The sequence below is a fragment of the Dipteris shenzhenensis genome, chromosome 12 (assembly GCF_047967505.1).
Source record: "Dipteris shenzhenensis isolate YYH24624 ecotype China chromosome 12, Dip_SZ_1.0, whole genome shotgun sequence".
Lineage (NCBI taxonomy): Eukaryota > Viridiplantae > Streptophyta > Polypodiopsida > Gleicheniales > Dipteridaceae > Dipteris > Dipteris shenzhenensis.
The window spans coordinates 43,109,960-43,254,138 of record NC_141607.1 but is presented as its reverse complement, the minus strand read 5'-3'; the positions used below and the strand labels follow the sequence as shown (position 1 = coordinate 43,254,138).

At 43.0% G+C, this 144,179-nt stretch overlaps 1 protein-coding gene and 1 pseudogene across 1 annotated transcript; one reads left to right on the top strand and one right to left on the bottom strand.

Annotated features, from left to right (window-relative positions):
- Positions 1-86: 86 nt before the first annotated feature.
- LOC147896254 (uncharacterized) lies at positions 87-1,891 on the top strand (annotated as a pseudogene).
- Positions 1,892-47,124: 45,233 nt separating this feature from the next.
- LOC147896253 (uncharacterized) lies at positions 47,125-138,001 on the bottom strand. The gene is made up of 23 exons (XM_087383101.1): positions 136,102-138,001; positions 131,199-131,453; positions 110,065-110,189; positions 99,952-99,996; positions 99,442-99,523; positions 99,157-99,225; positions 98,846-99,016; positions 98,079-98,144; positions 97,543-97,611; positions 97,170-97,340; positions 96,919-96,995; positions 96,734-96,775; positions 96,313-96,585; positions 76,712-76,866; positions 76,512-76,615; positions 76,389-76,430; positions 76,223-76,282; positions 61,760-61,879; positions 61,553-61,604; positions 50,625-50,695; positions 48,433-48,494; positions 48,085-48,136; positions 47,125-47,999 (listed from the first exon to the last, which is right to left on the bottom strand). The coding sequence occupies exons 1-23, from the start codon at positions 136,300-136,302 to the stop codon at positions 47,916-47,918; spliced, it is 2,448 nt and encodes an 815-aa protein (XP_087239227.1). The 5' UTR covers positions 136,303-138,001; the 3' UTR covers positions 47,125-47,915.
- Positions 138,002-144,179: the final 6,178 nt, after the last annotated feature.

The following is a 144,179-nucleotide window of genomic DNA, read 5'->3' as shown; positions in this document are numbered from 1 at the left end:
AGACCATGTGGAATGCAAACCTGAAAGATAAAGTTGGACCCATAATTGGACATGCTTCAGATGGAGATAGTAGAAGACGAAAGTTGATGCTTGAAGACTATTTGGAGAAAAGCGAACAACCTTTTGCTATCAATTGGTGTGGATGGAATTTAAGAGCAAAAATTATAGGAGGAAATGTGTATGGCCTTCATGATCAAGACTTTGTACACTGTGGAAAGAAACTTACAAGCCCACTTGATAGTCCTACTCGACAACTAGCAATTGGATGTGTTTGGATCACACTAAATCATGTATCTATTGTTTACAATTCTTTTTCAATTGAGGAGCACAAGCTACGAGATGGAGATATTCAAAGGAATGATCGACAAAATTGGGGAGCAACTCAAAGGATTGCAAGTAGACAAGTACAGAAATGTTTGAGAAAACTTCAAAAAAAAGAAAGAAGTATGAAGGGGACTGAGGCCTATTTGATGATTGTTGCTGATTATATTGATATTTTCTTGTCACCATATTTGATCTTGAAGGAGCGTGTGGTGCTTGCAGCCAAGGTAGTCTTCTTTTTCAAAATTTGGCGACTATGGATTCATCACCATCCAACCTACACCTTGAAGAAAAATTTCATCAGTAAGGAGGCTTATATGGACTGCATGCTTTCTTGTCATTTTGTTGTATTGCTCATAAAGATGTTTCGAGATTTTTGTCCTAATCTGAAGTGTCCACTACAACTTACCGGTTCTGATGCTGCTGAAATCTATTTTAGTAAAGTTGGAGGCATGATTGGGCAAGAAAGAGCATTTGATCTTGGAGATCTTCTACATAGCATTGGTAGCTTGAATAAAATTGCCATGCATGAGTGTGCTCAAAATGGTCTAACTTTCTCTAGGGCTCATAAAAAGCAAGAGCATATATGGAAACATTTGAACAAACAAGAAGGGATGATTGAAGAAAATCTAGGTGACTATGAGAGTGTTTCTTCTGATGAAAAGATGATTGATGCATTAAAGGAGGGCTTACAACAAGCTCACATACTATGCGAGTCTTTGGATTTGAAACCTAGCAAGGCTGAAGACTTGAAATGGTGGTTTCAACCTTGGTTGGATGCAGGGTCTACATGGTGTAAGCTAGATGCTGAAATGGGAGAAGCTGATGAGAATGATGACTTTGTGGAGCCATGTGGTGAAGAAGAAACTATGGACGAGAATAGCAATGAAAGCGAAGAGGTTATTACACTTAGTGAGATTAGACATGAAATTGATGACATTTTGAAGGAAACAAGAAACATGCCCCCTAAGAAAAACATTAGCCCCATTGTAGAGGTGGACGGAAAGTTTATTTTCAAGTCAACATTGGTGAGCCAACTCAATGGATGTCCAACCTTGTCAAAAGATAGACTCACAAGGGTAAAGCAAGGTGTTTACTTCAACCATGAAGCAAAAGCACAATCATCAAATGGAAATTTATTTGGCATAGGTTGTGACTGTGCTGTATACTTTCATGATGACACAAAAGGACAAGGAAATCAACACATGAAAAGAAATGGCAAAGCTACAATCACGAGGAAGATGGATGCAACTCATGGTACATGGTACTTAGGAAGAGTTCAAAAGATGAGGAAGAAAGTCTAAGGGAGGTACGTGGATTATAAGTGTGGCTTTGATTTAGCAGATAGGCCCCAAGGTTTGGAAGTTCAGCTTGGATGGTATCAAAGGGCAAAAGGAGCACAAATGTTTACTTATGATTTGACAGACTTAAACATGGTGGACATTGAAACAATTATTGCATTAGCAAATTTGACATATATTATTTGACATATATTGTAAGAATAGACAAGTACCAGCTAGATGAGAATGACTACAAAGTTTTTAATGACTTCTTGAAAAGTGCTAGGTAAGTTTACTTTGCATTTTTCATGCAAGATGAAACTTTCCAAAATGTCTTATAATGAGCTACATCATCTAAGGATCATCCTTGGCTAATTTTGGTTTCAGATAATGATACGTCACATGTATCGCATAAGGAGTTGGGCTAGTTCTTGAGGCAAAATTCTACATTTTTTGTAAGTCAAATACCTTAAGATAAACTTGAATACAAACTTTTCTTGAGATATAATTCTATATTTTTTGTAAGTCAAGTAATTTAGATAAACTTGAGTGCAAACGTTTTCTAGCTTTATCTAACATTAATCATGCAAAATTCTTGATTCTTATTGGTGAATAAATAGGGCAATACTGGATGGAGGGTCAAATTTGGAAGCCAAGTGGCCTGTTTTAGGGCCCTCCCTTGGCTATAATCTTTACACTATAAACAAGACAATTCCACATCCTCCATGTTATCCAGCTGAGGTCATTCAAGGATCCATCAATGAGGAGGAGAAGTCTGTGTAACAACCTTTAGTCTAGCTATCTCTAGCTGATTTTTTGCCACGTCTAAGTCTAAGGTTTTGATTAAACTCTTGATGACAAGTCTTGGTTGTAACTTGTATCTATTTTTAGATATCAATGTGCTTGTACTTTGGATTCAACTCTACCTTTTCATTTGGTACTTTTGATGAAATTTGGCTATAGCTTGTGAGCCTCGGTTCTGTGCTAGAGTCTAAATATCAAATTGAGCATCTAAATAGAATTTATCTACCAAATTGTGCAATCAATGCAAGTTTGATATGGATCTCATCGAAGCTTGAAACATCCCAAACCTCTAATTAAACCTTCATGTGAAATTCCATATTGAGCAGCAAAATATGGATTATAAAACTCTAAAGGACTACTAAAGGAAGAATAGACTATATCCAAAAAACTATGCATCCAATGTACAGGTGGTCTATGGCTTCCCTTCAATATCCACGCATTCCAATTCTATATGCCAAAATAGCTCATTATTTTATTTACATATGGTCTCAAAATTGTGAGGGGAAGCATGGGTCCTTCAAAAGTTTGAATTGAAATATAGTAGAAATGGAATAAAGGGTGCTTTCCAAACTGAAAAATTGTCGGATGCATTAATAATTAAGATCTAAATTCAAAAGAAGCTATAATATTTCATCATTCTACAAATTTTTCTTTTATATCATATGCATCTAGCATATGGTTTGGAAGTTAGGATATTCAAAAATTTAGAAAAAAGTGATGTAAATACATAAATATGAAAGCATGTAACTTAAAGAAAAGTAAAGCGACATAAATTGAGAAAAAGATACGAATTGAGTGATAATAAGCTTAATAACTTTGTGCACTTAACATGATTAAGTTGCATGCCTTTATGATGAGATGTTAAACACTATCTTTTCCTAATATAGAGAGTGGCATATAGGCAACATGATGCTAGTGCATGCATCATATTGAATATAAACACTTGCACTACATCAACATAATGCTACTACATGCATCATATTTAATATAAAAACTCCCATTAGATTAACACAAGGTTAAAGTTTAAGCCATCTTCTTATAAGTTTGTGCCATTTTATTCATAGTTCAATTCAAGTTACTTCATGCAAATCTCTAGTAGGTAGTGACAGTTTCGGAGCATGCAAGGGAAACAAAATTGGATAAGGTGGAGTAAATACATGAGAATTTGAGAATTGAAAAGATCAAAAGTTGAAAATATGTTCTATTAGGTACTAGTATGGATGTAAAGCATGCATCTAGGCGACATACAATTTAAATGGTTTTATTCAATTATACAATAGATTAACACAAGGTTAAAGTTTAATCCATCTTCTTATAAGTTTGTGCCATTTTATTCATAGTTCAATTCAAGTTACTTCATGCAAATCTCTAGTAGGTAGTGACAGTTTGGGAGCATGCAAGGGAAACAAAATTGGATAAGGTGGAGTAAATACATGAGAATTTGAGAATTGAAAAGATCAAAAGTTGAAAATACGTTCTATTAGGTACTAGTATGGATGTAAAGCATGCATCTCGGCGACATAAAATTTAAATGGTTTTATTCAATTATACAATACAATTTCTCAAAAGTAGCGTCTGTTTCAACTTACACTGAAATGTACAAGAGGAGGGCAAAAAATATAGGCTTCTTAAATTTTGAATTTATTGAAGGGATATAATTATTGATCCAAAAATTCATAGTAGGGGTATATAAATAGATAAAATGTGGTTACAGAGGGGTTTTTTAAATACCTTTCGAATGCACGTTGTATAGCTGGCTTATGTAAGGTGGACCCCCCGAGTTCCTCCTCCACTATCTCCCCACCCACAGTCGCCCCATTGATGACCGCCTCCACAATCTAAATAATCAAATTGTCTTCAATCTCGACATCAGTCCTATGTAATTTTAGGATCTTTGCCTCTACCTCCGCATCCTCAATCTCGACGGACACTACATCTACACGTACGAGGATATGCACACCACCCATTTTTGGAAGTATCGCTTCCTTGACTCACTCCATGATAGCTAGACCACTATGCAGTCCTAGTGACAGTCTTCACCACACACCTCCAGCATGGCTGCCAATCAGCAACAAGAAGGGGGGCATGTTAACATCCATAGAGTACCGTCGTCGAATGTAGGGTAATCAGTGATTAGAGGTGATTAGGCTTCATGATTTACTTCAACGGTTACATCCATGGAAGGACTACAGTACAAGCTCAGGGAGTTTGATCCCCAAATACCCCAAGGCCAAAGATTGCAGGCAACATGCACACGTTGCATGTTCCAGCTTACATATTGCATGTTCCAACTCACAGTTTGTAGGTTCAAGCTGCAAGCTATGGTTAAGTGTCTCGCGGGAGTTAAGCCTCACCACTCCAGGTTTGAGCCTCCTACATGGGCTTGACGTTGACGTTGATCCTTGGCTAGCGATTGGTGCATCTTGATGGGATGATTCATCACCAAATAACCCTTTGTAAGTGGCTTGCATCCAAGAAACTTACCAAGATGGTGGATTCCATTAAGGTACCTACTGTTGAGATATTGAGCTCCACTCATGATATGCCAGGGTGACTATTGTGCATTTATGTCACTGACTTGTTAGTTGTAGATGCGGTTGGTACACCACCCATGAATAATAGCTAGATGACAGCTATCTTTACGTACTCTAGTTAGTGGCTCAGTTAGTATGCCACCTTAGTTAGTTGAGTTTGGTTTGAGACCCACATATAAGGGCTCACCTATTCTTTTGTACTAAGAGAGTTCTTTTGGCTTTCATAACAAAAAAGAGGAAAACTGTTTGCCTCCACCTTTGTGTATATTCCCCCATTGTGTATGTGAGAAAGCTACAAGTGAGACTCCTTACTTCTCTCCCACTCTCTTCACATGGTATCAAATCCCGGTTCATGGTAAGGAGCTCAAGAAAGCAAACCAAGTTCACGGTGTCCTAGAAAGAGGATCAGTGTTGCTTTTTCGAGTTTTGGAGCAAATCTCTGCAGGTAGCACAGCCGAAAAGTGCAAGAGTGCACTATCTCAGATTGGGACACCCTTTGCGGTGTGGAAAGAAGGCAGTGTATGCTATTTTTTGATTCGAGACCATTTCGAGGCCCGTTTTGGTGACGGAAGTTTTCCACAAGCACTCACGAAAGTGCCCTGTTTTTGCTGTGTGACCAATGTTCTGCAGGTCGGTGAAAAGTTATCGCAAAAATTACATCGTATGCCTGTGCACAGAGATATTGGGAGTGAAAAAATCATTCTTATTGCCTGTTGATGCATAATCGTCACTAGGAAGTGACTATGTGGTCAAATACCACTTTCGTCAGTTTTGCAGATTTGCCCTTGTGAGGCAGAAGTTGTGTTTTTTTGCAGTGACAAAATATTTGCATTGTCTTGTAATGGCGTCTGATGCTCTTTCACAGATTGTCACTGAAAAGCTTGACAAGAACAACTTCCAAGCATGGAAGTTTAGAATGACGAATTTCCTTAAGGGAAAAAGCTATTGGGAGTTCATTACTGGAGCTGAACAAGAACTAGTTATTCTGAATGTTCCCAATAAATAGGAGTTACATGCATTTAAAGGCTGGCATGAGAGAGCCAGAAAAGTTGTGTACTGGCTGTCTATCAGTATTTTAGATTCCATGATTGTGCATATTCAGGATGCAAGCACGCTGAAGGAGGCATGGGAAACTTTGACAAAAATGTATAGCACAAATACGCAAGCCAGGAAGATGCAGCTTGAGGAGGAGTTGCATAATGTGCAGAGAGAAAATATGAGCATCAATGACTACCACATGAAGGTGAAGAAGATTGCAGATGCACTTGCTTCTATTCCATGGCCAGTGGAAGATGATGATTTAGTTTCTGTGACCTTGAATGGTCTAGAAAAGGATTATGCCCAATTCCGTGTGAAGAGAGTGGGGGAGAAGTAAGGAGTCTCACTTGCAGCTTTCTCACATACACAATGGGGGAATACACACAAAGGTGGAGGCTAAAAATAGTTTTCCTCTTCTTTGTGAAAGCCAAAAGAACTCTCTCTCAGTACAAAAGGAATAGGTGAACCCTATATGTGGGTCTCAAACCAAACTCAGCTAACCTAGGTGGCATAATAACTGAGCCACTAACTAGAGTACATAAAGATAGCTGTCATCCAGCTATTATTCATGGGCGGTGTACCAACCACATCTGCAGCTAACAAGTCGGTGACATAAATGCACAATGGTCACCCTGGCATATCACGAGTGGATCTCGATATCTCAACACTCCCCCTCGAGCTCAATCCCAATTCCTGCACACCAAGCAAGTCTCTGAACTTTCACAGCTTCTCTGCACCCAATGCCTTCGTGAATAGGTCAGCTACCTAATCCTCTGCGTTGACATAAACTAGATCAATAAAACCTACTAGAACCTTCTCCCGCACATAGTGATAATGCACCTCAATGTGCTTTGTTCTAGCATGATAGACTAGGTTATTTGCCAAGTGTATACTGCTCATGTTGCCACAATAAATGACAACTGGCCCATCTGTAGACTGATGCATATCATAAAGTAGCTTACACAACCAAGCTACCTCACATGCAGCCATTGCTGCACCCCTATACTCAGCCTCTATGCTCGACAAGGCAGCTATAGGTTGTTTCTTGCTGCTCCAAGTGACTGTAGCACTCCCTAAAGAGAACACATATCCACTAGTAGATCATCTATCATAAATACTACCACCCCAATCAGCATCAGTGTATCCATGCCACTGTATCTGAACCCCAGTCTCATAAAATAGTCCATACTGCAACGTGGACTTCACATACCTCAGTATGCGTCTAGCTGCATCCAAATGCGGTTTCCTTGGAGCCCGCATAAACTGAGTTACCAACCCAACAACATAGCTCAAATCTGGCCTGGTAATAGTCATATAAATAAAACTTCATACTATGCGTCTGTACATAGTAGGGTCTTCCAGAAGCTCACCTGCATCTGCGCTCAACTTCACATTCTGCTCCAAAGGAACTGAAATAGGCTTGCAGCCTATCATCCCATATTTGGACAGCATGTCCAATCCATACTGCCTCTGCAAGAGCCATATCCCACTTGTGGATCTAATTACCTCAATGCCCAAGAAGTAATGTAGCTCTCCCAAATCCTTCATCTCAAACTTCTGCTTCAATAGCATTTTCACATGAAGGATATCTTCATCACTATCACCTGTGATGATCAAATCATAAACATAAATGACAAGCAGCATAATGCCTTTCTCTATTTTTCTCACATAAAGTGAGAAATCTGCCTTGGAAATCTGAAAGCCAATAGTGACAAGATACTGTCCTATCTTGTCAGACCATGCTCTGGGTGCTTGCTTCAAGCCATACAAGGCTTTCTTCAACCTGCAAACAAACTCAGGATGAACAACATGAACATAACTTGGTGGTTGCTCCATATAGACCTCTTCTTGCAAATCACCATGCAAGAAAGCATTTTTTACATCGATTTGATGTAAAGACCATCCCTTTGATGCAGCCATAGCAATGATTGCTCTTACGGTTGCCATCCTTGCAACCGGACTGAATGTTTCTTCATAATCAATGCCATATATCTGTGCATACCCCTTGACAACTAATCTTGCCTTGTATCTGTTCATAGAACCATCTGCATTGTGCTTCACCTTATAAACCCACTTGCAACCAATTGCATTCTTGTCTTTAGGCAAAGGCACCAATTCCCATGTAGCATTTGCTTCCAAGGCATCCATTTCTTCATACATGGCTTTCTCTCCCATTTTTCTTTTCCCATGGCTTGCTCAAAAGAAGTGGGTTCTGGTTCATGTATCACTTTGACCATATAGGCATAGTGAATGGCTATAAATCCATCATATTTCAGTGTATCCATTGCAAAAATATTCTGACACTGCAAAAAACAAAACCTGTGCCTCACAAGGGCAAATCTGCAAAACTGACGAAAGTGGTATTTGACCACACAGTGACTTCCTAGTGACGATTTTGCATGAACAGGCAATAAGAATGATTCTGTCACTCCCAATATCTCTCCCCATAGGCATACAATGCCATTTCTATGGCAACTTTTCACCGATGTGCGAATAGTGGTCGCACAGGAAAAACAGGGCACTTTTTTGAGTGCCTATGGAAAACTTCCGCCACCAAAACGGGCCCCGAAATAGCCTTGAATCAAAAGAATAATGTCACCAAGGGCATTGCCCTCTCCCATAGCATATACTGCCCTCTCGCCGCACTGTGAAGGGCATCCCAATCTCAGACAGTTGGTCATATGCTGCATGATAAAGAGATGCTCATTTCTGTCATTACCCTGTCTCTACTAGAGGATGCATAATTACCTTGCTGCAATTTTCCAGTCATGATGTCATTCTACTTTTTATAGCAGTCTTTAACCATATGACCCATTTTACCACAGTAGTATCATTCAACATTGTTGTTTGCATTTTGGCCTCTTTGCCATCCACGATGACCTCTTTGGCTCCCCCTGTCTCTAAAGTTACCACGTCCTCCTCCATAGAACTGGTTTTCTTGAATTTGCTGCATATTTTGATTTCTACCACGGCCTCCAAATCGGCCTGCTCTACCTCTGCCTCTACCTCTTCCAGCATTTGAGTAGAAGACATCTTCTTTTGAAGTTCCTCTTGAAGAAGATGCACCACCATTTCTCTGCTCTTCAGAAATTAGAAGAGCAATCAACTCCTCAAAATCAGGAAAATTCTCACGGACGGCAATGGATGTCTAGAATGTTGAGATATCGAGCCCCACTCGTGATATGCCAGGGTGACCATTGTGCATTTATGTCACCAACCTTTTAGCTGTAGATGCGGTTGGTACACCGCCCATGAATAATAGCTGGATGACAGCTATCTTTATGTACTCTAGTTAGTGGCTCAGTTAGTATGCCACCTAGGTTAGTTGAGTTTGGTTTGAGACCCACATATAGGGTTCACCTATTCCAACGGTCACCCTGGCATATCATGAGTGGAGCTCGATATCTCAACATGTTATCTCTTAGTGGAAATAGATAAGGGTTGCTAGGAGGAACTTTTGGTTCTTCTATCTTCCATTGTTGGCTCAACTTTTTAAATAGATCTATGGGCAACTCTTCCATGTTGAGCACCTTGGGTGTCATGCTTGCATCCCTAGCTACTTCTAAGGTTGAAGACTTTATTGTGACATATCAGAGGAACCTAAGGATTTATCCTTTTGGGACTTCTCCATCATGTTATCCCCTAAGCGTATCGCCATCTTGTTGCATAGCTCAAATGATGTGGGATTCATAGCCAATAGATAATCATGCAACTTAGCATCTCGTAGCCTTATGAGGAAGCATAGTAGAACTCATCCTCTCATGGGGTTCACATTGCGAGTTTAGATTTTAATCCTAAAGATGTAGTGTGTAGGTCTCAATGGTGACCCACGTGTCATGGGGATGTTGAAGAGATGTCGATGGCCTCCACTCCAAGCTATTCGTTGTGAGAGTAAGGCATGACCCATCCACAAGTGTCACTCAAGCACCCTCCGAATTGTTGCAATGTGTTTCCATGAGAGAAAGAGGGAAGGGGGAGAGGGGAGAAGAGAGGGGAGAAGGGAGGGAGAAGGAGAAGGGACAAGGAGAGTGAAGGGGGATGGAGTGGCAAACATAAGGGCACTAGAATGGAAACAAGGGAACACCCAAAACACTCTTGGAAGAGATGAGGGATCTTGTAGAGTCCAACTTGTGCAAACAACAATGAAGACCAAAGTCAACCCTTTGGCCTTTTATACATGTCACCTTTTGAAGGGAGGGCCAACCCTTTTTCTTTTAGCACTCTCCCTCTCTTTACATGAAAGGCTCTTGGCCCATAGGGTGCCAAGGCATATTGCTATTCTTTCCATCTGTTCCTATACTAGTGGAAATAGCGCTTGTGTTAACCATATAAGAGCGCTTGCGACAAGCTTGGCACTAGGAGGTAACCAGCTCCTAAATAGAACTTGTGTTAGCCTCATGCCTCCAAGCCTTAAGCTATTTGGGGCTCAAAGTCCCTGAGCACCTCCAAGCCTTAAGCCATTTGTGGTTCAAACCTCACCTTCACAAGGAAGCCACCAAGAAAGAAGGAAAAGACAAAAGGCAACCAAGAAAATATGGGTCCGGAAGGATCTACTAAAGGCTCAAGGATACTTTGAGGGTGAATCATATTTTGGGATTCCAAAGAAACCTCTACATATAAAGCCACCCCCTCCTTCTAAAAATTGAGCCTCATGATCGTCAACCACCCCCTCATGTAAACAACAAACCTCAACATCAAAGAAGAACAAGACGCCATCCAACAAGGAAGGTGCATTACCAATGGGTTCCCACAAGACTACTCGAGGCCTAAGGATATTCCCTTGGAAACTCTTATATATGGGTACCCAAGCCTTGATAGAACAATCAACATCTCATCCATGCTTGCCCTAAGCATAAATGTACACCATCGCAAAAGCAAGAGTGGAGCCCCAACTCTATCAATACAAAAGCATCAACGAGTGTAGATGCACTAGTAGTAGTCACACAAGAACCTACTCTGCAAAGATGCCAAGAACAACAAGAACTTGCTTGCAAGGATAACTTGGGAAAAGCACCAATGTAGGAGGATCATCTGCAAAGGAATTCATCTACCTCCTCTGTTGAGATATCGAGCTCCACTCGTGATATGCCAGGGTGACCGTTGTGCATTTATGTCACCGACTTGTTAACTGCAGATGCGGTTGGTACACCGCCCATGAATAGTAGCTGGATGACAGCTATCTTTATGTACTCTAGTTAGTGGCTCAATTAGTATGCCACCTAGGTTAGCTGAGTTTGGTTTGAGACCCACATATAGGGTTCACCTATTCCTTTTGTACTAAGAGATTTTCTTTTGGCTTTTACAACTAAGAAGAGGAAAACTGTTTTCAACCTCCACCTTTGTGTGTATTCCCCCATTGTGTATGTGAGAAAGCTGCAAGTGAGACTCCTTACTTCTCTCCCACTCTCTTCACATGGTATCAGAGCTCGGTTCATGGTAAGGAGCTCAAGGAAGCAAACCAAGTTCGCGGTGTCTTGGTAAGAGGATCAGTGTTGCTTTCCTTTTTCAAGTTTGGGAGCAAATCTCTATAGGTAGCACAGCTGGAAAGTGCAAGAGTGTACTGTCTCAGATTGAGTAAGTCAAAACATCGAGCGACTGCATTCGAGCGAGCTCAGAGTTCAAGCGATGCTTGTGGTGAACTTTAGTAAGAGTTTTTTACTAATGGTTGAATCTACATGACCATATTAGAGATTGTTCTTACTTATTTTTCGTATGATTCTTGGCAACATACAAAGATAAAACCTACTATTGGGGATAACTGATAAGTCCATACAAGGTAGCAATAATTCAATGAATACCAAATGAAAACTTATTGGCAACATACAAAGAGAAAACCTATTATTTGATAAATAATAAATCCATGCAAGTTAGAAATCATTCAATAGATACAAAAGGGGAAATGTTGCAATGTCTACACCTCGAGGTAGTCACTCAAAATTGTGTAAGGTAGCACGTGAGTTGAACGGGTTTCTTTATTTTGTGGACTTACATACAAACAAAAATGGTCCCATCCATGATATAGAAGCTCCTCCTATAAAAATCCTTCACAAAAAACTATTTGTACTATGTAGCTCATCGATTTTTATGCTACCCATATGATATGATCCATTTTGTACACAAAATGATAACATGAATAAAATGTTTAAACTATGGAGCTAATAAATTATTGATCACCTTATGACCATGATGCTAACAAAATATGGATCACCTTGATATGTTCATGACCATGTATATACCTGTGGGAGCGAGGGAGAGAACCAAGGACCCGAACTCTATATGAGAAAAATTTAAGAAAATATAAGAGTTTGATAAGGTTTAGCTCTAATGAAAAAAAGATAAGTACAAAGGTTTTAAAGTTGTAGAATTTGGACATCCTAACATGATAAATGGATTCATTCATATCATTTCGATCGTTTTGACTACAAACATGACCATATTTGGAGTTTGATTGACCAAGTTATGGCCCAAATAAAATTGGCAGAAGGAGCCTCCCAAGAGGCCGCGATATCACGGCCTCTTGGGAGCTCCTCCTCCCATTATATTTTGCCTTGAAAATGGAAATTTCACAAGAAAAACACATATTGTAACCCCTTTCTTTGACCCACTCCTTCTTCCTTGACCCTTGCAAAAACATTGCAAAACATTTTTCAAAAATTGTTGTTTGTATGTAAGGCAATTGATTCCTCATAATATCATGGGTAGTAGTACAACTGTAAAAGTAAGCAATGCATGCTACTTTTTGAACATAAATCATCACACGAATGTCAATTTTATGAAAGTCCTCGCTCGAACTGTCACCTCGCTCGAACGCAGTCGCTCGAATTCTGGTAATCCTCTCTCAGATTGGGACGCCCTTCGCCGTGTGGCGAGAGTGTAGTCTATGCTGCGGGTGAAGGCGAAGCCCTCAATGACATTATTTTTTTGACTTGAGGCCATTTTGAGGCCCGTTTTGGTGGCAGAAGTTTTTCGCAAGCACTCAGAAATGTGCCCTATTTTTGCTGTGCGACCACTATTCTGCAGGTCGGTGAAAAGTTGCCACAGAAATTGCATCGTATGCCTATGCATAGAGAGATTGGGAGTGACAAAATCATTCTTATTGCCTGTTCATGCCAAATCGTCACTAGGAAGTGGCTGTGTGGTCAAATACCACTTTCGTCAGTTTTGCAGATTTGCCCTTGTGAGGCAGAAGTTGTGTTTTTTCCAGTGACAGAATATTTTTGCAGTGTTTTGTAATGGTGCCTGATGCTCTTCCACAGATAGTTACTGAAAAGCTTGACAAGAACAACTTCCCAGCATGGAAGTTTAGAATGACAAATTTCCTTAAGGGAAAAGGCTATTGGGAGTTCATTACTGGAGCTGAACAAGCACCAGTTATTCCTAATGCTCCCAATCAACAGGAGTTGCAGGCATTTAAAGGCTCACATGAGACAGCCAGAAAAGTTATGTACTGGCTAAATATCAGTATTTCAGATTCTATGATTGTGCATATTTAGGATGCAAGCACACCGAAGGAGGCGTGGGATACTTTGACAAAAATGTATAGCACAAATGCGCAAGCCAGGAAAATGCAGCTCAAGTAGGAGTTACATAATGTGCAGAGAGAAAATATGAGCATCAATGACTACCACATGAAGGTGAAGAAGATTCCAGATGCACATGCTTCCATTGGGTCACCAGTGGAAGATGATGATTTAGTTTTTGTGACCTTGAATGGTCTAGGAAAGGATTATGCACAATTTCGGACATCCATTGCTGTCCGTGAAACATTTCCTGATTTTGAGGAGTTGATTGCTCCTCTAATTTTTGAAGAGCAGAGAAATGGTGGTGCATCTTCTTCATGAGGAACTTCAAAAGAAACTGTCTTCTACTTAAATGCTAGAAGAAGTAGAGGCAGAGGTACAGCAGGCCGATCTAGAGGCCGTGGCAGAAATCAAAATATGCAGCAAATTCAAGAAAACCAATCCTATGGAGGAGGACGTGGTAACCTTAGAGGCAGCGGGAGCCAAAGAGCTCGTGGTGGATGGCAGAGAGGCCAAAATGCAAACAACAATGTTGAATGCTACTACTCTAGTAAAATGGGTCATATGGCTAAAGACTGCTTTAAAAAGTAGAATGACATTATGAATGGAAAATTGCAGCAAGGCAATTATGCATCCTCTAGTAGACAAGGTGATGACAAAAATGAGCATTTGTTTATGGTGCAGCACATGACCAATTCTGTGACAAGTGCAGAGAAGAAAGCAATGATGTGTGATATGTTGACTCAGGTGCGTCAAACCACATGACAGGTCATGCAAAATGGATGCATGATGCAAGGAAAATGGAAAGACCAGGATTTGTGGAGACCTGCCATATTATTATTGGGCTAAAGCAGTCTACATAATGAACATGACTCCCACTATAGCATTACATGGCATGATGCTAGAGGAGAGGTATACTAATAGGAAACCAGATATTTCTCATTTCAAAGTTTTTGATTGCATTGCCTATGTTCATGTGCCAGATGAGTTGAGATCCAAGTTGGATCCAAAAGCTGAGAAATGCATCTTTATTGGTTATTCTCTACAGCAAAAAGGGTATAGATGCTATAACCCTTCTACTCGTAAGTTTACAGCGAGTAGAGATGTTGTTTTTTATGAGATGAGCAGCTAGTATAAACCAGTAAATGTGATTGATGATGTAGATGCACAAAATGGTAATGCTGCACAGAATTCACAGCAGCAATCACCTCGCAATCACAAAATATTAGTGGACCTGTAGTGTCCTCTAGCAGTTGTTCACATACTTCACCATGGATAGGCAGATTGAGATCAGGAGAATCTCCTCAAAGCAATGCGGATAGTGGTATGCAAGTATCACAAAAAGGAAAAGAGAAAGTAGATCAGCCCATGGTTGATTTGAATGCAGGTCATGCTTATGTGGATGAATAATCTAGTGGCTCAGAACAGAGCCTTGATGATGAGTTGGGTATTCCGTCTATTGTTACACCTAGAGTAAGGAAGACAAGAGATGTTTTGAGAGCACCTAGTAGCGAGCCTATTTTGCGCAGGTCTACCAAAGTTAAGTATCCTATGGATAGGCTGAAATATGATGGATTTACAGCCATTCACTATGCCTATATGGTCAAAGTGATACAAGAATCAGATTCCACTTCTTTTAAGCAAGCCATGGGAAAAGAAAAATGGGAGAAAGCCATGGATGAAGAAATGGATGCCTTGGAAGCATATGCTACATGGGAATTGGTGCCTTTGCCTAAAGACAGGAATGCAATTGGATACAAGTGGGTTTATAAGGTGAAGCAAAATGCACATGGTTCTGTGAGCAGATACAAGGCAAGATTAGTTGTCAAGGGGTATGCATAGACATATGGCATTGATTATGAAGAAACATTCAGTCCGGTTGCAAGGATGGCAACCGTAAGAGCAGTCATTGCTATGGCTACATCAAAGGGATGGTCTTTACATCAGATGGATGTAAAGAATGCCTTCTTGCATGGTGATTTGCAAGAAGAGGTCTATATGGAGCAGCCACCAGGTTATGTACATGCTGTTCATTATGAGTTTATTTGCAGCTTGAAGAAAGCCTTGTATGGCTTGAAGCAAGCAACCCAGAGCATGGTCTGACAAGATAGGATAGCATCTTGTCACTATTGGCTTTCAGATTTCCACGGCAAATTTCTCACTTTATGTGAGAAAAATATAGAAAGGTATTATGCTGCTTGTCATTTATGTGGATGATTTGATCATCACAGGTAATAGTGATGAAGATATCCTTCATGTGAAAATGCTATTGAAGCAAAAGTTTGAGATGAAGGATTTGGGAGAGCTGCGTTACTTCTTGGGTATTGAGGTAATTAGATCCACAAGTGGGATATGGCTCTTGCAAAGGTAGTATGTGATGGGATATCTCAAGGTGTATGCCTCAGGCACACCTTGGTTTCTATGTGTGAGTGCTAGAGGCACAATTAGGTGCCCACAAGCACAGTTAGGTGGTGGAGAGCCACATAGGATGATTGAGAGAATCTAGGAGCAGATTGAGGAGATGATTGTGGAGCTCTGAAGTCATCAGTGATGTCAGTGAGCATGTATGAGGTGCCTACTTGAGGACCTCACTCTTCTTCATTCCAAAAATGCAAGTAATGCAAGTATTCTGAGTTTGTGTCCACTCTTTGCTTTCCTTTCAGCTTACCAACATGGTATCAAAGCCCTTTGATCCCCCTTGAGCCCATTTCTGCCATATCATCATCTTCTTCTTCATCTTCTTCTTCTCCATTTTCCTCCTTCTTCCCAAAATCTTTGAGAGCTTGTTTCTCCACCTACAAACGACCATTGCCCAAACCCTCTGAGCTAGAAACTCCTCTAGTATGGGTGAACTTCCACCTACAAGAAATTGAAGAAAAAACGTCTCTGTTGGCTGCCATTCCCCAAACAGTGCATTTTTTGCCATTTCTTCTATTGCTCAATACTCCCTGCCTGCTCCGCCATTGCCTGCGCCCTCTTAAGACGAGATGGGCGACCTCAAGACAAATATTTTGAGCCATTTTTCAGCTCATTTGGTTCAGTAACGAGGGAGAAATTGTCAAAACTTAGGTTCAGCCTGTAGCAACTCCCCCGGGCAAAAGTGCGCACCATTTCATCCAACCTCTATGCTGGACCCTCTCTGGTATATGAGCTTTCTTTTGCTTCAGAAAGCCCTCTTTTCCTTGCTTTGAAGAGTGAGCTACAAGCCCTCCAAGTTCAGCCTTTTGGTTTTGACAGTTTTGGACAAGTTTTTGAAGATGATGTTACATAAAATGCTACTCTAGCATTTCTGGTTTTTTGAAACTTTCAATAACTTCAGTACAAGTGTGGATTCAGTTTTGTTTTGAATTGCTAGACCTGGTTTTGATTGGAAAGTATTCATTTTAGCCACTTCTATGAAGCATGTAAGAAGAAGCATCATTGATTGAATATTGGTCACTAGTCTTTGCTACATCAAGTGCTCATATTTTGGAAGTCTTTCAGTTATTTTTTGCCTTGTAAGAGAGATAGACACTGCCCAATATCTGGGTTTAGACCCTCTCATGGCTACCCTATTGAATCTAGAGAAGTTCAATGGAAAGGGCTTCCACACATGGCAGATGAAGGTGAAATTTGCATTGATGAGGAAGAACTTATGGGGACATGTCAAACCTACTCCTACCACTTCTTCTACGGCCTCCAATGCTGGAGAATCCTCAACTCCGACATGACCGGCAAGGGATCCAGCTAGAGAAGAAAAAGCATACGGTATCATTGCTCTTGCTTTAGGAGATGATTATATTCACCACATCTCTGACTTAGAGTCTCCTTCAGAAGCTTGGCAGAAGCTTGACATGATTTTTGGTGCTAGCTCTCACATCTCTAAATTATCACTTAAAATCTCTTTCTTTGAATTGAAGATGGTTAGTGGCACTACTTTGGCAGCTCATGTCAACTACATGCGGAGTCTTATGACTCAATTAGCTTCTATCAATTCTCCTATTACTCCAGATGATGCTCTGGCAGTGTTACTTAAGAGTATGCCTGAAGAATATGATCACATAGTTACCACTTTGAAAAATCTTCCTAATCCTAATCTTGAAGGTATTATCTCTGCTCTCCAAGAAGAAGAAAGGCATATGGAGCTCAGGAAAGGCAATGACACTGTTTATGCTGTAAAAGTCCAGAAGGGCAAGTATACCCCTTGCAATCACTGTGGAAAGACAAATCACCTTTCAAAGGACTGCTTCAAAATTAATCCATGCAAGCAATGTGGCAAGAACAACCATAATGAGAAGTTTTGCAGAGCCAAAGCAAAGATAGAAAATGCAAATCTACTTTCAGTTGATGAGCCTCCACAAGATGAGGCATCCCATGAAGATTATGCATTTTAAAACATCTCTATGTATGCTCCAGATCTCTCTTTTTATGTCAAGGTACTCAGCCTGGATAGTCCTCCAAAATGAATGAAATAAATTATTGTGTTTTGTGTGTTTTGTAAACATCTCTGGTCACCTTATGATGTAGGCCATGTGTATATTTTGCTCCATGGTACCTCCTGCAGACATTGTGTGCATGTACATGCAGGAGAGATAACCATTAGAAGGTCTTTATGTATCCCTTTTGTTTACCTTACACCCAAGGGAACCCTTGCTAGCATGAGAACCTATCCATAGATTTATCCTTGACCACCATGAGATGGCATGAGAAACTATGAGACTAGATGTATCCTTGACATAGCCTGAGGCATTTCCTTGAGGGGGGGTTTGATGGGATATCTCAAGGTGTATGCCTCAGGCACACCTTGGTTTCTATGTGTGAGTGCTAGAGGCACAATTAGGTGCCCACAAGCACAGTTAGGTGGTGGAGAGCCACATAGGATGATTGAGAGAATCTAGGAGCAGATTGAGGAGATGATTGTGGAGCTCTGAAGTCATCAGTGATGTCAGTGAGCATGTATGAGGTGCCTACTTAAGGACCTCACTCTTCTTCATTCCAAAAATGCAAGTAATGCAAGTATTCTGAGTTTCTATCCACTCTTTGCTTTCCTTTCAGCTTACCAACAGTATGGATTGGATATGCTATCCAAATATGGGATGACACGCTATAAGCCTATTTTAGTTCCTTTGGAGCAGAATGTGAAGCTGAGTGCACATGCAGATGAGCTTCTAGAAGAGCCTACTATGTACAGACGTATAGTAGGAAGTTTGATTTATATGACTATTACCAGGCTAGATTTGAGCTATGCTATTAGGTTGGTAAGTCAGTTTATGCAGGCTCCAAGGAAACCGCATTTGGATGCAGCTAGATGCACACTGAGGTATGTGAAGTCCACATTGCAGTATGGACTATTTTATGAGACTGGGGTTCAGATACAATTGCATGGATACACTGATGCTGATTGGCCTGGTAGTATTTTTGATAGACGATCTACCAGTGGATATGTGTTTTCTTTTGGGAGTGCTACAGTCACTTGGAGCAGCAAGAAACAGCCTACAGTTGCCTTGTCGAGCATAGAGGCTGAGTACAGGGGTGCAGCAATGGCTGCATGTGAGGCAGCTTGGGTGCATAAGCTACTTTATGATATGCATCAGTCTACAGATGGGCCACTTGTCATTTATTGTGACAACATGAGTAGTATACACTTGGCAAATAACCAAGTCTATCATGCTAGAACAAAGCACATTGAGGTGCATTATCACTATGTGTGGGAGAAGGTTCTAGTAGGTCTTATTGATCTGGTTTATGTTGGCATAGAGGATCAGGTAGCTGACATATTCATGAAGGCATTGGGTGCAGAGAAGCTGCACAAATTCAGAGACCTGCTTGGTGTGCAGGAATTGGGATTGAGCTCAAGGGAGTGTTGAGATATCAAGCTCCACTCGTGATATGCCAGGGTGACCGTTGTGCATTTATGTCACCAACTTGTTAGCTGCAGATGCGGTTGGTACACTGCCCATGAATAATAGCTGGATGACAGCTATCTTTATGTACTCTATTTAGTGGCTCAGTTAGTATGCGACCTAGGTTAGCTGAGTTTGGTTTGAGACCCACATATAGGGTTCACCTATTCCTTTTGTACTGAGAGAGATTCTTTTGGCTTTTACAACTAAGAAGAGGAAAACTGTTTTCAGCCTCCACCTTTGTGTGTATTCCCCCATTGTGTATGTGAGAAAGCTGCAAGTGAGACTTGTTACTTCTCTCCCACTCTCTTCACATACTCTTGAGTAGTTACACAAGAACATGTGTCAAAGATGGAGAAAGTAACATAAGAACCTGCTCGATCGAAAATCTATCAAAAGGCATGTCAATTGATTGCATCATCTTCAAGGCCATTGGAAGCAACACAAGGACCTGTCTTGAAAAATGAGACACTGACACAAGAACCTGCTGCCAAGACAAAAGCTAAATGTGTTGGGAGCCACAAAAGAACCTTCCTTATTACTGAGAAATTTGTCATCTATCATCAGGGTAGCTACGCAAGAATTGGGCACACAAGTAATGCCCATCACAATGGAAGTCCCACAAGAACCTTCCAGTGTGAACAAAAAATTATCTTCATCCCTAACAACTTTCTCAGCTGAAACTTGGGCTCAACAAAAGCAAAAGATCTATGAGACATTGTGATCCTACTCACATTTGATATATAGAACATATATCACTTTATTACGATGAGTATCATAGAAATGGTACATGTGGGAGATTGCAATGTTCAATTGGTGCAACACTGACAAAAAGAAACATGCCAATAGTAGATCCACAAGATCCTGGTCCTACAAATGGAGTAGCTCCACAAGAACCTGATGTTGCAATCAAGGATCTCAAAGAACTTCAAGCAACATTGCTGCCAACGGGATGACAACTACTCACCAAAAAAGATCTATAGTGATGTCTTAGTGACTCTCCTTTGAAGTGATTATCAGAATTACATGAGGTCCCTAATAGCTATACAATTCATGTTCCTCTCGTGGTCTACATAATGATGTTCTTGCTAGGTTTAGGCCACAATTGGTCAATATGTCACTGTACTAACCTTCTGATGTACTCATAGGTACTAAGGCCATTTAGGTGAATAGGATCTCAGTTCCAACTGCTAGGTCTAGGTGTGTTCATAAATAAAAATTAATTTATAACATGTGGAAGTCCTACCTCTTCTCTTCTCACATGTGGAAGTCCTAGGTGAAAGTTGGTGAAAATAGGCGGCCAGTCCTCTTCAGGTCCTCAGCACATAGCACACTTAGCAAATCACAACTACATCAGCCCAAGGGCTCCTTGGTCAGGAAGATAAGCTACAAACACCATGGAAATTCAATACACCTATCAGTAACAAATCCCATCAGTAGAGCCAAAACAGAACAGGGCACTGACGTATGCCTAAGTCATCAGGGTCTTGAACTTGAGTTCACACATGGAACGACAAGTGGTTCTCCACAAGCAACTCTTGAGGATGCATTCAACTCCAAGGTGAAGGTGATTACACCAATATTGGTTCGGATGAGTTTCTTGTGATCCTCAAAGCTATTTTCACATTCCTTTACTAACATCACCATTAACTATCTAACTTCTACTCATCCTCTTTTCTTTATTTTTCTTTTCTTTCAGTTCTAGGTTAGAAGCCTTTCCTAGAATCCCCCTTCTATAAACCTCTTTAGCCATAGTCTTCATTTTAGGGGTTTGTATGGTGCATTATTAGACTCCTCTCGATTTGATGACTCAAACAAATAAAGCTCGAGATGGTGCCTCGATGGTGCCACAACCTTATTGGGCTCAAATAGTTCTAAGCAAAGCCCTCAATGAAATATACTCCATAAACCATATTTTGAAACAACTTCAAAGTATAGAGGCAAGGAAAAATTTCATGCAAAACTTTGGACTTACAAGCATGGCAAGTCAAAGACATAGTCTGATGAGAATCTAATAAAAGTTCCACTCAAATCAAATATGGGACTTAATGGGGAGAACGAGAACACACTATAATTACTCAGCTAACCCTAACACCAATAGTATCTTGAGAGATCTCAACAACGAAAGTAGAATGGAAGAAGGTGTGAGAGAGAGAGAGAGGGAGAGCCAGAAGAGAGAGTCGCACAAGTTCTGGTGGATGCAGAACACCCTAATCTTCTATGTCATCCATATATGTATGTGTTTGAGTATTGTACATAACCGGGTTAAGATATAGTGGCCTTTAACCCCCACAACCTCCCACACTTAAAGGCTAATGTCCCTTTAAGGGAGAACAACCTATGAGCATACTATCCAATACCCACAATACACGACAATACTCAAACCACTGACTAGGTAGACTCCTTGTCAGCATATCTGTACGGTTATCATCCGTATGAACCTTGACAAGATCTATGCGCTTGTCCTCAAGTACCTCCTTGATAAAATGGTACTTGATCTCAATGTGTTTGGTCTTTGCATGAAAGACCGGATTCCGTGCTAGTTGAATAGCACTCATGGAATCACTATGCAATGTCGATACGCCTATATGAATCCCCAAATATCTCACTAGCCAATCAAGCTATGTAGTCTCCTTGCAACCCTCTGTGGCTGCAACATACTTGGCCTCTATGGTAGACAAGCAACGCACTTCTATGCACAAGAAATCCACGACACTACACCACCTGCAAAGGTGAACACATAACTAGAAGTGGATCTCCTGCTATCCACATGCCCTGCATAGTTTGAATCTGTGTACCCAAATACATGCATCCCTCCTTTGCCAAAGTAGACACACACCTCCTTGGTACCCTTCATGTACCTCATGATGCACTTAACTACCTCCCAATGCCTCTTTCCTATATTAGCCATATACCAGCTAACAACTCCCACTACAAATGTAATGTCCGGTCTAGTAGCTGTCATAGCATACATAAGACTCCCAACCGTTGATGCATAAGGAACCTTGGCCATCATGGCCCTCTTCTCATCTGATTTGGGACTATCTATTTGACTCAATTTCACATATGGAGGCAATGGAGTACTTACTTCCTTCCCCCCCCTCCGTATTGAAATGCTGCAACACTTTTGTAACATACTTCTTCTATGACAGCCAAAGGAGTTTCCTACTCCGGTCACACGTGATGCATATACCAAGAATATGATGTGCAGGTCCCAAATCCTTCATTGCAAAGGCCTCATGCAGCTTGGCCTTCAATGCATCAAGCTTATAAGTGTTCTTGCTAGCCAATAACATATCATCCACATAAAGTGCCAGGAGTATCAGGCTATTATCCTTAGCCCTTTTAGTGTAGAGGCAGTGATCAATCTCACTTCTTCTGAAACCCTGGGACCAAATGAAAGCATCAAACCTATTATACCATTCTCTAGGCACTTGCTTAAGGCCATAGAGACTCTTTTTCAACTTGAAAACCAAATGATCTTTGGCCTTTTCTTCAAATCCTTCCATCTGTACCATGTAAATTTTCTCATGCAAATCCCCATGTAAGAATTATGTCTTGACATCCATCTACATAAGCTCCATATCCTCTGTTGCCACAAGTCCAAGTACACATCTAAGTGTGGTCATCTTCACAACTGGAGATAATATCTCATCAAAGTCCACACCCTTCTCTTGCTTGAACCCTTTAGCAACCAAACGTGTTAAAGTGCAGATCGTACTAGCCTAATCTATCACTCAATGAGCATAAAGATCACAGAGGATTAAACCAAGTATGGAAAACCATGGGGAGAGAGACAAAAGTATGAAACACTCACTCTATTCCAATGTGTACTCAACAATACATGATAGGCCTCTTATATAGAGAGTGCCCTTTGAATAGTCAACATTTGTGGGATCCTCTCATCCACATTTCTCCTTGTGGATATCCTTGATCCACATCTCCACATCATGTAGTCCACATCTTAGGGTGGCTACTTTAATTCTTTCCTATACCATACCGTATCCTTTAATCTATGTGCTCATGGCACCATATCTCAACACCTCCCCTTGGTGCCATGATCCTTTGGCTACTGCAAGGTGGTCAGATGTGAGTTACATTCCATCACCTCCCCTTAGTGCAAGCATTGCTACTTAAGGTGGTCAAGTGTGGCTTTTACAAGATCAAATCCTCCCCTGGGTGCTTACATGGCTACTCTCAGATGGTCAAGTTTGATTTACAAACATGTGGGCCAAAGGTGGCAAGGTTTTTGCTTCTCAATACTTGATGTTGATGGCGTTGTCTTCTTTGCCTAACGTAGCTTGATGCATGATGCTTCGTTCTTCCATGTGCCTTAACACTTTATGTGTGGATGCCATTTTTTGTGCTATGTTCATCTCATGCACTTGTGCTTTTGGCATGCTTATGACAACGATGTGTGCATTCATGCTTTGATTTGTCATTTGTTGCAAAGGTCTTACCAATTGATTTATTTCAATATTGGAAGTGTCAAAGTTTTGATCATGAAGAGGCCTTTGATGATGTGGCATATGGAGTCACATGCTGCTTACAAACTAGGCTTAGTAAGGGCCTATGTGCTTATGTGGCACTTTGCTGACTGTGCATGCTTATGTGGTAGTTAACTAATCATGAACCTAAACCTAACCATTGTGAATCTTTACCACAATTACTTGACCAAAACCTAATCATGTTGAATCTTAACCACAGTTACTTGACCATCCTTATCTACTGCCATGTGGCATATCATGGCTTTAAGGTTTGAACCTTGCAGAGAAATGGATGTCAATGTGATGCAGGCATCAGCGTTGTTCTGTAGCAGAGGATCTATTGCTGGTGGTTGACGGCAGCTTTGAAGCTTAGAGCAGGGCATTGGTAGGAGCTATACAAGGGCCCTAGAGACGAGCTAGAGTAGCTGGCATTTTGCATGCCTATGGCACTGTCGGGTCGACTGGACAATGAGAGAGAGAGATATGTGTGTCATGAAGAGAGAATCCTTCAGTGGTTACAATCCCCTGAGAGCGCTGGACATGAATGAAAAAACTGGCTCATCAACAACCTTATCAAGTCTAAGCTTCTAGATATGGCACCTGATATGGTGGCTCTCATGGCAAAGAAATGGAAAAAGAACCATCCATACACTACATTGCCACAGGATAAGAAGGGGTCGCCATCGATTGAGAAAGCATGATCTGATGCAGTTTCACTAGCGGATGCAGTTTCAACTGGCTGGCCCATCCGTAGTTTAGTTGAAGGAGGCACTACTCAAGCCAGTGAACTCTTTGGAGGTGCTGGTTGTCATAGTCCGTGATGAGTGAACCGAGTTGGTGTCAACTACGTTGATAGGCGCTATGGAGCATTTGAATGTGTCAATGCTCATTCTGTCGGTTGAAGGAGGTCTGTGACCAGCTATGTGCCATGCTGCTGAGCAGAACCTTTGTTGGAGCATTGTGGGCACTCCTACAGATCGTGGACCTTGGACTCAAGAGGCTTGGCTGTGTGAAGAAGCCGTTGTGGTTGTAGACTTTGGTGGCTTTAGAAGGTCGTCAGGGCAGGGAGCCTCTATTTACTTGAGGGCGTAGAGGCTGCTGACCTTGTTGCCACTAGAATGCTTTAAAGTTGGCTACCTACAGAGGAGTAGTTGTTGAAGGTGCTCATTTGAAGATTACTACAACTATAGAGAGCTACAACAAAGAACCCAAATCATGCTCATGACCTAGGAAGCTTCAAGCCTTGTGAGGGGTCTCTATGGAAACTCTCTCGTCTTGTGGTTTACAAAAACCTCTCAGAATCCCTATTGTAATGGAATGGATTCATATCTTCCCCTAAAGAGAAGAATACCCCAAAAGACAAAGACACAAGAAATGGAGAGTCTCTTTCTCGTCAAATGCTCAAGAAAGAACCTCAATACAAAGCTCAACACATCTATTTCTCCATAGCTAGGAATGATGAGCTTCTTAAAGCAAATCAAAGAGGGGAATGAGCTCTACAAGATGAGCTAGAGAAGGAATGGAGATGCCTCAAGCAGAGGGCTTGACACTCATGGAGGGAGTGGAGCACCATCAGCTCTGATACCATGTCAAAGTACGGATTGTACTAGCCTAATCTATAACTCAATGAGCATAAAGATCATGGAGGATCAAACCAAGTACGAAAAACCATGGGGAGAGAGACAAAAAGTATGAAACACTCAATCTATTCCAATGTGTACTCAACAATACATGATAGGCCTCTTATATAGAGAGTGCCCTTTGAATAGTCAACATATGTGGGATCCTCTCATCCACATTTCTCCTTGTGGATATCCTTGATCCACATCTCCACATCATGTAGTCCACATCCTGGGGTGGCTACTTTAATTCTTTCCTATACCATACCTTAGCCTTTAATCTATGTGCTCATGGCACCATATGTCAACAAAGCAGGCCTTGTACTTAGGCACATCATCACCTGTGACCTTCATCTTGTAGACCCATTTACATGGCAAAGCTTTCTTTCCATGTGGCAAAGAAACCAAGTCCCAAGTCTTATGCTTTATGAGTGAACTCATCTTTGATTACATAGCATACTCCCACTTGCACTGTCCTCATGCATCACAGCCTCTCTATAGCAAGAAGGCTCCCCACAATCAGTAAGCATCACATAGTCTACCCCTGGAACAAATCTCTCAGGCCATCTAGACACTTTAGATGTTCTTCTGAAGGAAATTTCAGCTTGTTGTTCCACCTACATATCAGCCACATTTGGCTCATCATTTCCACCAATAGATGATCCATCATCTGCCCTCGATGTACGTGTGGGAGTACTTGGTGGCACCATTTCTTGCACATTTGATGCATGGACTTGTTGTCTATCAACATATGTGGGTGGATTCACATCCTGGAAAGTGATTCTCCTCATTTCCACATCCCTCATGGGTGTCTTATGCATCTTCTTCTCATTGAAAACCACATTATGGCTTCATATGATTTTCTTTGCTTCTAGATCCCAAAGATGATAGCCCATCTCTCCACTTTCACTATAACCCAGAAAGATGCATTTCCTAGACTTAGGATCTAGCTTCTTCTAAAGCTCTTTGGACACATGTGCATATGCCTCACACCCAAATATATGTAAATGAGAGTAACAAGGCTTCTTGCCACTCCATTCCTCTTTAGGAATACCACCATCCAAACTCTTGCTAGGTGATCTATTGATCACATGCACTGCAATCTTCATTACCTCAGCCCAAAAACTACCAGAAAGACTTGCATTGGAAAGCATACATTGCAACCTTTCCTGAATGGTGCAGTTCATCTGTTCTGCAACTGGATTCTGCTCTGGAGTATGAGGGGACATGAGCTCCCTCTTAATCCCATGTGTATCACAGAAATGTTGAAATTCATTAGAGATATACTCTCCACCATTATCAGTATGGAGGCATTTAAGCATTCTACCTGATTGCCTACTCGCAAGGACAGGGGAAAAGCACCAATGCAGAAGGATCATATGCAAATAACCTATCTACCTCCTCTCCAGTAGTGACATAAGAACCTCTCTCAAAAGGGAGACAATAACACACAAACCTGCTCAACCACAAGTGCATCAAAAGGCATGTCCATTTATTGCATCATCTTCAAGGCAACTTGCAATAACACAAGAACCTATCTTGAACAAAGAGACAATAACCTAAGTAGAAAAATTCAAATTCATGATTCAAAAAATGCAAAAAATTCATACGAATGATTCGAAGGGAGGAGAAAATTGGGTTAAAAAGTGATGATACATCACGTTTTTTCCATAAATCAACATGTCATCCATTCATATTTGTACGCATAATTTTTATTCGTACGAATATGTATTCATATGAATAACTTATTCGTACGAATAAATCAGTATTAGGACGATTGTGTGGCTCTTTTCCTATATTTAAGCCCACAGTTTGTCAGTGTCTCTTATCTCATGCTTGGTTCCCTAGCTAAGAGCATAAGAGATCAAACAAGAAAAAGAAAGAAGAAAGGCCCTTCAAGGTTGTGAAAACAATCTAGATGGTCTAAAATAAGATGGATTTCATTTGTGGGAGCTTTAGGATCTCTTATTTGAGTTCCTGAGATATTTTGTGAGAATTGAGGTTTTGGTCTTTGTGTCTGTGTTTGTGGGAGTTCTAGGTTCTCTTTGTTGAGTGCCTTCGATCTCTTGTGAAAAATGTGCTTTTGGTGTTTTTGTGTCTGTGAAATTTGTTTGTGGGAGTTTTAGGATCTCGTTGTTGAGTTCCTTAGATCTCTTGTGAGAAATGTGATTTTGTTTTGTGTTTGTCTATGATGTGAAAGTGACTTTGTTTCTTTGTGTCTTAGTTTAATAGAACACCTAGAGTCTCATCCTCACACTTTCTTTGAATGATTATTTAATATTCTTTCAATAGAATATGAAAGAATACAAAGAGTTTCAAAGGTGTTTATGAATTTAGAGTTTTAAAGGTTATTAGAACACTTGTCTCACTCATACACTTTATTTTGAATGAATATTTCATATTCTTTTAATAGAATGTGAATGAATGATTTCCACTTAAGTATATTTTTTGAATAAAAATGAATTCATGTCTCTCAATTTTCATTACTCATTCTTACACTTTCTTTTGAATGAATATTTAATATTCTTTCAATAGAATGTGAATGAATGATTTACAGTTCGAGTATATTCTTTCAATAGAACTGAATCCATGTCTCTCAATTTTCATTACTCATTCTTACACTTTCTTTTGAATGAATATTTAAATATTTGTTCAATAGAATGTGAATGAATGATTTACAATTTGAGTATATTCTTTCAAAAGAATATGAGTCCATGTCTCTTAATTTTCATTACTCATTCTTACACTTTCTTTTGAATGAATATTTAATATTCTTTCAATAAAATGTGAATGAATGATTTATACTTTGAGTATATTATTTCAAAAGAATATGAGTCCATGTCTCTCAATTTTCATTACTCATTCTTACACTTTCTTTTGAATGAATATTTAATATTCTTTCAGTAGAATGTGAATGAATGATTTACAGTTTGAGTGTACTATTTCAAAAGAATATGAGTCTATGTTTGTCAATGAATGAAATACAATTTGCATTACATTTTTTTAAAAGAATATTATATATATATTTTTAAAATGTTAAAAAATAAATTATCATATTCTAGTGAGGATATAATCTAATATGAATGAAATATAATTATTGATGAATGAAAATAATCTTGTTTCTTGATAACAATATTTGAATGAATGACAATTAATCTATTGCATTCTTGAAAGTAATTTATAAAGTATATGTGTTGCTTTCGACAAAATGTGTATTGCAGTATGTTTCTATTGCACACACAAATTAATATTTGTGGATTTTATTTTTCTTCAACTTTAAAAACATGGTGCGCGGCAAGATTTGGTCATATGTGACGGAGATACAAAAATTTCATGCCTCGGTCTCTTCCGTGCAATGTAAATATTGTGGACACAAGTTCACAGGCGGTTCTACTTGCATCAAGCAACATTTTCTTGGAATTGGCAGTGACGTTGAAGCTTGATCATACACTCCATCTGATGTTCTTTCATTATGCAAATTGTATTTAGAGAAAGTGAAAAAATTGGTTAATCCAATCCTGATAAGGAATCGTCCAAGTCCTAATGTGAGTACTATGGTTGATGAGACTGTTGAAGGAGAAGCACCAATAAATATGAGGGGTGTATCAATACATGAAGGTGATGTAGATTTGCTATAGCAAGCAAGTCGCAGGTGAGTTTTTATGCGACTAATGTCTATTAGGTAAAGAAGAGAAAAAGGGGAGAACAATCATCTATGGAGGATGGTTTTCTTCGACAACAAGTGCATGAAGAGCACTTAAGATGGACATAAGCATTTGTAAAAAATGGTATACCATTCAATGTCATGAGAGATGAGACATTTCGTAATGCCTTGAAGTCATGTTCTAGACCAGGATTTGATTTGCCGGATTATAATAGAATGCGTATGGATCATCTTGATAGAGTTAAACAAACTGTGGCGAACTGTGGCGAACTGCTTGAAAAAAAAGATATTGGATTTTATTCCTATATATGGGTGTAGTCTTGCTTTTGATGGATGGACTAGCAAGCAAGCAAGACCCATGATAAATGTAATGCGCATTACTCCCAAGGAAACTATGTTTTTGGAGAGTATTAATACGTCTTTAAAAGAAAAAACTTAAGCATATATTGTAAAAATATACGAAAGAGCAATTCATAAAGCTGATGGCAGTGAAAATGTTATTGCATTAGTAATAGATAATGTATCAAATTAGAAGACCGCAGGTGAGATGATCATGGCAAAGTATCCAACTCTGACATGGGTGCAATGTGGCGCTCATACTCTCAACTTATTGTTGAAAGATATTGACCAATGGTACAAGATGCTAACGCCGTGGTGAGTTTTATAAAGAGGCATCAATACTTGCATGTAGTATTCAAAGAGCACTCTGTGAAGCAACTAAGGCAATTTTGTCAAACTAGATTTGCCACTTCTTTTCTAGTTCTTACTAGATTGTTGGAAGTGCACTAAGCTTTAGTCAAGACTATTGCTGATAGACGATGGGCGAATTGGCTCGAGAAAAAGACACAGTACGCAATACCAGGCAGTAAATGTGTACATCTTGTACAATCATCAGTATTCCGAAAAAATGTAGAAAGAATAAAAGAAGGTGTGTCCAGAGCTATTTATGACAGTGTTGAGGATGGTTGACGCTTATGCCTTTGTTATGGGTAAAGTGTATGGAAGATGTCTGAAGCAAGGTTAAAGAATTTGTGCGCTTTGCACCTAGGGAAAAGCAACAAGTGGTATATTTGGTTGATAAGAGATGGAAGCTTGAGCTACTCAGCGACAATAGTGAAGTCGAAGAGATAGATAATATTGTACATGTGTTAAATGCAATATAGAGTGTTGTATGTCACACATGAGGGGATGGATAGGAGAATATGTTAGGTGATGGAAGAGCCATATGCCCATATCCATCTCATCTCATTTTGTACTTGGAAGCGGTGGATGAAGCTCTAAATATGTAGGATGGTATGTTGTATGTGAGGGGATGGATGGGAGATTATGTCAAAGCGATGGAAGAGCGCATATGCTCATATCCATCTCGTCTCATTTTGTACTTGAAAGCTAGAAACTTATGGGCTACGAGTTATGTTGTTATGTTGTAATTATTCAGACTGTGGATGATTTTGTATACATAATAGCTAGAGCCAACCTTGTGACTTGCGAATGCATTAAAGGCAACATCGAGAAAAAGGGGAGAACAATCAAATATGCGCAATCGAAGGTTATATTTTCAAGTCACAAGGGTTGATCTAGCTATCATGTTCACTAATTCACACTATTTATCAATGTATGGAGGGACATACTGGCTCAACTTTATTATATTCCTATTTGTTTTGGACCATAGAGGTTAATTAACCTATGTGTGTCCATGGATTGATTGATTTATTTGGGTTAATTAAGTTATTTTAAGCTATGCCTAAGAAGAGTGCACATTATTTAAGAGGGTATGATTAAAACCCACAATTTTGTCTTTCCCACATGTGAGCCCTACCAATAAGCTATAGAGTGGAAGAGCATACCTAGTGCTAACTAAAATATTATAAATGGTCCCTCTTCCCCCTTCCCCTTTAGTACTTGCCTTGTTCTTTAAATCCCCTTTCAAAAGGTCCCCATTCCCCCTCCCCCTTTAGTACTTGCCTTCTTCTTTAATGCCCCCTTCTTAAGTGGTCCCTCTTAATTGAAACTCCTCCTTTCCTCCTCTATCCCTTAGTTTAGTCATGCTCTTTCCCTCTTCCTTTTCACCCCTCCTCTTCCCAACAACTAATTAATGGGAATTTCCCATTTTTCAATGTATGGGGGGATAGACTCATGTTGATATATTTCAACATTTTAGCATTAACTTTACAAGTCCACCTAATCCACTTAAACCACTTAAATCACTTAATCAATTCTAACCACTTGAACCACTTCATTTACTTATACCACTTAAACCCACTTAGTCCACTTCATTCACTTATATCACTTAAACCACTTAGTCCACAAACCACTTAATCAATTCTAAACACTTAAACTACAGTAATCCACATTAAATTTTACATTAGCTCCACTTAGTCCACTTAATTCACATTAACTCACTTAATATTACATTAGCTCTACTTAGTCTACTTAATCACTTAACCCACTTAGTCCACTTAAACCACTTATAATCCACATCAATCCACATTATGCACTTAATCTAGATCATTATATTCGAAGAAGAATATTATAAAGTTATATATGAATTTACATAGTTATGCACTAGGTCCCACGTCTGTCATTCTGCTTGGTCCTGCAGCCTACAAATCTATATTAGTGAGGTCCTCAAAATCAAATGTGTCAATATCCACAGCGGCATCCAAGTCTCCAAAAGTATCTCTATAGTGTGCAAGCTCAGCCTCCAACGTGTGTATGCGTGCTTGTAAGTCCTCAATCTCTTTGGGTTGAGTTGCAAGACAAGCTTGTAACTCCTCACCAACCTCACCAGCAGAGCAGTAACACCCTGTAGATGGAGAGGTATGGCAAATGTTGCCAAGGCAACAAGGTCACTATGTGCTTAGGGTGTTAGCATGTGAGGCCTCAGAGATGGGCTCTCTGTTCTCTGTTCTTTCTCGCTTACGCTTCATAGGAGGTCCCTTTCCTAACCCTGACAAGTGATGCTTGTTGTTCCAATCCACATGTCGATCCAAGACATCGTGGACATATACACCTGTTGAATGAAGAACATGGGTATCTATTGGTTGTTGGGGATGCTCCCTTCCACCTCTATAAATCACTGGAGAAGGATGTGGGCAAGGGTTTTATGCCACACGTTTGACAACTTGGGCTGTGCATATTTGTTTCTAGCATTTCCAGATCGAAGAAACAAGGTGTTTCTTAGGAACTCCGATGGACAAAGCCATACTTGTTGAAGAGAGAGCAGGTCGCCTTGCATGTTGTCATCATCCATCTTGACCATTGGCAAAAATACCCAGCCCCTCTTCCCAACATCTCTCTTTGCACCTGCAAGATAGCTTGAGCCTTGACATGATTTAGCTGGTCCGCTAAATCAGCCTCTTGAGACACAAATGGGGCTTATAGACCCTCATGAAGTAGAGGTTCCTCTGGTTTGGGAGGATCCTGTGGGAGAACTTTCTCTACATTTTCTCCATCCATGCTCATACTTAATCTAAAAAATGATAGCAAGATAGAATTATTTTATAACCCTAAACAATATTTAAAAATTAAATTCAACATGGTTACTTATGGCATCATTCACTTATACAAATAATATTTAAATATTTATTATCGAATCATTTATTATCTCATGAAATTGTACCAATTTCAAATACACAAACTTGAATCATGGAGTGGAGACTTGGATGATATACAAAAATAGCAATGTTATAAGTAATCATGTTCAGAAATTCATATTACAATTTGTCCAAGAAAGACTCAGTCATTTGCTGGTCTAAGTCCTTGGTGGGGACTGACTTGTATGCCACATCTAGAAGCAATATCAAAAACCCCATACAAATCAACAGTGATTGGACGTCTGTTCGGTTGTGCAAACTTTCCCTGAATCGCAAATCGTCGTAGCCACCCAAGTAGAGCTTCTGCGGGTCCAGTACTAGTTGATGGTGCACAAATGTCTATGATCTTTAAGATGTGATGAGACATTGTGTACACATCTTGTACAACGTCAAAAGGTGGGGGATTGGCGCACAGACACTCTAGAGCGACGTGGAAAAATCTTGCACAAGGACTCCGCATAGTGTTGGGGCTATCATCACTGGGTAATGCTGGATAATGCTTGCTAGTGCTTGTCGGTCTCATCATTCCCCAATCACAAATGCCCATATACACTTCCTCGGATGAATCGGAGAAATGTAGGATAATGTTATGCGCATGCAAATCATTATATGTAGGACATTGTGTTGGTGCATGTAATGAATAGTGTGAACACGTGCACTTAAAATATCAAATACATGCTAACGGACCCGTGGAACTCTAGCAGGCATTTCTGCATCATCTCTGTCTCCCACTGGAGATGGTCGCCTTCCGTCATCTCCTAGGTAGGTCAGCTTTCTTTCCAAATGATTTCCATTCCAGAACAGAAATATTATCATTAGATTATCATCATGGACTAGACCTATAGCTCGGATGATGCTTGGATGTACACATCACCGAGGCACATGGCTTCCTCCAAGGCTCTGGCCTTCAATGCATCCGTAGGCACAGAAATCTTCAGCACCTTACATGCATAAATTGTGTGCAAATAAAATGCAGCAACAAGAAGACTGCCGCATGCTGACAATTCCACATGTGCTTGTGCCCACAACTGCACTAAGTGTGAATCAAACGTCACATCACTAAAGCAATACGGGTCGCATGGGTCTTACCACTAGTGCACGTCCTCACTCCACGCTCTACCATTGTCCTAGCCAAATTTTGTACACCGCTTTTACCATTGTTGAAAGTTGTCTTAATGATGTCCTAATCGATATTCATTAAGAAGTGCATAGTCTCATTTTTTAGCACCTTTCTCTGAGTCTTATTGAGATTAGGATGCTGAAACTTCCTCTTCTCACCCACGTGAGCCATCTAATATGCAATAGGCTGCAACACAAAATTCAAAAAAGAATTCAGTGCCAGGTGCAATGAAAAATTGATTAAGCCATAACAATTAACAATGCAAGCAGTTTCAAAAATGACCTAGGTATAACCTCTCAACTCAAGCTCAACTCATGTAATAGACTACAGAAAATCAACACACAAAAATAAGTGTGTAACCTTGACTATCCGTGGTCTTCACATCTAACACTAGGCTTCAACTGCAACACATAACTATCAAGGGACAGTTGAGTGCCAGACTCAGTGTCTATGAGCACATCACATGATATCAAACTTAGACTGCATCACATAACTCTCAAGATGGAGATGAGTGCTAGAATAAGTGTGCTTGAAAACATCTCTAAACTTAGACTACAACACACAACTCCCAAGGGAGAGATGAGTGCTAGAATAAGAATCTATGAAAACATCACTAAGCTTAGACTACAATACACAACTCTCGTAAGGGAGATGAGTGCTAGCCCAAGAGTTCTAGGGGTTTCCATTTTCCGAGCAAAAACCTCCGAGCAATGAGCAGACAAAAGGTGGGAGGGGTCAAAATATATAGGCTCAAGTCATTTTTGGGGAGCACAAAATTCCAAATTATTTCAAGGAATATGTAATTAAATATGAAATATTGATGAATAGAGATAGATATAAACATACCTTTATATAATAAACATATATATTGTCCAAGTGGTGACTTATTTTATGACTTTCAAATATCCTTTCTTTTCCTTTCACCATTGGCTAGATCATGGAATTTTGAGCAAATATCCTCTTTATAGTTCCTCAGGATGAGCTAAGAAAAATATATAATGCCTTTTTTATAGACCCTCTAAGTGTATTTTGCCAGAGGAATATGGTTTGAAGAGCTTGCCCTAACCCTATTCCGTTGGCAAAATATCCTTGGAGAGCCTACAAAGAAGGGGTCATAACTTTTGCTCCTTAGCTCGAATTGAAGAGCTGTAAAAAGGAAAAATGTTCAAAATTTCATGACTATGCAATGGTAGGCTGAAATTCATAATTTGTGTAGGTATAAAAGAGATATATTGAAAATTTTGAAAATGTATATGAGAGTTACAACTTCTCCCTAATTCATGTGATGTGGGTGGTGATTGTGTAGGTGAGACTGATGGAGATGGAAATTGGTTAGTTTGTGCATATAGATTGTGCATTCTTGGTGTAGGTGATTATAAAGGAGATGGAAATTGGTCAGCGTGTGTGACAGCAGGCACATATAGAGATGCAAAATGTGGGCGTGCATGTGATGGGATACGTGGACCAAGTGGAAGAACTACTTGTGGGTATGGAAGAACTTGGGGAAAAGGGATACCGGGGAAGATAGGTTGTGGTGGATGCATTGGTGCATGGCATGGCTGCAGTGGTGCTTGTGGCTGCGGTGGATGCAATGTGGCTTGTGACTGTGGTGGATGCATTGATGCTTGTGGCTGTGGTTGTGCTTGGGGGCATGGGTGCATTGATGGAAGGGAGGACAAGGCAGATCCTTTACCTTTGAAACCTCACCACGCATTCTTAATGTACGTGACCTTGGCTTCTACAGCGAGACCCTCCCACTTCATGTCACAAGAGGTGATGTCTTGATCTATTTGACCAAGGCATCATCGACTCTCCAAAGTGAAGTGGTGCATGAATTGATCTATAGACTCTACTGGAAATACATTTGGATATCGTTCACACAAGGAGTTCAGTAGGGACCACATTTCCTTAAAAGTACTTAGGTTTGTAGAATTGGGAATCTTTTGAAAATCCCTTTCTTGCCTTCCCATATTTGATAATGTATTACAGATTATTCTATGATCTTTTTCCTACTCATCCAAGGAATATGGTATACAGTGTTACATGAGAGCTTCTCAATACTTCAAATATGGGATACCTAAAGCTAAGGGAAACTCTTTTAAATCGATTGAATTACCATAATCCCTAAAAGAGAGTATGGTAGGGAGGGATTTGTGGGAGTTTTTAAAGTGTTGACTATTTGTTCATATATAGTTGATGTTCTCTAAAATGAGGGTTATAATGATAGTAAGTATATGGTTCCATAAATCATAAATTAAGAAAGAATTATATATTCCTTTGAGAAATATATTAGCATGGTCGGTGTCAAAATTATCGCTCGGACTTTTCTGCTTGTATGTTTTTGCTTGGAAATTGTGCTCATCCCAAGAGTTCCTACAAACAAACATGTCTATACAAATTGAGACTACAACACAACACTCTCTTAAGAGAGATGAGTGCCAGCCTTAGATAAAAAATAATTATTTGTATTAAAATTGAAACTGCAACACACAACTCTCGTAGGAGAGATGAGTGCCAGTCTCAAACATAAATCAAAACAAACATTAGAAAGACTACATTACAAAATATATATTAATTAACAAAAATAGATTGTAGCACACAACTCTCGCAATAGAGATGAAAGCCAGTCTAGACACTAAATTTCAATACAAAACAAACATTAATTAATATAAAAAGACTGTAGCACACAACTCTTGTAAGAGAGATGAGTACCAGTCCAAAACAAAAAAAAACAAAACAAACATTAATTAATAATAAAATACTGCAACACATCTCTCGTAAGAGAGATGAGTGTCAGTCACAAACAAGGGTGAAGAAGGTACCTATGAAAGGTGGGTGAGCTGGTAGGTACCATAAGCAAGCAGGAGGTAGCAGGACTGGCAAGCAAGTAGCTAAGGTGGCAAGGAAGGCAGGTGGCTATATTCGTACGAATACCAAAAATGAGAGTGGTTGCTTTTTTATACTACTTTTATTCGTACGAATAAACATTGTTATTCTTACGAATAGCCAATTATTCGTATGAATAAAATGGGGAAAAATGCTTCAAGCATTTTAAATTGACAAGAACCTTACTTACTAGAAATTTGACATCCATCATTAGGGAAGCTACACAAGAATCAGCCACACCAGTAATGCCCATCATAACGGAAGTCCCACAAGAGCCTTCCAATGTGAACAACAAATTATCTTCATCACCAACAACTTTCTCAGCTGAAACTTGGGCTCAACAAAATCAAAAAATCTCTAAGACATTGCAATTCTACTCACATTTGATACATAGAACATATATCACTTTATTACCGTGAGTATCATAGACCGCAATGTTCAATGGTGCAACACTAGCAACAAGGAACATGACAATAGTAGATCCACAAGAACTTGCTCCTAAAAATAGAGTAGCTACACAAGAAGCTGCAATCAAAGATCTCAAAGAACTTCAAGCAACGTTGCTACCAATGGGATGACAACTACTCATCAACAAATATCTCTATTGATGACTTAGTGACTCTCCTTCAAAGTGATTATCAGACTTACATGAGGTCCCAAATAGCGATACAATTCATATTCCTCTGGTGGTCTACAAAATGATGTTCTTGCTAGGTCTGGGTCACAATTGGTCAATGTGTCACCGCACTCACCTTCTGATACACTCATAAGTACTAAGGCCATTTAGGTGAATAGGAACTCAGTTCCAAGTTCTAGGTTTAGGTGTGTCCTTAAAGAGAGATAAAGTTTTAACATGGGGGAGTCCTACCTCTCTGCTCACTTCAAGGCAAGTCCTAGGTGAAAATAGGCAGTTAGTCCTCGTCAAGTCCTCAGCACAATACCCTCAATAAATCTCATCGGCAAAGCCAAAATAGAACAGGGCAGTGACTTACGCCTAAGTCATCAGGGTCTTGAATTTGAGTTCACACATGGAATGACAAGTGATTCTCCACAAGCACCTCTAGACGATGAATTCAGCTACAAGGTGAATGTGAAGACACCCAATGTGGGTTTGGATGAGTTTCTTGTGACCCTCAAAGCTTTTTTACACATTACCTTACTAACACCACCATTAACTATCTAACTCCAAATCGTCCTTTTCTCTTTATTTTGACTTCCTCTTTCTCTTATTACTTCTAGCTTAGAAGCCTTTCCTAGATCCCAGATGCTACAAACCTCTTCAACCATAGTCCTCATTTTAGGAGTTTGTATGGTGTATTATCAGACTCCTTTGGATTCAATGACTTGGACAGGAGTGCTCCAAATGGAACCAAAAGCTTATTGGGCTCAAACAAACTTGGAAAAGAGGTCGAAATGCTATGTAATCAATGAAAAGGACTGAAAAAGGGCTCCATATAGCTCACAAGAACAAGATGACATGTCAAAGACATAATCTCATGAGAATCCACTAAAAGTTTCACTCAAATAAAATATGAGACTTTAGGAGGAGCATGAGAATACACTATCCTTACTCTTCTAACCCTAACACCACTAGGATCTTACATCAATACATTTTCCTAATAACTTACCCCCTAGATTTTTCTATTTCTTCGTCCTTCTTTAATGGTTGCAAGTACTCAGCTCGACTCACTCAAACCATGAGGTGCCAGTTCCAAAAGAATCACTCATCCATACATCCAACAACAATTCCATCACAAGGATCCACTACATCCCTCTAGTGCAATATAGCAAAAGAAGATTCAGCCCAGTGCACAAGAAAGACTACTTTGCATGAGACTCACTGACAACGAACGAACAACCATGACCTTTGCACGATCCAGAGGACTGGGTCGCGATCAAGAAGGGGGGCATATTAACCGATTGGTTAACAATATACCACCACTAGTTAGTGATGCCATTCGATGGATATTGGCAAGTCCATAGAACTAGGATTGTGTCTTGGAGACAAATAGGCCCAAGATGGCTGTAAAAGTTAAATAGGCCCAAGGTGGTTGTAAAAGAATGAGGAAAGGTAGTGGCGTAAAGGAAATAGGGTTGGCCCTCCCTTCAAAAGGTGACATGTATAAAAGGCTAAGTTGTTGACTTTGGTCTTCATTGTTGGATACACAAGGTTGGAATACAAGCTTTCTCTTCTCTTCCAAGAGTGTTTTTTGGTGTGCTCGTGTTTCCTTTATAGTGCCTTTGTGTTTTCCACTCCATCCCCATTCATTCTCCTCCCCTTCTCCCTCTCTTCTCCCATCTCCCCCTTCCCTCTTTCTCTCGTGGAAACCCATTGCAACAATTTGGGAGCCGCTTGAGTAACACTTGTAGACAGCGCATGCTTTGCATTTCTCTCACAAGGTTACCTTGGAGTGGAGGCTCCATCGGCATTCCTTCAAGATCCCCATGACACATGAGTCCCTATTGAGACCACACAACCTCACCCTCCTACAACAAGAGCATCGAAGGGAAGGCATGGTATGAGTAATGGCAGCAAGAGAAGTAGGGAAATGGGTAGCATACAGGGATGGTAGAGTGATCATAAGAGATAGAAGAGACAAGGAAGATAAGGGAAGAGAAGGAAGAGGGAGAATTATGATGGTGTAGAGCCCATGGGATGAGTATACACACTAGACTAAAAATACTAAGTATGGAATTTTAATGGCACACTATGGTCCGCGACCTGGGAGGTTTCTTCGAAACATACAATGATAAGGACATGGTCTTTTACACTCCTAAGACGCATAAGAGACCATAGTGAGAAGATATACATGGGAATCAGCTCATAGGAGGGAGTTGAGGAGAGAAAGCGGAGTGCGAGGATCTGGGGGGGTAGATGTCCTCTTCAAATCACACCTGAGACCACTCATATATGTGGTTCGACGAGAGGAGTATGCACGACACATGTGGATACGAGCTCAACTCTCAGATGCCCGTCAACCTATCTTTATGGCGATATGCTACTTTCCTCCAGACATGTCTTCTTATGCATGAGAGGCCACCGGGCAGGGCCACAGCCCATATGAGACGATCCATGATGACATCACAGAGTTCTCTAGACAAGGAGACATGCTCCTACTAGGAGACTTCAATGCATGGACAGGAGACGGACAAGTGGGTTTGCTTGACTTCACAGATGACAGCGATCCCCACATAGTCCCAGAGCTAGATGTAGCTGAGCTAGGGATATTGAGACACTCCGCAAATGCCCCACAGGTGATATTATATGGGCGACATCTACTTAATTTGGGGGTGTCTCATGGTCTATGGACTGAGCATTTTGCGCATGGACAGAAGAATCTAGCTCCGGTCTTAGCGCACATGTTCAACTAGGCCGTTTGTCATGTCTTCCCACCCACTTGGAGCACCACCACTATTGTACCGATAGACAAAGCCGGTGACCCTATGGAGACTGGGAATTACCGCACCCTCATGATTGGTCATACCCTTGCTAAGATTTACAAATCGGTTCTAGAGAGGGAGTTCAGTAGTCATACAAAGGCTTGAGGAAAGCGAGCACTAGGACAGGCAGGATTCCGGAGGCAAGAGGTCCTAGCTCCGGTCCTAGCACACATGTTCAACTAGGCTGCCATGTCATGGCTTCCCACCCGCTTGGAGCACCACAACTATTGTACCGATACACAAAGCTCGGGACCCTATGGAGATTGGGAATTAACGCACCCTCATGATTGGTCATACCCTCGCTAAGATTTATGGATCGGTTCTAGAGAGGGAGCTTAGTAGTCATACAGAGGCTTGAGGGAAGCAGGCAGGATTTCGGCGGCAACATTCTACCTTAGATCACATCTTCACTTTGAGAGCTGTCATCCAGACACAAGAAAGTCTACACATGCTTTGTAGACTTTTGGAAGGCTTTTGACACGGTCCCATGCTCCAGCATGATGAGGAGACTACAGGAGATACATATTTTGGAGATGCTGATTTGGGGTGTGATGAGCTTATATGAGTCAGTCAAAGGCAAACTACATCTTCAGGCGGTCTATCAGACTGGGTCGAGAGAACGATTGGAGTAAAGCAGGGCTTTCCACTCTCACCGACCCTCTTCGGACTCTTCATCGATGAGATCATATTTCATATATTGCCTAGGAGGAAATGGTTCACTCTAGGTGACCTCATGATACAGATATTGCTATACGCTGATGACAAGTCCTCATATCATCCTCAACAGAAGGGCTGCAGAGACATCTGGAGGCACTAGAGGTATTTTGCAAAGAGAGAGACTTGAGAGTCAACCTTTGGAAGACCAAGGTTATGCTCTTCAACACCTCACATGCAGTGACTTGTCGACTCAACTTCACCTATCGTGAGGTGAGGTCTTGAAGACCAAGGTTATGGTCTTTAACACCTCACATGCAATGACTCGTCGACTCAGCTTCACCTATTGTGATGAGCCAGAGGAGATAGTGCAGTCCTACACATATCTAGGAGCAATCTTCACACGACCCCTTTTCACGATGACCCACGCAACCTAGGCACGACTCACACAAGCACGGGGTGCTTTGGCCTGACTAGAGAGACATCGCTTCTAGGCACACTTTCAAGACCCACCAACAAAGACCTGGCTCTTCGACACACTAGTGCAACCGATGGCCATGTATGCAACACCCTTCTCAAGATGCGACTTACCGAAGACGGAGTGGAGGAAATTTGAGCGACTGCAGGTGACTATGGGGTCCAAGAGTAAGCCCTCAGTTGTTCCACAAGAGTACAGGTAAAGTTCGCCACCATGACTCCCCTACAAATTTATGCCATCTTTCTAACAGTTACTTTTATGCACAAAGCCTGGGACTTGCCTCGATGGAGATTACCGAGATTGGCCTTGGAGTCATCCAGGCGACTAGCAAAGAGTGGAGCAGACACATGGTATGCACGGATATCCACATGGTTTACCAAGCACCATATCAAGATGGACACCCCCCCCCCCCCTCTTTCAGTACAGCATGGATGCACCCCCTGAGTCGATCCTGCGAGATGAGATCAATCGTATCATATGGTTAGATCTCCTTCAGCTCCATACGTCTCAAACTTTGGGGGGGGGACCAGGAGCTCTCCAACAAGTCCCAATTCTACCGCGACCACTTCTTGAGAGTATCGAAGGAGGCATTCATCATTCATCATCAGACCCCAATATCTCGACGACAAAGGAGTCTCGCATGCACTGAGAATTGTCATTGGGACAGATGCGTGTTTCATCTCATCAATTGAGGACCGAGACGGGAAAGTAGCAAGCATACCCAGGGAGCAGCAGATATGTATGCTTTGCACCAAGGGACTTCTATGCATTTGAGTTAGCTCCAGGACACAGCGGGATGGAGGTGGAGGAGATAGCTGACATGCGGGCAGCCTGGATTACTGAGAGAGAGACACACGAAAAACCTGCATCACGGACAGTAACCAAAGCACACTCTATTGAGGTCTGTCGTGTCAGCCTCAAGGGAGATCGCCCGAGGCAAGGGGTAACTCTGAACATAGCCCAACGGGTTCAGAGATTAAGGAGACCACGTCCCCCTCCACCACCACAACATGACACAACCCAACAGACGCAGATCCGAGATATTTTCACCACTCACAGACGAGCCACCATAGTGCTAAGATTTGGCTTCTGAGCCTGAGTCTCAGCTGTCAGCATGCTATAGCTCTCAGATAGTTGCTAGTCTCTGGGTTATATCTGATTTTGCTCGAGCTATTGAGCTCTGTAGAGTTTTTCAATTTTTCAGTTTAGCACTCTTAGCACTCAACAAGGGCCTTAGTGCGCCCTTTGCTCCAACCCATTGAGTCTTGTATGAGATGATCCTTTTTGGTGTACTTTGTACCTTGTCCCATAGGCCCACGAGGCTTTCCGCAGACGTTAATGCATCCCCCCCCCCCCCCCTCCCACTCTCTCTCTCTCTCTCTCTTCCAGTTTTACTAGTCGGTTCAACACTTCAGTTCATAGACTCCAAGTTGGCCTGAACCCCTGGGCCAACCTTAGGGGTTAGCTTGAGCAAGGGGTACACACACAAGTGTAGGTCACCATGGAATTCCGTAAGGTCAAATTTTTTGCAACCCTAGCCCCCTCTTTCAAGCCTTCGTATTCGACCATTACAAAGACACCTTCCCTCTATGCAAAAACACATCAAAAGCAGATGGTTAATATTGACCCGCATGAGCATATCTATTACCTACAGCAAGAGATTAGACAGCTCAAGCTTCAGCTTCCAACCCTTGGGAGGAAAGTGCAAGAAACGGAGAGTAGTGGAAAAGAGGAAATTATTGCAGAGCAAACGTAATGTATCTCCACCAGCACTGATACTCGTCTCCACGGTTCAAGACATGATCACCACTCACATGACCTCAATCAAGAAATAGCTGATGATGCCACTAACAAAGTCAATAGAGCTAACCTTTATGTGGAAGTTAAAGAGTAGAAAGCTAGAGCACACAATAGGACAATCTTATGCATTGGGGGACCGAAAGAAGGCTGCCTTCTTGATGATGAGGAGAAAAGCATTGAGGACATAATCATATGCCTTAAGAAAGAAGTACCACAAATCGAATGGAATGTTTACAACCGTAACTTTCAAACTTCTCCATTCTGAATAGTCTACAATCAAGTTCCATATCTCCAAATGAAGAATAACATAGGATGTGGCCTCTCTAACTCATAGAGAAGGCAGGCAAAAACTCATGTGTGTTCACGTGCACGTGTGTGTGGGCGTGTAAGCGTGAGAGAGAGAGAGAGAGAGAGAGAGAGAGAGCTTATTAACATCTTGGAAAGACCAAAGGGTTTATGAGATTGAAGGAAAACCAAAGCTAACAAGTGGGGCCCATCCACTCCTAAGGCTAATGTATGAGACAAGAAACTAATAGAGACACCATGTTGCGCTCTATGGTAGTACAGAAACACTTGTCCATCTTTGAGCCAGAAAACACACGGAAGAAAAGAAACAAGAGAGAGAACCCCGTCACTGGATCATCCAATCAACTAGCCTTCTAAGTGATGGAAAATATGTATGCTATCTAGGATAACAACTTTGCTAGTCAAGTAAGGATAAAAGAGAGGATCTCGACCAACAGTCGCTTTAAATATGGTGAGGGCCAACGCTGTAGAATTGCATCTTTGATGCACAAACATCATTGATAAATGGTCTAGCAACTCCCCAAACAGTGTATAGACATTGCCATTAAGGGATAGAGATGCCATCCACGCATCTTCTATTACACAAGACATCTAAATGCAAAGGGCTCCTGTCTCGATCTCCTGCATATCGCATAGCGTGTGCCATGTACTCAATACTAGCATCCCAATACTAGCTAATCAGAGCATACACGAATTGCCAAATCAAGATCATCAATGCATATGGGAGATGGGTTCGAGTATAGCTAGGGGGATCAATAAACCATCCTCTAAGATTTCCACACAGAGGTCTATGTCAAAGCTATGTTTTACCAATAGCTCATGGGGTGCTAGCCACGTCCTATACGCCTAGAGCTATAGGATACCCTCTCTAATGACTTAATTCACTTCCTAATAGGTGAGCAAAGTGGATGGGCTCTACCAAAATAGTTGGCAACCCATCCGTTTGGAGTCCAAGGCTTGCAAATCATAAGTGTGTCCCAATGTACCAAATCCTCTGATCCCTCTGTGCCTCCACAAAGCCTACCTTGACCTCATGTAATTGTACTCACCCGAACTCTATAAAGATATGTGACCGCCTGCACAGAAAGGTAGCCCCAAACTCTACTAGTACAATATGATGTGGGATCAATAGATTGCTACACATGACCCGTGCAAGTGAAAGTTTAGTCTCTCAACACAGTACCAAACTCTCTAACATAGACCTGCCCCACATATGGGCTAACCATGAATCCCAATTGGATGAACAAGAGAGTCAAATCGTATGGCATGGAGATGGAGAGCAAAAGATGAATTGGAGAAAATCAAGGGAATCTGGCATGACATGGGTATAGAAGGGGGATAAGACTTGGGGGAGGGGGGAGAATCCACTACGTGAAGTAGAGGGATAAAGACAAAATACTGCAGAGGGGTCATAGAAGAGACCCTAGGGCCAGCCTCCACAAGAAGGGGGTACTCAAGTAGTGCCATCGCAATATGTAGTCATGCTATCAGCATGGTTATTGTTTGCAAGTTGTTCTCGTGTTCGTTGATCTGATCATACCTTTTCCGATCTACTTGTCCTTGTCCTTGGATCTATCGTTTCCTCCTTTTCACTCTTCTCACTCCATATCTTGAGCCATGTGGGAGATGTCATTACATCCAATCAGAAGGGTAAGATAGAGGGGAGAAAATCCACCTATCCGATGGTTTAATATCTCAACTTTTCATTTCTCAAACCACTCACGTCTTGAGGACCAAGAGAAACAACACCAAGGGAAACTATGTCTCCTCCTTTTCCCTCATCTCTCTCCATATCTAGAGCCGGGTGGGAGATGTCATTACATCCAGTAAGAAGGGTAAGATAGAGGGGAGAAAAGCCACCTATCCGACGCTTTATTATCACAACTTTTCATTTCTCAAACTACTCGCATCTTGAGGACCAAGAGAAACAACACCAAAGGACTACAGCTGACGAGTACTAAACAATTGGTGGAGACTCCTATGAGGATCGGTGTAGATGTGAGGGACACATGTGGAAAGGCCGTGGGGAATTTAGAGCCAACAAAAGGCTAGCAAGAGTGATGGAAGTTGTGAGGGAGGAGGCGCGGAGAGCTGACGAAAGAGAAAAGGACAAGATGGGTTCCCTTATTTTAAAAAGGAAAGGGGGGAGGGGGGGGGGGGGGGGGGAGGGGGGAGAAAGAGAGAGTCTTGTGTCCACAATATATTCTTTACAATAATATATTCTTGTTGAATCAAACTTGTTGCGATTCAACACTCTTAATCATAGTTATAGCTATCGAGGACCCCGTTAAACTAGCTACAAATTGGATTCAGATTTACATTATCTTTTCTTGGCAAGGGCTCACAAGGGGGAATATACATCTCAAGAGCATTGCAAACCCAACAGGACACACTGAAATTGGCCTCTCAAAACACTAGCAAAGGGACCTTGGACAGCCTGACTAAACAAACAAGGAGTGAATACAACCTATGATGCAACGGAAAAGGAAAACTGTAAACGTACCAGCAAAACCCCTCCCAGAAGGCTCAAGAGTCTTACCACCAGTATGACCACACCAAAAAAACCCAGGCAAAGCTAAGATTGGGAAAACAATTACAAGATCTGCTCATAGAAAGAACACAACTTATAATGCAAAACGTAACCTACCAACCAACACCCACAAACCTCCATTGCTTTTACCTTGCAAGTGACTCCATAGGCAACTAAAGAACAATGGGAAACTCAAAAAAAGGAAAAATCATGGATCGGGTAACCAAACCATCCTGCGAAACAGCAATGAAGAGAAGGCATTGCATGGAAGCTTAAGCATGAGCAGAAAGCTATGATGGCAAGCTGTCCATACAGAATTGAATGAAGCCAGATTGCCAATCACACCTCTTGAAGCAGATGGAAGCCTTACAACAAAGTGACAGGGAGCCTGGCAGTTTCAAGACCGACACACTGTAGCTGCAAACAGGAGGTCCACAAACTGGCACCAGTCGAAGTCAAAAACCAACGCTAACGCACAAACCCGCCCACATGGTGCTGATGAATACATATACCCAGCTTCCAAAGAGCTGTTGAAGAGATTTTAACCACCACAATACACGAACGTGCCAGCAACAGCAGACACCTGCAGTTGTACAAACCTCGGGCAACCCTCAGTAAATACAACATCGGAACCAACCATAGAAAACAATAGTTATGCCACGGAGCAGGTGCACAACACCCAAGTGCTCCTGGGCGATCCAGGGAGGACCAATTCCCGGAGTGTTCGGAGCAGGTGCACTGCACCCAAGTTCTCCAATGAAAGTTGTTTCATTCTTACAAACCAACATACACCATAACAGTAAGCCTTACAAGCCAGCACTGTCCAGGGACATCAAGAGATATAGAAAGGTTCAACAAACAAACAAGGGCAAGAAGGGCAGTCAATCAGCAGTTCGACACCTTGCAGCAGGGTAGCGATTAGGTTGTAAGTAGCAGAGCTGATATGTCAAAGATATGTTCAGAAGTTTGGATTATCTTAAAATACAGGCATATTTCAGTAAGACAGAGTATTTTAAAAAAGTTATAACTGTCATAACTGCTTCTTGTCAACCATGATGTACTCGATCCAGAGTGCAAAATGCATCAAATAGGCTTATGGCTTGAAAACAGAAATTGTAACACATCCTTGAAGAATATTCTGAAAGCCAAACTCCATCAAATTACCAATTCACAAGAAGTCTATTCCACAACTCCGTGTGTTCAGGATGCAATGAATTCCTGATGGCATTTGTATCCTGCCCAGATATTAGTGAATCATAGTCACTTCATATAAGGAAACTCGCATTCTATTCTGTTTTCCTCATTCAATTATAAATTATGCAATGATTTCCAAAGCCTGCAGATTTTGCAGTCAGGAGGTGAGAATAAATCAACTAGGTTAAACATAGACACCTGGATGCATCTAGTACTTACTAGTGCAAGGAAAAACCAGCTCGAAACAGCCATACATTACACTATTTGGAAGAACCCCCTGTTCCACACAATGAACTCCATAAATTTATACCATCCCATCAGTGCTAGCATTGACCTTGCTTCAGCAAGGAATAGGACAGGCACCTTTGTAATTTGAATATTAAATCAACGATGTCATTGATAAGGAGAGATGATGCAAAGAATCGGTGGCCTTTTTTGCAGCTGGCAGTGAGCAGGGGCAGGGGAAATCGAGCAACACATCTGCCAGCAGATCCATACTGAAGCTTGCTTTATTTAGAAGCCCATATCCAACATTACCTTGAGAAATTGCCCTTAAAGATGCATCCAATGATGTGCTGAAGCCTTTGACCATGACTTCCTGCCTTCCACTATCTTCATCAGATGGAACTAGCTTTATTGAAAAAATCTGTTGTTGTAGCTTCTGCCGCCTGAAAGAAACAAAGAAAACATTCTGTATCCAGTAGCACACAACAGTTCCGTTGCAATTAAGGATTCTTCAGTATCTACATGCAGCTCTCTAGTCAGCCATCATCTCTTGCTGCTTCTTCCCTTCGTATCCGCTCTTCTTCTTCTTTATTGAATATAGCATTCAATTGTCGTTCAAGCTGAGCCACAAAACTTACAGATTAGATCATGAGACAAACTGGAACATAAATAAACAAATGAGGAAAGCAATACTGTCCATTATACCTGGACATTTCTCAACTTGACAGCTTGCAACTCATCAACTAATGTTGTAACTCTGCAGAACAAATCACATTTGCTGACATAAGATGCTTTCCTGCATTCTTTGGGGGGGGGGGGAAATATCTTTCCTGCCAGTTGAGAAAACCCTCTGCAGCCCAAACTTTTCCTCTGAATCTTGTCTTTCCATGCATGTATGCTTGCCAGGGATTGAAATTAAAAGGGTAAACCTCTGGTAAAATGGGACCTCAGGATTTACAAGAGAAATTATGTATGCATGCAACATGTATGCTGATTCACAACTTTTTGTTTATGTGATACAGAGGTACTTTCCCTGCACCTACAACTTATTACCTGCATTGTAATTCTGCAACTTGTGTCAGAAGCTCCCTTTCTCTGTCCATTGAAAACTCTCCCTGACACACATTCCAGAAATAATATTTCATTAAACAAACTACTCTATTCTTACACAATGAACTTACTGTAATTTCACATATGACAGAAAGACACACTCATTATTTTCACTACCAAATGATATCGAAGGAAAGAATGATAGGCTGAATAAAGATGCTAAGATGTATAAAAATCGTAGAAGCTTTATTTTGAACAAAAAGACATCAAACAGCTCAAGGAAGCACTTAAACAGAACAAAGTTTAGTCAAAAGTACAGCTCCATTCATGAAGGTCCTTGTAACAAGAACCCTACAACAAATCAAACACTGCAACATACGAGCATAGAACAATACTGACTTTTTTGCAGACACTACAAAACGAGAACCTAATGGACAAGAGAATGCACACTATATTCACTGTGGTAATTCTGCTTTATTCTAACAGATTGTGATGTTCAAAATGTAAAGATCTCTTGCGCTCACACAACTATGAATGTTAGATACTGTACAAATGGATTTCATGAAGCACGTAAATGGACATGACATAGCCAGGGCCCAGGCTTTCATTGAGAGCAACCCAAACAACACAGACATTATCAAGTCAATTCTTCCTCTCATCGCAAATGTTTTGTGTATGAACAACTGGCAGACACACTACAGATCTCCATAACAAATTCTAAGATGGTGCATAGATCCCCATGGTATTTCCTGGCCAGGATTGTGCATAAATTGCATGATGGTGAAGTCACACGAGACCATGTGTCATTGTTTGTTCGCATAGGATCATCGTCGAGGCTCCTAGTGTATGATTGCATCAACTACTTATCAGTACAACTAAAACAGTCCTTCAAAATTTTGTTATGTGATGGTGACATCTGAGCACACTGATGAACATTGGCACATATATGTATGTCAATGTCAACGCATTGATGAAACACAACCTGCAACCAGTCTCCAAAACCTCCCAAGCTTTGGAGAAACAATAACAGTTGCCATAGCCTGAGCTTTAGCAGTCTGAGTATGAAATGCAAAGAATAAAAGAAATGGGTTGGCAATGATGGAATTGCAAGGGGGCACCCTGGTCTTAGCTAGGATGAGGTAATACACGCCTACCCGTGAGAATTCAATGCAACAAATGAAACAAATGGGTTGGCAATGATGGAATTGTGAGGGGGCGCCTCAGGCTTAGCTAGGATGAAATAATAAGAGCCTACCCACAATTGGAATAAGCCCATAGGTAAAAATAGGGCAAAATACTGCCCCTAGCCTGACACAAGAACTTACTACAAGAGGTCATTCCCTAGCAGTAAATGTGACGCCCCAGCAGAAAAAACTGTGGGCTGCTGGCCAGTGTTTTTTGGTCTACCTTGGCAACATCGTGGGTTCGAAAGCTTGAGTGGGCTTTTTCTTTGCCCTCGGCCTATTGGCCAGTGCTAAGAAGCTGTGCCATCTGTATTTCTGCTAAGTTCTTACCTGAGGGCTGAGAGCGTTACAGATAAGTGCTCAGTAGCTCCATGATGCTCCAAAAAGGAGGCGAGGGGGGCACAATGGGAGGCGGAAGAGGAAACTGATGAGCCAAAATTCAAGCACCTTATACTTTGGGGGAGGGTAGGGAGGCGGGAGGGGGGGGGGACTGTGGGTTGGTGATGGGAGGCGGAAGAGGAAACTAATAAGCCAAAATTGAAGCACCTTATAGATGTCAGAGTCCAAAAATACAAATGCCTTGGAAACTGATACACCAAAATTCAAGCGCCTTGTATTTATAGATGCTCCAAAAATACAACTGCATTGGAAACTTCAAACTTAAGACAATACAAGGAAAATAAATACAAGTCCATTCAATAATTGTCACAATTCATGTAGAACAACACCATGGACAAGAAAGTTGGCGGTCAAGTGGGTTGGCGATGGGAGGCGGAAGAGGAAACTGATAAGCCAAAACTCAAGCACCTTACACTCATAGATGTCATAGTCCAAAAAATACAAATGCCTTGGAAACTGATACACGAAGATTCAAGCACCTTGTATTTATAGATGTCAGAGTCCAAAAATACAACTGCATTATAAGGAAAAAGATACAAGACCATTAAATAATTGTCACAATTCATGTAGAACAACACCGTGGACAAGAAGGTTGGCGTTCAAGTAACTGACCATAGAATCCACCACGCTTATGTTTGTACTCCGGGAAACATTTCTGGAACCAGGACCACTAAGTCGATGAGCTACAAAGCAGCAAACACATATACATATAATGGAGTCACAGTGTTTTGAGTGTTTTATTCCTTAACAACATCCGAAAATTCATCAATCAGGCCATTTTACAAGGAGATTATCAATGTGCTCACAAACTAATAAAAGGCAAGCTTAAACAATGGATCCAGAGCTGTGATGAAAATTTCATTGAGATAGATGAAAACCCAAACAAGAAAACAGAATACAAAAAGAACTGACTGGAAAAGTCAATCTACATTTTACCCTAAATGCCCAGTATACAAATAACCAAGTATTGACAGAACTTAGCATCCAGCTATGCAAAATTAATAACCTGTCAAACATGTCCACCAGGGGCATTAACAGGAAAAAAACAGACTTCCCAATGCACCAAATAATTTAAAAAGTGTTTAAGAAGATCTAATGCAGCAGATGTTCTAAACAGCTTACAAGAAACGCAGCTTTGGCCGTCACGTAATCACCTCCTAGGAAAGAAAGCGTGTACAAGTATCAAGAATAGCTAACAAATATAAGACCCACAGCAAATTCTCTTAAAAAAGTGATGCCATTTCCCTGAACTACGCATACCTTTGGTTTAAGATGTCTTAATGATGTAGAGAAGATTCTCACTATATAGTCTCCAACGAAAATGAAGTGGTTAAATGAACACGAGAAGAACAGACTTCTACGTGCACATAAATGATGATTTTAAGCTCATTTAGTTATTACCAAATGTTTACAAAATGATAGACTTGAAAGTTGAAATGGATTCATTTGCAAGCATGCAAGACCACTTTAGGCAGCTGCAAGAGTACATCCGTCACCCATGTATGCTAATTTCAGGTATATGTAAAGTGGGGCACATCCTTGCCTAAAGTGAGTACAAGTACTCGTGAGCACTGCCCTGAGAGGGACGAGTTGATTTGGGAAGACGGGGGGAGGGGGGGGGAGGGGGGGGAGAGAGAGAGAGAGGATCTCAGAGGAGGGCTTCATTGACCCACTAGGATACACACGGATCCATCTCCCCCACTCCATTAGGATCTCGACTGGGCAGTTTTGGGTCTCATCACACCGCCTCCGTATAGAGAGTGGTCGAGCAAAGGGCCTACCTAGAGAGGGCTGCATTGGTACCCTGTGTGACTCCTGGGAGATAGAGTCAGAGGGGTATATTACAAGATCAGAGGTCGCTACCACTATCTTTTTGGAGACGGCTTAAAACCGTACTGGCTGTGAGAGACAGCTATGGCTTCACTTCAAAAACGGAATTGAACTCTCCAAAGCTCTCCCTCACTCCCTCTCTCTGAACATACATTAGGGCCCAGGACAAATTGTCGGGCTGGACCCCCCCGAAGGTCTTTATTCATTCAGAAAAATCTGTTACAGAAGTTCAGCATAGAGCTGTCTCGTAAGTCTCCTTCCAAAACGTGAAAAGAAATCCTTTTTTTACAAGAGCTTCAAGCCCCATTCAAATTGGCAACATGCCACTTGTCTAAAATCTAGACTAAATCTTATTACAAGCCACTTAGGGCCATTCTGGAGTCTTCAAAGCTCTCGGTCACACGAACCGCTTCCTAGGTGCTTGTCAGGCTCCCATTTCGCTTAGGAAAAATAATCCTTCCTAGTACCTGCAACAATTAATTAAAGCGCACCACCATGGTACCCATTAATTGTTAGCGCTTTGCATGCAAATAACACACTGTGGACTAATCCTAGTCACGGTGGGCGTCCCCACTGAACACGTGTGCACATCTAAACAAATATATATATATACAAATAAATATATATATTTTCTCTGGTTGACCGGGGTCAACTCTCTTGATTATAATTAAAGAGCTTTGACCAAGGGTCAAGGCGCCTTAATTATAGCCAAGTCTCTCCAACCGAGGTTGGCACATCTTGGTTAACCGGGGTTAACCCCTCTTGGCGCATGCCAAGTCTTGTTGACCGAAGTCAACATTCTCTGACCGCAGTCAGGTTTACTTGACTGGAGTCAAGTATCTTTGACCGTAGTCAATCCTTTGACCATTAAAATAACTCTTTGACCGTAATTAACACATATAAAACTCTTTAATTATGATCAAATAAATGGTCAACTGTACTTTGACTTAGGATATTTACATTGTGGTGACATCCCCTCGGCTTCTATTCAGTTGACCTCAACTGAAAAGCTTCCTTGTAAACATCCAAAAGCTGTGGATGATCGGATAACATGTCTTCGTCCATCCACTTGGCATCTAATGCCGTATAATTCTTGAATTTTACAAGATACCTGTAAAATTCCTTACCCTGAGGGCCTTTACGTACAGTATGGTACACAATTTGCTCTGGCTGAAGGACTTCCTCCAGCTCATCCACTTCTGGTGGATCCTCTGATACTGGTTCTGTAGGCTCTGGTCCTTGAAATTTCTTTAGAAGACTCACATGAAATGCATTGTGAATCCTCCAATGCTCTGGCAATGCTAATCTGTATGCAACCTCATTTATTCTTTCTGTAACCCTGAAAGGGCCATAGTATCTAGGAGATAACTTTGCATACACTTTCTGTTTGCCTTTAAACTTGCGGAGCCTAGCTTTTTCAAACCTTAAAAGTACCCAGTCCCCTTCCTTGAGATCCAACTGTCTCCTATGTTTATCTGCAGCTCTTTTATGTTTCTCTTGAGACCTTTCAATTGCTGTCCGGACTTGGCTGTAAGCTGTCTGGAGGTCCCTCACAAACTAATCAGCTGCAAATATTTCATCTTTAGTCCTTAATATAGGTGGCAAAATCACCTTCCCATATATGACTTCAAAAGGGGCTTTCCCTGTAGAGCTATGTACTGTATTATTGTAAGCAAACTCTACTAACGGTAGGTACTTTTCCCAGTCTGAACTTTGGTCACCCACGTAGCATTTCAGCATATCCAAAATGGTAGAATTTGCTACTTCACTTTGACCATCTGTCTGGGGATGGAAAGAAGAAGAAAAATTCAGATTCGTCCCCATGTTATCAAATAAAGCTCTCCAGAATAGACTGGTCATTCTGGGATCTCGATCACTAACAATGGACTTAGGCATACCATGATGTTTAAAGATCTGTGCCATAAACAGCTTAGCCATATGATCTGCCTTTATGGTTTTGCGAACCGGAAGGAAATGAGCTTGCTTGCTGAATCTGTCTATGATAGTCCAAATCCCGTCATTCCCTGACTTTGATCTTGGCAAATCAAAAATAAAGTCCATTGTAATATTTTCCCATGGTGCCTGAGGCACGGGAAGAGGCATAAGTAGGCCAGGTGCCTTCTGTCTATCATACTTCATTTTCTGACACGTAAGGCATTCAGTAACAAACTGATGTATATGTTTGCGCATTCCTGGCCAAAAGAAATACCTCTCTAGTGCTAGAGTTGTTGCTGTAATTCCTCTATGTCCAGCGTAGGGAGGTGCATGGCATTCCCCCAAAATCTTTTTCCTCATCTCCTGGGTAATGCATAGGCAATCATCTTTCATTAAATACCCATCTTTCAGGGAATAGTGACTGGTGGATTGCCCTTCTTGCATCTGTTGTAAAATTTCACCAAAATCAGAATCATGAGCATATTGTTCCCTCATGCCTTCCAGGTCCTGGTGATAAGCAATAGTTACATTATTGACCTGGGGTCTTCGGGACAAGGCATCTGCCACTCTGTTCCGAATTCCTGGAGTATGGACAATCTGAAAATGATACATTGACAGCATGTTTGCCCATTTCATATGCTTCTCTGAAAGCTTGGTCTGAGTCAAAAAGTATTTCAGACTTTGGTGATCTGTTTTGACAGTAAAATCTGCACCCAAAAGATAGTGTTTCCATGTATGGATGGCATGAATTACAGCCAATAACTCTTTCTCATAGATTCCTAAATATCTTTCCGCATCCCGAAGTCGTCTGCTTTCATAGGCTACTACATGACCATTCTGATGCAATGCAGCCCCAACACATTCTCCACAAGCATCACAATCAACATCAAAAGACTGATAAAGATCCGGGACTACCAGAATAGGCTCCGTAGTCAACTTTTCCTTGAGTGTATTGAATGCTTTCTTCTGTGATAATCCCCAGGTGAAGGCTGCATTTTTCTTAGTAAGGTCATGTAATGGAGCTGCGATATCAGCAAAATGTCTGATAAATCTTCTGTAGTAAGAACACAAGCCTAAAAAGCTTCGAACTTCATGCACAGTTTTCAGCTCTGGCCATTCCTGAATGGCACGGATCTTTGCTGGATCCATTTGTATCCCATTCTTGGATATTATATGCCCCAGATAATGGATTTCTTCCAAGAAGAACTCACTTTTCTTGCTGTTTGCATAGAGCTGATGATTTCTCAGCTCTTGAAACACTATAGCAAGATGTTCTCTGTGGTCTTCCTCTGTCTTAGAAAAAACTAAGATATCGTCAAAGAAAGTACCCGTAAAATGCATGTACTTCCGGAAGATGCGATCCATCATTCTATTGAATGTGGCTGGAGCATTTGTCAACCCAAAAGGCATCACTAAGTATTCATACAACCCGAATGTTGTGCGGAATGCTGTCTTATGCACATCCTGAGGTTGTATCCTCACTTGGTGGTGGCCACTCTTTAAGTCTATCCTGCTGAAAACTGAAGCTCCATTTAACTGATCCAAGACATCATCAATACGCGGAATAGGGAATCTATTCTTGATGGTCATTTTGTTCAGTGCGCGATAATCGACGCACATACGGAATGAACCATCTTTCTTCTGTACTAACAGTACAGGGGAACAAAAAGGAGACGAGCTGGGCTGAATCAAGCCTTTGGACAGCAAGTCCTATACCTGAGCCATAATCTCCTCTCTCTGAGTCGCACTGACTCTATAAGGGGGTCTGTTTGGTGGCTCACTACCAGGCATTAACTCTATCTGATGATCTTCTGGTCTCTCTGGGGGTAACTCCCCTGGCAAAACATCAGAAAAGCAATCTTTAAAGTTTACCAAAAACTGAAACTTATCTTTGTCTGCATCATTCATTTCAGCATGCATATCAGTCTCTTTTTCTTTTACAAAAACCATGTACGCAGAAATTGCAGACTTTATTGCTTTACCGCATGAAACATCAGATACAATGGGGATAGTGTCCCCTTTATTCCTGGCAATTACACGCTGATTTTTTCCCCTATGCACAAATTCCAGCACTCTTTCAGGAAGAGTCAACTTCACTGCCTTGCGGTGAAACCAAGGCATCCCCAAAACTACATCATAATGTTTCAGTGGAGAAATGAAGAAGTCTTCCTGATCCACATAACTCTGAACATGTAGACGGAGCTTCCCTATCAAGGGAGTAACTGGCACAGGATTCCCACAAAACATTTGATCGGCATCCAAAGCCCTGCCTAACTCTTCCGTCTTAATTCCCAGCCTCAGGGCTAGATCCTCTGATATGAAATTAGCCCCTGGATCAAATAAAATTAGCGCTTGCTGGTCTCTAACTTTGCCCCATGATAGCAGCAATTCTCGTTCTTCTGGGTTCAAAGCATGACCCAGTATATCAGGAATACCCCCCGCCATTGGCTTTTGCGGTCCTCGTGCCTTCTCTGCCTCTTTTCCCTTCGATGATGAAGGCTTTTCTGGGCACTGGGCAGCCACATGCCCCTCTTTACCGCACCTGAAGCATTTCCCATCTCTACGGAATTCCGCTATCTGTTCAGGGGTAAATATAGATTTGCCCTTATAGGTCTTTGAGAACTGAGTACCCCTCGGCTTCTGAGGCTGAAACCCTTTCTTTTCAGCCTTGGGGAACTCTTTCTTTTCTGATTTTGTAAAATCAGATTTCTTTTTATCAGCACGTCCTGCATGCAAGGATGGCACTGTAGATGGATCTTGTAGCGGCACAAGACTCGCTACTGAGGCTGAATGCATAAGATCTTGAATATTCTTTGCCCCCAAAGCATTCACTACTGCCTGAATTCTTGGAGTGAGACCTGCTCTGTACTTTCTCATCTGGGTACCTTTGGAGATCTTTTTGAACGGTGCAACCTGCAAATAAGCATCCCAGAACTTTTGGTTGTACCCATCCACTGTATCTCCTGCATCCATGTGCAAGCTGTCCCAATCTTGAAGAACATGGTCTCTAAACTGTTTAGGCATGAACTGCTGGTAGAAGGCTTTCTTGAAGCCCTTCCACTTTCTTGGGGCTGACCCATCTGTGGTCAGTGCACTCCACCATGCACTAGCCGTTGCTGTTAAGTGTAGGCTGACCATTCTTAATTTGGAGGATTCTGAAAATTTCTCTGTACCGAATGCAGCATCAAACTGTCTGATAAACTGCAATGCTTTGTCTGTATGACCATACTGTCCATTGTAGGTCATAAATTTGACAGATTTTCCTCCCTCTTTAAATTCCCTGGTCGCTTTGGAAGACTTTCTCTTCCCAGACTTCTCGTGTTTCCTTCTTTTCCTGGATGGTTTATCTGATAAGGAAGAAGAAGACACAGAAGTCGAACTCGAGGTAGACGGTGATGGACTAGGAGATCGGTGACGATGCCTCGATCTCTTTTTACTATGGGACCGTCTCCTATGAGATCTATGAGATCTCTCTCTCTCAGACTGTACACGAGAGTGTGCCTCTGGCATTGGCACATCATATACTGGATTAGGCATAGCTTCTGCTGGAAACAAATGCTGAGCCCTCGGATCCCTTTTTAGATTTTCCAGCTCTTGTATACGAATGCGTACCATTTGTTCAAATTCTTGTTGAGTTTGCGGCACATTCCTCTGTCGTGGATGTACATCCCTATCTTGTGAATCCCACTGGATAGGTGATTGATCCATATTCTGAGATCTACAGATTTCTCACACAGTGCGGGTAACTGATGCACACTACCTTTGCTTTTCCAACAGAAAAGGTACCTCAACAAGAGGTGTTTTGCATTTACAATCTATGCCAGTACTGGCTGTCAGTTCAAGGCATGTACCCACACAATTGTCAAAGCATCAACAACTATATTGCCCTTTTCTGGCTGCTGCAGATGGCTTCAAAAGGCATCTGTTTTTCCCCTCTTTTTACTGCTCAAAGGCATGCATACTCCTTTTTCTGCAAATCTCTGTTTTCTCTGCTTTTCTCTGGTTTTCTGCTACTTTTCTGACAGTAAAAGTCTGACAGGCAGGAGAAAATTGATAGCCAAAACTGTCTCTGCAACTGTCTTTTTTTTTTTTTTTTTTTTTGAAAGAACAGTAACCAGATGGAGTAACTGCTAGTTACTCTAACCAGACTAACTGGTTCTGGTCTGGTTAGTCTGTGACTGGATAGTTACTGTCTGGTCAAACTGACCAGACTGGTTCTGCTCTGGTCTGGTTTGGTTGGGCCAACTAACTGGACATCTGATCAAAGTCCAGCTAACCAGACTTACACTAACCACAGTTTTACCACCTGTCTGCCACGTGTCAGTGCTATGTCAGCATCTGAGCTGATTGCCACCTGTACTGCCACGTCAGCAATCCACACGTGTCTGCCACATCATCTGCCACGTGTCAGATTACACACGTGTGCCACATCAGCACCTTGCAAGACCTCTGCCACGTGTCCAATGCCACGTCAACAGGAGCCTAAGATTGAACCTTGGCTGAGAAACTATGCACAGGCGAATCGTTTAAAGCATCGCGCCTCAAAATCCATCGCGCATCGAGGGCTTTTGCGTCTCTGCGTGAAAGTTCGTCAGCCAGCCTTTTGGAGACCATCCGTCGCGAGATGTTCTGCATACTCTTATTCTCCAAAAGAACTTTGGAGTGGTGAAGCTTATTGCGTCATGACTTACGCTAACATGGAGACATCTCGTCGCGTGAAGGAAAAAAAAAAACCCGACTTATATCTGTCGCGCCTTGGTTGGCCTCTTCAAAAGCTCCATGGGCATCTGTTGGCAGGTCCTGCGTGGCTTTCAAGCCCCAAAGTTACAGTCGTTCGGTTACTGCAATATTTACACTCCGCTAGTATCATTCGTGAGACAGCGGATAATGAAGCTCGGCGCCATATCCAGCAACGTCGTCAAACGGGCCAAGTGTTTCAGCGTAAAATTACTACGCTAACCTTCATAGCTTTAGATCGTCACCCCCTTCAAAAAGAAGACGAGCCAAGCTCTGATACCAATAAAACCGTACTGGCTGTGAGAGACAGCTATGGCTTCACTTCAAAAACGGAATTGAACTCTCCAAAGCTCTCCCTCACTCCCTCTCTCTGAACATACATTAGGGCCCAGGACAAATTGTCGGGCTGGACCCCCCCGAAGGTCTTTATTCATTCAGAAAAATCTGTTACAGAAGTTCAGCATAGAGCTGTCTCGTAAGTCTCCTTCCAAAACGTGAAAAGAAATCCTTTTTTTACAAGAGCTTCAAGCCCCATTCAAATTGGCAACATGCCACTTGTCTAAAATCTAGACTAAATCTTATTACAAGCCACTTAGGGCCATTCTGGAGTCTTCAAAGCTCTCGGTCACACGAACCGCTTCCTAGGTGCTTGTCAGGCTCCCATTTCGCTTAGGAAAAATAATCCTTCCTAGTACCTGCAACAATTAATTAAAGCGCACCACCATGGTACCCATTAATTGTTAGCGCTTTGCATGCAAATAACACACTGTGGACTAATCCTAGTCACGGTGGGCGTCCCCACTGAACACGTGTGCACATCTAAACAAATATATATATATACAAATAAATATATATATTTTCTCTGGTTGACCGGGGTCAACTCTCTTGATTATAATTAAAGAGCTTTGACCAAGGGTCAAGGCGCCTTAATTATAGCCAAGTCTCTCCAACCGAGGTTGGCACATCTTGGTTAACCGGGGTTAACCCCTCTTGGCGCATGCCAATTCTTGTTGACCGAAGTCAACATTCTCTGACCGCAGTCAGGTTTACTTGACTGGAGTCAAGTATCTTTGACCGTAGTCAATCCTTTGACCATTAAAATAACTCTTTGACCGTAATTAACACATATAAAACTCTTTAATTATGATCAAATAAATGGTCAACTGTACTTTGACTTAGGATATTTACATTGTGGTGACACGGCTTCGGCTCCCTACCCAGTTTCCAGTCTTACCTAGACCAGAGGTGTTTGGATGAGACCGTAGGACACAGGGAGCATTTTCTTAGAGCATGTACGGGAGATCACGACACACATCTAGACTCCTCCCAGAACATGATCAAAGTTTTTTCAGGCAAACAGTACAGTCCAGCCAGACTCATTGAGAAGGCAGTCATGGGGGCCCAAGCCAGAGACAGATATACGTCAGACCTGTCAGTGCACTGAGGCACAGATCACGCTTGGGGACCTTGTTTCCATGTTTAATAGACCCAATGAAAGATACTCGATGGACTAGAAGAGGCCTATGTGTTATCAGAGGCTGGAAGATCCCTTGGAGGGATGTGTTTGAGGCAAGAAGCCCCCAAGGCAAGAACAAGCTTGGTTGAAGAATAGTTGACAAGGAACATAAACACGTTCGATTTTTGAAGAGGGGTTTTTTGTGAAAGAGGAACCTTGACCCGGAACTAAAATGCCATGTCATATGACACATCATCATATCACATGGATCAACTACAGTCGTCACTTGGAGTGGATAGGAAGAGCCACAGAAGTAGATAGGAAGATCCACGTTGTTAAATCTGGATCAGCATTCTACAATGTTTCGAGGATGTTTGGAGCAACGTTTCCCAGTATCTAGCTGTTCCACAACTCTAGTTCCTCATACAAGCCACCATGGCTGGTGCAAGGTCTCGCTAGGGCGCTTGTTGAGCAATTATATCATCACTAGATGTATGTACAATGTACCATCATCCATGTATAAATATGAACACTAGAATTTGTAAAGTGATTGTATTATGTTTCTTATACTCTCAAGAAAATTTCAGTAGTATATCTTCAGATTCCTAGGTATTTCTAATTTTTGGTAGCTAAGCTCCTAGAAAAGAATGCCCAAAAGGAGTTTGAGCCATTTCTATTTAAAAACCGTTTGTGGTACACTGATTGTAAGACTTGTTCTTCTTGTCTCCGTCGTACATCTTCATCCAGAATTTTGAACCATGCTCCAAGCTTCCCAAATGTGCTTGGACTATGTGTCAACGCCCTTACCAATGGACAGCCACTGATCCGGTATCAAATGTGATCTTGGTTAGAAACCCTCAGAGAGAGAATCCAGTTCTAGAGAGACAAAATCCTCATTGAGTTGTGATGTTGACCAATCCTCAAGAGGTGCAGGCAACATAATCTGCGGCATGGTATTGTTCTTTGTTGTTTGTTTGAGAACGGTGTGCATTTGCATCCTTCTCCTCTCATACTTTGACCAATGCTAGTTCTGCAGTATCCTTGTTATACCAACTATGGTAGCCTGACTTCATATATGAGCCCCTTGCCAATTTATATATGCCTCGCTGATGTCATGAGGCTTTTGACTCTAACTTCCCACAACATTTATGAAACAAATACTGGGTGTAAGATACATCTCAGAGATGGAGAACCAGGCTACTGTAGCCTCTGATGTTGATGAAACATATTTAGGATTTGCATCAGTTGCCCGCTCTGCCTATCTACTCTATCTAGAGACCCTCGCATCGTGGAGCGAGAGAGAGGAGGGGGAAGAGGGGATAGAAGAAAGAAGAAAGGGGGAAGGGGGCACACACACACACAGAGAAAGAGAGAGAGAGAGATTATTAAAGAGCATTTCAGACTAGCCTTCTCTTCTGGAAGGACCCTTAGAAAGGAGTGAATACCAAAAAGCACCAACCTACCAAACTTCATTCAACTACTGCTACTAAAAACATTGTTCTCCAGCTGTCATGATATGTTTCATGTCTTCCATGAAATATATCATGACATGTGGGTCCAATGCTGAAAATGTTTTGCTTACCAGTATGCTGGTCGGAAGGATTGATGATGTTCATCAAGTTAACAATCAATTCCTGAAAAACGAGAGCACGTGATAAGATTACCTTAAAACGTCCTGAGTACAGGTAGTCATCTTATTTGAACCTTAAAACACTTAATATTGCACTTTGAAGTATCAATTTTATTCCTCTCATGAACTTTTTCTTGACAAGATATGCTATGAATTTACCTGCTGAGCCGTGGTCTGATTGAACAAATTTTGCAAGTGTGGTATAACAGTTGAAGCATTTATCCCAACAGTGGAAACCGAGGTAGTTGAAGAAGGCTGGGATGATGTCGAAGGAGGTGCCTGGAAAGAAAGACAAAAATGTAACTTACACAAATCCATCAAACAAAATTATCCATTGATTTTTTATTACTTTGGGGGGTCAATAAAGAGACTTTGCAAGTAAACCCATTCAATAAGTAGAGCAAATAAGATGCCCCTTCAAAAGAATTGAAAGTTCGAAAGCAAATGATAACACAAGCCTGTGTTGATAAAATAAAAAAATTTTAATTGTAACAATTGTATGAACGCCTTTCTTTGCATCCGGTATCAGTAGAACCCATGAAAAAAGAATAAGTACGAAGTTTTCCGCTTGATAAATTCATGCAACAAGCCTAGAGTCCAGCTAGCTGGGCCTTTGCCAAAGCCCTGCAATGTTGGTTTTCCCCGTGAGCACTAGCACGACGTGGGTCAAGACAACCCTTTGTAACATCCCATGCTTTTGAATTTTATGATGTAAGCTGTACAGATCCAATTACACACTCAGGGGAACTTAACAATTCCCTTGTTGAGCTTTACATCTCTGCTTCTCTCTCTCTTATTTACCAAGTAGTGTTAAAGCACTGTTAAGTGGTCTTGAAGCACTATCAAGTGGTCATGAAGCATTATTAAGTGGTTGGTTCCACAGTGTCAAGTACACAATATTTAGAAGAGAAGTTCGGAACGAGAATAGATGTGAGACAAACCACTCCTCAAAGAGGACATAGCTAACACCCTCCCTCCACGTGGCTAATATGACTACAAATGTAAGTAATAAAGAGACCCGTAGGAACAAGGTCCTCTGATCACCATGAAACCAGTTGCTTAGGCACGACTAACTAGAGAACATGCAGTCCAAGAGAGGTTCGAGAGGCAATCTTTCCAGCCTCACTTTCCACTAGGGATCCCAGCACTGCTTCTCTCACTTATGATGACACGCAAAAGATCAATTACTCTCCAACTGTCACGTAATCACACGAGCACCAAACTTTCAAAACATAAAAAGGCTCACAAAACGCCACACTAGGGACCAGAACCGAGCGGATGGTCTCCCCAAAAGGGAATTTATTACTCAAAGAAAGTCTTTTACACTCATGTGAGTGTGCAAGAATACACATAAGCCACAGTAGGCTGAATTCTGCCTTATATAGGCCAACTTACATCTAAAAAGCTCAGCGATGCTTAAAATTGCCAAATCTAGCTCTCTTTTACAACCTTGGCCTTTGGCCCCTTAAAATAACTTCTAGAGATTTTTATAAAGAAGTTTATTTACTTAAATTTAAAACCTGGCCCTAGGTCCCTTGGCCCCAAATCTTTCTTTTAAAAATTGGTCTAGGTTCCTTCGTACCACGTACCCAACCTCACCTTTAGCTTTGGATCTCACACATAACTCTAACATAGCCACCCGTTAACTAGTTAGCCACCAGCATTAAATATCATACTCTTTGGATAACCTTCTCTAAGTCAGGCATCCCCAAGACTCATCTTGTATGCTCAAGATACTAATGCATTGACAAACATTTAAAACAACACATACATAACTTTGGCCATTATTCTCGAATTTTCCTAAATTAGAGAAGTCTCTATATTAATCGTTGGTGGCCTCCCTGCAGCTCCTAATTTAGTAGCCCTCAAATGAAAAGGCTCTTGGAACAATTGTGACAATTGTGGACGATTTGTGGAGAAACTCTCATCCACATAGTTGGCATCAAGTGCCTAAGCTCAACAAGATATTTGGAGTAACCTTGACTGTATTTCTTTGTGAAATACGTTTTGTACAGTTGAAGGAATTCTTCAAGGTCCTCAACTTGTGGTTGTTCTCATGCTTTTGGCACTAAGGACACAATTGCTTAGTAAATACTGAGGATAGACAAATAAAGTTACCTACCTTGATAAAACTTCGAAGGGTGCTTTGCCAAGTATATGCTAACACATACAACTTTATCCAATGGAAGCTTTATTCTGAGCTCCCCTCGGCTTCTCAAACTTGAGGTCTCCCTAAAGATTATTACTTCCTTGGGTTCTGGAGCGTATGCTCACTTGCTAACAGAGTAGTGGTTAGGGTTTCTATTTCGTGTTTGGTGAACCCACCTAGCTGCTCAGCCCTCAAGTGCTCAACCATGACATTACTCTGAATCCATTCTTCTTTGGTCATAGGAATACCAACCTTGACATTCACATCTTGAACTTTGGCCCAAGTAAGACAAACTCCTCTCGTATCTAGTAATATTCCCAACCTTAGGTTTAGGCCAACCATGTGGCTTTCCTTGTCCTTCAACAAGCTCCTCTTGTGCAGGAGGCTTGTTAGGACACTAGGCCACCATACACCCTATTTTCCATATCAAAAGCATTAACCTTTTTTGTAGCATTCCCCCACCTATTAAAGATTTCCCCCTGCCCCCCAAAAGAAAGAGGTAGAAAGAGGTACATCTCCCTTGGGATACTTATTCCCAAGATCCTTATTTTGAGAATGGTATTAATGTTGAAATAGACCGATGTCCACTCTTTGTGACATTTGTCGCTTTAAATCATATGAACTGATTGATTTGGAATTAACTGTCAGATGAATCTGTCTTAATAGAACCAAGGATCGTATAAATTCAGACTGTGTATTCCTCAATATCCATGGAAGATATCCATATCCCTTTGTAATGGAAAAACTGCAAGTCCACAATCTTGACTCCATAATAGATAACATTAAAATTAGGATATCATAATTAAAATCCTCTAGAATTGAGATAATATGACTCGAAACATATAATTGTGTGATTATGGAGTAAAACCATGTATCTATCTATGCGAGTGTGTGGGGGAGTGTGTGTGTGTGTGTGTGTGTGTGTGTGTGTGTGTGTGTGTGTGTGTGTGCGCGCGCGTGCGCACGTGCATGTGTAGCCCCCCCCCCCCACTCCCCCGCCCCACCCCCCAACACACACACACACACACACAAACCTCTCATATAAATAACCAAAAAAAGTCTCTGTGTGTACATACACACACAAAGACACAAAAACCACTCTCATATATGTATATCCAATCCTTTGTGGTTTTTGTGTGTGTACACACGCACACACACACAAAAACCATTCTCATATATACATCCAATCCTTTGTAGATTAGGGTTAGTCACCTCCCCATCTGTAAGCCCCCAAAAGACAAGTGCATCAGGGGGTGGACCATAGAGAAAAATAAATAGATTTGGAGCTGCCACAAGGACAGCAAACAGGGGCAGCACAAGAGAGAGAGTCCCCGGAAATGGAGAGCCTTTGGAGGGCAGATCTAGCAGAAAGAAAGAAAGAAAGTTTATTAAAGTCTTAAGTCTTTGGAAGACCGATGGGTCTATGAGACTGTAAAACTCCTGGTACAAACAAGCTATGGGGGTGGAGCTACTAAACGAGCATCCACACCAATGCAGAATGGTAACACTAAGTACTAAGTACAACATAGTCATGTTAGTGGTCGAGTACATATCAATCTCATCATCATCATCATCATCATCATCAAGACATCAGGGTGGATGAGGCAATGGAGGCATGAAATCAGCGATAGAGTGTTGTCGGCCACTCATGGGTGCCGCCGTGACGTCTCCTAGTCATAGCTCTACACCTAACAAGGGCTGCAGTAACCCCTCTCGGTCGGGCTTCGACTCTAAACAGGGAGGGGATATCCCCAAGTGTAACCTGTGTGTGAACCCTTTGTCTGAGCTGTCGAGTCACTGGCTTTGAGTCACAATCATGTCGAGGCCTCGTCTCGTGGGGGTCCATGTGATCTGGCTAAAAGAACTACGTGATATAGCTCTGAGAGGGATCTGCCAAGGAAGAAGTCTGCTCTTGTCTCCATGATCGAAGTATCCTCTCGCAGTGCCTAAGTACCTCATGAATGAAGCATGCAAAGCATCTCTAGTCTGGATAGGGGAGAAATCGGGACAAAACCCCATAGCTATCTTTGAAGAGGCAGTAGAAACGCCCTCAGATCTCGTAGTGAACAGGACACCTAAAGATGAAGTGCTCCTCTGTCTCAACCTCCTGCATGTCACATAAGGTGCATATGCGCCTCTCCTTGAGTAGGCGCTCTGCTTTGCAGCTCTCGATACGAAGTCTATGTAAAGAGACCCGAAACTGCCCAATAGCAATCCTCAGCGAGTGGGGTAAGTGGATCTGCGTGTATCCTGATGGGTCAATGAAACCCTCCTCTACGATATGTAAGCAGTGATCTCTATAGAAGCTAAGCTTCAATGGGAGTTCGCTCGATCCCAACTAGGTCCGGAATGTGTGTAGCTGTAAGAGATCCTCACGGATTACCTAGTTGACCTCGTGTGACGAGAGGGGAGAAAACGGAGCGTCCATGCTATACTGGAAGGGAGGGAGTCTATCCATGTGGAGCCCCAGTCGCTCAAACCATCTCTCTGTGCGTGCATACCAGCATCTCTGGTCACCTCGTGTTGAACGTACCATAGAGGAGGACAATGCTAGCCATGGTAGCATGTTGTCCCAGAAGTGTAATCCCCATACTCCCTGACTCGGTACAGATACGTGATGACCTGAAATGCAGCATCTAGTTGTAATGGGGATGACCCAAACTCAACCTGAATGATCTGGTGAGGAACGGATGGCTTACCACGAATCATCAATGATAACATGAGAACCTGTAGCCACTCCACACAAGCCCACTCTATATCCGACAAGTCTGGCCCCCAGCAAGGGCTTCCATACATCCCTACGAGGCAGACCAAGGAGTCAAAAAGCAGCCCCTTGTTCTGTGGATCTTTAAAGTGCAAGCGAAAGCACTACCTCTCTAGTCTAGCCAATGAAGCGTATCCTCTGCCCAAGTGTGCCTGCATCGCGGGTCTCATAGTGAAGATGGATCCGGAGAAGACAACCCCAAGATGCGTGTATGATGAAACTATCTCAACAGGTGAACCATCAAACTTGAACTGCTCCTGACGCATGACGGCTCGAGATGTACTGAAGATGATAACCCAGGTTGACCTTCAAATCATGAGACTCACAAAAGGATTATAGTGCATCAAGGTGTCTCTAGAGCCCCTCTGCTAAGGAAGACAAAAGAGCCACATCATCTGCATAAAGCAATATCCGGATCAGTGTGCCAACAAGACATCAACCATCCCTGCATCACTGTCTTGAGCTTGTCTATGTAGAGGCCAAACAGGGCAGGTGATAAAGGACACCCTTGTTTGACCCCAATAGTGCTCATGATCTCATCTATCCACCCAAATCCTGCCTAGACTCTGCCTGAGACACTCTCATAAAGTGCCATGACAGCCCAAATGATCTCCTGGTCATAACCCAAATCCTGTAGGCGTTGTATGAGGCCGGCTCTCGGAACCATGTCAAATGCCTTACGGAAATCCACAAAGCAACAGCAAACCCTCTACTTTCTTGCCCTCGCCTCCTCGATGATACACCTGAGCGTCAGAATGTTATCCACGGTTCCATGATCACACCGGAATCCAGCCTGTCCTACTGCTCTAAGTCCTCAACACACTGCAAATGCTGACCTTGGAATCAAGCAGTGATGCATAAATTTTGGACATGACATGTCCAATCAAAATGGTCCTGTAATTCTCCGGGCTCATGGGATCCCCTACCTTGTGGATGGGTGAAATAGTGTTAATAGTCCAAGTGTGTGGAAACCCCAAACAAATAGATTCATTAAAGAGCTTTGCTAAGATCCAGGCTAGGACATTAATCCATATGCAATGAACTCAATGCATGGTCCCTCATGATCCTTCGCTCGGCCATTATGAAGTTTCATTACGGCATCCTTCACTCCCCCCTTGCAAAATGTGTGGGGCGTGGCAATGTCCAAAGGCTATCCACGGCTGGAGAGAACCTGATTGTGCACGCTTTGGAGGCTGCAACAGAGGTGCTAACATGGTGATGATGTCCGCAACAGTACGGACAGGTGCAGCAGCCCCGTACGGACATTTTTGGAGCAAATCCGGAAGCTAGAAGGGGACTGGCAGGAGGCAGAACTACAGCAGCATGGAGGCGCACTGTTCGCAGCAATTTTGGGGTGCCAGGGGACCCTGAAATAGGCTGGATTGGGGCTGGGCCAGTGGCAGCCTGCCACGTGGCAAGGCTGGGCCAGCCAGCCCTCAAGATGTGTGCGCCGGGGTTTTATGGGAAGCAGCAAAGTCAGGTGGGGGGCTGATTCGGTCAGCCCAATTCCCCCTACCCAGTTGGCTACATCAAGGGGGGCTTGGAGCCCTATATAAAGAGGCCAAAGGGGGCTCACTTGGCATCATCTGCAGGAGAAAAGAGTTTTGAAGGGCTGCAAACTAGGCTTGGATTGCTGCCCACCTAGGCTGACTACCCGGGCAGTAAGGTGGAGAGATCACGGACGAAGAGTCGTGTAATGAAGGCCAAGATCAAGCCAAGTTAGTGAGGGTTATTCCTGATTTGGCTTAGGGGTTTTTAGGCCTAGAGGGGGGCAAACAGGAGATATAGTAGAGGGAGACTATGTAAGTCCACCTCCACACCTTTGTACGGACCTTTTGATGTGACATCTAATCCTATCTACTCTCCCTCCTCCTTCCTACTTCCTGCGCCTACGCTCACACACTCTCTCTCCTCCCTATCTCTATCTCTCTATCTCCTCATCCTTCTCTCTCTTCCTCTCTCCTTCTCCTTCTCCCCTCTTCTCCTCCCTTCTACTATTCTCTCCCCATCTCCAAATCTACCCCTTCCCCCTTCTCTACACTGGTATCAGAGCACTTTCCTTGGGCCTTGTACCCTTTGCCTCTCCAAAAATTGAAGGCTACGCACAAGTAGCGTAGCCAGCGACTGTTGGAGATAAGTGCACACTAAGTGTACTATTTCCTAGTCTAAGTCTAAGTCTAGTCTTTATGTCTTGAGTGTGTGCCATGTGGCACTTCTACAATTATCCCATAAACACTCCTGCATTATGTCTTGTACTTTGGCCCATATATTCAATGGGTCACATCATTCTAATCTATCAGTCTAGCTTGTGTCTTGTCTACACTCTTCTCAAGGTATTTCTTGTCTTTCAGTCTTGTCATTTCATTTCCATTTCCAATTTCTAGTTCTAGTTCTTTTTCCACATTCCAACATGGTATCAGAGCTAGGTTGATCCCTCTTCTCCCTCTTCTCTCCCCTCAGTCTGCCTTTTTCTCAGATCTCTCTCTCGCTGCAGATCTGCCCCTTTTCTAAGTTTTCTCCCTCTTTACACTTCTCCCCTCTTTACACTTCTCCCCTCTTTCTGCCCCGCATTGCGCTCCAGATCTGCGCCAGATCTGCGCTCCAGATCTGCGCCAGATCTGCGCTCTAGATCTGCGCAGTTCCGCCACAGATCTGAGCGCCAGATCTGCGTAACCCCTGCTGTCACGACCAGATCTGCGCAGTCTTGCACCGACAGATCTGCGCAGTCTTGCACTCGCTTCTGCATCAACGTACCTGCTATCCGTACGTCGTCCGTACTCCGTACGACGTCCGTACATCGTCAGTACTCAGCCGTCCGTACAGTCGTACGGAATCTGTACCTGCACAGGCCGATTTTTCCAGATGCTGTTCGAAATCTGCTCCATCTTCACGAAGATCTGCACCTCTACCTCTGCCTGGGATTAAGGTACTGTGCTTTGCCTCTTTCAGTTTGCTGAGCAGTCTCTCCTTCTTTTGCTGGTTCCTCCTGCTTCGATGGGCTGTCATATGCTATGGCCTTGACAAAGTGGTGAGAGAACCGGCTTCTTGGATCTCTCCTCTCATTTATTTCTGCAATATTGTAAGGGAATAGACACTGCCCTTGCATCCTAGCAAGAGTAAGACCTTCCCACATGGCATCTTCCTCTCATTCTCTCATATCTATCGACAAATTCAATGGGTCCAACTTTCATACTTGGCAGATCAAAATCAAGTGCCATCTTATGAAAGAAGGTCTTTGGGACATTGTTCACCGTGCTGCTCCCGAAGGTCCCTCTGAGCAAGTTGTTGCTGCCAAGAACGACAAAGCCTATGCTATCATATTGCTCGGCCTTGGAGATGATTACATTCATCACATCTCCGACATACAGTCTGCTCCTCAAGCATGGATCACTTTGGACACTCTTTTTGGAGCCCGATCTAAAAACTCTAAGATTGCACTTATGATCTCATTCTTTGATCTACATATGCAGGAAGGAGCTACTATAGCCTCTCATGTCAATTATCTTCGCAGTCTTATGGTTCAGCTTGCGTCAGTCAAGTCTCCCATCTCCGAAGATATTGCTATTGCTGTGCTTCTCAAAAGCTTACCTGACTCCTATGCTACTCTTGTCACTACCTTCAAGTATCATAATAATCCTTCTCTTGAGGGTATCATCAATGCTCTCCAAGAGGAAGAAAGAACTCAACAACGAAAGGTAACTGACACTGCATTTTTAGCAAAGAAAGGAAGTTCTAAGGTAAGAAAGCCTTGCACCCATTGTGGCAAAACTAATCATGTGGAGAAGGACTGTTTCAAGGCTCATCCATGCACCATTTGTGGCCGTGATAATCACCGGGAGAGGGACTGCTACTCCAAAACCTCTACATCAGCTCCTGCATCTACCTCAGCCCATGTTGCTGCAACATCTCCATCAGCTGATCCTGTTGTTCCTTCCTCACATGATGAGAAGTGGGCTTTCTGATTACTTCTATGTCTTGTCTACCACCTTGACCACCGATGATGTAGGTCAAGGGGTTCTAGTGTCTTGGTCTTTCTATTTTGTCTACAGTCAGTCTTCTGTCTATCTAGTCTTGTCTGTCTGTCTATCTGTCTATCAATCTGACTGTGTTTTGTTTTAGATCCATCTTGTCCTTACCCTTGTGGACCCATATGAGGATATCACTTGAGGAGGGGTGTCTCAGGATCTTTTGTCTGTCATGTTTTCTATCTTGTCTCTCAGTCTATCAGTCTTTATGTCTGTCTTCTAGTCTTGTCTTTCTGTCTTACTCCTAGTGTCCACTTAAGGAGGGTGTTGGAGATAAGTGCACACTAAGTGTACTATTTCCTAGTCTAAGTCTAAGTCTAGTCTTTATGTCTTGAGTGTGTGCCATGTGGCACTTCTACAATTATCCCATAAACACTCTTGCATTATGTCTTGTACTTTGGCCCATATATTCAATGGGTCACATCATTCTAATCTATCAGTCTAGCTTGTGTCTTGTCTACACTCTTCTCAAGGTATTTCTTGTCTTTCAGTCTTGTCATTTCATTTCCATTTCCAGTTTCTAGTTCTAGTTCTTTTTCCACATTCCAACAGCGACGCCATCCACGGTGTAGATGCACAAAATTGTGGTGGAAGCTGGCTCCACAACTAGTCATCGATGAGCACTAGTTCTTGTTCTCTCTGAGCGGTTCAAAGAGTGGTTACTCTCACTGTTGGAGCGTTCTAGGCATGCTTAGTCTCATTGTTGGAGCATTCCGTCAAGCACACCAACGTGAATCTGGAAGCTGCACCACCAACATGAATCCATAGACACTAAGAACACTGCTAACGAGCTTGGCTAATGATGAACAACAGACCTGCAGCCACCCCTAAAGACATTGCGCCTCTTGATTGCGGACGAGCCATCCCCGGCAGGATGAACCATCTCACCAGAGGCATACGTCTAGCCGAGGCCATAGTTGCTGCCCTCTACTTATCCATGGCAGAAAACAAAAACTCCAATTGGATAGCCAACCCAACCTATCCCGCGTGCAGCAGATTCTCCATCGTCGTCAATCCCCCGCTCCCCACCCGTCCCTGCCATCAACGTCAATGCCTAGGTCGTTAGCTGTCCGTCGCTTGTCTGACCCTGCTGTCACCGTTAGTCCTGCACCCATTGCCAATGCCATGCAACCTTCGCCGCTCCACCCATGCCACCGTTCACGCACGCGCGCCGCTTCCGCCTCCCATTTCTGCCCTGCGAACCTTAGCCTACAAGGTTTGTTTCCTAGGTTAGTCTAACTCGAGGTTAGGTTAGGTTAGTTAGGTGACATTTTCGTGGTTCTACACTATATCAGTTTGGGAATTTCTTTGCAAGGAAAGCCATACATTCAACTCTCTCGTGGCAGTTTACCATGGCACCCCAACGTCCCCTTCTTGAGTCACTTGATAACAGTGATGAGGTTGCTTAGCATGAGCACTTGCCTTCCACAGTGGGTGCATCCACTAGTGGTATAAATGTTCCTACTACCACTCAAGCCCTCTCTCCTACATCTCTGGTTGTTCATGCTCAATTCCTTGCAGCATTCTTCTCCATGCTCCAACATGATACATCTTTACAATTGGGACAGCAGATGATTAGTCAGCAGTCTCAGCAGATTGGCCACGTTGTCGCACATGCATTACCAGACAAAGGTATGCAGCCTATACCCCAGCATGGGGTCTAATCAGACAGCCATAATGCATTCTCTACACCACGCCGGGTTTTTATGGCAAACGTTGCACGCACAATAGGATTTCAGCCCAAGGGAGCTCTTTCGATTTCGTTCTACAACCTCTTGTACCCTATTACATTGGATGTGTTGCATCAAGTATTTTCCCCTTTTGGGCTTATTGAGAAGACTGTCATGCATCAAATTTCAGGTGGTCTACAAGCTGAACTACAATATTGTTAGAATTATAGATATAATTCAGCAGTGACCAATGTAATTTAATAAGCTAGTTAGGGGCACTTTTCCCTCTTTAAGAGGTTTTTCCCCCTAACCGCAGTTAGTCCACTAACTATGGTTAGTGACTACTAAGGTTTTGTCACTAGGACAAAACCTTATCTCTCACTCTTTCAGTTGTACTCTCAGACTCTTCTATTGCAACTAAGCTTTCAATCTTTCAGCTCTCAGCTCACTCTCTTGCTCTCTCTCTCCCCCAAATCTTACATTTGATATCAGAGCAGATCATGCTCTAGGACCTGCTCTAAGCTCCCGCGAGCTCTCTTTGCTGCTCGTACCTTCGTCAGCTGCAGTCTTGTCGTCAGTACCTACCATACCTGCTCGCATCTGCCATAAGTGCTACGTTCGTACCTACTTGTACCTGCCGTACCGTACGTACATGCTGCTTCCGTACCTTCCGTACAGTGGGCCTATTTTGGGGCTTTTGTGTTGGGAGAGCAATTTTGGAGATTTCAGTTCATACTGCCTTTCTTGAAGTGTTTTGCAGCACTTTTGGCAGATTCTGGAAAGTTTTTGATGCTTGGACAAATTTCTGACAGTGCAAGTGCAGAAATCTGAGTTGCATTTACAGCCAGTGCTTGGCTGTGATTTTGGGAGTTGTGCATTTCATTCCCAGTAAGGGAATTCAGTCTTGTATCTGCTAAAATCTCTTTCTCAGATATGGCCCAGCAAAATCAGAATGATATCCAGTTCGGTGGTCTTTCACAGGAAGACAAGTTGGATGGTACCAACTACTCCCTCTGGAGTTTTATGGTACGCAATATTCTGATTTCTCGCAATTTATGGGATTATGTGAATGGGGGTGAGATCCGACCAGCAGGTATGGCACCTAATACCCCTCCCCAGCAAGGAGGTGGAAGAGGTCGTGCACAGGGTGCAGCTGCAGAACAAGTTGTTGGTGCACCTATAGCCACTACTCCAGAGCAGAAGAGATGGGATTCACGGGATGCCTTAGCTTTGTCATGCATCTCTCTTTCAGTGAAAAGATTTATCATTCTGCATATCCGGTCATGTAAGACCTCGAAGGCAGCGTGGGATATCTTAGAAAGCATGTATGCAGCCCGGAATGATGCAAGGGTATCTTTCTTGAAAAGAGAGTTAAGTAATACACATATGGAAGAGGGTGACTCCATGTCAGTCCACCTCACAAAGCTACAGGATCTCAGAGAGCAATTATTGAACATTGATGAGATTATTCCTGATTCAGAGATGATTACCACCACTCTGAATTCTCTTCCTGAGTCTTATCTCAGCTTTCATACCTCACTGAACTTATCATTGAGGGGGGGTGCAAATCCTCTCACTTTTCATGAGTTGATAGGACTTCTGCTTCAGGAAGAGCAGACCAGGAAAAACTTGGCTTCACGTACAAGTGAACAAGCTATGCTCTCAAAGTTCAAGTCAAAAACAAAGGGACAGGCAAAGACATCAGTAAATCAGCCGTCTAGTGGGTCAGGACAGCCTTCACAAAAGGCTAAAAATGATGCAAGTAAGCCCATCACTGCAAAAAGCCAGGTCATCACATTGCAGAATGCAGGAAAACGCTTGCAAAAGAGAAGAAAAACAGCTCCGGTATGGCTGTTTCAGATTCAGCTCCTCATGCATCTGACAGTGGGGATGCTGCAGCCAACTTTGTTGGACAGGATTATGCCTTTTTATCTTGCATTTCAGATTCTAGGCTGGCTGCTCCAGATGCTCGGGATAGTACAGCCACTTGTAATGATGATACATATGCCTTTTTGACTTGCAGTTATGACCCCTCTACGGATGCATCAGTTTTCAGTGTCAATGAAACACTGAATACTTGGTATTTTGACAGCGGTGCCTCCAAGCATATCACTTCTAGGAAGTGTCTCTTTACTTCCTTGCATCCACCTCCCGTTGGTAAGAAAGTCACTTGTGCCAACAACTCATCATATTCAGTACGTGGCACAGGAGAAGTTGAGCTTACCGCCATTGATGGCTCAGTTTTCAGACTTCAGATGTCTTGTATGTGCTTGGTATCACCAAGAATCTCCTTTCAATGTCCACTCTTAACAGGGCTGGATTTCAAGTCATCTTTGAGGATGACAAATGTGCTGTCCGAGACAGGGAAAATGATTATGCCTTGAGATTATCTGATACTCTGCTGCGTGGGCTTTTTCAGCTTGATCTTTTTGAGAAAAAAGCAGCCCATGCTCTTGCAATTTCTACTCCTACTGCTGCCATGCAGAATGCAGCATTATGGCATGCCCGATATGGCCACATGCATTACAACAGCTTGATGACACTTCAGAAGCACTCTATGGTTGATGCATTGCCACCTCTTGAGATACCTCCTCCACATGCCTGTGAAGGGTGCATTTTAGGCAAGATGCATAGATTCGTCTTCAAAAAGGATGGTTCAGTTAAAGCTGTCCGGTTACAGCTTATACACAGTGATGTCTGTGGTCCCATGAGGACTCCAGCCCAAGGGGCTGGCTTGAGCTCCACCAAAGACTGCCCCTAGCGAGCTCTCCAAGTGGACTGGAAGAGCTCAAGAGCTTGCAGCCAAGGGACCCCCAGCACCTGGGAAAAGAGCCGGGCTGCTCCTATGAAAGTGAGCAGCTGGACAAACCGCACCAGGGCCTTCCAAGACGGCGGGCTGGTCCAAGTGCCTGCTTGAACAAAGGCGGAAACAAGAGAGGTCCTCATGGTCCTCTTCCAGCTCCATCCGCCTGCAGCAGCTTCTACACTGGGATCGGGGGCTATACGGGCTGCCTCGGGGCAGCCTAGGGACACATCGCGGCACCAGCACAGTGTGCCTTAAGGCGCAAGGAGTGCGGGCTGCAGGGTGGCCTGCAGCAAGCAGTGGCAGGGCTGCCGAGACAGCAATGGAGAGGACGCGAGGAGGAAGGAGAAGGCGGGGAGAAGAAAGGAAGCAGGGAGCAGCGAGGGGGGAAGGGGATGGCAACGGGCAGTGAGCAGAGCAGAGATTTGATAAACTTTCATTCTTCTCTCTCTAAAATGCCCTTGGCATACACTATGCAGTCTCCTACTGTCATCGATTCTGATTCCGTGTATGAAAGGGTGTCTGATTCATAGAGCATATCTCAGAAGAAAAGCCCTATTTATGGGACATAGAGAGTGTAGCCCAACAAGTTTAGGATATACAGAGAAGCCAGGTCTGGCCATGCGCAGCCAGAACAGCAACAGCAGCAACGCAGCTGCCATGTCAGAAGCACCAGTAGACAGCAGACAAGGCAAACCTTCCTGGCAGGTCGGTGCAGCCATATATACAGAAAAGAGGCCCCACCTGCAGAAATGGGGCAATAGCAGCAGATGGGATTCAGTTAACAATAGCATAAAGAGTCGGGGTTAGCAGCAGATTTTTAAGTCTGTAGAATTCCAACGGCTTTTTAGCACAGGATGAGACCCTTCAGCGTAAGGAATTTCCTGATTGTTTGCTTCAACTTTCAGAGAAAACAGTTTTATACTGGTAATTGTCTGTCCCAGCAGCCACCAACACTTGTCTAGAAACTGCACTGTACTGGTCAAATTTTCACTAATCTTTGGAAGTTAATATACAAAGCATCCCCTTTATGGATTCTTTTTCGTGAAGCAAGCATTGGCTTTACAGATTACAATGCTTAAAATATTAAATGCTATGTTTTTGTATGAACGGTGCAAAAAATCTGTCTAACAATTACTGTCATGCCAAGCCAGCTAGATCTACTTATATAATATACACAAAACAGCAAAAGGGCATTGCGATATTCATACCACATTCCTTCGTTCTGGAAGCCAGTCACCAACACTGGCAGACTTATGGAGTGCAGACGTCTGCAAAGAGTTCATACACACAATTTAAAATCTTATAGGAGCATAAAAATTAAGATTCCATAACTCCGTTTTTAAGTGATGAACTTTGAAGCAATATTCAACATGCCTGTACGCTAGCATTTTTTCGAGCATTTGAAGATGACGCGCCCTGCACATATGCAATCATTCTAGCATCATGACTTCGCGCTCAAACACCGCGCAGAATGAACATAAAAGTGGAGTTACTTGCCTCTTGCAAATCCATGTCATGTGAAGTGACAGAGAATCGACCCTTCTTCTGAACAAGTGGACCCTTCAATTTATCATCCGAAGTATCCTTTTGACCTTTGTGCTCTGAATAACAAAGAAGTCTCTAGATTATTACAAGTGGTTCTCAAATCCGTATACAAACACCAGTCAAACCTTTTTCCTGCATCCTATAAAACACACCTCCAGTAGGTCTTGGCAACCCTGAAGATCCATTTGATGGGCGATGGTCATGTGCTGCACCAGAAGATGTCAAAGGTCCACTAAAAGACTTATCTTTTACCAGTTGAGGTACACGAGCATCATCCTCCAACATTCTTCCAGTATTGCGAATCTCTCTATTCCCCAACAACAGAAGTGCATGTGCATTTCAATACTAGGAAGTACACAAATTTTCAATACTACATAGGCAACATATTTATCATTGCACAACATCATAAGATGTTAGTTGTTCAAATCAACTTGACAAAGAAGCTGGTCATATTTACATGCCCTGTGTCATCACCATCAAAACTGCCACCACCTTCATTCACATTTTGCTTACTACACACTCTAGTACAGCACTTATCTACTAGCTATGTACGATAGAGGACTTCAAAATAGAGCCAATAAAGTAAAACTACCACAACCAAGGAGATGGAAAACTCTAGCAAAGTGAATGAAACGTGAGCTCAAGCCATTGTTGAGCAAGGCACACCATCACAAAGGAGGCCTACACCAATTCTTAGTGTAGTTCCAGAGCACAAAAGCTAACGTTACCACAACCAACTGTAGCAACAGAAATTCCACACATAAAATGGGAAATGGAAGAAAGGGGAGGGGAAATGGACTCGAGTTTCAAGCTAGAGGTTTTGAAAATTGGAAGGCAGAGGAGGCAGCTAGTGGAATGCAAGTTGGAAAGAGGTAGAGTCTTGCTTTCATCAGTTTGACAGGGAGCTAGATGTACATCCAAACATTTCGAAAGAATGTTCTAGAACTATTCTTGTGACCAGTAATTGTCTTGCTAGCCTGTGTGCCATATCCAAAGTTCTATTTCGGTGTCCCAATATCTTCTTCAAATATGTTCCAAGCCAATTGGTTGGCTGACAAAGGAGAGATATCCTCCTAGTTGGCTCAATCCTGCTACTTCCCTGCTGGGCATATATTGCAGTTCTCGCGAAGGTTTGGCTTTTCCACCTACGTGTTTCCGCTTCAAAATCGTGCAAGCTGATCCGTCTCTTCAATACCAAGAGATCCTCTTTAAGGCAACCTTGTCCAATAGTTGGGCATAGGATTCATCTCTTCTTTCTAAATTCCCATTTTCTCTCATTGTTCGTGCCATAGCTTATCCAACATAAATCTTATTTACCAAGTCCCTAATGTCCGGGGTATAGCCAGGGAGATCCATGAAACCCTCCTCTAAGATCTACAGCCAAATATCTCTACAAAAGTTGGGCTTTCCTGAAAGCTCACAAGGTGCTACCAGGTCCTATATTTGTGGACCTGTAGGAGATCCAGTCTGCCTCACAATAGGTGAACGGGACTGATAAGGCTTCCAAGCTGCATTGGAATGGCGGCACCAATCTATCCATGTGATTCCAAGGCCTGCAAACCATTCGCATGTCAAAACATACCAAATCCTCTACCGCTAGCAACCAAGGTATCCTACTGTGTATTGATGTCATGGAGCCACAGTCTCTGACTCTAGAAAGATGTGTGACCACCTAAAAGGATGCATCAAGCTGAAAGAGAGTACCTCCAAACTCTCCAAAACAATCTAATGACTAATGGTTTATTGTGCATCATCCCTTCGAGTAGTAAACCTATAGCCTCTCTATCAAGGACCAATCTACCTTTGAAGTCTGGGCTCCAAAAGGACTACCATACATACCAGCTTGATGAACAAGAGAATCAAAGAGAATATACTTAGTCCTCGGACCTTGAACGTGTGGCTGCAAACACTATCTCTAAGGTCTGGCAAGTGCAACATACCCTCTACTCAGTCTAGCTTGCATAGCTGGCTCATCATGAAGATCGGTCCTAAGAAGAGGATTGTGACGTAGGTATAGGATGCACAATCTCCACTAGTGCCCCCTCAAAGGTAAAATACTATCGAAGTCTTGTTGCCCGAGATGTATTGAAGATCATAACCATGGTTTTATCAAGTTTGAACGCCAAATCATATGTCTCACGAAACTCTAAAGTGTGTCTCTACGTCGCTGGAGGCCCTCTAAGGAAGAGGAGAGTAAGACTCCTTCGGGCTTCATCCACATACATGAGTATCGAGACAAAGGATCCAACTAATGGAGATCTAGCGCCGCTGAAGTATCTCAATGAATGACTCAACGTCATCAATGTACAATCCAAACAGAGTTAGTGACAAAGAACATCCTTGCTTGATTCCAATACCCGCTCATAGATTTTCACGACGGCTCACATAATGTCATGATTGTACCCCAAGTCATGTCTGAAAAGTCAAGCTCATGGTACTATGTCAAAAGCCATGTGAAAATCACAAAGCAGCAATAAACCATCTATCTTCATGCCCTGAACTCCTCAGGGCTCCACTCAAGGTGAAGATGTGGTCTAGACTCTAGAGTTGCCTGATCAGCTCAAAAGCATGCCTATCGAATGGCTTTAAATCCCTCTCACTCTGCAAAATATGGATGGCCTGAGTGTTAAGCACTAAAGCATAAGTCTTGGACATGACATGCTCAATCATAATAGTCATGTTGGTTTCCAAGCTCATGGGAACCCCTGCCTTATGGATCTGAAGAATGCGTTAAGAGTCTATGTGTGAGGGAAACCGTTGCAAAAAGCTTTGTTAAATAGCTTTGCCAAGATCAAGGCCAAGGTACTTAATCCCTATGCAATGTATTTAGTACATAGTCCCTCGTGATCTTTGGCTCGGCTATTTTATAACTTTAGTGTTACATGTTTGATGTCACCTCTGGTGAAAATTGAACAAGAAGTAGGGTGGGGCAGCTGTGAAGTATCGAGGCGGTTGTTGCCAAATGTCATAGAATGCAAGCACATATGACTGTTAGTTATTTGACCTTTGAAGGGGATGGGGGCCACCACTCCAAAAACTTTTGACAAAAACCCTTGGAGTTACTACTAAATAGAATGTTTAGTAATTCCTCCTCATTATGGCAAATGATATCCTCTTCTTTCGTCAAACTTCACAGCGATATTCTCATGCAATCTCGACCGCAGTTGCAAGGTGGTTCTTGGTCTTGATTCTGAGTTAGCAGCAACATGCCTTACACTCATCATCATACCAGCTAGCCTGGGACCGCTCCAATGGTTGGCAAGTAAGTGGTTCTATTGGTGTAGGAAACAATCTGGAGGGTACTATTATGGAGAGCAAGGATAATCATGGTGGCTCTATCTTCTAGCAAGGCATCATCAAGTTCGGCAACCCACGTAGAAAAGCACGCAGCATGTGGGAGCTACCTCATGGCCAAGGTGAATCTCCGTGTGTGCATGCGTGTGTGTGTGTGTGTGTGTGTATAAGAGAGAGAGAGAGAGCCCTCCTGAAACCCTCTCGTAGAGTGCCATATCGGCTTAGATGATCTCGTGGTCATAACCAAACCTTGCAAGCGACTCATGAGGCGGGCTCTCGGCATTGTATCAAAGGCTTTGCGAAAATAGCCGCTCATAAACCTTGGCCATCAAGTGACCAACCATGATATCCGGTAGTTACTTGCATCCATTAAATCTCTTGCCTTGTGAATGGGTACAACCATATTTGTAGTCAAAGAAATTAGAAAGCTTTGCAGAAGGCTTCGAGAAACATGCTAGGATTGGGGCAAGTATTCCCCACCCATGGGTGAGGACTTCTGTTTGGAGGCTTTCTTGATCCTTGGATTTGCCGTTTTCTAGCTTTTTAAAAACTCTTTTAGGCGAGCTATAATAAAGAGCGTGGATGAGATGGAGCGGGGATGTCGTCTAAGACAGGGATTTGGCTGGTCAAAAAGTGTATCCGTGTATGCTTAGGGTCTCCTTTCCAGCAGTTTCATCCAAATTTCTTTGCAATTACTGCCAAATGGGATGCTTAAGGGCTCTTGTTCATGGCGGGCAAGAAACCGTCATTTCTGCCATCTCACTAAACATCGGTACTCTCTTCCAATCTCTTCTTGGGCAGGGCAGGGTGTCCTTCATTGGTTTCGAAGTGTCACCATTTCCTAAGTGCTTTGCACTGGTCATAATACCAACTATTTTGAAATACAAACCCATCAGATTGCTTTCCCATTTTTTTAATCATTGTATGGAACGAATGTTGTGCCGCCATGTGGATGTAGGAGAGCACAAGACTGCCAGAAAGGAGCAGCAAGCAGAGCTCAACCAGAAGCAACTACTGAAGCCTATACAGAGAGGCAAGCGGCAGTTTGGAGGAGATCGGCAACAGAGTGCAGCATACAAAGATTTTGGTTGTCGTACCTCAGCAGAGTCTGCTGCACGTGTGGGCATACTGATTTCTACATCTTCATGAGATCTATTATTGCTTGTACATCTGCGTATTCATTCTGTCCAATTCTGAAAGTGTTTTCTATCTATCTCTTCTTCTATGTGCACAAATCTATATGCAAATTCACTGAGTGTTGTACTCTAGCAAATTTTCACATTAGATGTCTTGCTCGTTTAGTTGGTAATCTACACGTTGCGTTTAGCTTTGATACGTAACAGACAAGTGTAGGTATTTTTCCACCAGGAAACAGAGGCGATTTGGGGAGGCAAAGGAGCTGGAGAAGTAGTGGAAGGCACAAGAGGAGCTGATGAGCTCCATGGAGACAAGCAGCAGAGACGGGCTAACTTTTAGAGGGAAGAGGCTGGAATGTGCAGCCAAAATGTCCACGGAGGGAAACAGACCTGAGAAGGGAGCTAAGAGAGGCTGCTGATGGAGAAGATGGGCAGGAGGATCGTGCAGTATGGAGCAGCATGAACTTGGACGTGGAATTTTGGAAAGCATAGATGAATGGAAGAGGGGCCATGGGGCCTTTTTGCAGGAAGAAAGGGACCATTTGTCCCCCATGTAGATGAACGTAGGACATGTGTCTTACACAAAGTAAGTGCTTCTAAAACTCACCAAACTCTCGGGGGTGACCCACTTTCCGTAGGAGCTCTTAGTGCTTTCTAGGGTGCCCAAATGCTTGAAACTTTGATTAAAAAATAATTAAGAAATTCCACCTAGGGATGCTTCTTTTGGATCTTTTCCGAGGTCTCCGACATGATCCAAAAAGCCCCAACTTTGGTCCATTACTCCTATTTACTAAAATAGTATGGGAAATTTTAAGGCCAAAATATTCTTAATAAATCTTCCATTCTATGAGCAGTCCATGCTCCTTTATTATTGACCTCCCAGGGTCATGGAAGTGCCAAGATCCTAGCTGGACCTTCGTCTATCAACCATCTAGAATATCTTTCAAGGGGCTGCCTTTAGGAGCCAAAAACACTCCCTCCATCTCGTTACTCCATTTACTAAAGCAATCATTACTGCAAGGTCCCATATCAGTACCAAAGTTTGGTAAGGTCCATCATCTACATATATGCATCTGGTGGTGCCTCTAGAACTTGTGAATGTTCCGTCATTACTCGCTTTAATATAAATAGTATGTTTGAGAAGATTTATTTCTTAACCCATCTTTGCCACAAGCTTATCAACAGCAAGTGAATACTACAGCCAACATGATCCAATTCCATGGCACCACTGTGTTCATCCAATCCATCTACCCTAAAGATTATTAAAAATAATAAGTAGGATACTTGCATCATCCTCTTCTCCACCTGCTTTGATTTTGATATTACCACGAAGGTCAAGTTATAACCAATCTATATAGACTCACAAACCATTTCTTGGATTATCATTGGAGAAGACATGCATAGAGGATAGGCCAATGGCCAACAGACTAGACCTAGACAAGGAGCAAACTATACAAGGCAGTCGGGTGTAGCGGCAAACTGCACAGTGCAATTAGGTACATGCATAGGCTAGAAATCATGTCAGTAGAGGCCCAAACCTGGTAGACCAATAGTAACAGTTCAGGTGGGGCACCGCAAGTCAAGTAGGTGGGCTGATCTAATCAACCAAATCTGGAGGGGCCTAGAGCGGTATATGAAGGCACATTGTGGGCAATTCCTTCTATCAATTTGCAGGAGCATTTACACCATCCCGGTGCACACAAAGAGGCCGATCTACATCCTATAGGAGAGCCATGATCACGTCAAAGCCTTACAGGTGAGATGTGGGATTTTAGAGTGTGTGAAGAGACCCGAAACTGCCTAAGAGAGATCCTCATCGAGGGGGGTAGGTGAATCTGTGTGTATCCTGGTCGGTCATTGAAACCCTCCGCTGTGATATGTAATAAGTGATCTCTGTAGAAGCTAAGCTTCACTGGGAGTTCACTCGGTTCCAACCAGGTCCGAAAAGTGTGTAGCTGTAGTAGATCCTCATGGATAACCTGGTTGACCTCATGTGATAAGAGGGGAGACAACGGAGCATCCATGCTATACTGGAAGGGAGGTAGTCTATCCATGTGGAGCCCCAGTCGCTCAAACCATCTCTCTGTACGTGCATACCAGCACCTCTGATCTCCTCCTGCTGCAAGTGCCATAGAAGAGGATAGAGCTATCCATGGTAGCATGCTACGCCCCGAGGTATAATCCCCATATTCCCTAACTCGGTACAGATATGTGATGACCTGAAATGCAGCATCTATCTGTAAAGGGGGTGACCCAAACTCAACCTGAATGATCTGGTGAGGAACGGATGACTTACCATGAATCATCCGTGATAGCATGAGAGCTTGTAGCCACTCCACACGGGCCCACTCTGTATCCGACAAGTCTGGTCCCCAACAAGGACTACCGTACATCCCCGCTGGGCGAGCCAAGGAGTCAAAAAGCAACCCCTTGGTGCGTGGATCCTGAAAGTGTCAGCGGAAGCACTGCCTGTCTAGACTGGCCAATGAGGCATACCCTCTACTCAAGCGTGCCTGCATCGCGGGTCTCATAGTGAAGCTCGGTCTGGAGAAGATAACCCCAAGATAAGTGTATGATGAAACTATCTCAACAGATGACCCCGCAAATGTGAACTACCCCTGACGCATGATGGCTCGAGATGTATTGAAGATCATGACCTTGGTTTTACCCAAGTGACCTTCAAATCATGAGACTCACAAAAGAACTGTAGTGCGTCTAGGTGTCTCTGAAGCCCCTCTGCTGAGGAAGACAAGAGAGCCACGTCATAGAGCAAAATCTGGATCAGCGTGCCCGCAAGAGAGCAACCTACACCCCCCTATGTCTGCATCACTATCTCAAGCTCGTCAATGTAGAGGCCAAACAAGTGGTTGCAAACATCATTGCAACGGAAATCACAGACCAGGACACAAATGCTTTCGAATGGATGTCAGGGTGAAACAAATCCAAGATCTGCCATACTTTGCAGGTTTGGTTTGTTCCCATCTTATGAGGGGGACAACTGGAGTTTGCAAGAGAATTGAGAAAGATCAGCAGCAGCAGACTCACCTATAGCACCCACTAAAGTCTGACGGAGACGTGCAATGCTCTAGGAGAGTTCTACCACAGTAGGAGCAGCAACAAAGTCTGAAGCTAGTGCCCTAAATCAGCAATTGTTTGCTGTAGGTGATCGTACAGATTTGAGAAGGTTTTATACTATATATGAAACTGTTTGGCTGTACATCTGTGTGTTCCCTCTTTGTCTAAAGTGTTTCTTCTATCCATACAAGCACACAAAGTGAGTTGGCATTTGAAGTTTTCATTGTGAGATCTGGAGACTTTCTTTATTCCATTGTGTATGGGTTGGCTGTAGCAAGCTATCCCTTTTCTCTAACAATTCGAGGGTGATGGGTGGTTTTATCCATATATCCTTAGTGTATCTCTTTTTATGACAAGCCTGATTGAGGCCATTGAAAATGGTTTGTGCTATTCTTACTCGTTTGTAAAAGGAGATTCGGTACATTCGTGTCCAAATCTGTAATTATCTCTTAGAGAAAGAAACTTGGTTTTGAATTTCTTGCTTCAACATATCAATGTACACTTTCGTTGAACTCTCTTTGTCACGTGTAATTCATGACTAAGCAGTCTCAACTGTTAAACAAATATCTACAGAACAATTCTCATGAGAACTATCTTTGCTTCCATTGATTGGAAGGTATTATTATGTCCTTGTGGACCGAAAGTTGAAATAGTCTCTTAACTTTCCCTAGCACATCATTGCTTGACGCGGGCTTACCATATCTGCTCGTCATAAGACCAAAAAATGATTATGCAATTGATCAGGTCAAGGCAGCCCCACGCTGAATTGTAGGTGGTTCAAAAACAATGCCTTCATAACTGAATAACAAACCACACGTGATCTATGATGGTTTGGTACACCACAAATATTATCTAGTTGGAGTATTAGAATTCCAACTATTGAATTCCAAGTATATCCTTCAACTAATAAGACCCGGAAAACTTAGGTGGAGTTTATCATAAGGTACTATCCTTGTGGCAGGGCAAGGTCAAGAGTACCCTAACCAAAGAGATTCCCTACCTCAAGCTATCAAGACATAATCCTCTTAAGGGGACCATCATGTTACATAACGAGCTAACCCTAGTTATCTTGTACCTAGCCTAAGTGACATATTTACCTAGGTATAACAGGTATTAGCTACATTAATCAACCAATCCAAGGACCATTGGCCTAGATTCTAATCTCGAATGAGCAACCTCAAGATGAAAGGGGAATGTGTCCAATATCTGTCTTGAGTTAGGGATAAGCATGTAGTCTAGCCCTAGGGTTGGTAACAACCGGAGATTTAGACTAGAGTTAGTGTTGGATTATTTGTCAGGATTGCTCACAACAAGCTTCTCCTGGGAAAAGAGGGCTATTCTAGGTTAAGTGTGGCTGTTCTAGGAATAGTGGGCTATAAATGATATCACCCTATGTATTTAGGATAGCGTACTGAAAATAGTTGGTCCAAGCTATAAATAGAACCCGATGACTGGCTACTTGGATAGTGATCCTCTCGTAGACATGATGGGCCTTGGATTCTTGTGAATTTCGGCAAGAGGCTCCTCTAGGATGATGAATGAAAGGTGTCAAACATCTCCAGACAAACCCATCTCTGAAAAGGCAGTTGTACCAACCTCTGATCTCGTAGTACCCCTGAAAGCGAAACACTACTCTGACTTGATCTCTTGGGAATCGTACAGGGTACAAATGCGCCCCTCTCGAGGCATGCCCTCCGCTCGACCTCTCTCTATACGGAGGCGATGTGATGAAACTAGGAACTACCCAAACAATATCCTCATAGAATGGGGGAGGTCGATCCGTGTGTGTCCTGGTGGGTCAATGAAACCCTCCTCCGAAATCTGTATGCAAACGTCTCTGTAGAAGCTGAGCTTCACAGGGAGCTCACGGGGTGCCGACCAATTCCTGAGTCTGTGTAACTGTAGGAGATCCTCTTGGAGAGAGAGAGAGAGAGAGAGAGAGAGAGAGAGAGAGAGAGAGAGAGGGGGGGATGTATTAACGTCCGCGGGAGGCCTCACAAGCCTATGGGACAAAGTGCAAACTACACCAAAAGGAAAACTCATACAAGCCTCAATGGGCTGGAGCAAAGGGTGCGCTAAGACCCTTGTTGAGTACTATGCTGAAACAAAGAGCTCAAAAGCTCGAGCAAATCAATTAAGTACAGAACATATGCTATCTGAAATAGACTAAGAACTGAGACTCAAAAGCCAAAACCCAGCATTGTGGTGGCTCATCTGTGAGCAGTGAAAATATCTGTCGGGCTGTCTCACCCTGTGGTAGCGTAGGGGGGCGTGGCCTCCTCGATCTCCGAACCCGTTGAGCTAAGTTCAGAGTGACCCCTCGTCTCAGGCGGTCTCCTCTAAGGAAAGTTGTGATAGGCCGGACCTCAATAGAATGTGCTCTAGCCGTTCTACGCATCGTGGGTGGCCTCTGTGTACCTCTCTTAGTATTCAAGACAGCCCACATATCAGCTATCTCCTCCTCCTCCACCCCGATGTGTCCTGGTGAAACCAGCCTCAAGGCCAACAAGAGGGTGGTAAAACAACTAACTGACCAAAAGCCTTCACATTAAAATATTCAGCAAATGATTCTAGGCATCCATTTTCAATGCAAACACCTGCATAAAACCTGGGAGTTGTTACTAGCAGCCCATGCAGGACCACGCACTCCCCAGACAGCCACAAGTGTTTACTGACTCACTGGGATACCCAAACAATGGGTGAAAGCATGATTGATCTGCCCACAATGCTCGGAAGCACGAAATTACTATGCAAGCATTCACTCTGAATCACCTTGCCAAGCAAGTCCTCCCAAAAACACCACCCACTGCTCAAAGGCAATCACTAGAAGGCATGAGTGAACCCTTTACCAGCCCGGAGCTCACCCAAGCTCATCCACGAGCAAATGCACAACTCCTGGATAGCACACTGCCTCTTAGTTAGCTGCCCCAAGCATCCTCAACCCAAATGCCCGTGCACGTAGCCCAAAGCCACTGCAAACAGCCCACATGAGTTGTATGGTAGGCCAACACCAACCCCTTCACATGCACGTACAAACTATACGGCTGATTTGTGCATATGAGTTCACCATTGTCAAGCAAGTCACAGGAGAGCCTTCAACTACAGCCCAGAGCACCATGTGCAACCCTTGAGAATCCGTATTGGAAAAACCATGCACAGCCTTCTCCTTTAACAAAACAAATTAATGAATCGTACGGCAGGCCGTAAGAACAGCCATACGATTCCGTACCAACAGCCATGGAGAAATCCGTACGGCTGTATACATGGTTACAGGTTTCTTCCGTTTGTATAGGGGCAAAGTACAACATGTGGTTGCTAGGAATAGAGGGGAAACCATTCCCATTGTATCAAATAGTTCTGTTGGAAAAGAAATAAAGTCTGCAGTTTCAGCTTACATGGTTTTTGTAAAAGAGAGAGATTTTGATATGCATGCTGAAATAAGTGAGGCAGATCAAAAAAAAAAATCAGTTTCTTGAAATTTTTTAAGATTTCTTTTTTGATGTTTTGCTAGGGAGTTACCCCCTAAGAGACCTGAAGATCATGGCATCGTGGCAGTGAGCCACCTAATACGCCCCCATACAGAGTTAGTGCGACTCAACGAGAAGAGATTATGGCCCAAGGCCACAAAGTGTTGGACGTCATGACAAACTTCAAATTTCTACTTAAGAGCAAAGACCCAAGTAAAACATGTGAAGTCATCTATGAATGTAACATAATAAAGATGACCTCCAAGAGACGACGTGCACATGGGTCTACAACATCAGTATGGACGAGCTGTAAGTTTCGTGTAGCCCAGACTGCACCATCCTTGGGAACGGGAATACGACACATTTTCCCTAAAATGCAGCCCTCACATATTTTGTTTGGAGTCTCCAAACGACGCAAGGCATCAACCATATTAACTTTTGCAATAACATAAGGCTGCCATAATTTGCATGCCATAACTCTACATACTACATGGCAGAGGTAGAAGCCACAAAAGCTGATTATGCTCCTTTCTCATAGGCACAAGCTGAAGTAACCCGTGACAATGTGCCGGTGAAAACCAAGGCATAATCTCTCTCCCTGTCACGTACCGTACATCTGTCATCCTCAAAGATAACAAGGTAATCTCTTGGAGAGAGAGAGAGAGAACAGAAAGTAAATTCTTCTTAATCCCAAGGACATACAAAACACCCTAGAGGCAAGAATCTGAACCATCCACAACTATGAGTGAAAGTTCACCAATCCCTCTAACTAGATAAGAACAGTCATTGGCACAAGAAACTGACTTGCCAACCAGTGCACTCGATAACTTTTCAAAGAAGGATTAATGTGACGTGATATGGTGGGGAGCACCGCTATCAAAGTACCATGTCTCATCCATCTTATTCACACAGAAAATGCGTGACTCCCAAAAAAAATCTACAACTGCAAGTAAAGAAGGCCCAATCATGCTCAACAAAATGAGCAAAAGAATCATCGAAACCTGCATGATGAGCTGCGCCTGAAACTGCAATACCAGGCTCTTTCTTCTTCTCTATTCAAGCTTTTTGGGGCATCCACAGATGTGATGCCCATGCTATTTGCAATAATGGCACTTGTCTTTCTTGAAAGGCTTCGAGACATCCTTTTCATCTTTCCCACCTAGATATGCATGTCCAAAACCACTGCTAGAGGCATGACTTGGCTGAACTTTCTTTTTGTCCTTATCCTTTGCTGAAAAAGCATGCTCCACACTACAGGAACATGAAGCCATGTTCTTTCGCATTTGCTCCTCCTACTATGAGGGTGCTACAACTCTTGAAAAGTGAGATGATTCGGATTCCTCACATCGAAAGGTTGAGAGACGTACGAAAAGAAAGATAAGACTGCAGCAAGGAGTTTAAAGTAATGGTAACAAGCTGTGAGTTTGGAATGACCTCATTAATATTCAAAAGTTACTCTCGCAAATCTTGAATCCTAGTGACATGTTCTTGCATAGAGTCACCCTCATCCATGCACACGCTATCAATCTCTCTGTGCAAATATGAGACTCTCACCTCATTATGAGCTTGATATAGATTTTCCAAAATATCCCAGGCTTCTTTAGCAGTTGGACAGGACCTGGTATGAGGGACTCCTTATATTCGGTGAAATCAAAAGATAGACTTGACTATTACGTGTATCCCACCTCCTTTGCTCAGGTGTAATACCTACAGGTGCTTGCCCAATAGGGGCATCTTATTGCCCTTGTTACCAACGACCTGCACCACCAGCACGACCCCTTCCTTGCTCTGGAGGAGTACCTAACACTATATGACTGGGACAGGCCTCATCACCTATAACACGATCTTAGACGCCCTTGGCAACCACCAGATTGCGAATCCAAAAACTCCAAAGAGGATAGTTCGTGCCATCCAAGCAATCTATTCTTTGAGGAGACAAATACCGGACTTGCGAGGATGGAGGTTCGCAAGAGGTTCGGTGGCTCGGGGAGGAAATGATGCTCAAATAAAGACATAAGAAGTCTTTCATTCATTCATCAAGAATGACAAGATAAGTGAAGTACAAGCATTATATAGGCTACTCACTCACACACTAGCACCTAGTGCATATGGGATAAGTCCCATATTGACACGTGGAACTCACACATGACTCACACACAAACTAGGACTAGATCACTTGGTACTACACATCACACCAACACACTCTTTGGCTATAATATCTCCAACACCCCCCTTCAGAGCAAAGAGTATGAGACCCAACACACAAAGAGTAGACCGATCCCCCCTCCACCACAATACTACAAAGAGCAAGTCCCAACTATCCAACACCTCCCGTGTAAGGGCGACTTCTCAATCAACTTGCAACCGGCAAGGGTAGACCATCACTCGTCACCCCCCCTTACTCTGAACTAGGTGGTCAATACCATCAAACCAAAGTAAAAGACAATACATTCATTTTTGGGTGACAACCCAGGGCAGAGTACCTCTTATTGACTCCAAATACATTCAGTTTAGAGGGACAACTCAAGGCTAAGAACCTTTATTGACTCAACACAAACACACATAGCATAGGGGCCTAGAAATCCCAACCCTAGTCGAAAGTATCCTCGTCCTCAAGAGAGAGGCCGTGAACCTCTGATGTAGCTGCATGTATCTCCTCCAGATGCTCTTCAGGTTCAGCTTGTTCTTCAACCAAGAGATTGGCATGATTCTTCTCTTGTTCCTGCTCCTTCTTCTTGAAGCAATGGGCTTCAATGTGTCCTTTCCTCTTGCAAAACCTGCAAATAATGTTCTTGTTGGTCTTCCATTTACTTGTGGAAGCAAATGCTTCATCACAAGTAGAGGCAAGAGCAGCTTCTTTATTGCGACGGTCCTTCTCAATGAGGAGTGCCACCATATCATCAAACGTGGTAGTGGCAAGGCGAAGGACTTCAAGAGTCTGCTCAAAGCAATAAATTCCATGCATACTCTTCATAAGGACAGCCATCTTATCTTCATCATTAGGTGGGCTCTTCAAACTTCAAAGTTGTTGAACAAGAGATTGAAACCGGGCTAGATGATTACTCAACTCATCGCTCTCTTCCATTTTCAAATCATATAACTTGAGCTTCAGAAAGACTTTAGAGTTGGTGATTTTATTACCAAACAAGGTCTCGACACGTTTCCAAATCTACTTAGCTGTCGACTTGAAATCCACATGATGGATGAGAGAGTCGGTGAAGCAAAGACCAATGAGGGCAATGGCCTTAGCATTCTGCCGCTTCCAAAGCCTTTGGTGTTGTTGATCAAGTAACTCAACCTGGTCATCCTCAACAACATCCCAAACTCCTTCACGCATAAGAAGCAATTGCATTTTGGTTTGCCACATGGGAAAGCCTTCCCCCTTCAACTTCTCCACGAGCAGGGAACTTGAAGACAAGGAAGTCATGATTGAAAAGGGTTTCGTGAAGGCGGGCGACAGCCTGAAATAAAGCACCAGCAAGTGAGTCGGCTGATCTAGGGCTCTGAAACAGAACAACAAACTCCATGTATGCAAGACGGCTGAAGAAATGCTTCGGTGGGTGTTTCCAGTTACTGGTCAATGGGCTGAGAGGCTTCAAGATGCAAAGACAGGTCCGAAATATGGAAGGCGACTCAGCAAGACAGCTCCGAATTATAGCAGCAGGTCACCAAAGCAGAAGGTGGCTGTTGTAGATGTGTTGTAGACGTCTTCAACAGCACATATTCAGAGGCCTGGTGTGCTCCAAAATGCACACAGCAACAAGAGAATCCTTTGAAATGTAGAGCCGGACTAGTACGCAGCACTTGGAGCCATGGAAACTGCTCGAAGGTGGTGACTATGGCGCTGGAGCTGCTTGCAGGTGGTCTGGTATGCAACAATAGCAAGTTGAGTTTGCCCTGGGCATCGAAAAGCTCTGAAACAACCTCGAAATAGCCCTCGAAAACCCTCACGTGAAGAAGAAAGTGCCGACCAGCCAGCGTTTAGGGTGCCAAAGCTGCCGACTAGCAAGCAAGAAGAGAAAAATGAACACCTAATATACTCGTAAGGAGAGGGCAAAGGAGGTAGCAAGAGATGAGGCGGTGGCTAGCTGTGAAGGAGGCAGAAAACGAAGACTTAAGGCTGCAAGGAGAGATAGAATGAGGCAAGGCTGAGGTGAGATAGAGATGGAGGCTAAAACTGGATTAGGGTTTTGAATTAGGGTTAGGGCTAGGGTGACGTGGCAGCTATGGAAGTTGGCTCGATACTATGTTAGAAACATGGTGGAGAGAGAGAGAGAGAGAGAGAGAAGGTTAGGGTGTGAGGAAATGATGCTCAAATAAAGACATGAAGAAGGCTTTCATTCATTCATCAAGTACGACAAGATAAGTGAAGTACAAGCCTTATATAGGCTACTCACTCACATACTAGCACCTAGTGCATAATAATGACACGTGGCACTCACACATGACTCACACACATGAACTAGTACTAGATCACCTAGTACTACACATCACACCCACACACTCTTTGGCTATGATATCTCCAACACAATCCTCTTGGGCAAGCCACTGAAAGACATCATTTGGATTTTGTTGTGCCATTTGAGCAAGCAAAAAGAGGCAAAGAAAGCTCAACATCGTTCACGTGCTGAGAACAGCCTGCTCAAGCAACAAAAATCACTGTGAAAACCTATACTAGGCTTGAGGATGCACCGCAAATGTGCCAGAAAAATCTCGTGCTAGGATATGTGTAGCAATCTCGGAGCTCCACCCAAAAGTGCAAAGATGGGCTGTCCTTGCACAATATTGCCTAAGACAAGTTCAAAACAACAAGGAGAGATCTTCAAAAGCCCCAAAAAAATCCTGAGAGTGATAGAAAAGCTTCATATACATGCATACATACATATATATATATAGAAAAACAGTCTTGAAAAACACCTCGAAAAGTGTGTCCAACCCTCAAGAAATAGATGCCCAGCCTAGGGATGACTGATATGTTCAAAAAAGTCCCCACCTGTATGGACTGAAAATGCACCTAAAATTGCAAAAGATGGGCTGTCCTTGCACAATATTGCCTGAGATAGGTTCAAGTAGCAAGGAGATATCTTTAAAAGCCCCAAAACAATCCCAAGAGTGATAGAAAACCTTCAAAACAGCAAAACAGTCCTGAAAAACACCTCGAAAAGCGTATCCAACCCTCAAGAAGTAGTCGCCCAGCCTAGGAATGACTGATGTGTTCGAAACAACAACAAATCCCACAAAATACAATTACAGCTGGCCATTTTTGTCAAAAACGGATTCAAACTAGCCCAAAAGAAGCTCCCAAAGTACTCAAAAAGATGCGCCCAGCCTTGGACTTGCAGTACTAAGGAGAAGGTGGTGGCTGGTCCAAACCAAGTCAAAATCACCAAAAAACCCTCCAAATATTGTTCACCCAAGTTTGGAACAGCTATAGAACTTCTCCAAAAGTGGTACAGAAGCAAGAGGACTCTATAGGAGATGGCTACCAACAAAAACGTGCTTTATTGGTCAAGTTCTTTGCGCAAAAGTGAAAATTTTCACGACGAAATCGAAGCACAGGGGCGGGCAAGGCACGGGGAGTGGTGTGGGACGAGGGGGAACCAGCTCTGATACCAAATGTCGGAAATGGAAGCACGAAACCTGTCGGCGATAAGCCTTGCACTCCGCATCGTACCAATTGTTGCAGGGTACAGAACCAAGAGGTGGTGGTCTAGTGGACCGTGTGGTGTGGGGAAAGATTTGAAGGGCAGCCTCGTGGAGTGTGCGACTAATCAGGGCAGCACGGTCCTCTATGAGTGGTATGCGATCGATGTAGGTTAGGAGTCTGTTTAAAATCCAGAGTAGGCCGGTGAGAGGCTGTGATCAAAGTGGCGTGGTAGGTGTCGTGCTTCTTATGTGGTGTGTGTGGTGTGGCTAAGCGTGGGGTGGCGATAGTGAAGAATAGGTATGTGTGATCAGCTCCTGGAGGGAGTGGTGCTACAGTGAAGTCGGTGATACATGAAGTGAAGGTAGCTCGTCCTGGTGTTTAAGTCCCCAACGAGGAGAACTTCCCCGCGGGCTGAAAGGTCTGGGATATCCTAATGTAAGGGTGCATATGGCGATGTCTCACCCTCCTCTCGTGCCACTCTGGCGAAGTGAGATGTGTCTAGCGGGAAGTAGCATATTGCTATGAAAAGGTCACGGGTGTCTGTGCGTCGGATCCGGATCCACATGAATTGGGAGTGTGCGTCCTTCCTCTCAATGGAGATGGCTCCAACAAGGGAAGACATGTACAATACTGCGACCCCGCCTGATCCTCAGACTCCTCCTGTATCCCTCGTCTCATCCCTGAAGGCTGACTCCCATGTGTAGCCACTGACTATCGGTAGTGGACGCTCTAGGCTCTAGTGTGTCTCCGTGTTAAAGACTATGTCTCATACTGTATAAGACTTCCAGAAGTTCCCTGGGTTTGACCGTAAGGTACCATTACAGTTCCAAATGGTGCAGTCTAGGGTCTCGAAAATCTGAGTCTCATAGGCCCCCTCCCCCTAGGAGGTACGGGTGGGAGCCCGACGGGTGCCGGTCAACAACCTACCATCTCGGACCACAACCCATTTCCCCTCCTTGCGGGCAACATCCCGCTACTGCAGAAGAACTCGTCGCTCCTCAATCTGTAGTGGTGTCAAATCCTCGTCCATGGACAGGGTGGGATGCTCTCGTAAAGAGGCTCAGCGTCGGAGTGTCGCTAGTCGAGCATGTGAATCTTTGAAGCGAATGACTAGGGGCTGCTCTCGGTTGGGATCTCTCCCAACATGCCATGCTCCCTCTATGCCATGGTCGGGGACTCCCATGGTGGTGGTCACAAAGGTGATCGCCTTCTCCATCGGCGTCGTAGTGGTGCTGGTGCTGTCTCGCGTGATCCCTCGTACCCGGATGTTGAGGGCCTTCGAAGCCCTCTGCTGCTGCTCCTGTATGGCGGCTGAAACAGTTGCCTTTGCGGGCTCTCGTTTCGCCACGTCCACCCATCTAGTCGTCTCTGCTATAGCCGACTATATCGTGGCTATCTGTGCCTCCATCTCTGTGACTGGGGTCCCTCCAAGCGCTGCTCTGAGGGTCCCGAGCTCCTCTCGAAGCTGTGTGATGTCGTGTTTGAGTCCCTGGATAAGAGTGCCCTGCTCCTGTATAATGTGGGCCTGCTCCTCGGTATATCGGACCTGCTCCTGGGTGTAATGTGTCAGCTCTGTCTGACGGGCCCGGATGCTGTGTATCTTAGCCAATAGGGAGTCCCAGGCATCTCACGGGGGCCTAAGATGTCCTGGTCTAGGTGGGAACTGGATCTCGAGAGGGGTTGGAATGAAGGTGGGCTGCTTAGGTTGTACTGAGGGTGGGGGAAGCATGATCTGGGCGGGGGAGTGATATGTAGGAGTAGCAAGGCCAGACGAGATGATGAAGGGTGGCTGACTGAGAGGTGGAGGTGATACGAGGGGAAAGTACTGTGGAGCCGTGGCTAGTGGGGCCAATGGTGAGGCTACTGGAGAGGAGACCTGTGATGATGATGCAGGAGAGGGGGAGGAGAGAGGTGGCGTAGATGATAGGGCGGATGATGGTGGTGAAATAGTGGTGGTAACCATAGAGGTCGAGGATGTGGTGAGCGGCATGGGCTTTGGGTGGGCCCCTTTCTTCTGGGCCGCGGTGCTGTCCACTGTCAAACCGCTCCAGTTGCTGCGTTTGTTGAAGTCCGCCACGCTGAGTTGCTTTTGTGTTTTCGCCTTGTCACCGTTCCCCTTCCCCATCTCCACGCGTATGCAGATTTGGATCGAAGGGTCTCCCGCCTAGTCTCCTGTCCTCATCCCCCTATTCCCTTCATTATGGGGGAAACAGCAGTGGGCAAAGAAGGGAGTGCAGGAGGTCGAAGCTACTTCTCTTTTTTTTTCTTTTTTTTTTTAAGTCGGAGCTGAGAGCGGGGGTGGTTTTTTTTTTTAGGGGCCAAAAAAAAAAAAAAAACGGAGGGGGGGGGGGTAGCAAGGGGGTAGCATGGGTAGCGGAGGGGGTAGCAGGGGGGTAGAGAGGGGTAGCGCGCGCGCGGGGGGGGGGGGGTAGTGGAGGGGGTTAGCGAGGGGGTAGCGGAGTTAGCAGGAGGGGGTAGCAGAGGTAGCGAGAGGGGTAGCGGGGGGTAGCAGAGGTAGCGGGAGGAGGTAGCGGGAGGGGTGAGCAAGGGGCTGAGCGGGGGGGTTGAGCAGAGAGTAGCTAAGGGAAGGCAGAGAGAGTGAAGAAGGGGGGGGGGGTAGCGGGGATAGTGGAGGGGGTTAGCGAGGGGGTAGCGGAGTTAGCAGGAGGGGGTAGCAGAGGTAGCGAGAGGGGTAGCGGGGGGGTAGCAGAGGTAGCGGGAGGAGGTAGCGGGAGGGGTGAGCGAGGGGCTGAGCGGGGGGGTTGAGCAGAGAGTAGCTAAGGGAAGGCAGAGGGAGTGAAGAAGGGGGAGAGAGAGAGAGAGAGAGAGAGAGAGATAAAAAGTTTATTAAAGTCTCGAAAGACCGAAGGGTGTATGAGGTAGAAAAAACTAGATACAGTGAGCCGAATGGATGTAAGGGGCATCTACACCCAAGACAACTACAAAAACAAACATGAATACAATATACCTCTAAAACACATGCAAATATCTCTAGAATATGAAAAACAAATAATATTCAATCACACAGCATGAGACTCCTAATGAGAATCCCAAGATATGCCAAACGGAGTTAGGCTTGTCGTAAGCTATACTAAACGTAAAAGCATTACTCACACCCTCTAAAGGCATCCTACCTGTCCTCTTCCTTCACATCATCAATACTTTCAGCCACTGACAGTCCTCGATGATGAGAATGTTCTTGTTCATGTGCCCTATCTTCCACTCGCTTGACCTCAATCCTTGGTTCCTTTTCATCAACTGTACCAATATCCTTGATTTTCTCAATCTCATCATCCCTTCCACCAGGCTCTTTTTCCTCTTCTTTATGCCGCTGCAATCTCTTTATGTCATGAGGTGAATCTGTACTGTCTTGATCAGGGTCATCTTCGAAAACATCAAAGCGACCACTGCACACCAATAATATCTTCAGAGTGTGACCTCCAATACAATCTTACCAGAAGTGCTGAATAAATGTATTAACTGACATATTAGCCAACTTGTTAGTTGCAAAATTGCTCCATATCCTAATGTAATATCAAAACCATTTGTACTTACATGTGTTTTGGCTCCTTTTTCCCTGTGAGAAGATTTCCAGATCTGTAGTTATTAATCAACCCCCACAACAAAAGAAATTAGTGAACGTTGCCAAATGTGAGAAATATCCAAGATATCAAACCCCTCTAAACAATGCTATTGCCAATGACAGCTTGAATGGCAAAGATGTGAAGCGCAGCATTTACTTGGAGCCGTTTAAAACTTTAGATGGAACTGGAGCAGGCAAAAGTCCAGATCGCGCACGTGTACCACGCTCAGCAGCCTGGTTGTATATATATATATATATATATATATATAGGATTTGGCCAACACAGCCAACATGTCAACCACAAATTCTCTCACACCAGAAAGTTACTCAAGATAGGCCAACAATGTAAAAGAAATACAAGCTTAGCTACACCACATCGTCATGCTGAACAAGGCACAAAATACTCACATCAGTTGCAATTTCAGCTTTTGAAGAGTGGATTGCCGCAGGCTGTTGGCAATTGTATGTATCTTGTGGTGGTGGCGATGAAGACTGGTATGCCTCAAAATTATCAGTGTCTTTCCTCTCACTTGTCTTCAAGTGAAATTCTTCCCTCCCAGAAACAGGATCAGCATCATTCTGAATATATTCAAGACTTTTAAAATACACATCAAGTGACAAATAAATCTTTGATTTTGCACAACTTATGATAGTGATCTTTATCATCGATTTACAAAATGATGTAGCTCCTTCAAAAAAAAATCTCACCACTCCTGCACTACAGATCTTAACACTGCTAAAAATACAAAAGAATAATAAATAGAAATTATGGTGATCATACCAAAGCAGCCTGAGATTTCAAGTCCTCCACATCGAAATTCCAGCAGCTCACACCCCGCTTGTATTCATTCTGTAGGGGGCAAAAAAGTGAAGGACATATTGCAATTGCAAAAAAGTGAAGGAAATATTGCAATATCATATTACAGAAAGTTGTATAGATTTAACATTCAGATATTTGAATAAGACTTGTAGATGTCAGTTACATCAATATCGAGGACTTAACAAACCTACAAGCTTCATACAGTGATTTCCTCAAAGACTTTGCAGCAACTTAAATCATCCATATATGCAGACTGAAGTCTAGAAGGTGCTATGTCTGTTGAAAGGTGATTGACACATTTGTTATTCAGGACCAAACAAGCACTGCAGACAAAACTCGAGAGTAAAACATTAAAAAACTCGGCATATCTGTTACAAAGTGCTAACTGGAGCAAACAATCAATCCAGGCAAGAACATCATATCATTTTTTATACATCCACTATGATCTACAAGAAACAATAGCACCGATGGCCTACAGATCCAGGAATAGATTATACCTGAGATCTCTCTTCTTGCTCCCCATAAGGCATCTTTTTTTGAGCAAGACGAGCAGCATCTTTCATCTGTGGCAATCGCATCGGAAGTCATAAAGCAGATCAAACACCTGTGCTCTTGTGAGACCAGTCAGTGAAAGGCTACAAAGCAATTGAAGACCAATTTTAAAGATTTGGGCCTTTAAACTATGACATCCCATAAGAAATCGGTTTAAGGTTCCAAAACGAAAATAATACTGAATGCACTTGAGCTTCCACTCCCAAATCTTCTAATTTGCCTCCTTTTTGCACAGCATAATTTCTTCCCCAACCTTGTGAATTGTTCAAGTTTTATCCCATGAAGAAGCATGACCAAATCTTGGATCAACATCAAGGGAACTCTTTGAAAAATCAGTTCACACATTTGACATATATGTTGAGGAATCCCAGATGGAAATAAGGAAGAGGAAAACTGCCAAACAGTTTCAATCCTTACCACGCATTTAAGCAGTAACAAGAACTAACAATTGCTTCGTTAAGCTTTCCCTTATACAATAAACTGGAATTAAGCTGCCAAAAGGCCTAAAAATGTAGCACATTCTGTCACTGATAAAGCTTGGGAAACGTGGAGTGGGAGTGAGACATATAGGCATGAAAGACATATGTGTGTATAGTGTATGGGTGTGTGTGGGGGCGCACGTGTGCATGTGCACATGTCATATGTTAGTGAGAGTGAGTGCACACACTCCCCCTCAAAAAACAGCAAACGTCAAAGCTACCATCAAGCGAACCTTCAATTCATTGACTCGTTCCCACAGGGGTGGAAGAGGATCCAAAATGGTGCGAGCAACATAATCGGCAGAACGAGCATGCTTAAAAAATGAATGTTTCAGCAGCTTCTCTGCACTTGGGCGCTTTGCTGGATCTTTCACTAGACACATTGCTATCATCTCTTTGAAAGACTGGCAACATACACACAAACCACAGAAATTCGTCACAGGTGAGAATTATCTCAAACCACGGAAAAAAGGTGACGTGAGAGTTATCCCAAATAATCGAAGGTACCAATGGCAAATTTTGCAGAGTAAAAGCTGTACTTTACCTTTGAAAACCTTTTATCCCTCTCATAGTCAAGCCCAGGTGGAGCATTCTGCAAGGTCATGAGAAGTACCTGTACACGAGACAATAGTAAGGAGCAATTTACTCCCATAGTGATACAGAAGACCTTACTTCATCACATCAATTTCCAGAAACAATGGCACATGTCGACACACACAGAATCACTTTGGCATCTGCAGGGATGATATTCCATCCCCTTGGAAGAAATACAACTTCCTAAATTTAAATCAAGAATCTGAGCAGCAGAATGACAGAAACTATCTAGAACCTTCATAGGAGGGTACTTCGAGAAGGGGGCATGCCCATGTGCTAGCTCCAAGGCTGTGATCCCGAAGGACCAAATATCAGCCCTGCAAAATGGAACATTCATAATTTTCAAGAAGACCCAGAAATTCTGGCCTGTGTCACCTGACATGACAGGACTGACAAAACAACAAACAAATTGATTCACATGAAACAGACCACACAACAAGACATAAATGACTTGGTGGTTTTGACTAGCGAACAAGCCCCACACAATGCATGCACATGTACCCCCTATGCTATGCCTTAGGGGCCCTCCATAGAAACAGATTCTTCAATGAGGTAAAAGACTTGTCTTGCAGAACACTGCAATCAAAAAAGAATCTAGTCTATTGGGCAAGATATGACATTCGAATAGCACCGAATTCGGCATATGCAGGTACGTAAGAAAAATGGGCAGCACACACGAGAAAAAGAATTTGAAGCAAAACAGAAAATCTAGTCCATTAACTGAAACCACATATTCAGCACTTACTTGAAATCATAGCCATGTACTTGCTCCATGACCTCAGGCGCCATCCTGAAATATGGAAGTCCAATACATTTTGCATAAATTCTCAGTAATCATTAGATAAGTTCAACTGGATTGTGCATATGGTACATAGTGAAGCATACAAGCAAGTAAAGTGCAGCTCCAATGAAACATCACTATCCATGCAGATCTCTTTTAATTGACGTCTGTTTCAGGCCTTGAATGTTGCCAATACGTTGCACATGAATTACCATGGCCACAAACTATCACAGGCAGGAAAGAAGTAAATAACATTCTTTTTAACATACCACAATTTGCTGTTTTTTTCATTTCATATTAATAGCAGAATACTTGGTACATTTAAGTTGAATCATTTAGCTCTTACTGAACAGTCTACAAAGTCATGAACACTTTCTGTATTTATGGTATAATTTCTGCATGTTCATCCCACGATAAATTGCAAAAACTATGTCTAACTCAAACGTATATATTTCATTAGTTACTTCATTTTACTCAGCCCGACAGAACTCTTGAAACCACATAATCTCTATATTGTGATCAAGTTATATCTAACAATCTATACAAGAATAAAACATGGATACACCTACTTTAGACACTCCAAGCAAGTCTTCAGCATGTAAGCAGTTAATATTTACTGGGTAGGGTTCCCAAGGGTCTACCAACTGCTTCCATGGGTACTTGGTCCTTGTCAATAGGCTCACAAGGTGATCAAAAGAAGTTTGATTAAAGAAATACACCGGCTCTTTCAATCACTGCAATCCTCAGTCACACTAAATAAAGAATAGAATGCCAGAGCGAAAAGAACCATTAGGACTATTGGCTTGAGAATGAGATATGCCAAGAGCTTCGGAACCACCAGTGTTCAAGATAAGATATATGGCCCCAACTATATTCTATGGTCAATCAAGCAAGCATTTGTGGGACATTATAACATGACAAAGAAAAACCAAATCTTCCACAAGATCGAGTTCCACAAGCATGGTTCTTTGTCAATGGCCTCTCAAGCCCCAACTAAGCAGCAAAAGAAGTTGAATCACAAAAACGTCAAAGGATGCTTGAGACACTTTAGTCGGATGTATCTTAATAAGACTGAGAAATTGTATGAAGGACCAAATAGTAATATGGGCAAACACAATGATGATAAGCAATTGGTTCCATCACTCCAAATAGCTTGGCACCCTCAGATGGTGATTTTGTTACACACCTCACCACCTCACTGAAAAGTGCTTGCAAATCCTAGGACTTGGTTATGTCATTGCAAAAGGAATGGAAAATATGCACTTATTTTGATAAATCTATTGCATGTGAGCGCTAGGTAGAATAATGGCCAAATTTTATGACACTTTACCAAAACAAAAAATCAGTAAATGGTTGGAAGATGATGGAACTGGGTCACCGTCAGAGCAAATTTTAGACCATCTATTGTGAATCTGACACGCGTAAGAGCTATAGCAAAACGAGCTGATGGAAAAAATGATGAATTGTAATGCAGCTTTGTGTATTTCAGTAAGGCATGTGAAATCATGCCTAGGAAGGAATTATGAGAAAACATGGCAACGCTGAATGTCTCTCAAGAGCTAAGAGATAACTTATACGTTACAATGAATGACTTGCAAGACACTTAGTAGATCGAAAATGATTAAACAATAAAGTTGTAACACCCTAAGCCATCCCTTCTTGGTAAAATATTTGTTTTTCCAATTTTCCTTGGCTTCAAATACTTAAGTGTTGGTCAAGGATGCTTGGGATATATTGGCTTCTCTCTATCAGATTCGCAATGAAGCTCGTGTTATATATTTGAGAAGGCAATTACAGGAAGTCAGTATGAATGAAGGTGAGTCAATGGATTCATACTTGACAAAGGTCAAGGACCTCATGGAACAGCTTGCCAACATTGATGAGGTGGTGCCGAATTCACAGCTTGTCAGTACCACATTGAATGGACTGCCAGATACATATCAAGGGTTTGCTACAACCCTTCGATTAGTGGCCATGGGTAATCCAGACCACTATTCTTTTGATCAGCTAGTTACTTTGCTTTTGCAGAAAGAGCAAAGTAGAGCTAATAGACAAGCCATTATTCCTGATCATGCATTTGCTTCACAGCAGACAGGAAGAGGGAAGGCTTCCAAGCCTATGGGCAAGCCAAAATCTGCGCATAGCAGCTGCAATTCCTCCCATGCATCTAAAAATACAGCAGATAAGGCAAAGAAGAAAAGATGCAACTATTGTCGCAAGCCTAGACATGACATTTCAGAATGCAGGAAGCGCATTGCTTCGGAGAAAAAGAAAGCAGGATTGACAGTTAATGCCTCACATGCTATTGAATCCCATGAGCCAGCAGATGCTTCACATGCACATGCTCTTCAGGATGATTGGGCATGGGCTGTCCATTGCTCATTTGATCCCTCCAAAGCTGATGCACTCTTTACTGCTAATGATGCTCAGTCCTGGTACTTTGATAGTGGTGCTTCCAAGCATGTCACATCTTGCAAACAGTTGTTTCACTCTTTAGCTGATGCACTTCGAGGGGGGACTGTCACGTGTGCTAATAATGCTTCATATGCTGTAAAAGGAGTTGGAGATGTGCAGCGCACATCCATTTCAAGCCATCCTGTCACTCTGACAAATGTTCTTTTTGTGCCTGGCATTGAAGTCAACTTGATTTCAATTTGAGCAATTGCTACTTCAGGTTTCAGAGTAATTTTTGATGGCTACAAATGTCTAGTTTATGATCTTCGTGATGATAATGCCATAGTTCTCACTGGCACTTTGCAAAAAGGGCTTTATCACCTTGATCATCATTCAGCTGCACTTTCTATTGAAGCATTGGCTATTTCAGATTCACAGCTTGCTGAAAGTCATCTTTGGCATGAGAGAATGGGCCATCTCAATTATAGAGCTCTTGCAAAGCTACATTCACAACAGATGGCAACTGATGTACCTCAAACTCACACAGTTTCCAAAGATGTGTGTGAGGGTTGTCTTTTGGGTAAGATGCATCGATTTCCTTTTCAAAAGAATTATCCAAAACTCTCACAAAGGAAATTGCAGCTAATGCACAGTGATGTCTCTGGCCCAATGAGGACAAATGCCATTGGGGGGTACAAGTATTTCATGACTCTCATTGATGATTTCACAAGATATTGCTGGATATATCCTTTAAAAGCCAAATCTGAAGTTTTCTTATGCTTTCAGAGATGACTGAATATGGTTGAGAATGAATCAGGATGCAAGCTTGTCACCCTCAACACAGATAGGGGGGGAGAGTATATGTCAAAGGAGTTTGATGCATTTCTTTCCCCACGGGGCATTATTCACTCATGCACTACTCCTTACACTCCTCAGCAGAATCCTGTTTCTGAAAGGAAAAACAGGTCCACAATGGAGATGGCCAGATGCATGCTTAAGGCCAAGTCTTTGCCCAATAAATTTTGGCTTGATGCAGTAATGTGTGCCAACTATGTGCTGAATAGATCACCTACATGGGCATTGAAGACTATTACACCTTATGAAGCATGGAAAGGCAGGAAACCTTCACTTTCACACATGAGAGTTTTTGGGTCTCTTGCATATGCTCATGTACCATCTCAGCTGAGACATAAGCTTGATGACAAGGCAATCAAATGCATATTTATTGGTTACAGCCAGGAAAGCAAAGGGTATCGGTTATATCAACCAAATACTGGGAAAATTATTGTCAGTAGAGATGTAATCTTTGCTGAACATTCAGCTTCTCCTCTTGTGGACTGCAAAGCAAAGCCAGATGTTGACATGTTTGATGCCTTTGAATCTTGGTTACCTCTGCCATCATCAGAAGAGGATTTTGACCAGCAACATGAGCCTCCTGCAGGCCTTCCACTAAGCAATAATCAGCCACACCCTCATGCTGATTTGCAGGTTTCTCTTCCGGCACAAAATGATCCCACTACTCATGATGCAGTCATTGAAGAAAGAGCTGTCAATAGACAGCAAAGGCAAGTTCCCAGATGGCTTCTTGATACATTGAGGGACAGCAAACAAGATCAGCCTTTTGCTGCCCGGACAAGATCAGGGAATAGACAGCATGGTCACTTTCTTGAGTTTGCACTCCTTGCTACAGCTTGCAATGAAGAGCCTCTGTGCCATAAAGATGCTTTTGACATCAAAGAGTGGATGGATGCAATGAGAGCTGAGCTACAATCTATTGCCAAAAATGACACATGGGAATTAGTAGATCTCCCTCCCAGCAAGCATGCCATTGGAACGCGGTGGGTCTACAAACTAAAAAGGAAATCTGATGGCAGCATAGATCGATACAAAGCCCATCTTGTTGCAAAAGGGTATGCCCAACAACAAGGCATTGACTTTGAGGAGACATTTGCTCCCACATCCAGGATTACTACCATTAGATGTGTCATTGCCGTTGCAGCCCATCATCATTGGCAAGTGCACCAACTTGACATCAAGACCGCTTTTCTTCATGGGGATCTGCAGGAAGAAGTCTATGTCACACAACCTCCTGGCTTTGAGGTTGTTAATTCCGAAAATAAGGTATGCCGGCTTAGAAAAGCCCTTTATGGTTTGAAGCAGGCACCCAGGGCATGGTATGCCAAAATTCATGCACACTTACTATCCCTTGGTTTTCAGAATAGTCCCAAAGAACCCACTCTTTATGTCCATGGGAGTGGATCTGATTTTTTAGTGCTGATTTTATATGTGGATGATATGCTCATCACGGGCCTAGATACTCAGCAAATTGCAGCTTTCAAGGCTGATTTGCAGCAGATTTTTGACATGTCAGACATGGGACGGCTCCATTATTATTTGGGCATTCAGTTTGCTCATGTTGCGGGGGGTATCATGATGTCTCAGTCCAAGTATATTGGACAGCTCCTTGATCGTTTTCAGTTTGAGGATTGCAAGCCAATCTCTACTCCAGTGGACCCTGGCTTCAAATTCTCAGCTCATGATGGGAGCCCACCATGTGATATCACTCTTTATCAGCAGGCTATTGGATGCCTTATTTATTTATGTCACACCAGACCTGACTTGCAGTATGCAATATCTCAGCTCAGCAGATTCATGCACATGCCCAGTTCACAGCATTGGCAGGCAGTGAAGAGAGTCTTCAGATATCTCAAAGGCACTCAAGATTTAGCCCTCTTCTATGGTGATCAGGGTTCACTTACCATGCATGCTTACACGGATAGTGACTGGGCACTATGTTCCGACACCACAGTGTCACATACTGGCAATTGTTTTTTGCTTGGCAACTCATGTATCTCTTCGCTCAGCAAGAAGCAACCAACAGTTGCCACGTCTAGCTGTGAGGCTGAGTACAGGGCAGCTTTCACCGCTACAGTAGAGTGTGTTTGGCTTCGACAGTTACTTACAGATCTTGGTATTTGCCAGACATCCTCCACTATTGTCTACACTGACAACCAGAGTGCTTTGGCCATTGCGCGTAACCCAGTGTTTCATGCGCGTACCAAGCATATTGAAGTTCACTATCATTATGTTCGGGAGCGGTTGTCAGCAGGAGACATAGAGTTGTCCTATCTTCCCACAAAGGACAACATAGCAAATATGTTTACAAAGGCACTTCCTCGTCCCAAGTTCGAAGTCTTCCGACAGGCTTTACACTTGGTTCCCTTTGTTACATGATCTGACATCCCTTGTATATTCATAGGTGGCTATATCCTTTTGGATGAACATGTGCCACCATGACCAGAAACTACCACGTATTCTGAGACGTTTTCAGAGTACTTCAGCCCATCCCATGGAGGGGGGTTTGTAGGCCATCTTTTGGTGGTTCTAGTGATGCCCTATAGGCCATGGTATGTGCCTTGTAGGCATAAGTGTAGGCACTTGTAGTATTAGTGCCTTTTAGGCCACATAGGACACTTAGTCCTATGTGACACCTAGGACACTTAGTCCTAGGTCTAGGTACAAGTACCTTGTACTTAGATTTTTTCATTATCTAAGTTTTGACGTGACGGCATTTTCTCATTGACCTTTGTACTTTGTACCTTGTACGTGCTCCTTTCAATCTCACTGACCCTTGAATGGGCGGCCCTGTAAACCAAATGCAGTTGTAGGCAGACTTAACGGTACAAGAAGAGGAGCACTGAACACATGCAAACCACTGGGTCAACCAAAATAGATTGCTCCATCTATAGAGGTGTAGAGAACTGTAAACTGTAGGATGGCCTCCTTCATTGCATTGGTATCAGAGATCCGACACTGGCACCATTGCTTCTCCCATTTTCACCTATCCACTACTTTTAGCTAGGGCAGCAGTGGAAATCAATCTACAAACATAGGGCTGCCCGTACTCTCACACTTGACGCTCATGAAGATCTTCAGAAGTTCCTGCTCATACTGAAGCGAGTGGGTTTGTTAGGATTCCAATCCTGTCTTCAGTAGGTACTCCGACAAGCATGACTCTTCGTACAATAACAAGGCTGCTGGAATAGATGTGATAGCCAAGGCGAATCATAGAATGAAGACTGCCAAGATCGAAAGATTTGATAGCATTGGGTCAAAGCCGAGCATGCAAGTAGGTGTCAACATATCTCACACGCCACAAAGCGCAGACAGTCAAGTGATTGTGGAGGAAATTGTGACAAAGGCATGCCCAGACCTTCCCCATGCTCCTGACGTCCTATATCAGCCTCACCCGATCCACTCGAATCTTTGTTTGGGTATCCACCGTACCAGGACCATCGGATGAGCAATAGTGTTGAAGACACCGCGAGCGGCGTCAACATATCTCACATGCCACAGAGCGCAGACAGTCAAGTGACTATGGAGGAAATTGTGACAAAGGCATGCCCAGACCTTCCCCATGCTCCTAATGTCCTATATCAGCCTCACCCGATCCACTCGAATCTTTGTTTGGGTATTCACCGTACCAGGACTATCGGATGAGCAATAGTGTTGAAGACACCGCGAGCGACAACGAGCTCCATCGCGACACCCACGAGCAGCCAATTTCGCCGCCTCGCATTATTATTAGGTTAGTTTTTTCACTCAGGTAGTAGGTTGGGTTAGGTTAGTAGCTTTAGTTTAGGCCAGGTTAGGTTAGGTTAGGTTAGATTCAGTTAGTGGATTAGGTTAGGTTAGTTGGTGAGTTAGGTTAACTTAACTAGGGTTTGGTTAGTAGGTTAGGTTGGGATAGACGGAGTCAGTGTCCTAACTATCATAGAGGTCTTAGGGTAGTGCTGTACTAACAGTCCCAAGTGACTTAGGATCCCCACCCCCAAAAAAATGGGGAAGCAAGGAAGACAGTTATCCAGCCTCCTTTTAGGGCCTTTCGTAGCCCCAATTCGGCTCCATTTTCAAGCCTCGTCATCGACCTTTCCTCTCAATCTTCTCCATCGACATTTACAATTTTCAACACACTGTACCAGGTGCTTTGTTTTACAACAAAATCTTCTACCTATTTCTTAGAGTCTCCCTCCACACTACCTCCTTTTTGCCATCTGTAGGCCTAAACGTCCCCTAGAGAATTTAGCCTAACCCTCACTAACGTGGCCCAAGCTTGACCTTCTTTGTCCATTGTTCTACTCTACTGTTGCACCTACGTATGTGTCCATCTCTCTCTATGCACTTGTGTACACATTAAGTAAAGGAGTGGGAACAAGGCTATAATAGATGAATATATTTGTGAAACAAGGCACTTAAATGGGCAACCTTCTCAAGGGAACACATGTACTAATGCAATATAAGTGTTGTTATTATGAATAACAAAGATTAAGAAGGTTGTGCCTACATGCGAACAAAAGAAAACTAATTGCTCACAACTAAAAAGGAAGGGAGCACCAGTAAGCTGTTGATGCTCATAGCTATCGAGGGTATCCACAACATATTAGGTTATTGTTAGCTACAGTCTAAAGAGATGTAGCAAGACGTGGAAAATGAGTCTAAGGGGTTGCACCATACATATCAAACAAGCAAGCTTTGCAAGAATGTGGGATATGGGCTAAGTGCATGCACCAATGGAAATCCTGTTCAGTCACTGACAATTGAACATATTGGGAAGAACTTATGGACTTTTTGTCGTCGCCTCTTAACCACGTCACCATGCCATGTGCTCACATGAGTTCAGGGTAAGCTACCATTCTAAGCGGTTATGAATTGGGAAATCGTACATTCAAAGCTTCCAAATCACCACACGAACTCAGGTTTGTCATATGTAAAACATAATTTGATCATCACTACTGCTTTGAAGTCTGATCATAGCTACTATTCTAAGTGATTATGAATTGGGATCAACTCAGGTTTGTCACCTGTTAAAATTCCTTTTTTTAAGTGCCAATACATATATCTTAGATGAATCCAAGAATATGCCCAATCCTCTGGAAAGAGAACACGGCACACTGTGAATCTCCTAAAATAACAAAGGACTCTGTAAGTGAGTGTTCTGACTGCTCACAAAAGTCTACGTGAGCAGCAACATCGGCTAATCTATCCCCTTAACATTATTTGGGCTAATCATTGATCAGCTAAATGAGCGGATGCCAAAAAAGAAGAGACGTTTACAAAAGACTTAGAAGCATTTGATAGTTTCTAACATTTCTCAAGCATGCAAGTGAACATTGCCAAAACATGACAAAAACACATGCATTTCATGTTTGAAGGCAAGCGGTAGAAGTGATCTCATAGTATAAAATTCTCTTCAGCGTCCAGAACAAATGTAACTGGCTAGGAAAACTGAAAACAAATACCATTTTGCTGGCTGAAACACACCTGTCGCAATTAGCAGAAACAGCACTATGCCAGCATATTCACTAGACGGTGCAAAGATGGAGAAAAAAATTTGCCACACTAGGCAGTTTTTGCCCTTATTCAAGACGAGATGAAGAATTGCTGCTGCTACCCTTTAAATCAAAGGAAGAGAAGGTTGATCCTCACTCTATGTGAAACCCAGTAAGGGACTGTTATGTCCTCCTCCCATTTATTTTCTCTTTTTGCTGTAAATTGAAGTTGGCATAGCCCACCACAAGTAGAGGTGGTAGATTTATGTCTGGGTGTAGGCAGTTTGCAGGTGCAATAAAAGAAAATCAATTTATAGAGGTTGTGGTCAGTGGATGCTTATTGCCGCCCGCAGGAGCTGTGATTTGTTCATGAATGGTTGGTGCCACAAACAGGAAACTCCCTCATTGCCTACACTTGGTTTTGATTCAAGTGTAAATGCCCAAAGTTGGAAGCAGTGGAATATCATGGTATCAAGATCCTACCGTCACTCTGTCATCTTCCTCTTCTACTTGATATCTCCAAGATCTCAGCAATTCTGTTTCTACACTCTACTCCCACCTCAGATGCACTTCTGTCCCTTGCTGCAGCGTTCAGAGAGGAGTTTGCAAGCTTTGAGCTTGCTTGGTCAGCAATTGGAGCAAAAACAGCCAACTCTTCTGCCACTTTATATTGCTGTATTTCTTAGAGTTTCAGCAAAGGAAGGCTGGCTAATCCTTATAGTTCTCACCCCTTTTCAGTGAGACGCTACAATTTGGATTTGTTGTCACCACTAAAAAATGAAGATTTGTACCAGCACCTACTGTTTTGTCCAAATGTATTTTCTTAAAGCACAAAAAGAGGTGTACATCCAGGGTTACAAAAACACTTTTATAAAAGGTAAGATGTGTTCGTCTGTGTATGCACACACAAGCATGTCTCACACACACATGCATGCATGCGCGCGCATACTCACACATAAACAAGCTAGCACGAGAGCGCGCACAATGTGTTTTGGTGTCACCATTTTTTATCTTTTACAAGCTGCACCTCTCTGTTAGGACTACTACTTTCTTACTTCCTGTTACCTCTGTTCATTGATGGCAGTAAAGAGGAAACGCTTTCACAGACTTAAGGACTCATGACTATATGAGAAGAATCTAATAATTCGTCCCACAACAAATCTCCACTTTGCTCCATCCTGATCGTAAGAAGATAAAGCCAACGTAGCACATGGAAGATATTTGAGGATACAAACTCTTCAAAGTCGCATTAGAACCATCATCACGCAGGAAAACAAGGTTAGGAAGTGGGACTCACAAAGTAAGAGCACATGCTTGAAATATAACAGAAAGCAACAAAAGAGTAGAAAAGCACCAGCATGGGGTTCCAACAAATGTGTTCCTTGATCGTTGCCTGTCACCAGTATCAAACATGCACGCAGAGACACCAAAGTCTCCCAGCTTCACTGCACCATTCCCATCCACTAGAATATTTCCTGCCTGAAACCAAAAACTAAAGAAAAACAGTCAAAAAGAGTAAACGCCTGCTTTGGTTCAAAAAGAGTAAACCACACAGTACTAACCGATAACGACTATGAAACAGCTAAATGCAAAAATCAAACTAAGGTATCGCTTGGAACCCTCTAACATGATAGATCCAGCATATTGCCATCCTGTTCCACCCTTTAACGTCAACCTCAGATACATTGCATAAATATCTATAACAACTCTCTCAAGATGTTAAAGTTCACTGGACCTAATATTTTCAGACAAGCAGCTCTCTATACATCTAAAAAACTAGGCTTTTTCTTTGAGGTAAGGTATCAATGAATTTTCTGCTACAAAGCTGACTTTCTTGAAACCAGCCCATTTACCCCTCTCCACCTTCATTCCCTCAAGTCTAAGTGTCAATCAACACTCTTTTCCTATTTCAGGGTTTATCGCATACTGATATTTTAGATCTAGAGTCTGGAGCTATCAACAATCCTAGAATTATGACAATAATCCATAAATAAATTTGATGCAGAAGTGTTGATATGCAAATTTATCAATGGATTAAATTTGATGCAGAAGTGTTGATATGCAAATTTATCAGAAGCAACAAATTGAGAACGATGACCACAAGAAATTAAAATCCGCTGAAGAGCCTAAAAACTAAATTCCAATGGAAGATAAACATCAAATTCAAGTCCTTTAATAGTTTAAACCATGCATATCCAAGTTTCGACATCTTCTAGAACACAAGTTACAAAACCATAACAAGCATAACATAGCTATCAAGTTCTAAATGTTATCATTACTTAGTACAAATGGATGTATCTAGCCAAACAGATGTTTCAATTCGTGAAACTGACATGGCTTCATGAGTTCACTGAAAGACATGAAGCATGGGCCATGTCTCAGTGCCAATGCGGTTGATCATCCATTAGCTTTTATCTTGGAATGCACTTACAGTCAGAAACATGTGATACATGATCCTGGGGTAAATTCCTTATTTTCTAGAGATTTGATATATTTGAATCAGCGTAACATTAATCAGAAAGAAAGGAGGATATCTCACTTCAGCAATAGTAGTCCAAACGAAGCTGTCAGGAATAGATTTCCTGGGAGCAACAGCAGGAGGGATTTCTGTCTGAGCTCAAGTGATGGTCTAATTCTGGTAATGTCCAATAAAGAGAAATAGGGAGTTTCTTAGAGAGCCACAAACAAAAGCCTGAAATCTTTCAAAGATAGCCCTACACCTCTTTCTCCAATGCAAACAAAGCATCAATTGCCACTGTATCAGTTAGTCAGAAATCGGGTTAGAATGAACTACATATACACATAGGGGTATTTAATTGGGTTAGAATGAACTACACTCCAAAGGTGAAGGACAGACTCAACTGTGAACAAGCTCCACTCCCATTGTGATCTCCCAAATCATCCTTACCACAAGGTGGATCGGGATCTTCATCTTCCAAAGAGGATAATTTGTTCCACGAGCTTTCCAAAGTCCCCAAAGCTTGGGATGGGAAGTATGCTGGCCATGATGAGGATGGGAAGTATGCTGGCCATGAGGAGGCTTATGAAAGGCTTAGGACCCGGAGTGCAACTTTTCTGAGACTCAAAAGAGAAATCTTCTCCTGAAAATGAGGTCGCCTCTTTCTTGTCAACAGGCTTCTTCCTTCAGGGCTGACGGGTATCACAATAGTTGCTGACAAGGCTCTGATACCATGTCATTATTTCAGGTGCTCAAGTATGTAAAACTGTTGGAAAGGTCATCTCCCCATCTGTAAGCCCCCAAATGAGGAGAGCATGGGGGAGGGAGACCTAGGGCAGTACCCAACAGAAAAAGAGAGAAAGGGGCTGCCACATAGACAGCATCATGGCTGGCATGTGGGCAGCACATCTAGAACTGTTATGGGCAGGACAGAGGGCCAGGAAAGTACGGAAGGATGGCAGAATACAGATGCCTGCTGTACGGCTGGCGTACGGAGCTCAGGCAGGAGCCTTAGAGCTGGAACAAGCCCGGAGCAGAAGCAAGACAGATCTAGGACAGGAGGCGCACTGTTTGCAGTATGTTTTGGGGGGGGCTGGACCCTGTATTTATAGGGCATCTGCCCTTGAAAGATGGGCCAAGGGCCCTTGTAATGAGTGCCCCAAAAGGGCAGCCCACAGTCCCATAAATGGGGAGCTGTGGGGTCGGTTTTCATACAGACTGAGTCGGTTTTCATACAGACTGAGTCGGTTTTTTGGTACAGGCCTTGGGGCCTATATAAGGAGGCCATTTAGCCTCATTTCATCATCATCTGGAGCAGCAATTCCACCAGCAGAAGGAGAAGCAGCAGGGCTATCTTTGGGCCTACAGTCACGAGGAGAAAGAAGTACCTTGTGCTGCAGACTTAGCTAACAGGAGGCTGCCCACCTAGACTGGTTTCCAGACAGCAAGGTGGAGATGATCATTCTAGACGGAAAGTCTACTCACGCTCGAGGTGGAGCACGCGGACTCTAGTCTAGAGATAGCCAGCAGATAGAAGAAGGACTTTGTGGTAAGATCAGAGGACCACACCATTGGTGGGACTCTGGATCTGTCTCTCTTGTATTGTGTCCATAGTTGTGGACGGAAATATATTATTTGGTGGTTTCTCTATCTAGTTTGGTTCATTGTCTATTGATGAGTCTGCACACCTATTGAATGCACATAAGTAAAGAAGTTTGTGATTCCACACCCACACCGCACACCGTGTGAGCTCCTGGGCATTATTTCCGCTGCGTGTACCCTCTGTTGGGTCATTTCTAACTTGGTATCAGAGCCCAAGTAGGAGGCTCACAGGTGTGGGAGCCTGAAGGCGAGGACCTTGCTGAAGGACGACCCTGATTCAGAAGCTCTAGGGAATCGACTTCCACGACTGGAGGATTGTGCCCTTGCGAGAAGGAGGGTGACTCAGGTTCAGTCAGGTGCGTTCAGAGTTCTGGTTTACTGAAATTGAGTTTGGTTGACTTTGCTGAGTGGTATATACAGCAGAGATGTCGACAACCTCTTCAGCCCCTGCTATCCCTTCCTCCTCCAGTTTTCTCTCTTTCACTATCCCTAACTTTGGAGAGTCTGGGAACCTGGACGGGACTAATTACCCGATCTGGAAAGTGAAGATCCGGAGTCATTTAGTGGCTCGGAAGTTGTGGAAGCTGACCACGGGAGAGGAGTCGAAGCCGGAAGACATGGTGGACAGTAAAGGGAAGGTACTCATGGCAGTAGACAGAGAGGAGCTTGAAGCTTGGGAAGAAAGAGATGCCCATGCCCTGGCAATAATCATAGGGACTACGGCAGACTCCGTTCTTCCGCATATCCAACTGGCCGAGACGTCAGTAGAGGCGTGGGCCACACTGAAGGATCTGTACGAGACAGATAATACCTCCCGGATTGTGTGCTTCTTCAGCATCAACTCTACAATCTTGATATGGAAGAAGGCGATACGGTACATAGCCATTTGACGAAGGTCAAGGTGGTGCGGGATCAGCTGGCAGCAATTGGTCAGAAAACAGACTCATGCCATCTGGCCTTGATGGTACTGAGGAGACTGCCTCGGAGTTTCAAGAGCTTTGTTACGGCTGTGACAGCAAGACAGAGGACCAAACCTCTGACATTTGAGGAGTTGTGTCCCTTACTGCTACAGGAGGAAGCTCGGGAGAAGCTCTACAACGAGGACAAAGATGACAAGGCGATGCTGGTGAAGGATTCCGCAGGTAAGGGAAAGGGCAAGCCTAACGGTGGCAAGTCCAATAAAGACGACGAGGGGACTTCGAAGAGGAAGCACAAGAAGAAGTGTTTCTATTGTGATACGCCCGGACATTTTGCAAAGGACTGCAGAAAGAAAAAGGCGGATCTGAAAAACAAACAGGAGTCTGACCCAGATTCAGAGGGAAAGGCCAAAGCTAATGTGGTAATCGAAGAATTGTTCCTGGTGACATCACCGAGTGTTACCGAGGTCAGATATGTTGATCCAGAAATCACAGTAAGGATGTCTGACATAGAGATGTGGGTCGACGAGGAGTCAGATGCCTTTGTGAAGGTGAAGGACAGTATGGAGCGCTTGGTACCTTCCAGGTGTGTAGCTGTTGACACTCACACGAGGGTGGATTCCATGGAAAGCCCTAGGGTCTCATGGTCAGATGGATGCTGGACTTCAGAAGGGGACAGTACAGGATTACACAGGATCTTGGCGGGTGCCTCATTGAGGTACAGGGTTTGCTTTCAGAGCGAACATTCAGGCAGTACAACAGTCTGGTATGTATTTGATATTCTGCATTTGAGCCTTTATAGCATGCTGTGGGGAGATTCTGCTCTTCATTTGTCTCAGGTGATAAGAGATTGGAAGGAATTGGCCCTCTTCGAAGGCAGAAGGGGAAGTATTGGTGCTTCTTCAAATCTCGGACGCAGATTGCTAGAAGGTGATGGACAAAGAGTACTGAAGCCAGAAGAGTACCTGCTTGAGAACTCAGCGAGAGTTCATGGTCCAGGTTATCTGGAAATATTCTTCGGTTGCAGACCTTGCCAAAGGAAGGACGGGTTGAAACAGACCCTCAGAGCATGGTGCCTGGAAGACTCCAGGTTGTTCACTCATTATGAGGGGGACGACTGGAAGATCGTGACGGCTGGATTGCTCGAGTTTAGAGGCGGGAATGTGACTGAAGGAGGTGGTACCAGGAGGTGCTACCAGAGATGGACCTGTGTACCAGGATGGTGTGCGGAAGCGGAACCGGACCAGGTGGAGCAGGAGCCACTGGATGAAAAGCCAGGAAAAGATTTCGACACCGAAAGGTTCCAGAGGACTACAACCAGGGAGTTACTGGAGCATCTTCATCGACGTGTTGGCATTGGGCTGAGATGTGTCGGTGAGAGGGGGTGTTGGAAAGGTCACCTCCCCATCTGTAAGCCCCCAAATGAGGAGAGCATGGGGGAGGGAGACCTAGGGCAGTACCCAACAGAAAAAGAGAGAAAGGGGCTGCCACATAGACAGCATCATGGCTGGCATGTGGGCAGCACATCTAGAACTGTTATGGGCAGGACAGAGGGCCAGGAAAGTACGGAAGGATGGCAGAATACAGATGCCTGCTGTACGGCTGGCGTACGGAGCTCAGGCAGGAGCCTTAGAGTTGGAACAAGCCCGAAGCAGAAGCAAGACAGATCTAGGACAGGAGGCGCACTGTTTGCAGTATGTTTTGGGGGGGGCTGGACCCTGTATTTATAGGGCATCTGCCCTTGAAAGATGGGCCAAGGGCCCTTGTAATGAGTGCCCCAAAAGGGCAGCCCACAGTCCCATAAATGGGGAGCTGTGGGGTCGGTTTTCATACAGACTGAGTCGGTTTTCATACAGACTGAGTCGGTTTTTTGGTACAGGCCTTGGGGCCTATATAAGGAGGCCATTTAGCCTCATTTCATCATCATCTGGAGCAGCAATTCCACCAGCAGAAGGAGCAGCAGCAGGGCTATCTTTGGGCCTACAGTCACGAGGAGAAAGAAGTACCTTGTGCTGCAGACTTAGCTAACAGGAGGCTGCCCACCTAGACTGGTTTCCAGACAGCAAGGTGGAGAAGATCATTCTAGACGGAAAGTCTACTCACGCTCGAGGTGGAGCACGCGGACTCTAGTCTAGAGATAGCCAGCAGATAGGAGAAGGACTTTGTGGTAAGATCAGAGGACCACACCATTGGTGGGACTCTGGATCTGTCTCTCTTGTATTGTGTCCATAGTTGTGGACGGAAATATATTATTTGGTGGTTTCTCTATCTAGTTTGGTTCATTGTCTATTGATGAGTCTGCACACCTATTGAATGCACATAAGTAAAGAAGTTTGTGATTCCACACCCACACCGCACACCGTGTGAGCTCCTGGGCATTATTTCCGCTGCGTGTACCCTCTGTTGGGTCATTTCTAACAAAAACATAGACAACTCCCTCCAATACACAACAGCAAACTGAACCCACAAACTGTCTATGAAACAGAGAAATAGAGCAGCTAGAGAAATAGAGCAGCAAAGTAGATTCAAATATACTCAGTCTAGGTCACCACATGAGTGGCTGAACTGCTTCAGGGTAAAGCCACAAGCAACCAGCAGAGTGGTAAAATACAGTTAAGGGAGACTCTGCAAAACTGAGGTATAGATGTATAGGGAAGGGCTCCACGAAGTCTGCTCCTACTTGAACGACTGAAATCCAGAAGTGTTAGACAAGATCACGGAACCACTTGTGAGCCCCCATATGAGGAGGACATTAGAACGGTGGCAGGGGAGCGTAGGCTGAGCAGCATCTGGCAGTTCTCAACAGATTAGAGTTGCACACAAAAAAAAGGGTTGCCTTTTTAGGCGTCTGGAAGGACTGGTCACTGCCACATAGGCAGGTTTTGGGGACTGCAATGAAGGAGACAAGGGGGCAGATTGGAGGAGGAGGGAAATAGGAAGAGGGAGAAGGAGAGAGAAGGGTGGAATGGGGGAAGAGGGAGAGAAAGAGAGAGAGGTTGGGAGAGAAGGGAGAGGGAAAGAGAGAGAGAGAGAGAGAGAGATTGGGAGAGAGAGTGTAGGCAGCACGTAGGAGGAAGGAGGGAGTAGATAGGTATTAGATGTCACATCAAAAAGTACATAGTAGGGGGGTGGATGGAGACTTATATAGTCCCTCCACATTTTCCACCTAAAGGACCTCTAACTTGGCCCTTTTTCCCCTTCATTACAGCCATCCCTTCCCATAGAATTTTGCCCTCAAAATTTCACAGCTTGGCTGTCCAAAAGTGCAGCAACAGCAACTACTAATCAATCCGTTAGGAGATAGGGGTGGTCTTGGAAAATGCTTTCTGGCTGCCATGAATTTTCATCCTCAGGGAGTCCCCGCCACTTGATAAGATACTCTATGTAGCCCTTGTTCCGGAGTACATGGTCTCTGAAACCCACGATGCGCTCTGGGACATAGAGGATGTGGCCCTCTTCATCCATAGGTGGTAACTCTAGAAGAACATGGACATGCTGTCCAACACGTGGTTTCAGCAAAGACACATGGAAAACATCATGGATCTTGGAGGTACCTCTCCAACCTTGCGGATGATCCTGTAAGGACCGTAATACCTATGAGCAAGTTTTGAGTTGGTATTGCCATGTCACCAATTGAAGAAGGTATCCCGACCTTGCATCCGTACATTGCCTCAAACGGGCTCATGCCAATGGAGAGATGCTTGGTACTATTGTAGAAAAATTCAGCAAGTGACAACCATTTATCCCAAGACTTCTGAGTATCATGATAAAAATGCCTCAAATATTCCTCCACCCATTTGTTCACCCTTTCCGACTGTCCATCAGTCTCAGGATGGTAAGCAATGCTAGGTGTGAGTAAAGTACCCACTGCTGTAAATATCTCTTGCCAAAAGTGGCCCATAAACTTTGCGTCTCTGTCACTGACAATTTCCTGAGGGAAACCGTGATGCTTAAAGACATGTTCAATGAATTGCAAAGCAACCTGCGGTGTTGAATACCGGGTCTTCGTGGGTATGAAATGGGCCTGTTTTGTCATTCTAGCATCAAATGACTTGTATGGCTTAGCATATGGCATCTTGCTACCTGTAACTGTGGGAAACCTTGGAAATGGTGTTGCTGCTGATTTTCTTTCATTGCAATCATTCACCTTAGGCTTCTTCTCAGCCTCATTTGCATTCCTGGAACTAAACCTTTAATCACTTCAGCACTTATTTACAGCTCACAAAGCATATATCACAACCATTAACCATTGCATGATCACCATTTGGCATTTACCCATTTGTTCATAAACAAAACCACTGAAAAAGGAATGGAGGCTAGAATGCCCCTGCTCAACAGACATAGACAAGTGCACCCGATTGGCCCTAAACACCGTGGCGCTCCTTTCGGTATTTCTTTATATTTCACAGTGAAATGATTACAAGTTGCATCTAGGAGACCTTCCCTGCAACTGAGCATGCAGCCCCAATTCACTAAGCCTTCGCAAGGCTTTCAAGCATAGAACACCATCACATAAGTGCACTTAACCCATAGGCTCAACCCAAAGGCATTCTCTTTTCCGAGTGCAATTCCATTGGCTGTCCAGATGCAATCACACTGCACCCCAGCTGCACTCTCTTTGAGTGGTTTCCAGATGGCATTCACAAAGCTTTTCAAAGCTCCAAAATAAAATCAGCAAAGTACCCAACCAAAGAATGACTCATGTAGCACTGCTTCGGCACCTGTGAGCCAAGAAAGAGGCGGCACACGAGGACAACCAATAGCTTATGGCAAAAAGAAATTGCAATAGCAAAATCACAACTCACCAAGCCCTGAAGACTCGAACCAAGTCCTCAATCGCCAAGAGGACATAGTAGCCAATGCCCAATTGCATTCTCAGCCAAAGAGGAGTGCAAAGGCATGAAGAAAGAGCATTTACAAGAGCCGACCAGCAAGAATTCCACTGAAAAATGCGAAAAGAAGCACTTCTGTCGTGAGGAAGTGGGAGTTCTTGGGCTCAAAAGAAGCGTGCTTCAGAGAGGAATGCATTGAGAAGGTTTTGGAAAAGTTTCATCGCCGGAAAGTCCTCCAAAACTGAGAAAAACCAGTCAACCAGCGCGTCGGACCACTCGAAATTCAACAGAAAGCTGTAGCTTTGCAAGAGGAGAGGCCCAGGAGGCGGTAGAAGAAAAAAGGTCTAGAAAAAGCCACTTTTGCAAATTCGACCAGCAAAAGAAGTGCTCAGCTCTGCCCGTTCTACCAAACGCACGGAGGGAAAAGCATATCACTACGAAGGGGAGGCAGAGGGGAAGCCATCAGGCCAAACGAAAGTCGAGGAATCCAAACGGGTGAGGAGTTACGAAGAAAAACGGAATTCAGCTGAAGGAGGCTGAAAAACCAGTCCAAAATCTCAACAAAGGGAGAAGATGAGAGAGAAAACCACATATGTGAAGTTTAGAAGGCCCAGGAAGGTCCAGGAATGGCAAAGGAGCATGTAGAAGGCACTAGAGCCACCTGGAACTCTAGGGGGGCCACTGAAGGTACATGGCCCTCTAGGAGCCCATTAAAAATGCCACATCATCATTTCCCAACAACCACTCTTTTAATTCCTTGGAATGCCTTTGGGCCTAGGGATTAATTACGCTTATGTGCTAGGCACCATGCCGCGTTTAATTACACATTATTAAGCCCATGCTTGGACTTTTAAAACCAAAGTTGTCACGGTCTTGTAGTACATTAAAGTACTTAGAATTTCACGCCCCCGTGACATACCCCTCTCTTGAAACAGCAAACCACAGTTTGCTGCCCCAAAACGCAGGAGCGAGCATGAAATATAGCATAAAAGAGTATACAAGAAAGCCGCAGCTATAGTATACAAAGACACTGAAAATATGGCTAGGAGAGGCATGCATCCATCCATATATACTGCTCAAAATCTATGTGATCCTCGGCGATCAATAGTCAAGATGCATCAATATCATGAAGTCTCACAGCAGAAATACTGTCAGCTCAATATCTCGGATGAAACATACAGTGTCATCAAGCGACCTCATGAAATCACAGTGAGCCCGTCTATACTGAGGGAGTGGAGGTGCTACCCCCCTCTCGAACATCAGGCAATGCTCCAGACGCTCGCTCTGCTGAACTACCTGTAGGAGCCCGGACCGCAGTCGGCTCTAATTGGAAAGCATCAAGGTAAAGCTGCAATATCCCAGGTGAATCTGCCAGTTCACCTTCCTCCATCCATTTCGCATCAAGTGATGGGTAATTTTGAAATTTTACCAAGTAGCGACGGATAACTTTACCCTTGAGCTTTCTATCTCTGTGTGCCAGAATATGCTCTGGGACCAGAAGTTCATCCTGTTCTTCCACTTCAGGCTGCACCTCATGAGGTACATCCTCGGGAATATCTCCATGATATTGCTTTAATAAGCTCACATGAAAGGCATTATGTATCTTCCAATGCGGAGGCAACTTCAGCCTGTAAGCTACCTCGTTTATCTTTTCAGAAACCTGGAAAGGACCACAGTAACGCATGTTCAGCTTTGTGTACAACCTTTCCTTGCCTTTCTTATTTTTCAGCCTTGCCTTCTGAAAACGCAGCAAAACCCAATCACCTTCTGTGAATACCAATTCCCTGCGGTGCTTATCTGCTGCTCTTTTCTGCTTGTCTTGACTTCTTTGCAAGGCATATTTGATCTTCTTGTAAGCCTCTTCAAGGCTTTCCACAAAACGATCAGCTTCGAAGATTTTCTCTTTTGTATGCAAAATGGGAGGTATCTTCCTGGCACCTTCCACTATTTCAAAAGGTGCTTTACCTGTGGATGTGTGCACCGTATTATTGTAAGCATATTCCAGCAAAGGCAAATAATGCTCCCATTTGCTTTTGTGGTCTGAGACATAGCATTTAAACATATCCAAGATGGTAGAGTTTTCCTGCTCCGATTGTCCATCAGACTGAGGGTGAAAAGATGACGAAAAATTCAGCATAGTGCCCATATTTTCAAACAGTCCTCTCCAAAAGAGGCTGGTCATCCTCGGATCTCTATCACTGATTATGGATTCACGCATCCCATGATACTTGAAGACATGCTGCAAAAACAATTTGGCCATTTGATCTGCTGTAATTTTCTTTCTTACTGGCACAAAGTGGGCTTGTTTGCTAAACCTGCAAATTATTGTCCACAATCCATCATGTCCAGCAGGAGTACGTGGAAGATCAAACACAAAATCCATAGCTATGCTTTGCCATGGTCTATCCGGAATTGGCAAAGGGTGTAACAACCCAGGTACCTTCTGCCTGTCAAACTTTACTTTCTGACAAACCATGCATGTTCTCACATATTCTTCCATATCTTTCCTCAAAGATGGCCAATAAAAGTATTGCTCCACTGCTGTAATTGTTGCTGTAATTCCCCTATGTCCTGCATATGGAGGAGCATGACTTTATCATGCCTTTGACCATCAGAAAGCTGTTCATAAATACTTGAAAAATCAGCATCATTAACATACTGATCTTTCATCACATCTAACACATTGTTATAAGCAATGCTCACTGCTGAAACACTGGGTTTCTTGGAGACTGCTTCAGGCTGTGGTTTCTTGGAAAGTGCATCAGCCACGACATTTTTGTTACCCGGCACATGTATAATTTGAAAATGAAACATTGAGAGGAAGTTAGCCCATCTCATGTGCTTTTCAGATAATTTTCTCTGCGTGAGAAAATATCTAAGTGACTGATGATCAGTTTGCACATAAAAATCAGCTCCAAGAAGGTAATGTTTCCATGTGGTCAAAGCATGTATCACTGCTAACATTTCCTTCTCGTATGTCTGCAAGTACAATTCAGCATCTTTGAGAACAATGTAACCACTCTGCCATCCTGCATCAAAGTGCCTCCTATGCTGTTCCCACATGCATCACAAGTTACAGCGAAGGGTTTTGCAAGATCTGGCAAGATAATAACGGGTTCAGAACACAATTTTTGCTTCAGCTCTTCAAAAGCTGCATTTTCCTTTGGTCCCCACCGAAACGGTACAGCTTTCTTTTGTAAAGCATGCAAGGGAGAAGCAATTTCTGCAAAGTACTTTATAAACCTCCGATAGTATGAACACAACCCAAGAAAGCTTCTGACTTCATGCAGATTTTTCAAAATTGGCCAACTCCTTATGGCCTCAACTTTTGCAGGATCCATCTTGACTCCATCCTTTGACACTATATGACCGAGAAAATGAATCTCATGCATAAAGAACTCACTTTTCTTGGTGTTTATTAATAGCTTGTCTTTTCAACTCTTGAAACACAATAGTGAGGTGTTTCCTGTGCTCCTGCTCATTTTTAGAGAACACAATGATGTCATCGAAGAAAGTACCCACAAACTTTCTGTGTGCTCTAAAAATTCTGTCCATCATTCTATTGAAAGTGGCAGGTGCATTAGTCAAACCAAAAGGCATCACAAGGAACTCATATAAGCCAAATGAAGTGCGGAAGGCAGTCTTGTAGACATCTTCATGCCGTATCCTTATCTGATGGTATCCACTTTTAAGGTCAATACGACTGAATATTGAGGAACCTTCCAACCGATCCAATATATCATCAATGCGTGGAATTGGAAAACGGTTCTTAATTGTGACTTTATTCAAAGCCCTATAATCAATACACATTCTCCAACTGCCATCCTTCTTTTGCACAAGCAACACAGGGGAACAGTAAGGAGAATTACTTAGCTGTATTAATTCCTTTTCCAAGAGTTTCTTCACTTGTGACATTATCTCTTCCTGTTGTGCCTTACTGACACGATAGGTAGGTATATTAGGCGGTGAGCTTCCTGGAATTATATCAATTTGATGATCCTCGGACCTCTTGGGAGGTAATTCTTGAGGAAGTGCATCTGAGAAACAATCCTGAAAATCTGAAATAAAAGCAGCCCTTTCTCTATCTAAAGCAGAAAGAGTAGAGCCTTCCTGAACTGGTTGGCTGTCCTCTTTGACAAAAATCAAGTACGCTGAAATATGACGCTTTATTACATTGGAAATACAAGAAGCTGAAACTACAGGGATGGACTCCCCTTTCAACTTTACATCAAGTACATGATTTTTGCCTCTATGAGTTAAAGAAATCTTCTTGTTTCTCATCTGCACATCAGCCCCCACCCTGTACATCCAAGGCATCCCAAGCAAAGCATCACACTCTGGCAAAGGCATAATGTAGAAGTCCTCTGCATCCTGATATCCCTGGATATGCATCCTCAACTTGCCAATGATAGGAGTGACAGGTGTGTTGAGTTCAGGGTTGGCCATATCACACATGCCGGATGGCCCCATTTCCCCAGGCTCGATGCCAAGCCTTCCTGCCATATCAGGAGTTATGAAATTTGCCTTTGCCCCAGAATCAAAGAAAAACAAACAATTCCGATTTCTGATTTTTCCCCATGCTCTGCACATCTTAATCTTTTTCATTTCCTCTTCATCATGTGCATGTGGCAAACTCCCAATCACATCTGGAAGAAGTCCTACAGAAGGTTTAGGCTTTTTGCCCTTCCGATCAGCCTGTTTATCACCATTCTTATCATCATCTGACCTGTCTCTTTTCTTGAATGGGCAATCATAAGAGCGGTGTCCCTCTCCTTTGCATATAAAACATTTGTTTTGCTCCATGAGTGACTTTTTCTCTTCATTAGATAACTTGGTACGGGGCTGTTTATTAGGCTGTCCACGCCTTTGACCAGCTTTGAATTGGGCTTTTCCTCCCTTTTGAAACGGTCGTTTGCCATAATTTTTATTTTTAGATTTGATGTCCTTATCCTAGTGTTTGGCAGCCCGTTTGTTGTCTTCTTTCTTGCTGTCCATAAAGCCCAAATTCTTCTCCTGCATCCATGCATATGCTGTCCTTGCATTCTCAATTAATTGAGTCATAGAACCCACCTTGGTTTTGATGCAATAATCACGTAGCTCACTAGGCAATCCACAACAGTACCTCTCTATTTGCTCTTTCAAAGAAACATGCCTGTAAGAGCTCAATGGCAGCAAAACATCCCAAAACCTCTGGGTGTAATCATCAAGATTCTTGCAAAGTTTGTATGACAAGTCATGCCAGTGTGAAAGTACTTCAACTTCAAAAGTTGGAGTAAGCCAAGTAGAAGAGAACACTTGCTTAAATTCCAGCCAAGTAGTAGGTGCATCTCCATGAAGCATAAGGTTGGTGTACCACTTAAGTGCATTGCCTTTCAAAAATGTGGCAACCTTCCTCATCTTGGATGCTTCTGTAAACAAACCCCCAAGAAATACAGCATCAAACTGTTGAAGGAATGTGAGGGCTTTGTACCTGTCCTGTACTCCATTATATGTATCAAACTTGACATGAGAACCACCATCCTTAAATTCTTTATATACATTTGATATTGGCTGTCCCAAAGATGGCTGTATATTTGCAGCATTCCCTTCACTAGGGAGAGCCATGCTTGGCTGAACATTAGGCATGGGAGCATATACCGTGGCTTGCATGCCTGGCTGCATTCCCACATCGTCATACATGGCTTGTTTTCTATGCCCAATTGGCGGTGAAATCAACATAGCATCAAAGATAGAATCTGTATCAAAATATTCAGGTTGCTGCCTCAAATATGGCTGAGGTGGTTGAGCCACATTTATGGACTGCACATTATTATTTTGAGGAGTAGAAATACCCAAACCAAGGCCTTGTGCTGGCTGCTCATACTGTTGCACTGGATGTACTTTTTGTACCTCTTTCTCAAGTGCTCTTTTGGGCGATTCCTCTCTCTTGGAAGTCACTTTCTGAGTCATTTTTGATGGCTGTCCCTCATGGGAAACTGATGCATGAGTGTGCGGTCCGCCATGAGAAGCTGATGCATGTGTGTACTCACTCTTTCCGTGCTTGTGCTTTCTTGATTTCTTCTTCTTCTTGGCATTTGTTTGCACAATCTGAGCCGAATTTTGAGCCAGCTGAGTCAAAGCAGTCACTGCACTTGCAAGCTGTGCATTCAACATAGTAGCATCATCTGACTCACTGCTAGAACTAGTATCACCGTTGAGCTCAGTTGTAGCTTCATGTGTGGCCTGCTCAAAAGGCATTTGTTGTGCTCCCTGCAGCTGTACACTAGCTGGATCATTAAGGCTCTCCTGCCTTCTCCTTTGAGGAGTTGTGGAGCTCTCTTGCTCATGGGTACTCACCATGTTTATGGTTGTAATATTCAGCTGTCAGAAAGTGCAGCAAAGATATCCTTCCACCAAACTACCGAGGCCCACCTCTTGAGAAAGAGTGTGTGGTATCCCGGCAATGGAACCAATGAAACCGGCCTCTAATCACTCAGAGGGCAGTGGAACTAAACCTTTAATCACTTCAGCACTTATTTACAGCTCACAAAGCATATATCACAACCATTAACCATTGCATGATCACCATTTGGCATTTACCCATTTGTTCACAAACAAAACCACTGAAAAAGGAATGGAGGCTAGAATGCCCCTGCTCAACAGACATAGACAAGTGCACCCGATTGGCCCCAAACACCGTGGCGCCCCTTTCGGTATTTCTTTATATTTCACAGTGAAATGATTACAAGTTGCATCTGGGAGACCTTCCCTGCAACTGAGCATGCAGCCCCAATTCACTAAGCCTTCGCAAGGCTTTCAAGCATAGAACACCATCACATAAGTGCACTTAACCCATAGCTCAACCCAAAGGCATTCTCTTTTCCGAGTGCAATTCCATTGGCTGTCCAGATGCAATCACACTGCACCCCAGCTGCACTCTCTTTGAGTGGTTTCCAGATGGCATTCACAAAGCTTTTCAAAGCTCCAAAATAAAATCAGCAAAGTACCCAACCAAAGAATGACTCATGTAGCACTGCCTGGGCACCTGTGAGCCAAGAAAGAGGCGGCACACGAGGCCAACCAATAGCTTATGGCAAAAAGAAATTGCAGTAGCAAAATCACAACTCACCAAGCCCTGAAGACTCGAACCAAGTCCTCAATCGCCAAGAGGACATAGTAGCCAATGCCCAATTGCATTCTCAGCCAAAGAGGAGTGCAAAGGCATGAAGAAAGAGCATTTACAAGAGCCGACCAGCAAGAATTCCACTGAAAAATGCGAAAAGAAGCACTTCTGTCGCGAGGAAGTGGGAGTTCTTGGGCTCAAAAGAAGCGTGCTTCAGAGAGGAATGCATTGAGAAGGTTTTGGAGAAGTTTCATCGCCGGAAAGTCCTCCAAAACTGAGAAAAACCAGTCAACCAGCGCGTCGGACCACTCGAAATTCAACAGAAAGCTGTAGCTTTGCAAGAGGAGAGGCCCAGGAGGCGGTAGAAGAAAAAAGGTCCAAAAAAAGCCACTTTTGCAAATTCGACCAGCAAAAGAAGTGCTCAGCTCTGCCCGTTCTACCAAACGCACAGAGGGAAAAGCATATCACTACGAAGGGGAGGCAAAGGGCAAGCCATCGGGCCAAACGGAAGTCGAGGAATCCAAACGGGTGAGGAGTTATGAAGAAAAACGGAATTCAGCTGAAGGAGGCTGAAAAACCAGTCCAAAATCTCAACAAAGGGAGAAGATGAGAGAGAAAACCACATATGTGAAGTTTAGAAGGCCCAGGAAGGTCCAGGAATGACAAAGGAGCACGTAGAAGGCACTAGAGCCACCTGGAACTCTAGGGGGGCCACTGAAGGTACATGGCCCTCTAGGGGGCCCATTAAAAATGCCACATCATCATTTCCCAACAACCACTCTTTTAATTCCTTGGAATGCCTTTGGGCCTAGGGATTAATTACGCTTATGTGCTAGGCACCATGCCACGTTTAATTACACATTATTAAGCCCACGCTTGGACTTTTAAAACCAAAGTTGTCACGGTGTTGTAGTACATTAAAGTACTTAGAATTTCACGCCCCCGTGACACCCATATGCACTGCTCGCTGTCATCTTATATTTGCTGGCATATTTGGGCTCAAATACCTCTACCCATTGGGTTACACGCTCAATTGGTTAAGTGCCTTCACATCTGCAGCGAGAGAAGACTTAACCCATGGATGAAACGCAGAAACTTTCCCTTTACAGATACGTCCTGCACAAATAGGGAAAGCCTCCAAAAGCGCTGCAAGTACTCTTGGACCGCCGTACCGCTCTGTGACAAGGCATAAAATTCAGCCAAGTATTGATCAAAGGCAAGTGGGGATACAAATGTAGTGACCATCAATTCTTTGAAACCCCTCCAAGTGGTTGGTCTCTGAGGCGAATCCCTCATGTATCACCACCATGTGTGGGCATAGTCCTGCATATGCATACTTGCAAAAATGATGCGCTCCTCATCAGACTTGGGGTAGAAGCGGAAATAGTCTTACAGCTTCGTGAGCCACTCCTCCAACTCATTAGGAGTGCGAGTGTCCCCTTTAAACTTATGCACTGTGAGTTTGTCCTTGATATCCTTGGCTACATAATTCTTGTGTGTATAACCTCTAGAAGTGCGAGCATCATCACGCTTGAGGTTCACATAATCGGAGAAAGGCATCTCAAGTTTGATGGCCTCAGGTAGGGCCTTATATGAACGCAAAGAATCTGCCAACATGTCATCAACGGTGGCTTGCTGCCCACCACCAACCCACTACTGCGTAGTAGCTGCTGCCATCTGATGCACAGGCTGTGTCTGGCTATATGTGCTCACTGGTAGAGCGATGGGTGCATGAACCCCGGGCTGGGTCTCTCTGCCAAATGAATCTCTCCAAAATGATGGCATACCAAAGGGCTAAGAAGAAGAGTGACCTTTCTCCCAGGGGTGTGGGCTGTCATATAAACCCAAGCCAACTCCAAGCATACTCGCTGGTGCAGTGAAAGGAGCACTAACCAGATGCACACCAATGGGTCGGCCCAAAAGAGACGGCTCAGCCTGCATAGATGCAGAAAGCTGTGAACCAAAAGATGGCCTGACATCCTGCAAGAAGGTGCTCTGTGGCAAAGAAAATGCATCATCTAAGTCTAGATAATCCCCATGCTGGGGTACATGCAACAGTCCAGAAGACTAATGCTCATAGGCACGGCGGGCATCTGCCATAAAACCCTTGCGTGGAGCAGACAAAACATCCTGACTGTCTGAATGGTCCCCTTGCTGGGGTGCGGGCTGCTTACCCTTATCCTGCATAGCAATTGCAGATGTGATCTGCTCTCCCATCTAGGCAAGAGCGGTATCCTGCATAGCCATGGTTGTGGTAAGCTGCTGGCTGAACTCCTGTCCTATCTGGCAGAAAGCACCCTGGAGCATAGAGGAAAGGGCATCCAGAAACTCTGTCTGTGCTGCCTGCACTTCTCAGGATGCAAGAGAGAGAGGCTGAGTGGAAGGAACCTCTGTACCACCAGTGGATGCAACCACTGTGGCAGGCACTTGCTCATACTAAGCAGCCTCATCACTGTCATATATCACGAGGAGCACACTTCGGTGGCATGGCGACTAGCCCTAGAGAGAGGAGCTCGAATGTAGGCAAGGAGAAAATGGATAGCAAAACCTTGCGTAATGAGCACCTGAAATAGTGCGTGGAAACACGAAAATGTCGATGGAGAGGCTCGCAACAAAGGTCGTCGAAGAAGCTTCGAAACGGAGCCAAAATGGCTTCAAACGGGCTGTGAAAGGCCCCTAAAAAGAGGCTGAAAAATGAACTTTTTACCCTCTTTTTTTCTTTTTTTTTTTTGGTGGAGGCGGGTGTTTCCCTAAGTCACCTAGGACAATTAGGACTCCTAACCTAAAATTGGTAAGACAGTTAGGACCACTAAGACCCTTTTGTTAGTCCAAGTTAACCCTAGTAAAAACTTAACTCAACCTTGGTTTCCTTAACCTTTAACCTAACCCTCTAACTAAACCCAACAGCTAGGTGCCAGAGTCGGAGCTTTGATACCAATGCAATGAAGGAGACAAGGGGGCAGATTGGAGGAGGAGGGAAATAGGAAGAGGGAGAAGGAGAGAGAAGGGTGGAATGGGGGAAGAGGGAGAGAGAGAGAGAGAGAGGTTGGGAGAGAAGGGAGAGGGAAAGAGAGAGAGAGAGAGAGAGAGAGAGAGAGAGAGAGAGAGAGATTGGGGGAGAGAGTGTAGGCAGCACGTAGGAGGGAGGAGGAGGGAGTGAGTAGATAGGTATTAGATGTCACATCAAAAAGTACATAGTAGGAGGGTGGATGGAGACTTATAGAGTCCCTCCACATTTTCCACCTAAAGGACCTCTAACTTGGCCCCTTTTTCCCCTTCATTATAGGGACTGCACAGGTTGGCTGACTTGGCAGTCAACTGACTAGATGGTTGGGTCAAAACCAGACCAGGTCGGCCTGGTTTGGTCGGCATTACAGGTTGGCTGTACCAACCTTTGTTCGTGTCGGTGGTGGTTGTGTGTCGTCTCTCTTTGTTGTGCTGGCTGAGTGCTTTGTTGTGTGGCACGTCTGGTTCGTTCTGCACCAATCTTTGTTAGAGTCGCCTTGTTGCTTGACTCCGTGAGTTGCTGGTCATTGTTGGTGTAGACTGCCATTGAGTCGTCTAGCCACCTGTCTGCTTTTCTTTGAGAATAGGCGTTTCAGTTTGAGCAGTATGTTCCACAATATGGGGAATACCTTGCCCTTGAGGAGTCAGGACACATTGTCTGCATCTCCAAGCATCTTCTTGTCAGGCTTGAGGCCACCATCCAGTTTACAGAGCTCTCTGCACCCGTGCAGATGGAGCCTGGGCCGACCCATGCATGTACATCTATTGGTGCTCCCATGAACACTATTGGTTCTTTTATCACACCAACAATTTCTCTGGGCTCGCATAGCAGTCCACAACATTGGGAAAGACGTCAATACTCCTTTCAGTCTTTTGGTACACAACCTCCACTTCGAGATGCATTAGCAACCATGCCAATAAGGAGCCATCCCTACAATGAAAAAGCACATGCTTTTTGCTTGAAAAAAGCACTTGGCATCATGCCTCTCTAACACTAATGTCAACAGTGTAAGCTTGCATGATTTAAAGTTTTGATGCTTTCTCTTTCCAGATCAGCCTACGTATAACGTCAAAAACTTCGATTTCTGAAAAATCAATATGTCTAATCACCATTTTATAATGGCATACATAGTATCTACTTGAAGATGCTCAGACTTAGTAACTTATTTCCTCCTTTCTAAGCCTCACACCTGTATGGCTACCAAGGTTGCAAGAATTGTTTCATTTATCCAGGAGTATGGACAGACAAAGATGCAAGAGTGCCATGCAACTTGAGCTTCTGTAACAAGTATAGACTATTTGGAGCCAAAGTCTCTGTAATGGGCAAGAAGCTTACACCACTCTCACTAACTAACTATGCCCAGACTAACTACTGGATGTGGAAGCATGGAATGCTAACACACACCACACTCACATAGACTCTTTACATGCATATGATACATCACATCATTGGTTCATGTTGTTGGGCCCACTGCTATGTAAGGCTCTTGCTGGCCCTCCTGCGGTTTCTGAAGGTCCTGCCTCTGCTTTGGATTGCCCACGTGGTGGGTGGGGTTGTTCTGCTGCTGTTGAAGTTCTCAATTGATTCCCAAAAGTGGACAATGCTAGAATACTAAATCCACAGAAATCAATATGTGAAGTTTTCATGTGCACTGAATGCTCTAAAACCTAACGTTGTACCCAACAAAAGATCTTTAAACAAGTGCGCATGAGCTGGTGCTACACTCCTATGCAATACAATGTGGGACTGCACTTACACACCATGAGATTTCATCAAGGAGCATATTTAAAAGCACAACTCTGATCCAAATAATCACAACATAAGTGCCACCCAATATCTTGACTGGTGGCATTAATGATGGGGTTAGGTCCAAGCAATGCACCCTTTTAACCGGGGATGTCTAGACTATCCCCAGTGTATGGGCGCCCTTAAATAAGGATGCCCCTAGGTGAACCTATATATTTTGTGGGCTCATTGTGAGGATCCCTTGGGATGGTCTAAGAACATTAATCATTGAAAGTTATGAACGTAGCAGGCACATTAGTTACAGGCATTGCTTTAAACTGAAAATAACCATTACGGGTTCTAACACCAGTTTTGAGTACATCATCGGGATGAATCCTTACTTGGTGCTACCTAGAACACAAATCAATTTTACATGACCTTAGTGCCACAAGTGGTATGAGACAAACTTGCTAACTAAACTAAAGACAATTTCAATCACCTTTCCTCTTGTTTAAAAACAGCAAGCGTAACCCTTTGGCCAAGACCTTCACTAGTTAAACAAATTGTTGTGAATAAAAAATAGCCTGCAAGCATGCTTTCAAGAAAAGAGTTACATAATAATAGGGTTTTCTTTTCAAGAAAAGAGCTAAATAATAGGGTTTTTTTTCTGATTCACACTGCAACCTCACAAGCTACACAAAATGAAAGTCTGATAAATTTCAACAAACAAAAATTTATCAAAGATGTGACATCACTGAAAGCAGATTTAGAGATACTTGATAAGCCACACAGAACAAACATATGCCTGATAGACTGGCAGTCCTCTGGAAGTATATATTGCAAACCTTGACATCGCGGTGGATATGACCATGATGATGAAGATACTCCAAAGCTTTCAACGTCTCCTTTAAAAAAGTGGCTATGATTGGTTCTTCAAAACCATCAGGATATGCAGCTTTCATGATGTGCAAGCATGAACCCCCTGCCATGTAGGGCATCACTACCCAAAGACTTCGATCAACTACAAAGGAGCAATACGCCTTGACCACGTTAGGATGATTTATCAAACTCATAGTTTGGGCTTCCCTGCGGATATCATCCTGAAAGGTCACATCAAAGATTGCATCAAAAACAATACAGAGTAGTGCATATCTTACAAATGCAATGTAGACCATTGTGCACATGAGCACAGAAATGCTGCATTCATACATGGTATCTATGTAAAAACTAATGTCTTACACAAATGTATGCGTTGCATGCAAAATATATTTTATCAACAGACACAAGGGATTTCTTTTTTTAATACTACAACACTTTCACAATACAATAACATCAAAGGTGATTCATACTTTTAAGCAAATTGAATAATGTGATAGAGCAAAAGTGAAAGAGGAATAAAGGGCCTTCATTGAGGGGCTAAGAAAAGTAGTCTCCCTCCCCCCAAAGGCATCTCGTTGATAACGAGTGAGCACTGATTGGGTACAGGTAAATGCACGAGCACTTTCCTTACAAGGTGGAACATAGTGACACAGTTGATACGTAACTGAAACACGCCAAGCATAATCAACTCCAATGTGTACGCCAATCAGTGAGCTTGCCAAAGACTCGAAATAAGTGCTCCACATTGTGATACATATATCTTCATAAGACTCAAATATATCCACACTGTGATACATATATCTTCATAAGACTCAAATAAGTGCTTCACACTGTGATGCATATACCTTCATAAGTCTCAATTATATCCAATCTTACTGAAAGTGGGAGAAAAAATATTTTTTTTGAAAAAATTATATATGTACATAGCCGAACTAAACTAAACTGAACAAGTACCTGAGAGTAGATGAACTCCAAAAAAAAGTGCACACTGTGATACATATCCCAGTTTTCAGTTTAGAAGAGCCTATGAAAAGAAGATTGGCTTATAAACTCCCTCACATGCATCGAAATCTGAACAAAACCTCATCTCACTACCTCACTTATCTATGCAAAGAAGAGAGAAAAACAGCAGAACATATTGGCAACGTGGCAGCAAAAAAAAAAAAGCAAAGATGAGCTAGCAATAAGAATTTTGCAGCCTTAGCTTCCCTAATGTTTTGAGTGCGGAAAAGGTGGATGCCGTCCAATCTTAATTAAAGAAGATGGTTGCAATTTGCTGTTTCTTTCTTCTTGGACAGCTATGGCAGAAATGGCACGGGACAGCTAGGACACTTAGGGCAGTTAAGACACTTAGGAAATGTAGGACTTAGGCCTACCATTAAGAATGTTGCCACTTTTTGAAAACATTGCCGATGAACGTATGGATGGGAATGACAAGAGGCTGTAACAGGCAACATATTGGCCGAATTATAGGTTGTAGCTCGTTGTGTACAAGTGAGACCCGAGCTAGATGGCTATGAATGGACTAACCGCATAGAGAGAGCATTGATGATGTTATAAAAACATAACCATGATTGAGAGATCAGCCATACTAACCTAAAATGTAGATTGGATTTAGGGTTAATGATGGTCTAATTTAGAGTTGGCCTTAATCGAGCCTAACACAATATCAATGATAGCCGAGGGTTAGGGTAAAGCCTAACTTGGATTTGGATTGACCTGAGGTTGAGATTGAAGCTAGTGTTGATGAGGTTTAGATGTCATGGATAGAGCCGATCCAAAGAGGCAAAGCCAACTCAAGAAAAGCAAGCTATTCTCAGAAAAGCTAGGCTTTAAGGAAAAGCAAAGGCCTGTGAACAAAATGGGCTACTTTAGGTATGGCTTCTACGATTAGAGCCAAATGCTAAAGGTAGCCAAGACGAGGCTTATAAGTACAAACCAGGGCTCGATATCCAAGACGTCCAAGAGATTGATGTTTCTTAGGGACATGGAAAGAATTGGCTCTAGTAGTCTAGCAAAAGGGGCATATGGTATGGGACTCGTGTTGGGGTAATTTCGTAGCCAAAGTGTGTAGGGACTAGGACTAGAGTCCTATTGTGAGTGTCCCTAAGTGTGTGACTATGCATGTGCCCTTAGGCGGCCACTTGCCCACTTTCTAGATTAGATTAGCTTTGATTTGATTCATGTGTAACCTCATCTGTGAGGTAGATGTGTGGTTGCAGATAAGGCTTGCCCAGCCTATAAAATGAGGCATCCACTGTGCTCGCAAGATATCAAACAACAGGAGTGTTTCTGCCTCTGTCCTTGTGCATCATGTCATCGTGAATTCTCTCCTACACCATGTCTCCCACAAATGGTATTAGAGCCAAGATAGCCTCTCCATGTTTTCACCTTTTGAAGCTTCAATGGCTCTTCTCTCCCTGTGCATAGCCTTCCTTTCTTCCTGATATTCTCTTGCATTTGCACTTCTGGGCGTGCATCCTCCTCAAATGTCCACTCCTAGTCTGCACCTGAACAATGAGTTTGTTCATGTATTAACTGCAGGCTACCTCTCTTGCTCAGTTAACTGCCTCTCCAACTCATCATTGCCTGCTTAGCTTCGATAGTTTGCATCCCAACTCCTGAAGCGCACTGCCGTTTCTCTGAACTGACTATGCTTTGTCTTACGATTACATTATTTTACCTCTAAATTCATTTCATACATGGCCCTTTGCTACTACAACAAAACCTGTTGTGCGTCGCTCCTTTATGGATGCATGTAAGAGAGCAACTACATCATGTCACAGATCCACACTTCCAAAATCGATGTACCTATGTGAGGACGGAATAGACAAAGGCTTTGAGCTTTATGCACTTGGGCTATACTTCAACCAGTGTTGTGGTAATCCCTTGGTTTCTCCTTGCCACCGACCCTTATTCGGATTCTAAATCAAGGTGATAACACAAGGGGTAGGAACTAAAATTAGTATCACACAAGCTTTGAGATTTGGAAGAATCCTACTAGTGAGTAGAAAGAGATACCTTCAGGTTATTCATCCTTGTGTTTGAAGGATGCCTACTCATTACCTTCCCCTTGATCCCAAAAGTGGTGAAATGCTTACACCCTTCAAAGCATTTGCAGATATCCTGTATAATTCTGGTTGAGTGTCCCATCTTATCTCTTTGTCAGTAACAGCGTCATTGCCCTCGGCCTCTGTACACGGGTCACAACAGTCAAAAGAGCTTTCAAAAAGGTAAGAGTTTGCTTACCCACTGCTCTGGGTAGGCTTTGCTACAAAACTGTGAAGGATATGATAATAAATTCCAAGTCCTAGAGCCACTCATAGCTCACAATTCACAATGGTTATTGGATGGAAGACATAATTCTCATCATCCATCTCATCATCCCTTGAGACACCCTGACCACAATCATGGAACTCCTTTGCAGTTTCTGCTAGAGGGTGGGTAGAAGGTGTGGTGAGTAAGAGGTGGATAAGAGGGATAGAAGAGTGGTGATAAAAAGAGGGGAAAAAGAAGATAGATTCCCCACCCCCAATTAACCATGCAAAATTGTGAGTCTATGGACACTGCTTCATAAGCACCTTAGTGTTCTCCCTTGACTTCTCTCAGACGTGGTGAAGAGCTACAATTCCTCCCAGCAAGGTAACAAAGATTAAAGAGGGCATATCGTACACTCATTGTCTAAATAGTGATGGCTTCACATATTGGCTTCGAATTTCTTTGATCACAGATCTTGCACGCTAGATACCTTGCACAAAATTTTGCAATCGTAACTTCTATAGCAGGAGTTCAGCACGCTACAATAAAAATTGAGTTCCATGTAGTCCAATTCTAAAAATTTGTCATCTCATTTCTACTGCAGATGTTCTGCTTGCTGTGGGTGAAAAGGAGTTCTGTGTCATCAACTTCAAGGCAGCTGCAAACGTATTCATACAACATGCACTTGTGTAAAGAATCAAGCCCAAAATGTGAGCATTTAATTCCGAATATGGTTTCATAGCCTCATATATTGTTTCATAGCCTCATCACATTGGAGAAGGTTCAAGGTGCACACCCTTCCATATCAAGCTTTTGAATTCAAGCTAAATTGGGACTTTACAAGGAAGAATACTTTCATATTCCTGTAAATGCTTGCCAAACTGCAATCATTGTCTCATCAACCGAACAAGATGCTTTGATTAGTTGGAGATTTCTTTCCCCAGGTTGATTGGTTTTCGCTCTTTTCATTTTTGCTATTTTGTTAGAGCCAAATTAGCAAGGAGCAACAGGGGAAGAAGGGTGATTGGGGTCTGAAGAGTACAGGCTTCTCGCACTGTGTAGAACACTGTACGGGTAATGTCTCACACACCCACCTACACATACACGCACGCACACACCCCAGCCCCAATCCATCTCAATTGGGGACACTCTTTGATCAAAAAAATGAAGTGCACTTCCCCCTTTTCTGCGAGATGCTCCTAGGACCAATGAAAAGCTCTAACGTTGAAAACGTAGGAATACGAGATCAATATATAGCAACCTTGATGAAGTTCTCTCTAATACCGAGCTGGCATACTGTGGAGGGTGCCTTCCAGCGAACAAGAGACAAGTCCAATATGTGAAGGAATATATTTCCTGCGCCAGTTTTGCCTATGCCTTGAAAGCAACGTTTCATAGCATAAAGGCTCAGCTCTAGGCTCCCGAAGGTAAATAGCTCTAGCCAAGCGTCGAGAAAAGACAAAGATATTACGCAACGTAATACATAACGAGAATGCATTATTTTGTGTTTACTACGGTATGCGTATGTGTTATCGAAAGATGAAGACCATTTCTATGTAAATCCGAATCGATATCAACGCCCATGTAACAGACCAGAGTAGGGAGACGTACCAAGCTGCTATTGCACCTTTCCAGATCCAAGGTCTTGATTGCAACATATTCGCCTAGGGGAATACATTTCCCTCGATACACTATAGCGCTGACACCTCGACCAATTTCCTCCAAAAGCTTGTAATCAGAGGCTACAACAGAGTACTTCTTCTCGCTTTTTGAATCCGTGACAGCGGCCTTTTTCTCCGCTTTTACGTCCATGGCTGCTTATTCAGACAATCCTCTAGCTTGCACCAGAGTTACGCACGGGGGTGCGGCGGCAAAATGGATTTTGCATGTGATGAGAAATTCCCACCAATATCACCAACCGTGGGAAACCCTTGACAGGAACAAATTCCCGACTTTGGAAAGATACAAAATGTTCGGCGTCCAACAGTATTGTGTTCCTCTCGTATGCATTTGGCCAAGCGCAGAGAACAAGGGTTCCGCGGGGATGGAAGATCCAGAGATAGAGGTGACATCCATCAACGTTTGTGAAAGGAAGCTGATTTTCCCCAAACACACGGAAGGGGTCGATTCACACCCCTAGCCGGACTGTCCCCGACTTTTCATCATGCGAAGAGACACGTCGGAGGATTTGAACCTTCGCTTTACGACTCAACCGCCAAAACCGAAATTTCGGAGGAGGTCTGAATATTGGGATGCGTCGTTCCCCGCTATGAATCGAAACGACTGTGAGGGAGAAGGGAGCGGGCACAAAACCTGGTGGTAGACAAAGGCAGGCCAGATCTTTAGATCGGAAATTCGGCGGCAGGAGCAATAGGCGGAAGGGAAGGTGAGAATCCAGATTGCGACGATGGGGGAAGGCAAAACTGAGAGGGAAACAGGAAATGGAGGCGGATCAGAGAGGGGAAATGAAGATACGGGAGAGCAAAGAAAAGGCTGAGAGGGAGAGAAGAGGAAGGTTGACTAGAGGAACTGTTGAAGAGGGGCCAGGGCGCGGGGCCGCGAGCAAAGACGAAGAGCCACGCGGAGGCTTCGATCTCGAGGACGACAGAAATCGATTCAGTTCGCCATAGCCACAACTCGCAGAAAACTTCAGATTGCCATAGCTCGAAATGCTCCTACAATCCAGCTTCCCAATCTCTTCTCATCGTAGAACTCCCGTCGCCAAACACGCCTTCACAGTTCCATCGACCGAAACATCCACAGCTTGGCAATTGCTTCAGACACCATAGCCGAGCATCGCCGGAACAGCACAGCTTGGAGTTTTTGGTTCAAAGCGACGGAAAAGCTTCACATCAAGCTTACAATGTCCATAGCCCGAACTGCCAAACACAACAGCTTGGCAATTGCTTCCCAAAACCATAGCCGAGCTGCCTCCGCCCTATCCTTAGCCAGAACAGAAAAGCTTGGAGCTGGTCCGCAGGGATGGAAAAGCCTCAAATCGGCATAGCCAGGAGAGGCAAGCTTGAAATGTCCATAGCCGAATTGCTTCGCAAAACCATAGCCGAGCGCACGACTTTGGCAGAACAGAAAAAGCTCGGAGTTGGTTCCAAGGGACGGCAAAGCGTCAAATCGGCATAGCCAGGAGGGGCAAGCGTAAAATGTCCGCAGCCGAATTGCGTCACAAACGCGACCGACGGAGCCAGGACAGAGAAAGCGTGGAGTTGGTGGTGCGAAGGGATGGAGAAGCATAGAAAGCGTAAAATGTCGATAGCCGAAATGCGTAACAAGGTGCCGCCATAGCCAGGGAGGGAAAAGCTTGGAAATTGGGAGGAAGGGAAGGATGGGGGAGAGTCAAATCGGCAAAGGCAGAGGGGGGGGAAGGGTGGAGTGTATGAATACGAAGAAGGGGAGAAGGAATGGAAGCAAAGGGAGTGAAGAAGAGGAAGGGAAAGCTTCAGGAAGCCATAGCCAGAAGAGGGGAGCTCGAGCTCGCAAACGCCATAGCCAGAAATTTTTTTGAAGGAAGAAAAAACAACAATGAAGCAGACGACGACGACAAAGAAAGCGGTTTTGGAAAGGCGGTTTTGTTAACCTCAAAACCAGGCATATTTTGCCTTTTGGTGGTTTTTCCTTTTTTAAGGGGGTACACCCCAAAGTACATTACTTTTCGCTTACCTTATTGCACTTGCCTTTTTGTTAGTACCCGCCCCTGCCATCCCTCAACTACTCCTCCTTACTAGGGTTCCTCCGTACATCCCTCCAAGATTCATATTCTAGATTGTGCCGGCCACACCTTGCATTCGCTCCCGTGTCTGTGTTTTTGTCTGTGTCTGCGTGTGTGCGTGTTTGCGCGTGCCTGCATTCGTTTGTGTGTGTGTGTGTGTGTGTGTGTGTGTGTCTGTGTGAGAGAGAGAGAGATTTTCACCCACAAAAAGAGAGGGGGGGGGGGTGTGTGTGTGTGTCTGTGTCTGTGTGTGTCTGTGTGTGTGTACAAGGGTGTAGCAATGGGTTGGTAAGACCCGTGCCTGCGCATGTTTGTGCACACGCATGCATCACTGTGTTCACTGAAAACATTTTTCTCAACGACCACAAAACTTTTGTTCCTTTGCGTGTGCGCCTATGCGTGTGTGCATGCGTGTGCATGTACATGCATGTACGCGTGCACACTAATTCCTGCATCGGTGTGTTCACAGAAACGTTTTTCTCAACAAATTACAAAACTTGGGGTTCCAAACTCTTCAAGGTTTTCCAGCAGATTTCTCAAGCAAAATATAGCCACATTGCCTAAATTTTGTAGATTTTAGTTTTTATAAATGAAATGAAAATGAAAATTAAGATTTTACAAATGAAAATGAAAATGTTGCAAGTTCATTGTATATAGTTCATAGGTTTCATGTGAACACAAGCTTGCATTGCATCTCTAATGTTTATGTTTAATAGATCCGACATTTTAACTTCTTTTTTTTTAAGTGTATGTAGGCAAGCTTGCAACAAAGATAACGACAAATTTTACAAATTTGAGTTTTTACGAATGAAAATGAAAATGTTGCAAGTTCATTGGAGACAACTTGCACATGCATCTCTATGTTTGTGTATGCACACATGTAACAAAGATAAAGACTAAGTGAATGAGTGAGACTAAGAGGGAATGTGTTACAAATAATACTATGTGGATAGGCACTTTTGTGTGTGTGTGTGTGCACGCGCGCATGCGTGTGCATTTGTTGATTAGAGAGAGAGAGAGAGAGAGAGAGAGCATGATGAGGCGAGAGAGCTACTTCTCATCAAGTTGTGTGCATAAATGAAGTGGAGCAATAGCTTTGGCAGTAGGCGAACACTCTACCCTCATTTGAATCTTGCTCAGAGAGCGATTTTGGGCAGGAGTGCCCCTCGATGGGACCATGGGTGGGTGCATGGAAGGGGGGAAAAAAGTGATGTGCATAAATGTGTAGTATTAGCATCTCTATTAAGGTGGTAGGAAAACAATTAGTGTGAGCAACTTTCGTTCCATAAATGCATCTTTCTACTTCTATCATATATGCCAATTTAACTATGACTAGGTTTTTAAACAACACAATATGGCCATCTTTTTACATTAGATGAAGAATGTCTATGTGTAGAAAATGAGGACTTTAAGAGATCTTAAAAGGGAAGTCCAATGTTTGGATGTACCATGGGGTAGGTATGGGATGTTAATAATGAGAGTGCAACATGAGCATGGATGCTGACATTTTGTTGTGAATCAAACTTTACAATTTGGGAAAGGAGGTCAATGATGCAACCAAATATGATTCTCATAGATGTGTGTGTGTGCGTGTGTGTGTGTGTGTGTGTGTGTTTTGGAAGGGTAGACACACACACATACACATACACAGAGATAATTTTGCACACAAGAGAGAGACCATAAAAATAACCAAAAAGCAAGTATAGAATATGTTTGGTGGACTAGTAAGGGAGTGAGAGGAAAAAGAGAGGGAAGGTGGGTGAAGAGAGGGATGGAAATACAAGTCAAGGAGAGAGATGTGCACAAATCACGATGATTGTTCAAGCTTTCTTCAACCTCGTGAATACTCTTGACAACACTCGTGAAATGAAAAGTGCTATGTTGTCCATTCGAAATTGCATGCTCTTGTGCAGATGCGATAGGATATGCATCCAACATGAGAGAGTCTTTTGTAGGTGTGATAAGCTCAAGGTGGGCATTGAACTAAGTGACATACAAAATGTCATAAGAAATCACCTATATAAACTGAAACTTAGTTAAATGCATTTGACACCTCTTTATCAAAAGCAAATGCAATTCATAGAATTCATGCATAAGCAACATAGAGTAGAAGCCCAACTATGCCCAACAAAAAGTTTCAACCAAGATTCAGTTGAATAATATTTTTTTTTAAAATAAGGAAAATGCTGATTATATTAAGAGGGTGGTCAGCCCTGTCAAAAAGGAAGACCCTTATACAAAAATTGGCCTACAAACGGGCTGCCTACCCCAAGCCCACGCTACAAGCAGCACAAGGTAGCAGGTGGATGGGCGCTATCCACTCATTCTGGCACTTGTCAAAGCTAATCTCAAGGATCTGAGTTGGATTACCCAAAGGATAGACCCTCTCATGAGTAGATTCCTACTGGTAGTTGGATCAGGGAAGATTCAGTTGAATACTTACGTTCACATTATGCCCACTTAAGAAAGGACATGATGCCATTCCTTAATAAGCAATACAAGCTTACTTCCATGGATTGTCCTTTTGAAAACCATAACCTTTTTTTGAAAACCATAACCTTTTTTTGGACGCCTATTTTTTGAGGGTCATCATGTCCCCCATCGAACAATCCAATTTCATCAACTTCCTTGGTGCCTATGTTTTGATGGTCACTTTTGTAGATGTAACTATGGTGTGAATGATTAAAATAATATATTATTGAGGGTAACATTTGACCACGTGAGATCTCTTTTTAAAAATATGCATTTATGCTCCATTAATTTGACTTCTCTTCTTTTTATGGTAGGATTAGGCCAAGACGCATACTAAATTGCTTTAGCATGGACATTTCTCCTACCAAGGGATAGCCTATTTATGTTATCACAAAATACGAAATCCTAAAAATTTTCCACAAGATGTGTTAGTTAAGATGTACAGCAGTACAAAATGCGCACATTTGCAAGCATGAGAGTATAATCCAAGAATCATGAGTAATCGCATTCCTGTGTTTTATGTGTTAGTACATGTACAAATATGTTAACATGCACTAGCATCTGTACACGTACAAATATATTAACATGCACTTGCTTGCATTACCATACACATGTGAGCATATTTGCCTTTATTGTTGTGAATCATGGAGACTAAGCCTAACCTATGCCAACTCATACTTTCAATTGAAACTCACATGTGATCATGCAAAGAGCTCTTGCTAGAATACCATTATGAAATTTAATTAGGAGGAACACAATTGTGATTATTTAACTACTACCAAGCAACTTACATTTGGCTAAATAGTAAATTGGTAATTTGAGCAAATAAATACTTTATACATTATATAGTGTTATAAGGACATACCCCCCGCATGGCTCTCACCTAATTCCAGCATGAGTTACCCTAAGAAGAGCCTAATTCCTCCATTAGTTTGTCCATCTATACTTCCCATTTAGCTATTGTGAAGGTCCTTAATCTCAACATATATGTATATACATATATTTATATTTATATTTACACACACACACACACACACATAACACACGCACGCATGCACATATATATGTATAAATTGAAAGGGCCTTTATTTTTGAATTGAGAAATTCAATCGATTTCTTAGGTGGAAAGTTGAAGTGCCCCAATTAAGCTAAGGTCAAAAGTATAGCTTCAAAACTTCATGCAAAGGGAGGGACTTTACCTGAAGACTCCGAAAACCACTCATGATAACCACTTAAAAGGTCTTACCATTAGGCCACATTAGGGCCACATGAAGATGTTGTAAAAGAAGCAAAGTAAAAGGGTTTAAATTCTCACTCGTAAATGAGAGGGGAGGGGGGCCCTCCCCTTGTAAATAGAGGGACATTCTCATTACCCTCCACTATCCTTTCCACCCCTCTCCTTCTACCCCTTTCCACTAACTAATATATTTTTGAATTCTTTTCAATTGGTGGGACCTAGAATTTAAGGACATAAACATGCCTGGTACTAGCAAGTGTTTTCCTCAGTCTCTTTCCACCCATAAATCTTTTCATTTTCATGTAAACAAAATACATACAAAGTAAGGCAAAGCTCTTAAGGGCATCGTACTTCACATTACATCACTCTAGCTTAGCAATGATGAAGATGCTTATGGTTGTACAATGAGAGAACTTTTAAGATTCAAAGCATTTTTATGTAGAATTCAACAAGACCTCATGATACACATATAGTGACCCATACCTACATCACAATAAAAATGATAGACTTGCTTCATGTTCTTTGTATAGAAGGTGGCTATTGTGTATCATGTGTCATGCATTTTGTTTTTAAACCCATGCATATTCATTCTTTTTTTTCCTTTGCATGTATCATCCATGGCTTATGCTCAGTTTTGGCATGCATGCGTCTACACAAGAAGGATGGGTAGTCATGCTAGTGGCATAAAGTACACTAACATGTGTTTATGTATGCCATGTAGAAATTTGTTTTCACAAAACTACTTTATTGATTTGCCAGCATTTATGTTTGCTAAAAATGGCTTGAGTAGCAAGGGTTCTTACTCTCATGCTAAGCACAATCATAGGTTAGATTTGAATGAGGCTCAATATAGTATTGCTTGAAAGCATCTCATGGACCAACTACTCTCTTACATAAACTCATGTAGGCTAATGTTTTGACCCTAGATGAGAAATAGGTAAGAATAGAGTGAACCATCAAGAATGTAACAATGAAATCTAGAGAGGAAAGGCAAATGAAGAGGAAGGTGATTGATGTCGCAAGAAGGGTGGTGTGCTTGTAGAATCAAAGGAATATTGTAGGCCTAGTTGATTGGGAGAAGGAAGCAATTAATTGATACAAGAGCATCAAAATGTCAGTGTGTAGTTGTAAAGCGAGGTTGGTGGACTTCTAATATCGAACTCTATACTTTAGTGAGATCCCTTGGGCTAAAGCTCATACTACTATATTATTATTGCAAGAGTGAATAGAAGCTGCTGTGAATATTGTATAGGCTAATTGAAACTCTAGAGGGGGTATGAGATTCGTTGAGCTCCTTGTGTGTGACATTTCTCTAGCCAACTTTCAAGTATAATCTTGATTGTTGTTGTGAGTTGTGAGATTGAAGCTATTTCCATTCACCTTACTTATGAGAGAGGAAGAGCTATCTCCAAGCACAAGATTGATCACTTAAAATACTCCAAATGCAAAGTTCTTAAGTTGATTGCTAAAATTTTTGCAAAGTCTGATACTTGCATATTTCTCTGGTGAAGAGCTATAAGATTTGTTTTTGTAGCTAGTGTAAAATTGCATTGACTAGAAGTTTCAACAAGGAGAAGGCAAGGAGCTCTGTTTGAGATGAGATTAAGGGAATTGCTCCCTTCATACTTTGAACAACAGTTCGGAAAATTTGGTTGCTATTTGATCTTTATTTTCAAAGTTATGTGCATTTTTTAACTTTTGGCTCCTTATTAATTGCCATCACTAGAGTTTGAAGAAGAGTGTGAAGGAGAGTTTAAAGGTGCTTTGGGGATCGATTTTAGTATACTGGAAAGCTTCATTTACTGGCTTTTTAGGTTGAATTTTAATATAGTTTGGATGGGAACTAGCATTGGCTATGTGTCACTCTTTCTTATTGCTTTTTTGGGTGTAAAGGAAGGTTCATGTGTTACTAAAGAAGAAGGAGAGCTAGAGAATGGTGGAAGCTCGCAAAGTGAAGACTGTCAAGAAGAGGAAGTGTGCACAAAACTAGACATGGGTGCGAAACGAAAGAGTAAGAGCCAATCTATCCAACTTCATTCCACAGCACACATGCCTACCATGTGAGTAGTCAAGCATGTGAGTACTTATACCAAAATATTGATTGGGGTCCTCAAACTCACCCACATCACATTGGCTAATTCTCAGATGTTTAGCCACACTCACACCCATGCAATCCTATTGCTTACATTACATAGAATTTTCAACATCCCCTCTCAATACCAACATGTGGCATCACATAATGAGAATTGCACTCAC

Excerpts from the sequence above, each read along its gene's own strand:
- LOC147896253 (XM_087383101.1), bottom strand. The coding sequence starts at position 136,302 with ATGGACGTAAAAGCGGAGAAAAAGGCCGCTGTCACGGATTCAAAAAGC. Across the intron at positions 97,612-98,078 it reads AGCAAGAAGAGAGATCTCAG|AATGAATACAAGCGGGGTGT; the intron begins GTATAATCTATT and ends TGCCCCCTACAG. Across the intron at positions 96,586-96,733 it reads AAAAAGGAGCCAAAACACAT|TGGTCGCTTTGATGTTTTCG; the intron begins GTAAGTACAAAT and ends ATTGGTGTGCAG.